This window comes from Bufo bufo, chromosome 5, assembly GCF_905171765.1.
Source record: "Bufo bufo chromosome 5, aBufBuf1.1, whole genome shotgun sequence".
NCBI lineage: Eukaryota > Metazoa > Chordata > Amphibia > Anura > Bufonidae > Bufo > Bufo bufo.
Genome location: NC_053393.1, coordinates 146,181,295 through 146,325,473, shown reverse-complemented (window position 1 = coordinate 146,325,473; position 144,179 = coordinate 146,181,295). Strand labels below are relative to the sequence as shown.

The 144,179-nt window shown below is 44.6% G+C and overlaps 1 protein-coding gene across 1 annotated transcript; it reads right to left on the bottom strand.

Moving 5' to 3' along the window:
• Window positions 1-41,152: 41,152 nt before the first annotated feature.
• On the bottom strand, window positions 41,153-130,127 carry B4GALT6 (beta-1,4-galactosyltransferase 6). Its single transcript, XM_040432847.1, has 9 exons — window positions 129,838-130,127; window positions 84,178-84,294; window positions 72,467-72,580; window positions 70,559-70,680; window positions 64,814-64,930; window positions 49,631-49,818; window positions 46,012-46,134; window positions 44,857-44,958; window positions 41,153-41,962 (listed from the first exon to the last, which is right to left on the bottom strand). The coding sequence occupies exons 1-9, from the start codon at window positions 129,953-129,955 to the stop codon at window positions 41,815-41,817; spliced, it is 1,149 nt and encodes a 382-aa protein (XP_040288781.1). The 5' UTR covers window positions 129,956-130,127; the 3' UTR covers window positions 41,153-41,814.
• Between the last annotated feature and the right edge of the window lie 14,052 nt (window positions 130,128-144,179).

Sequence of the window (144,179 nt, the reverse complement as noted above, 5' to 3'; positions counted from 1 at the left end):
TCAGACTCTCACCTACATTGGAATCCTTCAAAAGAAACCTGAAAACCCACCTCTTCAGACAAGCCTACAACCAGTGACCCTGCTGCCTCTATACCGCCATGACCAACTTAACTCGCACCTACTGTGTCCTTCTCCCATACCATGTAGATTGTAAGCCCTCACGGACAGGGCCCTCTCTCCTTCTGTACCAGTTTGTAACTTGTCTTGTTTATGATTAGTGCAATTGTCTGTATTATGTATGTGCATCGCTTATCATATGTACAGCGCTATGGAATGAATGGCGCTTTAATAATAAATAATAATAATAATCTGCCCTTAGTGGCCCACAGGGGCTCATGGTGGCCCCTGTGGGAAATATGTGGTCCCTGGAAGCTGTGCCCCCTTATAATCCCCCTTATATTAGTATACAGGGAGTGCAGAATTATTAGGCAAGTTGTATTTTTGAGGATTAATTTTATTATTGAACAACAACCATGTTCTCAATGAACCCAAAAAACTCATTAATATCAAAGCTGAATATTTTTGGAAGTAGTTTTTAGTTTGTTTTTAGTTTTAGCTATTTTAGGGGGATATCTGTGTGTGCAGGTGACTATTACTGTGCATAATTATTAGGCAACTTAACAAAAAACAAATATATACCCATTTCAATTATTTATTTTTACCAGTGAAACCAATATAACATCTCAACATTCACAAATATACATTTCTGACATTCAAAAACAAAACAAAAACAAATCAGTGACCAATATAGCCACCTTTCTTTGCAAGGACACTCAAAAGCCTGCCATCCATGGATTCTGTCAGTGTTTTGATCTGTTCACCATCAACATTGCGTTCAGCAGCAACCACAGCCTCCCAGACACTGTTCAGAGAGGTGTACTGTTTTCCCTCCTTGTAAATCTCACATTTGATGATGGACCACAGGTTCTCAATGGAGTTTAGATCAGGTGAACAAGGAGGCCATGTCATTAGATTTTCTTCTTTTATACCCTTTCTTGCCAGCCACGCTGTGGAGTACTTGGACGCGTGTGATGGAGCATTGTCCTGCATGAAAATCATGTTTTTCTTGAAGGATGCAGACTTCTTCCTGTACCACTGCTTGAAGAAGGTGTCTTCCAGAAACTGGCAGTAGGACTGGGAGTTGAGCTTGACTCCATCCTCAACCCGAAAAGGCCCCACAAGCTCATCTTTGATGATACCAGCCCAAACCAGTACTCCACCTCCACCTTGCTGGCGTCTGAGTCGGACTGGAGCTCTCTGCCCTTTACCAATCCAGCCACGGGCCCATCCATCGGGCCCATCAAGACTCACTCTCATTTCATCAGTCCATAAAACCTTAGAAAAAGCAGTCTTGAGATATTTCTTGGCCCAGTCTTGACGTTTCAGCTTGTGTGTCTTGTTCAGTGGTGGTCATCTTTCAGCCTTTCTTACCTTGGCCATGTCTCTGAGTATTGCACACCTTGTGCTTTTGGGCACTCCAGTGATGTTGCAGCTCTGAAATATGGCCAAACTGGTGGCAAGTGGCATCTTGGAAGCTGCACGCTTGACTTTTCTCAGTTCATGGGCAGTTATTTTGCGCCTTGGTTTTTCCACACGCTTCTTGCGACCCTGTTGACTATTTTGAATGAAACGCTTGATTGTTCGATGATCACGCTTCAGAAGCTTTGCAATTTTAAGAGTGCTGCATCCCTCTGCAAGATATCTCACTATTTGTGACTTTTCTGAGCCTGTCAAGTCCTTCTTTTGACCCATTTTGCCAAAGGAAAGGAAGTTGCCTAATAATTATGCACACCTAATATAGGATGTTGATGTCATTAGACCACACCCCTTCTCATTACAGAGATGCACATCACCTAATATGCTTAATTGGTAGTAGGCTTTCGAGCCTATACAGCTTGGAGTAAGACAACATGCATAAAGAGGATGATGTGGTCAAAATACTCATTTGCCTAATAATTCTGCACGCAGTGTATATATGTGCCCCCTTATATGTGTCCCCTTATAGTTAGTATATATTTCCTGTATGACCGTGTATATATTGGCCCTGTATGGCAAGTGGGGACATATGCATGTCCCCTGTATGTGATGCCCCAGATATATGCGAGGGTGTGTGTATATATAGATATGTGTGTATGTATTTGCACACGTGTCTATGTATATACACTTATGTCAGCATGACAGTATGTATGTGGGCTTATTGCTGCCCATTCATACTCCCGGTTTTGTATGTGTATGTGTTTATAGATGTGCCCCAAGCATCTGTGGATATATATATGTATATATGCAATTCCAACTCTTATCAACAGAGTTGTTTAGAGAAAAACTTGTGCTGATAGCCTGTAGGATAACAGCTGATTAGCATCTAGTCCCCTTTTGTTCAGGCCCCATACAATCAGACTCTTTGGCACCGTTTGTGAGGGGGCCTTCTAACCAGAGACATCATAACCTGTTTTCCACACCTCTGCACCATGGCTAAACTACTCGTGGGATTGTAGGAAGGCACACTATGATGTCACATGCCTGAGGAAGGAGGAGGGGGTTGCTTTTGGGCTATAAAACCCCAAACCAGACAGAGGTGCGGCCTCTTGCAACCAGACTAGAATCAGAGACACATGGGAGAGAGCAGCTCCATGATGACCACCGGGAACGCTGGAAGGATTAAGTATCTACCTGTGTAGCCCCTACCTACCCCTCACATCCCCTTATTAACCCTATATCCCCTGACCCCTACCGCTATATCTCTCCCCTGGTTAACCCTATCACCCCTGGTCCTGTAACCCCTATATTTGTGTCCCTGATGTGCACCTTGGGCCCTAATTAACCCTTGCCCCTGATGTGTACCCTGGGCCCTGATTCCGTGTTACTGGACACCCTGATCCCCCAAACCCTTGCCTTATTGAATCCTATATTTGTACCCTTTGTGTAGCGTGTACTTGTTAGCGGTAGCGAGTTAGTAAGGCGCATGCAGCTAGCGTAGTGATTAGTGTAAAGCATAGCGAAAGTATTGTTATTATTATTATAATATAAAGGTATAAATGGGCGGAGTCATCAATAGATGGCTCCTCCCATTTATGAATATTAATTATTGACATTTGCATAAATGTTAGTGATTAATATTCCCCCTTAACAGGCCTGTACTCCAGTGGCCTACAGTAAAATTTTTATCCAGTGACCGCCTAATGTACCTCCAGCCACATCATCATAAGTTCATTTCTGTAAGGTGAATGCCTAATTTTTGGGGCCTGTACTGGCCTACAGTAAAAATTTTATCCAGTGACCGCCTAATGTACCTTCAGCCACATTATCACAAGTTCTTTTCTGTCAGGTGAATGCCGAATTTGTGGGGCCTGTACTGGCCGACAGTAAAAATTTTCGCCAGTGAGCGCCTAATGTACCTCCAGCCACATCATCAAAAGTTCTTTTCTGTCAGGTGAATGCCAAATTTTTGGGGCCTGTACTCCAGTGGCCTACAGTAAAAATTTTATCCAGCGACCGCCTAATGTACCTCCAGCCACATAATCACAAGTTATTTTCTGTCAGGTGAATGCTGAATTTTTGGGGCCTGTACTGGCCTACAGTAAAAATTTTAGCCAGTGCCGCCTAATGTACCACCAGCCACATCATCACAAGTTCTTTTCTGTCAGGTGAATGCCTAATTTTTGGTGCCTGTATTGGCCTACAGTAAAAAAAATTCCAATAACCACCTAATGTACCTCCAGCCACATAATCACAAGTTCTTTTCTGTCAGGTGAATGCCGAATTTTTGGGGCCTGTACTGGCCTACAGTAACATTTTTACCCAGTGACCGCCTAATGTACCTCCAGCCACATTATCACAAGTTCTTTTCTGTCAGTTGAATGCCTAATTTTTGGGGCCTGTACTCCAGTGACTGCCTAATGTACCTCCAGCCACATAATCACAAGTTCTCTTCTGTCAGGTAAATGCCTAATTTTTGGGGCCTGTACTCCCGTGGCCTAAAATAAAAAATGTCTCCAGCAGGGCACATTTTTGAGAGTTTCCCTTTAAGATGCATAAAAATGGCCCCTGATTAAAAAAATATATTTTTTGTGGGAATTTTTGACAATGATCCCTGTCCATGTTGTGGGACTATTTGTGCACTTCTAGTAAGTATTTGGTGGCTGCAAATATGACCTTAAGGTTTTTCTAGTTCGCCTGCCATTAAAGTCAGTGGGGCCCGCCGCAAACGCGTGGTTCACGAACATTTGATCACGAACGCGCGTTCACGTTCACAAACCATCCCGGCCGATGTTCGTCCATCACTATAGGGCATTTCTGTATTGACTAGGCACATATGCCCACACTGTAACACCATCACCACCAAAGGCTAATTTGTGACAACAGTGGCTGATGCATAGCGCTCTCCTTGACTTCTCCAACATCATTGGCGGCCATCATTTCTGCTCAGCGTTAATCAACTTTCATCAGTGAACAGAACTGATGCCCACTGGTACCTCGTCCAGCATAGATGCTCCCCGGCCCATGCAAGACGATGACGTCTGTGGTCAGGTGCCCTTGCAGGTTGTCTAGCACACAGACCATGCTAATGTAAACTGTTTCGAATGGTCTTACGTGACAATTGGGTGCCTCTCACCTCCCTTAAATGTGCCTGGAGCTGTGTGCCATTCATCATCCAGATCCGCAGGGCATTATTTACAATGAAGAGGTCATCAGTGTGGGATGTGGCCAAAGGACGTCCACTTCTATGCCTTCCTGTAAATCTTCCAGTCTCTCTATATCTTTTTTGCAACCTGCTGATGACACTCTGTGACACTCTAAGCTCAGTGGCCTCTTCTGTCTGAGAACATCCTGCTTGAAGCCTCGCAATGACGAGGTACTTTTGATCAATTGTTAGGTGTCGTCCTGGTCTCATGATGTCAAAATGTGAACAGCATGATGAGGAGGACTGTTTAAATACCAATTCTAATTGAGCCATGAAATTTATTGTATGATTCATGGATCAAACACCTGTTGTGAATTTTGTTGTTAAGCTCCTTGTTAGAGAACAGCAAGTGCAAAAATACTGAAACACTGAACAGTTGGACATTGAAAAGTTTAGAGAAATCACATTACGTTCACCTGTAAAGGTTTGAGTGCATGTTAGGCTCATCCTCCAGCCAAATATCAAAAAAGTATGCTTGCTTCCCTGTAATTATATTACAACTTTTAATATTATATTTAAAAAGAAAAACCCCTAATATAATCTTCACATATGATATACACTTAGATAATCAAAGGATGAACATGATGTCACGAGGTGGGACAAAAATTGTCCTTCTTACTCACGGTTAGATTACAGGTGGGTCTTGATAATCTGGATCATATGACCAGGAGAATAGGACATACAGTACTGTCCCTGCAATGTCCCTGGACACTGCATTTCCCCAGTAAATCAACTGGTCCCTCAGGGGACAAATGATATCAGGCAACAAAAAGTGAAATCAGCCCTAAAGTATTGACTGCCATACAAAAAGACACCACACATCAAAAACCCTAAAATAAGGGATGTATACAGATGAGACAATGGACATAGATATGTTCTACATGGATACAAGGTGTCTTCACTACCATGTGCATGTACCGTAATGGGTAGGAAGAGAGCTCAGGGAGCAGACCTTAGTGTAAGAAGCAAGGAAATAACTGCAAAGTAGCTATTATTGTAATATATAAAATGTCCTCTAGATGTCAGGCTCTCACTGTTAACTAGTAATTGTGTTCCGGAAGCTGCAGAAAGCGGGGCTCCCTAATGCTAGTCCGGGGATCAGCAACCTCCGGCACTCCAGCCGTTCTGAAACTACAACTCCCAGAATCCACCTTCCAAGTCTATGGGAGTTACAACAACAGCCTGGGAGTGTGCATGCTGGGAGTTGTAGTTTCACAGCAGCTGGAGTGCCGAAGGTTGCTGATCCCTAATGCTAGTCTGAAGAAGTCATCAATATGCTGAACACTTTTCACTATGATAAAACACAACAACATATACTGTACGTCATGTCTATCAAGTGAGTGCAAGCTTGCAGTTATTTATTTGGTTGTAGATGCATTCTTTAATGTCATTTGTGTGTCTATGAATTACAGGAAGCCTTTTTGTATGCAAATTAGATAATCTGTTATGCAAACTGAATGTAAATGACCCAAAACTCCTAGAAACCTGTCAACTGCCGGGTTCTTCTCCTCGCCATACTGTTAAAGCTGAGCAGCTGTTCAAACACAATCTGACATCTGACAGCTTGTCCACAGATCAAAGCGGAGATTCCATAGCAGTGCATTACCTTGTCTGCTAGCATACACATGCAGAAAATCCTTAATATAGTTCTTTTGCTGGAATCTGGAATCATTCCCATTATAAGCAGGATCATTCCGCAACCATCTACAACAGCAAATATTCTGCGGTGGAGCAGAAGACACAGCCTGGTATAAAACAGCATATGGTTGATGGGGTTAATATAAAGAGAATATGAACAACCTGTGGCCTCCTGATCAATAATCATACCAGCCTAGCTTGTGAATGGTTCTTCTGATCATAGCGAAGTACAGTACAATGAGATTCATTTCACCCTGGTGGCCCTCATCAGCAAAGAACAGTACGGTATAGTCAAACGTGAAGTGCCATGTGTACAGTCACCATGAAACTGGAAGCATCCAGTGGTATAATATGAGCCCTAGATTTATATGGGCAGTGTATTAATGGCATATGGAAATGAGCCTTCAAACCTGAGAAAACATGATTGGTAACAGGGGTGGACTGGGAACTTAAAGTGGCAGTGGAAAAGACCTAAGAGAGGCCCCATTCTATAGGCTGGTCCAAATTGACAGAAGGCGTGGACAACACAAGTAGATGGAACCAGCAATACCGTGGTGCGGCACAAAATACCGTCCAAGCCAAACCAAATACCACAGCGCAGCACAAACTCCAAATCAGAAGAGGATAATAAGGCGGCACTCAACCAGCAGTATTCGGTAAAATCCTTTATTTCATCCGGGATGCGAGTCAATAATAACTAGCAGAATATGCGGGGGCGGACAGCGAATCTTCAATACACAGCGGCTTTTTAGTGCCTTAGTGCTTAGATTCTGCAATGTGTCTTTGACTCGCATCCCAGATGAAATAAAGGATTTTACCGAATACTGCTGGGTGAGTGCCGCCTTATTATCCTCTTCTGACTTGGTATTTGTGACTGTCTGCTTGTAGGGGTGCACCACAGCGCTGCAGTTTCTGACAGGTGGTGCGCTGGATGTTCGTAGTTTGTTGATCGATGGGGGTTTATCCCGGAGTGTGAGCAGGGCCGGTGCTACCATAAGGCAGACCAAGCGGCTGCCTTAGGGAGCACCCTGGGGGAGGGCGGAAAAATGTGACATGGAGGGGGAGAAATGTGACATGGAGGGCTGATGTGACATAGGGGGGTGATTTGACATGGAGGGGGAGAAATGTGACATTGGGGCTGATGGCTAACATGGGGGCATGATGGCTGACATGGGGGGCTGATGGATGGGGGCTGATGTCTGACATGGGGGTCTGATCTGAGGTCTGATTAACATTGGGGGTCTGATTGCTGGTCTGACCTGAGGTATAATGGAAAATATTTTTTTCTTATTATCCTCCTCTAAAAGTGTCTTAGAGGGTGAAAAATACGGTCCTCAAACCAGCGATTGTCTGAAGCAGAGAGAAGATACCAGGACCACACAGAGGAGAAGCCAGCTGCTGCAGACGGGACCAGGGTCAGGTGAGCTGCGAGGGGGGGGGGGGGGGGGGGGCGCCAAAATGTAGCTGCGCTTGTGTTTGCAAAAATCCTTGCACCGGCCCTGAGTGTGAGCAGTGCCGCCCGATCCCTTCTCAATTTGTTCATTATAGACTTATACTTTTGGGTTGAGCACGCTTGTGTCTACTCCTGACCCCGATAGAGATCGTGAACACTACACAATAGTGACAATGTCGGAAGAAAACGCACCTAGTCTGGACGAGGGCAGAAGAGGGGCGGACGCGTTCTTCATACAATGCAACAGTAAAGACACATTGCAGAATCTAAGCACTAAGGCACTAGAAAGCCACCGTGTATTGAAGATTCGCTGTCTGCCCTTGCATATTCTGCTAGTTATTATTGACTCGCATCCCGGATGAAATAAAGGATTTTACCGAATACTGCTGGTTGAGTGCTTGTAGGCGTGCACCACAGCGCTGCAGTTTCTGACAGGCGGTGCGCTGGATGTCCTTAGTTTGTTGGTCGATGGGGGTTTATCCCGGAGTGTGAGCAGTGACGCCCGATCCCTTCTCGATTTGCGCAGGACAAACTACTGCCTCCACAGCTGCAGTATACAACTGCATCACCGCCCTGAGGATGGCGGTACAGCTGAATTCAGGAGGGCACCTGTGGCTGCCAGCCAGGCATTAAAGGGGTTATCAGTTAAAGGATAATGATAACCTATAGGTAATAATTATCAGATCGGTAGGTGTTCGGTCCCAGCATCCCTGCCGATCAGCTGTTTCAGGGAGCGGTGCACTCCCCTGAGCTCTGAGGAGAGCAGCCAGCTCACAGCATTTTTCCAAGCACAGCGCTGTACATTGTATAGCACCGATGCTTGGTATTGCAGCTCAGTCCCATTCGCTTCCATGAGGCTGAGCTGCAACTAGGCCATGTGACCGATGTACGATGAAGCCCCACCAATCAGATATTGAGGACCTATCCTGAAGATCCAGTTTTAGCCAACATTTATAGCTCTTTCCAGGTGTAAATGTTAGTAAATTTGCCAGGGCTGGAGTTCTGGCCCCGACACGGCCCCTGTTCCACCCAACTGTCCAACAAAGCCTAAGGCTACATTCACACAACAGTGAAAAAAGCGTGTTAAAAACGAATAAACTGCCAGTTTTTAACAGATGTTTTTTTCACTGAGGCCTTTTTTTAAAAAACTGACATAAAAAAAAGTCAAATTCAATTGTATAAAGACTGTCTAAAATTGGCAAAATAGACCATATTCTATTATTAGATTTTTGTTATTCACTGGCCGTCAAAAACACTGCTGTGTGAATAACCCCGTAGGCTACCATTGTTCTTAAAACGGATGTGTGACGGCTGTTAAGAAAACTTCCTTCACGTGTGAATATAGCCTTTATCAAAGCGAGCAAATAAATAGTGTCAAACAAGGAACTTGCAACTTTTTTTTACGACTAAAATAGTCACAAGTCCTTTGATAAATGACCCCCATTAACTTGAAGAACTGTCTGTTCACTTGCTGCCTAATATAGCCCACCCCTGAACAGCTGCCATTGCAGTACAATACCACTTCACTCCCAGTGCTTTTAATCTTAAGGCTGATCGGTGGATGTACAAGAATATTTGTGCGGTCCACTGAGGAGGTAGAACTGGTGGTCACCTTTCTGAACCTTCCATCAAGTTGAGATCATGTTTGCCTCTAAGGCCCCTTTCACATGAGCGAGTTTTCCGCACGGGGGCAATGCGTGATGTGAACGCATAGCACCCGCACTGAATCCTGACCCATTCATTTCAATGGGTCTGTGTACATGAGCAGTTTTTTCACGCATCAGTTCTGCGTTGCGTGAAAAACGCAGCATGTTCTATATTCACCCTGGCCCCATAAAAGTGACTGGGGCTGCGTGATGGATTAGGTCTGGATGCGTTTTGCTTGCGTGTGCTGTCCGTTTTGTATGTGATTTCATTGCGTTATTGTTTTTTTTCCGTGCAGGTGACATGCGGGTTGCATAAGTTTTTAACGCACGTGAAAAAAAAACGTAACCATCCTATAGAGCAGGGGTAGGCAACCACCTGCACACCTCTCATAGAAATCAATGAAGCATGCTGGGAGTTGTAGTTTCACAACAGCTGGAGTGCCGAAGGTTGCTGACCTCTGCTCTAGAGTCACCTGTTACTGCAAACACATATAAATACCCCCAGCATGCATATTTTTTTTTAAAAGCTCCATTTTTTGGGGAGATTTCATTGTTTGGCTTGTTTGTGTGTTTGGTTTTTGGATTTTCCTTTGCAGGATGTTGACTTTCCCCTTATCATCGACTGACCATGTGTTCTTGCACTGGCAGGTCTTCTGTTGTTTTGGAGAGCGGCCAGAAATGATAGAAGAGGAACCGCGGAGGAAGCGGATGTGGGTGCATCCTATCATTTCACAGCGGGCCTGCAAAGGTCAATTTGTTACTTTGTATTCTGACCTCCGTGCGCACCCTGTTAAGTTCTTTAATTATTGCCGCATGTCGTGGCTGTTGGAGACTGAACATTGTTTCATGCTATGTTATACATTGCTTGGTTTATTTCCCTGTATGCCTATGTATTTGAAGTATTGAGTCTGACCACTAGATGTCACTATACACAAATACTCTATCATAATGTTCTATGTGGTGACTATCTGTTATTGCATTTTCCTGTTATCTATGGTTGTTGTTCTTCTATATCTCCTGTGCTAACATGAGCACCATGCTCTCTGCTGTATGTCTCTTCAATACAAATGAATCCTAGTAAACTACAGCCATCCATATATGTCTGATTATTCTCTGCATCATCTGCACCAGACAACAAAGGTTATGGGCCCAGACAACGTGAATCATCAGGCAGTCGGAACAGAGGCCTAGTCTTCATCTGCACACCATCTTTGATCAAGCTGCGGAGGAAATCTGCTCTGAGGTATCCAGGTGCTTGGAATACGAGCAAGGTACATTAATCATGGCTAGCAGCGGGGATCTTAAACTGGGGATCACTAAGCTAAATAGTGACAACTACCAGATGTGGAAGTTCAAGATGGAGATGTTGCTGAGCAAAGATGACACATGGGATGTCCTCACCACAGACAGGCTGGATGTAGACAACCAGGAGTGGGATAAGAAAAACAGACAGGCAAGAGCCACAATAGCCCTACTGGTAGAAGATGAACAGCTTATCCACATAAAAGGGGAAGATACTGCCAAAGGTATGTGGAATGCACTCCGTAGATTACATGAGAGCTCTAGCTTAAACAACAAGTTATATTTACTAAGGAAGCTGTATCAGTCAAAACTGACTCCAGAAGGGGATATGCAAGAACATTTAAGAAGCGTGCTGGAGATTGTTGCACAACTCAGGGACCTCGGAGAGGAGATCAAAGATAACCATGTGACAGCAATACTTTTATGCATCCTGCCAGAGTCATACAACCCTCTGATTAATGCATTAGAGACAAGATCTGAAGCAGAACTCACATTACAGTTGGTGAAATCTCGACTTTCAGATGAATACAAGCGCAGAAAGGAGCAAACTTCTCACAGGCAAGAGAGAGATACAGGAGCAGCTCTTAAAGCAACAGACACTAAGATGCCAAACTGGAAGGCCAAACTATGTTTCCGGTGTAACAGGGCTGGGCATTTCAAGCGCGACTGTCCATTGTGGAGGAATGAGCAGAGGGAAAAAGATCCCAATCAGGCACTTATAACCATGATGAAAAACAGCGACCAAGCAGCGTGGCACGGAACTTTTAAAGTGACAGATGCTGTCACCAACCATAAATGGTATATAGATTCTGGAGCAACAAGTCACATGACTAACGATAGAGAATTCTTCGTAGAGCTCAATCCAGACAAGAAAGAAACCATATATCTTGCAGACGGGAGTTGCACAACTGCCGAAGGAACAGGATATGGAATAGTCACTTGTAAAAATGAGGATGGACAAGTGTTAAAAATACCAATGACGGATGTATTGTATGTTCCCGGACTCAATGGCGGCCTTATATCAGTCAGGCGACTGGCAAGCAAAGGACTAACCACAACGTTTAAAGGTGACCAATGCACTATCCAAGATGGGGAAAGAGTGATAGCAACAGCTAAAGCGGGTAAGCACCTTTATGAACTTGATGTTGTTGAGCAAGAAACAAAGCTCTGCACACATAAGCACAAGAACTGTATTCATTTATGGCACAGACGTCTGGGCCACAGGCACCCTGACACCATACAGGAGCTGGCCAGACGGGATTTAACGAAAGGCTTCAAGTTAACAGGCTGCCCAAACACGCTAAGGTGTGAATGCTGCATCAAGGCCAAAGCCACCAGAGTAACCCCACCAAAGGCAAGTGAAAGCAGAGCAACAAGACAGATCGACCTAATACACACAGATGTATGCGGGCCTATGAGAACAACCACCCCAGGAGGAAATAAATACATATTAACTTTTATAGACGACTACTCAAGGTTTACAGTGACATACCTAATGAAGAACAAGTCAGAAGTATTCGACAAGCTGAAGGACTATGTTACCAAAGTAAGCAATACATTTCACAGAAAACCATTAGTACTCAGAAGTGATAATGGTGGCGAGTACACCGGGTTTCAAGTAGAGAATACACTCAGGGAACTAGGAATAGAACATCAAAAGACTGTCCCATATACTCCAGAGCAGAACGGGGTAGCAGAAAGGAAAAACAGATCTCTGACTGAAATGATCAGATGCATGTTGACTGATTCTGGACTCCCTGAAAAATATTGGGGAGAAGCAGCACAAACGGCCACCTACTTACAAAACAGATTACACTCCAAGGCAACGACCAAAACTCCATACGAGCTATGGCACAGTCGAAAACCAAGCATAGGACACCTCAAGATATTTGGAAGCAAAGCTTTTGCTTACATTCCGGGAGAAAAGCGCAGCAAGCTCCAAAATAGAGCAATTGAAGGTGTCTTTGTTGGTTATGCCGAAAACACCAAAGGATACAGAATCCTAGACCCAAAGACCGATAAAGTGACAATCAGCAGCAGCGTAACATTTATCGAGGACCTGAGAAATGAAGTAACGGAGCCAGCCATGCCAAGATCAGAAGAACCAAATAACGCTGAGCAGGTTTTTTTTCCTATGGAACAAACCCCCGAGAGTGATACTGTGTCACAGAAGAGACTGGAACAAACTGAACCAGCTAATGACGCTGAACCAAGACGCTCAATGAGGGAAAACAAAGGTAAACCCCCCAACAGACTCTCGTACAAAGTAGAAACATCCTGCGTAAGAGAACCCACTTGTTGGAAAGACATAACACAACTCCCGGAGAGGGAAGCCAAGAGATGGATAAAGGCAGCTGAGGAAGAAATCATCTCACTACAGGACACGCAGGCTTGGGTGCTAACGCAACTGCCGGCCAAAAAGAGGGCAATTGGCTGTAAATGGACTTTCAAGGTCAAGTACAACACTGATGGTACAGTTAAGAGATATAAAGCGAGACTCGTAGCCAAAGGATACTCCCAAAAATATGGATAAGACTACGATGAGACATTTGCCCCAGTCGTCAAACATACCACAATCAGAGCTCTACTCAAAGTTGCAACTACAAAACAAATGCTAGTAAAGCACTTTGATGTAAAAACCGCTTTTCTACACAGTGACTTAACAGAAGACATCTACATGGAGCAACCAGAGGGCTTTGTAGACCCACAAAAGCCAGAACAGGTATGCAAACTTAAGAAGGGGATCTACGGGCTCAAGCAAGCAGCCAGAGCATGGAACATGAAGATTAATGAGGCGCTTTTGAGAGAATCCTTTCAGAGGAGCAAGGCCGATCCCTGCCTATACACCAAGAAACTAAATGGTAGGTGGATCTTTGTACTCATTTATGTAGATGATCTGTTAGTATGTTATGAGCAAGAAGGGGATTGTTCCAGACTGCTGGAGGTCTTAAACATGGACTTTGAAACAAAAGATCTAGGTGATGTCAAACACTTCCTAGGCATGCAGATAGAAAGAGAAGAAGATGGTAGTTTTCTTATTAACCAGAGTCACAAAATACAGGAAGTAATTGAAACTTTTGGGCTCAATGATGCCAAACCAGTCAACTCGCCTATGGAGACAAATTATCTTAAAGAATTAAACAACTCAATTAACCCTTTGCAAGATGACACAATTCATAAGAGCAATGGGGAAGTTACTATACATTGCTACAGTGGCAAGGCCTGACATAGCCACAGCAGTTGGATTCTTATGCAGAAAAGTATCCCAGCCAACCCAGATGGACTGGAACGCAGCAAAAAGGATCATACGCTATTTGAAGGGAACAATAGACTTTAAACTAAAACTTTCATCAACAGGGAAAAGTGGTCTGACTGGATATGTGGATGCAGACTGGGCAGGTGACCCCAGTGATCGGAAATCCACCAGTGGACACCTGTTTCTATTCAAAGACGGGCTGATCTGCTGGACCACCAGAAAACAGTCCACAGTGACACTGTCCTCCACCGAAGCAGAATATGTGGCCGCATCACAAGCAGGGCAAGAGGTAATCTGGTTGAGACAATTGCTGGAAGATCTAGATCACAACCAGACAGAGTCCACGCCAATCTATGAGGACAATCAAGGATGTATAGCACTCGCACAGACAGAGCGGATAAACCCGAGAACCAAACACATAGATGTGAGATATGCAAAGAGACATATGGATCTAACAAGAAGAATTGGTTTGTCTAATTAAGCACTTCACAATGAGAAGGGGTGTTGGAGACTGAACATTGTTTCATGCTATGTTATACATTGCTTGGTTTATTTCCCTGTATGCCTATGTATTTGAAGTATTGAGTCTGACCACTAGATGTCACTATACACAAATACTCTATCATAATGTTCTATGTGGTGACTATCTGTTATTGCATTTTCCTGTTATCTATGGTTGTTGTTCTTCTATATCTCCTGTGCTAACATGAGCACCATGCTCTCTGCTGTATGTCTCTTCAATACAAATGAATCCTAGTAAACTACAGCCATCCATATATGTCTGATTATTCTCTGCATCATCTGCACCAGCCAACAGTGGCTACCTTTGATCGGCTGTTGGGGGAGTTGCGGCCTGCCTTGACTTTCCAGGACACCAACATGCGGCGGAGTGTGTCACCTGAAGAACGTCTAATTATTACTTTAAGGTAAGACTATATTATCTGACTCATACATGAATGACCCACTGTTTGCCAATACATAGCTGTTTGGTCTATGGCCTGTGTAATCAGAACTTTACCTCTTCTATGTATAAGTACATAATAGTATTACACATGTATTATATAGTGTAAATTTACAGTAAGAAACTGTGTGCTTTTCCCCCGGCCACTTTTTATAGTGTACTTTGGTGTACTACTAAGTCATTTTTTTGACAGACCAGATTACAGTTCTGCGTTTTTTATTTTTTTATTTTAAATCCTGGCTGTAATGATGAGGATATGTCACCTGTGTGTATATGGTAATGGTCTGGAAGTTGATGTAGCTAAACTGTTTTCCTTACTTTAAAGTGTATTTTAACCCCTTAGTGACCACCCATACGCCTTTTTACGGCGGTCACTACGGGGCCTCAGGCTGGGCCGCCGCGTTTTTACAGCGGCCCAGTCTAAGCGGGGAGCGCGGACCCGGCTCTCACATGAGAGCCGGGGCCCTGCTCTAACAGCCCGGACCGGCAGGAGTGCCGATCCGGGCTGTTTAACCCTTTACATGCCGGGCGCAATGGCGCCCGCTGCATGTAAAGTGGTGACAGAGGAAGCGGACTCCCTCTGTCTCCCATCAGCACCCTGAAAATGCGATCGCGGGGTGCTGATGTGTTGGTGAAGCTTACCTTGCTTCCGATCAGGGCCCCGAGCCTGTCTTCCGTCACCTCCAGCAGGCTGTGCCTCTCTGGTGCAGCCTGCTGGTCTATGTTTGAATAGCATTGCTATTGAAATGTAATGTATTATAGAGATAATGCATTACATTTTAAAAGCAATCAAAATACTGTATATTATAGTCCCCTTGTGGGACTATTAAGTAGTAAAAAAAATAGAAAAAAAATACACATTTATTAAATAAAAAAAATTCCATAAAATAAAAAAATATGCTTTTTTTTCCATTGAAAATACGCTTTTCAATGAAAAAAATTGCAAAAAGGAAATATCCCCCATATGTTTGGTATTGCCGCGTCCGTAACGACCCGGACTACATAAATATTACATAAATTATCCCCTATGGTGAACGCCGTAAAAAATTAAATAAAAAAAAAGACAGGATTTCTAATTTATTCTTAGTTTCCACCGAAAAAAAATTAATAACAAGCGATCAAAAAGCGGCATTTACTCCAAAATGATACCAATGAAAAATACAAGTCGTCCCTCAAAAATCAAGCCCTCACACAACTCCATAGAAAAAAAAAGTTATGGGTCTTGTGAAGTGGCAATGCAAAATTATTTTTTGGGTTAATAAAAGGGGTTTTATTGCAAAAAAAAAGTAGTAAAACGTAAAAAAACAATTATAAGTATTTATCACTGTAATCGTACTGACCCAGAGAATAAAGATATTATGTTATTTGTACCGAAAAATGGACGCCGTAAAAATTTATAATGTAAAAACGCAGTGGCAGTATTGCTATTTTTCCCCATTTCCCTCCCAGAAAGAGTTAATAAAAGTTAATCAGAAGGTTATGTGTACCCCAAAATGGCGCCATTAAAAACTACAACTTGTCTCGTAAAAAACAAGCCCTCATAAAGCTATATAGACGAAAAAATAAAAAAGTTATAGCTCTTGGAACGAAACCATGAAAAAAGGAAGAAAAACGCTTGGTCATAAAGGCCCAAACAGTCTTGGTCACTAAGGGGTTAATATAAAGTATTGAGTCCCAATCTTGTTGTATGGTATAATTTTATTTCAACTTGCCAGACACATTGCCATGAAATACTTATAAGTAATGCTGAAGTTTTTTAAACATGCGATCTTTTGGGTATTAATGGTGCAAATTATTTTTTGTTTTTCTTTTCAGATATCTGGCGACTGGTAATTCTTTTTCGTCCTTACATTTTGAGTTTAGAATGGGGACCTTCACAATTGCTGGCGTGGTACGGGCTACATGTGCAAAAAAAAATAATAAAAAATATTACAGAGGAAGATTAAACTTTTCAATAAAACTTAACTTTTACTATTTTATATGAAAATATTACCCCATAAAACATATTGTGCCAAGAAAATTATGTATATAGCAGAGCCTTAATTTGGATGTCTTATGAAAGATGCAGTCCAAATAGTTAAAGATGTACGAACTTAAAGTTTGGAGACAGCAGACTTCAGTATTAGGCCCATGAGAAGTGAGGTCAGGACGTGGGGAGAGATAACCCTGTTAAGTCCCTAGTGGCTACCCCTCCCTACAAGCGGAGCCCCCGCCCCAAAAGGGGCGACCCCACTTCTTGGTGGCTAAGCCCTCGCTGTAACCTGTTATGGCCCTGCCAGGTGGTTTAAGAAAATAATCGTTCCAACGCGTTTCCCCAGTTTTAACATGGCTGGTTCATCAGGGGATCAATGATAAGTAAATCCAATTGTCATAGGCATCAAGATAGTTGGTAACACGATGAAAAGGCATCCTGGTATGGTAAGGTGCACATACATGGTGGTAACTCAGCTTCAAAATTGCACTCTAATGTTGTCCCTCCTCCTCAAACGCCCAGATATGTGATCAGTGCTATCAACAGCGCAACTTCCGGTCCGTGGAACGCACGCCACAATCGTGGAACGCACATGTGACTTCCGGACCGGACACAGTTAGAAAAGAAAGAGAAAGGAAGAGAAAAATATACCAGTCAGATAAAACAACTGAACAATATTTGTTCATTTAAGCCCAGAGGATGCACCATTTTTAGACAATACATCCACTGGGCTTCTTTTCAAAGACTCATGTTATCCCAATCACTACCCTTTGGTGACTGACGTATGACTTCAATGACCTGGAATCTGCTGTGTATGTCTATCACGTGACGTGCAATAGGTTTATCACGGTGACGGTTCCTTATATTTCCTAAATGTTCACCAACCCGTCTCCTCAGTTCGCTACATGCGCCTCCATTTGTTTAAAGGGCTTCGGTCACCCCCCATTGTGCAATTTTCATTAGCCGACATTAGCTATTTGCTAATGTCAGCTGAGTGCAATCATACATGTCCTACCTTTGTCTGTGGCTTATTTCTTGTAAAAATCATACTTTTATCATATGCAAATTTCTTCACTACCAGCAAGTTGGGCGTGTACTTGCTGGTAGCCGCCGCATCTGCCGCTTCTAGACACGCCCCATCTCCTCTTGATAGACAGGGCCAGCGAGCGATCTCCTCCTCCCGCTGGCCCCGTCTGCTTCTGAATTCCCGCGCCTGCGCAGTAACATTCCTCGATCGGCGCAGGCATACTGAGTGAAGGACGCGCGCTTGCCAGCTCCTTCCTCAGTGTGCCTGCACTGATTGCGTTACACTACACCCGGAAGAGAAGACTGCCGGCATCAGCGATAATCGGCAGTCTTCTCTTCCGGGTGTAGTGTGACGTAATCGGCGCAGGCGCAGTGAGGAAGGAGCTGGCAAGCGCGCGTCCTTCACTCAGTTCGCCTGCGCCGATCGAGGAACGTTACGGCGCAGGCGCGGGAATTCAACGGGGCCAGCGGGAGGAGGAGAGCGTTTGCTGGCCCTGTCTATCAAGAGGAGATGGGGCGTGTCTAGAAGCGGCAGATGCGGCGGCTACCAGCAAGTACACACCCAACTTGCTGGTAGTGAAGAAATTTGCATATGATAAAAGTATGATTTTTTACAAGAAATAAGCAACAGACAAAAGGTAGGACATGTATGATTGCACTCAGCTGACATTAGCAAATAGCTAATGTCGGCTAATGAAAATTGCACAATGGGGGGGGGGGGGGGGGGTGACAGAAGCCCTTTAAGACTGAAAGCTTCGGTGCTGCCACATCCAACCAGGCAGCAGTGGCTTGATATAGCCCAGGGCTTCGTGGAGAGGGCACAATTCCCAAATTGTATTGGTGCCCTTGACGGGAAGCACATATGGTTTAAGAAGCCACCGAACTCAGGGTCCCGATTCTATAATTATAAACAGTATTTCTCTGTAGCTTTGTTGGCCTTGGCTGACACAAACTACAGGTTTATAATTGTAGATATTGGGTCCTTTTTGCGTTTGTATATGTATTTCGCCATAGCGATGTGCACCTGCATACAGGGTTGTGCTGACTCAATCACCCACATTTTTTCTTTGTAGTATATATTGGAGGCGTGGCGATCTCCATGCAGTCATGCACACCTTACCAGTCAATCTGTCCTGGAGGCTGGTTTTAAAGTCAGTATAAAACTGAGTCTGCTTATATAGCACCTACCAGTAGCCATTTGACTCCAGGAGAAGTGTATGGTGGGCTCAGCATGCATGTTGGTACTTGCATCCCTGGATCCGATGAAAGCTGTAATGGCACCGGACGGGGTTAAAAGCAGAGTGTGCTTGGCGTGCATGCTGCACCTGCATTCCCTGGATTTTGTGTGGCTGTCATGGCCCATAACAGGTAGGAACTAGTGTTAGGGACCACTCCATAGAGGCGACCTTGACGTGGTGAGTGGCTTATTACGCTTTGGCCAAAATGTACACCAATGCCTCATCCAGCATAGAGGCAGGGCAGAATGCTGGTTGCAGAGTGCTATTGCATTTTGCGTTTGTATATGTATTTCGCCATAGCGATGTGCACCTGCATACAGGGTTGTGCTGACTCAATCACCCACATAAGTTCTGCAGATACTTGCATCTTCAGGGCTTCCAGAATGGGTCGCTGGCTTCAGTCCAACCAACTGGACGTACCACAGCCACCAAACCATCCTGGATCAACTGGTCCACCTGCGCCTTATGTGGCTGTAGGGGACAAGGGGATTGCCCTTTCTACCAACCTCATGCGTCCCTTTCCTAGGTGAGGTATGGATGAAAAAAGGCGCACTTTTAATTATCGTTTAAGTAGGACCAGAAGGTTTGTGGAGTACGCCATTGGAATTTTTTCTAGCAAATGGCGTGTTTTTCTTTCTGCCATACAGCTGGCTCCCGAAAATGTGAATGTAGTTAGCAAAGCGTGTGTAGTGCTGCACAACTACATAGGCACCTATGAGCCGACACCTGATAAAGATGCCCAAGTATATAGTCTGCCATCTGGAAGAGACCCTTTCCAACTTGGAAGATCAGGATCTGCTGGACTGAGAGTAAGAGAGTTATTTTCTGATTATTTTATGTCCCCTATCAATTCTGTCCCTTTCCAGCACCAGTACTCGACACGTGAAAGGTTGTAGTTGACAAATATATTTTTTTCCCCCAACCCGAATGGTTATTTTTTAGTTAGTTTTTGTATTTTTTTCCCAACCTGGATGGTTATTTTTTGTATTTTTTTTGTTAGGGACTAGCAAGATAATGAGGACCCTTGACGTGGGTTGCGAGCTTACATATTTTGCTTACATACAGTCAGGTCCATAAATATTGGAACATTGACACAATTTAAACATTTTTGGCTTTATACACCACCACAATGGATTTGAAAAGAAACGAGAAAGATGTGTTTTAACTGCAGACTGTCAACTTCAAATTTGAGGGTATTTACATACAAATCAGGAGAACGGTGTAGGAATTACAACAGTTTGCATATGTGCCTCCCACTTGTTAAGGGACCAAAAGTAATGGGACAATTGGCTTCTCAGCTGTTTCATGGCCAGGTGTGTGTTATTCCCTCATTATCCCAATTATAAAAATGAGCAGATAAAAGGCCCAGAGTTCATTTCAAGTGTGCTATTTGCACTTGGAATCTGTTGCTGTCAACTCTCAAGATGAGATCCAATAAGCTGTCACAATCAGTGAAGCAAGCCATAATTAGGCTGAAAAAACAAAACAAACCCATCAAAGAGATAGCAAAAACATTAGGTGTGGCCAAAACAACTGTTTAGAACATTCTTAAAAAGAAGGAACGCACCAATGAGCTCAGCAACACCAAAAGACCCGGAAGACCACGGAAAACAACTGTGGTGGATGACCGAAGAATTCTTTCCCTGGTGAAGAAAACACCCTTCACAAGAGTTGGCCAGATCAAGAACACTCTCCAGGAGGTAGGTGTATGGCCCCTTTCACACGGGCGAGTATTCCGCGCGGATGCGATGTGGGAGTTGAACGCATTGCACCCGCACTGAATAACGACCCATTCATTTCTATGGGGCTGTGCACATGAGCGGTGATTTTCACGCATCACTTGTGCGTTGCGTGAAAATCGCAGCATGCTCTATATTCTGCGTTTTTCACGCAACGCAGGCCCCATAGAAGTGAATGGGGTTGCGTGAAAATCGCAAGCATCTGCAAGCAAGTGCGGATGCGGTGCGATTTTCACGCACGGTTGCTAGGAGACGATCGGGATGGAGACCCGATCATTATTATTTCCCCTTATAACATGGTTATAAGGGAAAATAATAGCATTCTGAATACAGAATGCATAGTAAAATAGCGTTGGAGGGGTTAAAAAATAATAAAAAATTATTTAACTCACCTTAGTCCACTTGATCGCGGAGCCCGGCATCTCTTCTGTCTTCTTTCTTCAGGACCTGGGTAAAGGACCTGTGGTGATGTCACTCCGGTCGTCACATGGTCCATCACATGATTCATCACCATGGTAAAAGATCATGTGATGGATCATGTGATGACCGGAGTGACGTCACCACAGGTCCTTTACCCAGGTCCTGAAGAAAGAATACAGAAGGAGATGCCGGGTTGCGCTATCAAGTGGACTAAGGTGAGTTAAATTATTATTTTTTAACCCCTCCAGCGCTATTTTACTTTGCATTCTGTATTTAGAATGCTATTATTTTCCCTTATAGCCATGTTATAAGGGGAAATAATACAATCTACAGAACACCGATCCCAAGCCCGAACTTCTGTGAAGAAGTTCGGGTTTGGGTACCAAACATGCGTGATTTTTCTCACGCGAGTGCAAAACGCACTACAATGTTTTGCACTCGCGCGGAAAAATCGTGGGTGTTCCCGCAACGCACCCGCACATTTTCCCGCAACGCCCGTCTGAAAGAGGCCTATGTGTGTCAAAGTCAACAATCAAGAGAAGACTTCACCAGAGTGAATACCGAGGGTTCACCACAAGATGTAAACCATTGGTGAGCCTCAAAAACAGGAAGGCCAGATAAGAGTTTGCCAAACGACATCTAAAAAAGCCTTCACAGTTCTGGAACAACATCCTATGGATAGATGAGACCAAGATCAACTTGTACCAGAGTGATGGGAAGAGAAGAGTATGGAGAAGTAAAGAAATGCTCATGATCCTAAGCATACCACCTCATCAGTGAAGCATGGTGGTGGTAGTGTCATGACGTGGGCATGTATGGCTGTCAATGGAACTGGTTCTCTTGTATTTATTGATGATGTGTCTGCTTACAAAAGCAGCAGGATGAATTCTGAAGTGTTTCGGACAATATTATCTGCTCATATTCAGCCAAATGCTTCAGAACTCATTGGACATCGCGCTTCACAGTGCAGATGGACAATGACCCAAAGCATACTGCAAAAGCAACCAAAGAGTTTTTTTGAGGGAAAGAAGTGGAATGTTATGCAATGGCCAAGTCAGTCACCTGACCTGAATCCGATTGAGCATGCATTTCACTTGCTGAAGACAACACTGAAGGGAAAATGACCCAAGAACAAGCAGGAACTGAAGAAAGTTGCAGTAGAGGCCTGGCAGAGCATCACCAGGGATGAAACCCAGCGTCTGGTGATGTCTATGAATTCCAGACTTCAGGCTGTAATTGACTGCAAAGGATTTGCAACCAAGTATTAAAAAGTGAGAGTTTGATTTATGATTATTATTCTGTCCCATTACTTTTGGCCCCTTAACAAGTGGGAGGCACATATGCAAACTGTTGTAATTCCTACACCGTTCAGCAGATTTGGATGTAAATACCCTGAAATTAAAGCTGACAGTCTGCAGTTAAGGCCTCATGCACACGACCGTATTTTTTCACGGTCCGCAAAACGGGGTTCTGTTGGTCCGTGATCCGTGACAGTTTTTTCGACCGTGGGTCTTCCTTGATTTTTGGAGGATCCATGGACATGAATAAAAAGTCGTTTTGGTGTCCGCCTGGCCGTGCGGAGCCAAACGGATCCGTCCTGAATTACAATGCAAGTCAATAGGGACGGATCCGTTTGACGTTGACACAATATGGTGCAATTTCAAATGGATCCGTCCCCATTGACTTTCAATGTAAAGTCAGGAGTTAATATACCATAGGATCGGAGTTTTCTCCAATCCAATGGTATATTTTAACTTGAAGCGTCCCCATCACCATGGGAACGCCTCTATGTTAGAATATACTGTCGGATATGAGTTAGATCGTGAAACTCATATCAGACAGTATATTCTAACACAGAGGCGTTCCCATAGTGATGGGGACGCTTCTAGTTAAAATATACTATGAACTAGGTACATGACTGCCCCCTGCTGCCTGGCAGCACCCGATCTCTTACAGGGGGCTGTGATCCGCACAATTAACCCCTCAGGTGCTGCACCTGAGGGGTTAATTGTGCATATCATAGCCCCCTGTAAGAGATCAGGGGCTGCCAGGCAGCAGGGGGCAGACCCCCCTCCCTCCCCAGTTTGAATATCATTAGTAGCCAGTGTGCGGCCCCCACCCCCGGCCCCCCCTCACTCCCTCTATTGTATTATCATTGGTGGCCATTGTGCGGCCTCCCCCTCCCTCCCTCTATTGTATTATCATTGGTGGCCAGTGTGCGGCCCCCCCTCCCTCCCTCTATTGTATTATCATTGGTGGCCAGTGTGCGCCCCCCCCCTCCCTCCCTCTATTGTAATATCATTGGTGGCCAGTGTGCGGCCTCCCCTTCCCCCCCCCCCCCCCCCCCCCGATCATTGGTGGCAGCGGAGAGTTCCGATCAGAGTCCCAGTTTAATCGCTGGGGCTCCGATCGGTAACCATGGCAACCAGGACGCTACTGCAGGCCTGGTTGCCATGGTTACTTAGCAATATTACAATATTAGAAGCATCATACTTACCTGCTGCGCTGTCTGTGACCGGCCGGGAGCTCCTCCTACTGGTAAGTGACAGGTCTGTGCGGCGCATTGCTTAATGATCTGTCACTTACCAGGCCGCACACTGGCCACCAATGATATTAATACAATAGAGGGGGGGCCGCACACTGGCCACCAATGATATCACAATAGAGGGAGGGGGGGCGCACTGGCCACCAATGAAATTAAAACTGGGGAGGGAGGGGGGTCTGCCCCCTGCTGCCTGGCAGCCCCTGATCTCTTATAGGGGGCTATGATATGCACAATTAACCCCTCAGGTGCAGCACCTGAGGGGTTAATTGTGCGGATCACAGCCCCCTGTAAGAGATCGGGTGCTGCCAGGCAGCAGTCATGTACACAGTTCGTAGTATATTCTAACTAGAAGCGTCCCCATCACTATGGGAACGCCTCTGTGTTAGAATATACTGTCGGATATGAGTTTTCACGAAGTGAAAACTCATCTCTGAAAAAGCTTTTATGCAGACAGATCTTCGGATCCGTCTGTATGAAAGTAACCTACGGACACGGATCACGGACGCGGATTCCAATCTTGTGTGCATCCGTGTTCTTTCACGGACCCATTGACTTGAAGGGGTTCGTGAACCGTTGTCCGTCAAAAAAATAGGACAGGTCTTATTTTTTTGACAGACAGGAAACATGGATCACGGATGCGGCTGCAAAACGGTGCATTTTCCGATTTTTCCACGGACCCATTGAAAGTCAATGGGTCCGCGAAAAAAAAAGGAAAACGGCACAACGGCCACGGATGCACACAACGGTCGTGTGCATGAGGCCTAAAGCACATCTTGTTTTATTTCAAATTCATTGTGGTGGTGTATAGAGCCAAAAATGTTAGAATTGTGTTGATGTCCCAATATTTATGGACCTGACTGTATATTGATTAGAATACAGTATGTGAAATATGTACTAATACCTCATTAATATAAAGTGACAATTTAATAACTAAATGTATGCATCACAATCATTATTAATTAAGTTGTAGTTGGCCTCATTATGAATAATAAAAACTATCATTACATGTGTCACGTCACTAAACGCCATCTGTAGTGTGTTTACGATCGTGTGCATAATGGACATTATACTTTTTTTTGGGAGATATGCATTATAAATAAAAATATGTTGAATAAAGGTTTATATTGTTTATAATCAAATTAATATGTGTGTGTGTAAATGATTGACAAATCATAAGAGAGCCGCCTCACTTTTACATTTTTCATTTACTGTATCTTACCCATTTGGCAGAGCTCCTATTCTCATTAAGATGGACATTTGGGACTGTATGGAGAAAAAATCAAAAACGATTGAAAGTTACACATTTGATCTAACGGACGATCTTATCCTCACTAACCCTACAAATAGATCCAGTTCTGATACATTTAGAGAACTGGAAAAACTCCTACACAAACAACTCAGACAGGAATGGGAGATTAAATCTCTTAACCAATATTTACTAAAAGGATTAATACCAAAAGGATTAATGCTAACAAAGGACCCAGCAGATGATCTATATAGCGATGAATTCAAACAAGAATGGGACAAGTTCCTACAAACTCAGTCAGGTATACTAATACAATTGATAATTAAAAGACGCTCTCAGATCCTAGAAGACACCATAGCACAAATTACAAAACTCAAAGGAATAATAGACAAAATACCGAAAGACGACTCCTTTAACATATGGCAGGAAAGAATCTGCACAAGTCTAGATAATCTAGAAAGAACAATTATAACCAGAAAAAAAAAAAAATTAAAACATAACACACAGCAAAGTCATATCAATAATAGATCAAACAACCAGACCAACCATAGAGTATATACACCATATGTCCCCACTAATGAAATAGAAACCCCTTTTGAAAGACAAGGAGAGAAACAAATCAGGAAAAATATCCAAGACCGATACAACATCCCAACCAATAATTATTTTGAATCACTCACTTCACCTCATTTTTTAGACCAGACCCCACCACACCACAGAACAAGGACACGACACCACCCACGCTCCCCACAAAGACACAAGAGAGCACAAACCCCGACACACAAATACAACCTAAGACACAGGAACGAAACACACAAAGAAAACCCACCCAGATCACACCGAGAAAGGACACCAAAGAACACCCCCCAACACCTCAGGGAACACCGAGAAGAGACCCCAATACACACCCCCCATCACCAACACCACCACACGAATCACTAGACAATGCTAGACCCACAAAGAGAACACCTACCCAGAACATTAGATTACAGAACACAAAGACAAGAAGGAGTAGACACAAGAAGAAAACAGAACAGATACCACAGAACCTAGATAACTCAATGAACATCATTGTCAATTTGAGCGATACCAACTTAAATGAGACACAACAGAAACTACTCAATAAGGGATTAAAATTTTCACCTACAGCTACAATGGATAAATTCAGCGCCTATATAGGAATAGAAAAATACGTGAGAAAATTGTGTTTGAAAAAATACTTTATCAAGAACCCAATATCCACAGACAATCCCAGATCTTCTATATACAATCATACTGATCTGAAAATCAAATCAACCAAATACCCAAAACAAGAAATGGGAGACAACATAGCCACATTCCGAAAATGCATAGAGTCCGACATCAGGAGAATGAACCTTAATAAAACACACTATAACATAACCAAAAGAGAGATCCATGCAATCAAACAGATACAATCAACCTTAAACCTAACCATAAGACCAGCAGACAAAGGTGGAGCAATTGTCCTACTAAACACAGAAGACTACATGTCAGAATGTAGGAGACAATTATCAGACCCACACACATATACCACCCTCAAAAAAGATCCCACTGAAGACTTCTATAGAGAACTAGTGACTTTGACACAAACAGGCAAAGAAAAAGGTATCCTTAACGAACAGGAATTTACATTTATCACAAGCCCCCACAATAGAATTCCGGTATTCTATTGTTTACCAAAGATCCACAAACATCAAACTCATCCACCAGGCAGACCAATCATCTCAGGAATCGGATCTCTCACTTCCAACCTCTCCCAGTACATAGACAGACTATTACAGCCAACTGTCAAACTAATACCATCATATGTTAAAGATACCACAGACATTGTGAGGACAATTGAACAGACAGAATACGAAAATCATTGGCTACTTTGCACAATGGATGTCAACTCCCTTTACACCATTATCAATCACAATCACGGCACTGCTGCTCTAAGAGAACAACTGAACCACTACCAGACCCTACACAAAGACCAAATTGACTTTTTAATTGAAGGAGTCTCTTTTATTCTAACCCACAATTATTTTATATTTGACTCAATATTTTATCTACAGCAACGAGGGACCGCCATGGGTACCAAGTTCGCCCCCAGTTATGCCAACATCTTTATGGCCCAGTGGGAACATGATTTTATCACCCCACTACTGGGGACGAGCCTGGTACTATGGCGGAGATACATAGATGACATCTTTTTTATTTGGAGTGGCACGAGGGATAGTTTGGACATATTTTTAGAGAACATCAACACAAACGACAAAAATATAACATTGACAGCCAATATAAGCCAAACACAAGTAGAATTTTTAGACCTATTAATTAAAACAACTGAAAATAAACTACAATGCAGCACATATCAGAAACCAGTGATGAAAAACAATTTCATCCTACACTCGAGTTGTCATTTACCCAGCTGGCTACTAAACATCCCGACCAGCCAGTTCAGACGCTTGAAAAGAAATTGTACACTGGACAGCCAATTTGAAATAGAAGCGGAGAATCTAAAGAAACAATTTCTAGCAAAAGACTACCCGATGACAGTAATGGACAGATCCCTAGACAAAGTAAGATTAATGGACAGAACAAAATTTTTTAACACCAGTAATGAAACCACTACAACTACAACCAAAAAAGAAGAAGCCCCCCGATTAATTCTACCATACAATGCCCACTACAAAAAACTAGAGACAAGTATTCATAAACACTGGCACCACATCCTAAGCGATAAAATTATAGGCCAGTTACTACCAGATAAACCACAGATTACATACACCAGAGCCCCCAATTTAGGCCTACGTCTAGCACCAACAATCAGAAGAAATATGACTAAACCAAATCAAAGTTGGCTATCACTACAGGGTTTCTTTAGGTGCGGGAAATGCAACAACTGCAAAATTACAAACTTTCCTAAAAAAACAACAACAATCCATTCAACTACTAACACATATAAACATGAGATTCGAGAACATCTCTCCTGCCACTCCAATAGCGTCATCTATGTTCTACAATGCCCCTGTCTCAAACAATACGTAGGACGCACAAAGAGATTACTCAAAACGAGAATATCTGAACACATCTCAAATATTAAAAAGGGCTACGAGTTGCATTCTGTTTCCAGACACTATAAGGAACACCACAACTGCGATCCATCATCACTTGTCTATGTAGCCATAGAAAAAAAATCACACGCCAATGGAGAGGCGGTAACCACATAGCCGCCATGTCTAGGTCCGAATCTAGAAAAATATTCGAATTCAATACACTGATCCCGAAAGGCCTCAATGCAGAGATGGAGATCTTTGGTTTTCTATAAATGAGCGGAGACCTCCATCTGGCGGGGTGCCCCCCCTTGGGATTTGGAGTCGTAGTCCGGCTGCTTACCAGCACTCCGACCCCTCCTCCCGGGGTGGGCCCCTCCCCATATACACTATCAACTACCTATCTCCTATCTCGAAAACAATATCCTCTTCTGAAGACTATAAGAAAGAACAACAGCCTAACACAATTCCTAGATTGTATACTTTAGACTACTACTGCTGCCACACCACTTTATTTGCCCTATGACCAGGTATACACCCATCCATGGGACCTATCCATATAGTATATTTTATCCATATTATTTATCCTCATATTATTTATCTATGTATTTCCACATACTGCTGCATACATATATACCTTGTTTATTTATATATTTTTATTCCTTTACTTTAGAACCCTCCATTTTATATTCTCATTTTATATATTATGTATCTGATAAACTATTTCTTCATTACATTGAAGTATCCATTGCACGGTTCCTCCTGAAGATCCATTACACAATTTATCCAAAGAAAAGAAGAGAAGAAGAAGAAAAAGTAAAGAAAAGTAAAAAAACTTTGACCACTCCCACATTTTGATTTAAAAAAACTTTGGTCACTCCCACATTTGGGAAAAAAACTTTAACCACTCCCAGATCCACTAATTGGACCCAATTAGATGCATATATATTCCCAAAAAGAAATAGGCTACTCATTCCCACTGATGAAGGAGCAGTACGCTCTGAAACGCGTATGGTTCACTGAGTAAGCCTATCCCATCTAGCTAGCAACAAACAGAAGGATCCTACAACTATAGATCAGCTCCGGAGCTATCTATCTGCTTCCCCCCTAAAGAAGCTGCAGCGTTTTTCTATTTCCCGCCATTTGCCTCCACGTGGCAAGCTGCAAACAGCACTGAGCGGGAGATCCTAGGAACGCAGGTGACGCCACCGGAAGTGACGACACCCAGCAGCAACCAACGGCCTGAGCAGACAGCGAGCGGGAACGGCACACGTGGACACCGCCGCCCAGACAGGAACCGCTGACCAGCTCATCAACAGCCGCAAGGAGGGTAATGTACCTGCTTACAAACAGTCTTTATTCCACAGCTTGCCGATACCGGATCTGTGAATAACAACTTGAAACAAAATCGGACCCGTTTTGCTTCCTCCCCATAATCTTGGGATTTCTAACTAAACCCTTATAGAAAGGTATCCACCTTTCAACTAACATCAGGATACCCCATCCCCCTACTGGAATATATGCCATGATACTGGACCTTCTTTCATCCTAACAGGTTCACAAGACTGCCCTTTCTTCTCCCATACCAGGAGTATTCTTTTCCAGCAGGATTTTCCATAAATTGACATTACATGATACCAGGACTATATTGGTCATTTCAATACTATATATGACCAGATTCTTTTCCAACAGGCCTATAAGACTGCTTTTTTTCCCTCTTTCTTCCCAGCAGGATTGTATTGAATTGATATCTATTATCTATTTATTATAGATCACTCAACCATCTTCATATTTTTCTTTTTATCAATATTACCACTATGTACTTTTTATATTGATTATCGATTACATGTGTTTTATATTTTTACTATCAGCTATTCTATATTAAATAGTATTACTTTTCCATACACCCCAATTGTTTTGAGTGCCATCCCTTTACCTTTATTTATATTCCCTCACCACAAGCGTTGGGTACGCTCTGTTCGGATTGAGCACCATACTCCATCCTCTTGTCAATAGAGAGCCGCCTCACTTTTACATTTTTCAAATCATAAGACACACCAAGGTTTTAGAGGGTGAAAATAGGATAAAAAATATTTTGAACAAAAGGTGTGTTAATAGGGCAACATGGGATTAAAGCATGAGGTACATGAACAGTCACTTGCTATTAATGTTATCGGCACAAGTCTTATGAATTTTGACTTCCATCATTCCATGTGCCTCACATTAATAATAAGTGGCCTGTATTCTGTAACTCACATTAACCCCACATTGCCCATTATTTAAGAAAGTACGGTCACTTACTGTTAATGTGAGCCACTCCAAAAGCATGTGCCCAGCCTGACATTAAAAATAAGTGACCCCCATTCATGTTTAAAACATGGCAGTAGCAAGATTGGGGTTAATGAGTCACATTAACCCCAATCTTGCTGGCTGCCTGCTTTTATTTTTAGGCAGGCTAATCACTTTTGTACTGGGGGGGATACCTGCTATGCTGCTGAGTGCACACACAGAAAGAGAATCGTGTTTGTGCTATCGCAAAACCTCAAATCCCACACTACATTCTAGCAAAACCTCATATCGGACACTACATTCTAGCAATAGGGCTTTTCCATAGAGATGGCTGCAGTCTGGTGTGCATGTACACATAGAAACATAGAAACATAGAATGTGTCGGCAGATAAGAACCATTTGGCCCATCTAGTCTGCCCAATATACTGAGTACTATGGATAGCCCCTGGCCCTATCTTATATGAAGGATGACCTTATGCCTATCCCATGCATGCTTTCCAAGCCAATAGACCTTACTTTACTTATTAAGCGTCTATGAGGGACAGTATCAAAAGCCTTTGCAAAACCCAGAAACACTACATCCCCAGCCGCCCCTCTGTCCAGGCTACTACTCACCTCCTCATAAAAACAAATCAGATGATTCTGACAACTTCTGTCCTTGGTAAACCCGTGTTGGTTATCACTTATAATATTATTTATAGTCACATACTCCTCTATATAGTCCCTTAAGATTTCTTCAAACATTTTTCCCACAACAGAAGTTAAACTAACTGGTCTATAATTACCTGTGGAGGACCTTGATCCTTTTTAGAATATGGGCACCACGTTTGCCTTGCGCCAATCACTTGGCACTGTAGAGAATCCTTAAAATTTATAAACGGGGGCACAGCAATGACTGAACTGAGCTCTTTAAGCACTCTTGGGTGTAATCCATCTGGACCCGGAGTTTTGTTCACATTTACCCTATTTAACTTCTCTCGGACCATATCTACAGTTAGCCAATTGAGTATATCACTGGATGTACTAACAACCCCTGTGCCACAGATATCAGCTCCTTTCTCTTCTTTTGTATATACGGAGCTAAAACACCTATTTAGGAACTCTGCCTTTTCCTTATCTTCGGTGACTACCCCCCCCCCCCCCCCTTTATTATTATTTAGGGACCTACCTGCTCAGACCTAGTTTTTTTTTAGCATTTATATAATTTAAAAACTTTTTGGGATTTGTTTTGCTTTCTTTTGCTACCTGCTGTTTGTTTTGTATCTTTGCTAATTTTATCTCCTTTTTGCAGATTTTATTAAGCCCTTTGTAATCCTCAAACGCTACAGCTGACCCCTCAGATTTTTGTCTTTTATTGCTCTTTTTACAGTAGCTGTAAACCATGGGGGGGTTTAATTTTAGCCGTTTATACTTGTAACCTAAAGGGATACATTTTTTAGTGCCATTACTCAATGTGGATTTGAAGCTCTGCCATTTATCCTCAGTATTATTATGTGACAGTAGCTGCTCCCAGTCTATGCCCTGAAATGCTGCCCTCAACCCAGAGAAATTAGCCTTTTTGAAATTCAGTGTCTTTGCTCTGCCTGACAGAGTTTGCTTTTTATAGGTTAGGGGGAATATAATTATATTGTGGTCACTATTACCTAGTTTTTCCCCGAACAGTAACATTACCAACAAGCTCTGCATCATTAGAAATTACCAGATCCAACGGAGCATCACCCCTAGTGGGAGCTTCTACAAACTGGAGATAAAGTGAGTTAATTGGAAAGCTGTTACATTTGCCTAGTTAGGAACATAGAAAGAACAAAAAAATAACTCGGACAACCCCTTTAACTAACCAACATATTACATATGTGGTCATGTAGCAACATTGGGGAAATTAGAAGTGGCATAGCAAATAATCAGATTCCACTTGTAATGTTGGTCATCTACTTTTGCAAATGAAAGGAGGAATCAGCTTGGTTGATATTGACAACTATGACATTTTTAATTTACAAATTACATTACCAACATAGTCAACATACAGTGTGTATTTATAAACATGTAATGGTCATTGTTTATAATTAACTTACGGACGCAGCTCCATTACATCACACAGGAACATGAGTTGGTTCTTAAACCTGTAGGCCTTTTCTTTGGTTGCCCGGACCAACTGCGGCCTTGATTATACATTTTCTTGCGGAACTGGTGCCTGCAGCTCCGCCACCGATTCTTAACTTCATCCACTTTTAATACAAAAACAAAGGAAAATATACAAAACAATAAAATCCTACATAGGACAACGTTTGACATGTGCTAGGCTAGGGAGGACAATGTATGACGTGCTATGCTAAGGAGGACAGCAAGGATCACACATGTATAGATTGACCACTTACCCAAACTCTGCCGACTCTGGTCTTTAGTTTTGTCCCATATAGTAGCAAACAGTTCCTGGGTAATTTCCACCTATGCTGCATCTTTTTTGTATCGGCCGTGATACTCCCCCGACCTTGTTTCCCAAATGCAGGGCCTCTCCACGTCCATTGATTTTGGTGGCTTCGGCATGGTAGAAAATAGCTCCGCGAGGGCAGGAAACTCTCCAAACACTTCACTCTCATGCACTACCTGGAGCCACATGCCGAGAAACTCCTGTAGAAAGTTTCTCCGGCTGCAATGCATTTTTCAAGTCACGCATTGCACCCATGCGGAAAACTCGCTCGTCTGAAAGGGGCCTCAGAAGTGAATAGGGCTTCAGTGAAAAATGCATTGCATCCAGAAGCAAGTGCGTTTTTCACTGATGGCTGCTAAGAGATGTTGTTTGTAAACCTTCAGTTTTTTATCACGCGTGGGAAAAACGCATCAAAACGCATTGCACTCACGTGGAAAAAACTGAAGGCAACTGCAGACAAAACTGACTGAACTTGCTTGCAAAATGGTGCGAGTTTCACTGAACGCACCCAGAACTAGTCCGTCACGCTCGTGTTAAAGAGGCCTAATGGTGGGTTTAGACAGGCCAAGGAGAAGTGATTATCAGAAGGAAGCGTTCCTTCCCGACAGCTGGCTGCTCGTTCAGTGAAGGAGACACCTGATCTCAGGGGCGGACTGGGAACTTAAAGTGGCCCGGGAAAAAAATACTAAAAGTGGCGCCGTTTTGTAGTTGGGTCCAAATTGATGGAAGGCAGGGCCAGCAATACCATATTGTGGAACATTATACCACCCCAACAGAGCCAAATACCACAGTCCCTCATAAAATACTGCCTGCAGCACAAAATACATCCCCAAAAACTTCCACTGGCCGGCCGTTAGGAGGGCCCAGGTGGCCCCCTGGTCATCGCCCCACCTGGAAATTTATCTGTAAGGTATATGGCCAATCCGCTCCTGGCTGATCTCCTTCACAGTATGAAAATGAGGGATCCCATGTCCTCATACAGGTGTATTGTTTCCTGGGCAGCGGATACCTGTTTAGACGGCGCAATATGCTGCCCAGAAATTATTTACGTCCCAGGACAAACTGTTTTAACCGATGAACGAGCCCATTTCTATAAAAGCAATTGTGACCGAGTTGCAATACCACATATAACCATAATGACAGGTGTGGCGCTGTTTATGGAAGCAGCCAGGTTTTTTAGGAGCGGACAACCCCTTTAAAAAAAAAAAAACAAGATGAATTAATTTGCCAACTGGGTAAAATGTAAAGTAAATAAAATACACTGACAAGAAATCCGTAATGGAATGTGAATAAGCACTAACCACCACCACATGTGCACGACTGTCCTATTTTATGGATACCCACTGAACAATATGAAATAATATACCAAAATTTAATGAAACCATACACAATTAATTGTGTCTTTAATCTTGTGTTTTGTCAATCGTGAGTATTTATGTGATTAAAATAAAATTGCGTATGGTGGTATATTATTTCATATTGTTTAGTGGGTATCCATATATCCTTTTTGGTTGACTATGTTATTATATAAGGATCTGTGATATTTACATGGGAATTCATTTTGGTGTCCTATTTTATGGCCTCATTCACACGTCTATGATGAGATCCCTGACAAGATGACTAGTGGTTCATACGTGAAGAATCCGGTTTGGTCCATGTGCCTGTTTTTTGCCCTCTGTGTGTCATCTGTATTCCACGGACACTGCTCAGCTGAAAATTAGTTTCCAGAGCATCTCCAGCAATAATCCGTGAAAAAAACGGATCAAACACCGGGGTCTATGGTGTTCATGGACAAATAGACTTTAATATGCATGAGGGATCCGTAATCACGGACAAAAAAAAAAAAGGACAAGCTTCTGCGTCATCACCCATGGTCCGTGGAAAAACCAATGATGTGTAAATAAACACATTAAAGTCAAGGAGTACGTGTGCTGTCCGTGAAGACTACTGACAGCGCACATCCATGATCCACAGACGTGTGAGAGGCCTAACGCTTTTGCGGACTGCAAAAAGAGGATCGGCAAAATACAGATGCGCTCTGTGTGCTGTCCACATTTTATTTGCAGACCCACTGAATTCAATAGGTCCGCGGTCCACATTTCGTATACATATTCTATGTTTTTGCAGAACAGACATACAGATCCGGAAAGCACACGGATGATCCGCGTACTTCCTGCATTCTTATGTCCGTTCTGCAAAAAGATAAGACTCTGCATTTTGTGGCCAAGTATAGGATAGACCACGGACCCATTGAAGTCAATGGGTCTGCAAAAAATGTGAATGCAGCACGGATAGTATGCGTGTTTTGTGGATCCGCAATCTGCAGACCACAAGATACGTACGGTCGTGGCGTAAGGCTGCTTTCACATCAGCGCTAATGATTTCCATTGTTCTGTTCGAAAAGCAGAATAATGAAAATAAGGCTACTTTCATACTAGCGTTTTCAATTCCGCTATTGAGATGCGTCATAGGATCTCAATAACTGAAGAAAACACTTCAGTTTTGTCCCCATTCATTTAACTGAACGAAACGGAATCCACCAAAATGCGGACAGAATAAGGCCTCATGCACACGACCGTTGTTTTGGTCCGCATCAGAGTCGCAGTTTTTGCGGCTCGGCTGCGGAGCCATTCACTTCAATGGGGCCACAAAAGATGCGGACAGCACTCCGTGTGCTGTCCGCATCCGTTGCTCCGTTACGCAGCCCCGAAAAAAAATATATAACCCATCCTATTCTTGTCCGTTTTGCGGACAAGAATAGGCATTTCTACAATAGGCCGCCTGTTCCGTTCCACAAATTGTGGGCGGCTTCCGTGTTTTGCGGACCGCAAAAAAACGGAATGGTCGTGTGCATGAGGCCTAATTCTGCAAGCAGCGTTTTTCTGTCCCTGATGTGGTGCGGAGCAAGACGGATCCGTCCTGACACACAATGTAAGGCAATAGGGACGAATCAGTTTGCTCTGACACAATAAAAAAACGGATCCGTCCCCCATTGACTTTCAATGTTGTTTCTGACGCATCCGTCATGGCTATAGAAGACATAATACAACCGGATCCGTTCATGACGGATGCATGCGGCTGTATCATCAGAACGGAAGAGTTTTTGCAGATCCATGACGGATCCGCAAAAAAACGCTAGTGTGAAAGTAGCCTAACAGAAACGCCCGATCTGGGACATAAACTAAAGGAGCCAGACGGACCCCAGTGACTATAATGGGGCCTGGCGAGTTTCCGTTAGGGAGTCTGACATTTTACTGGACATCCTTTTAGTCCGATATTTTTCAAGGAATCTGCAGCCAAGGCGCCCTCCCCAAACCGTCAACCTGAGCTTTATGTGGGATTTACATAAACAAGACGACACATTTGATTTTACGTAAAGTTTATTATGTAAGAACGTGGAAGAACAGCAACATAAGACGACCTTCGTTGACACATGCAATGCAAAAAAATCTAAATTCAAATGAACTTTGATCATGAGTTTCGAGTCTCTTACAAATTAAATAGTGATAGCGTCCCAGTTCACAGACATTATTGCTATTGTATTGAAGAGCAACGTTCTCTTCCAAGACCGCATAACCTTTAGCCTATTTAATAAGTAATGAACTGCGCCAAAATGAAGAGGAAAACAGATTCTTCATGCCTTTCTGCTAAAACTTTAAATTTAGTGTCCCAATATCGAACCACTAGCGAAATAAACAAGGCACAAAACACACCGCCTGCAAGTTATGTAGACTTTGCCCGAAGAATGCATTCAAATGGCGTCCTGTGTGTAGCGGACTGGCTGCACTCTCTAGAGCGCTACATGCGCAGGGACATTGGTAATTCACAGTGCTGCTGAAGTTGCAGTTCTGAACACTAGATGGCGCCATATTGTGGCCTGAATCTGAATTCATGAGAATGCAGCATTTTATGCCTAGGATCCAGTGCCTTATAGTAGTGTACGTCGATTAAGGCCACAAGATGACGAACCTAAGGGCTCGTTCACGCGAAGGAGTGAAGCCCGTGCTGTGGACCGCAAATTGCGGTCCGCAATGCACAGGCACCGTCCGTGGGGCAGGTGCTTGGGGATCGAAGACCCATTCACTTGAATGGGTCCGCGATCCTTCCGTTCCGCAAAAAGATAGAGAAAGCTCTATCTTTTTGCGGTGCAGAAGCACGAAACGGAACCCCAGAAAGCACTCTGTAGTGCTTCCGTAGTGTTCCGTATCTCCGGATTTGTGGATCTATTGAAATGAATGGGTCTGCATCCATGATGCGGAATGGCCACGGAACGGTGCCCGTGTATTGCGGATCCGTGTGAAGGAGCCCTAAATGACACGTTCCTGCTAACGATGAGGGCAACGTAGTTTCTCATAAATGAGTTTCTGTTTGAATGAGTTCACACTTCAGTTATTTCCATCAGTTATTGAGCGCCAAATCCCGTAGTGACCCTACACAGAGATAAACTATAATGGCAAGATAGTCACCTGGTCTGTTTGGGACTCGTACCTAGCTTTGACTCGCAATAACTGATGGAAATAACTGAAGTGTGAACTCAGCCTTAGGCCTCTTTCACACGATCGTGACGGATTAGGTCCTGATGCGTTCAGTGAAACTCTCACCATTTTGCAAGCAAGTTCAGTCAATTTTGTCTGCGATTGCGTTCAGTTTTTTCCGCGCGTGTGCAATGCGTTTTGATGCGTTTTTCACGAGCGTGATAAAAAAAACTGAAGGTTTACAAACCACATCTCTTAGCAACCATCAGTGAAAAACGTATTGCACCCGCACTTGCTTCCGGATGCAATGCGTTTTTCACTGAAGCCCCATTCACTTCTATGAGGCCAGGGCTGCGTGAAAAACGCAGAATATAGAACATACTGCGTTTTTCACGCAACGCAGAACTAATGCGTGAAAGAAAAACGCTCATGTACACAGACCCATTGAAATGAATAGGTCAGGATTCAGTGCGGGTGCTATGTGTTCACGTCACGCATCGCACCCGCGCGGAAAACTCGCTCGTGTGAAAGGGGCCTTAAAGGGGTTTTCCGATATACCAAAAATGGCTACTATTTTCCCCACACACAGCGCCACATCTGTCCAGTGGTCGTGTGTGGTACTGCAGTTCGGGTTCATTCAAATAAGTAGAGCGGAGCTACCATACACAACCTATGGGCTGGTGTGGTGCTCTTTTTGGAACAAAACAGCCATTCTTTCAAATTCTAGACAGCCACTTTTTTTGCTGAAAGAACTAGTTTCAATAATGCAAATCTTTCAGCTTTGTAATACCAAACATATAAAATGATCTACAGTACAGTATCACTGTAGAGCACGGATGCTCAACCTGCGGCCCCCCAGCTGTTGCAAAACTACAACTCCCAGGATGCCCTAATAGTTGTAGGCTGTCCAGGCATGCTGGGAGTTGTAGTTTTGAAGCAGCTGGAGGGCCACAGGTTGGGCATCCCTGCTGTAGAGTCTAGATAGTGACACAAAGGCCTTTAACACTGCATCATGTCAAATATAACAACTCCCATCAATACAAACAAAACACAAGGTTCACAGTGTAGGAAATAAGGGTTTGCAGTAAAAACGCTGAATCTAAAGGGGTCCCCCGAAATGAACAAATAATGCCTCCCAGTGGAAAAAAAAAAGTGCTTGTACTGAAATAGGTATGAATTCAGTCTATTAGAGAGCTAATCCTAAGGAGTGCTGCGTTTACAGGGAATGTGCCTATGGACAAGGAGAGCACGCAGAGGTTTTCATCTAAGCATTCCCAACCTATTACAATGCGATTGTGCATCGAGGGACTGAACCCCTACAAAAAAAATACGGAGCATTGTGGAAATCTTATAGGCTCCAGATCATTTCTTGAAAACAAGAATCTCCCGGAAACACTGAGTGCCGCTGACAAACCAAAGCCCATGGTGACGTCAATCAAAACTGGTGCCAAAACAGAAAAGAGGTTGCGATCCACCACCTTGATACAACATGGTTCACTTCCAGGGACCCGCCACCTCTCCCGACATGCCTGTCTTCATAACAATCCTCTTACAACCCTACATTGTGCTGGAATCTGTGAATAAACGGACCACTGGGTGCTACCAGTTGGGGTGGAGTCCCAACAAGGTCTGAGAATGCCCAATCAATAGTGTCCCAGGCTATCGAAAAAAGAGAAGGGTAAGACCAAGTTGTCTATTTATTCACAAATATGCAGAAGGAATAATAGAGGAACAGCACAAAGCGGAAGGAGCTCCAGAATTGTCATTTCATAGGAAATACAAGAATTTATTACACAGATGGAGTTAGACAGAAACCAGTACACAAATTATAGGCGTTTCCAATAGCAAATCAGTTCACCATTTCATTGGGATATAGATTACGACAGGAGAACCAATTTGCCCATTGCATCCAAAAGGCCAATGAATAAAGCAAAATGGCGAAACTTGAATGGAAGGCTAAAAATTTGCTCTCCCTGTCGGCGATGAATAAAGTTGAATTAAGAGGGGGTCGGGTGAAGTAAAAGATTAGGCAAAATTAAAAGAAAAAAAAAAAGAAGCTGCTTTTGAATCCAGAAACTTGTTCACAGGCTAAGGCTACTTTCACACTAGCGTTATTCTTTTCCGGCATTAAGTTCCGTCCGAGGGGCTCAATACCGGAAAAGAACTGATCAGGCATATCCCCATGCATTCTGAATGGAGAGTAATCCGTTCAGGATGCATCAGGATGTCTTCAGTTCAGTCTTTTTGACTTTTCAGGGCGGAGAAAATACCGCAGCATGCCCTTAACTTGCCGGAATGCCGGATCCGGCATTAATTACATTGAAGTGTATTAGTGCCGGATCCGGCATTAAGTGTTCCGGCAAAACGGATCCGGCTTTCCGTAAGTTAAGGGCTTTTGAAAAAAAATATAATAATAATTTAGACCGGATCCGTTTTTCTCCGGATGACACCGGAGAGACGGATCCGGCATTTCAATGCATTTGTCAGACGGATCCGCATTTGGATCCGTCTGACAAATGCCATCAGTTTGCATACGTTTTGCCAGATCCGGCAGGCAGTTCCGGCGACGGAACTGCCTGCCGGAATCCTCTGCCGCAAGTGTGAAAGCACCCTATATCTGGTACTGCAACTTACCCATTCGGGTGGCTGAACTGCAGTACCAGACACAGCTTATGGAAAGTGGTGCTCTTTTGCCGTAAAAATTAGCCTTTTTTTCCCCCTAATTTTAGAAAACTCCTTCAGGGCTCTTTTACTTGAGCTTGTTCCTTGGGGGAATCGCGCTCCGTGTGAGAGAGGGATTGTGCGGTCTGGACTACAGAAGCGCAGGGCAGTATGACTGATAATGCTATGTGAACTTTCTGTAACGGAATCAAACTGACATAAAGAATTCAGTCCGATTCCGTTACAGAAAGGCCAGGCAGAGGCACGCGGCTTTATAGTCCAGACCGCACGATCCCTCTATCACACGGATTGCGATTCCCGAGGCCTCAGCTCTCCGGCGGCTCTGGATGACATCTCCACTGGTCCACGTATTCCTCCTTAGTTTAGTACAGAATACTATGAAGGCAATTTGTTTTGCATTCTTCAGTACAAAGTCACAAAAGGACATGAATTCTCCTATTTAGTAAAATAAAGACACAGCGACTACAAACAAAACTCATTTACCTCCGAGAAATGGAGAATAAAATCCTAAAAAAAAAAACACAACAGTATTCTCTGGAGCAATGTGAGCAAGATCGTACTTCTAGAAAAACGTCACCAATACAATATGTCATTCCTTAAAGAACAGCATATTTTGGCTCATTCGGAGTTTCACACAAAGTCATGTGCTGCAAATAAAAATATACAGTATAAAAACCCTTAAAATAAATTAGCAACCTAAAAACACATCAATCACAAAAAAAATAAAAAAAATAATTATTCTTGGCATCGGCTCCCTGACATTGAACACAGTTGGTACAGATAGTTTGACAACCTGTATGTATGTTATGATATGTAGCTTTTTATGATCTATTATACAAGATGCCATAGAATAAATCATACAACTACAAAAAGATAGCGGGATTAACTGTACATTCCGCCCCACGGTGGCCAAGGCTGCATTCGATAAACCCGTCACAGGTCCTATTTTCTCTTAGCGGCAGAGACAACAATCCGGGAAACGTTGAACCCGCCATAGCAGACTTGTCTAGAAGGCCTTAAGCTCACAAACCATTATAACAGTTTACAGTCATAGCTGGCCATTATTAGAAACATGTCCCTCAATATTACATAATGCTTTTTTTAAATTCTAATATTTACATGTTCTTTTTCATGCAAATGAAGACAAGTCTGTATTAAAAAAAAAATTAATAATAATAATAATAATAGTACAGTTATACAATAAAGACATGCAAAGGTGTAAAAGAGGAGTCATTAAAAACGTTGGAATAACTTTCCATCAATCCATGTGTGTATACATAAATGTATCTACACATATATACACACACAAATATAACCAATGTATGTACACAACTCAAAATTATAAATATACAGAAACATGTACACCTGTGGAATACAAAAAAAAATAAAAAAAATTTAAAACCGTCCAAAAAAAAAAAAAAAAAAAAAAAAGGAACTACAAGAAGCAGTCGATTGGTGCAAATCTGATAAAGAATTGTGTTCTTGAACGAAAAATCAAAATCACTGCACAGTGGATTGAGCGGTGAAAATGTCGAGAGTTTGGTGAGACAAGGCTTTTATTATGAGCAGTCTTCTGCTGTAAACATTGATCTAGCAGCTGCTGGCTTCGGATGTATGTATGGTCACACATTCAGAGAATTGGAATTAGTTATCAGTCACTAGCAGTCCGCTGGAGCTGGTCCACCCCGACAGCTTTCCTGCTGCTCTGGTAGGCATCACTTTGATTTCGGACAGCGAGCCTCCTCCTCTGCCCCTCCATTAATAGTCTTTCACTGGAGCCAGCTCTGGCACTAGATTAACGGTGATGTTTTTATACAGCTTGTCTATTACGATGTTTGGAGCATATATTAAATTATTTAATCCATCAAGGAACTGACGTTCTTTAGAATATCGCAGCAATTTGTACCTGTTCGGGGCAGGAAAGAGAGGTTGTTATCTGATACCTGTAATAGAATTATTTCTCTTGCTTATACAGCGCTGACCTATTTCAGATGCAGATGTTGTTACTTGGATATGAACCCAGGACCCCAGTACGGCAGGGCACCAGTTCTAACCACTAAGCCACCATTATCATGGAAAAGCTATTTGGAAACTGCTTATACCAGGCTTTATTACCATACTGACCTCATGCATAAATGGCCATTTATATGGATACACTTTAATAAAATGGGAATGGTTGGTGATATTAACTTCCTGTTTGTGGCACATTAGTATATGTGAGGGGGGAAACTTTTCAAGATGGGTGGTGACCATGGCGGCCATTTTGAAGTCAGCCATTTTGAATCCAACTTTTGTTTTTTCAATAGGAAGAGGGTCATTTGACACAAACTTATTGGGAATTTCACAAGAAAAACCAATGATGTGCTTGGTTTTAACGTAACTTTATTCTTTCATGAGTTATTTACAAGTTTCTGACAACTTACAAAATGTGTTCAATGTGCTGCCCATTGTGTTGGATTGTCAATGCAACCCTCTTCTCCCACTCTTCACACACTGATAGCAACACCGCAGGAGAAATGCTAGCACAGGCTTCCAGTATCCGTAGTTTCAGGTGCTGGTGCACATCTCGTATCTTCACAGCATAGACGATTGCCTTCAGATGATACGAGATGTGCAGCACCTGAAACTACGGATACTGGAAGCCTGTGCTAGCATTTCTCCTGCGGTGTTGCTATCAGTGTGTGAAGAGTGGGAGAAGAGGGTTGCATTGACAATCCAACACAATGGGCAGCACATTGAACACATTTTGTAAGTGGTCAGAAACTTGTAAATAACTCATGAAAGAATAAAGTTACGTTAAAACCAAGCACATCATTGTTTTTCTTGTGAAATTCCCAATAAGTTTGATGTGTCAAATGACCCTCTTCCTATTGAAAAAACAAAAGTTAGATTCAAAATGGCCAACTTCAAAATGGCCACCATGGTCACCACCCATCTTGAAAAGTTTCCCCCCTCACATATACTAATGTGCCACAAACAGGAAGTTAATATCACCAACCATTCCCATTTTATTAAGGTGTATCCATATAAATGGCCCACCCTGTACTGTAGATGCTAGCAGGTGCCATAATACTGACTAATCAGCCTCCAAACTCAAGATTGCGGTATTAAAAGGAAGCACCAGCTAGATGTACAATAGCGCAACCCTCTATCTGATGGTATATCTGTACCAATTAATTTCATTACACCGCTTTACAGTGCTCGGAGCTTCATTTCTATAAAACGTACTAGCCAAAATAAAACTATAATTCTAGCCGGCCTGCAGCCTCTACAAATAGTTGGTTTTAGGGGTGAAGGTCGTTATTTGTAATATTGTGAAGGGACAGGCATGTTAGGGGGGGTTCAAATCACGTTTTATACCTCCGTTTGACGTATACGTTAGAAGAAAGAAAAAAAAGGATACAAAAAACACAGCATGTTCTTGTATCCTGCACAGTCCAGTAAAAACAAAAAAAGTGGTAAAAAAACAAACCGGCTCTTACTGGGAGCAGCCAAAGTGCAGGGTGGGTGGCTGTTCCCCACGTTCAAGGCCGGGTTTTGGTTAGGGATATAAAACCCAGCCAGCAGTCTCAGCTGGTCTGGGTTATCCTCCATCTGACAGTGGAGCTTTGCCAGTCTCTGTGTTAGGGCCCTCCGGGATTAAAGGGACACTGACAGGCCCAAAAAGCATATTTAGGTAGGTATATATATATATATATATATATATATATGAGACAGTACAGGTCTTATAAAGTGTATTAGAATCATCTAAGTATCCCCCCTGTCCACCTTATAAATACAGTAAAATGAAGTTTTATAACCTGCTTGAATCGTGTTCAATCTGCCCAAGGGGCGGCGTTTCATCTCAACTTGCGCCCAGCCAGCCTCGCCCCAACTGCCGTTTGAAGCGCCGCCCAGCTCATCAATATTCACTTCGCTGGGCGGCGCACTAATACGCACTAATCATATCGCGCCTGCGCACTAATTAACCCCTTTTCAGCTGTAACAGAGCAGCGCTCTGAAGCGCTGCTATGAACTGTGCCCGGCGCATGCGCATAAAGCAGAGGCTGCAAGCTCCTCCATGTCGCATGCAGCCATGGACGAACTGGCTGCACGCAGAGCGGGGCTGAGAGGGGGCGGGGCTCATTATAAAAACATTACCATTCAGATTTTTTTTTTATAACGTATATAAGGAAACTCTTTTTTACCCTACCTCCCACTATTTAGTGGAAAGTACTTATATAGTGGCCAACCCCTTTAAGCATTTTTCTAACATACTTTATAAGGGAAAGGTGTTTCTTTGTACTAGAAAACAGGGTGTAAAGAGTCTTCTTAGCAAAGCTCTAACCGATTGTGCTAAGTCTTCAGTTCTACTGAGCGCTGAAGATGTCTGTGTGTAACATGTAGAGACTTCCTGCCACCTCTTATCACCATCCTAGTCCCTGTCTATGTACATGTGCCTTAACTATCACCCTGCCTATCTGACTGGTTACACACAGGCATCTTCAGCGCTCAGTAGAATGCTGAAGGTGGAAGACAGACACTCCTTAGCACAATCGGTTAGAGCTTTGCTAAGAAGACTCTTTACACCCCGTTTTCTAGTACAAAGAAACATCTTTCCCTAATAAACTATATTACAAAAATGTTTAACATCCCCGTCCCTACACTATTACTGTATTAAAAATAAACTGTAACGGCATTTACACTTTCTATCTGTCACATAAAAACTGGTTCTATTCAAAATAAATGAATAAAAAAAAAAAAACTGTGTTGAAAGGTGGACAGTCACTTTAGGTGAGCAATAACTCTAATGATACTTACCGGCCTAAGAACTGCACCTCCCCTCTATGATGGTGAGGAATTGACTTGTATTTTCCTAGGTCTCCTTCTGGTCTAGAGACATTGAAGCCAGCATAATGCACCCTGAAATAAGAAAGAAAATCAAATAAACAAATCCGCTAACAGATTCATATTCATAACCTGGTGTAGGGGAAAGTTGGCTGTGACACCACCCTGCACCAAAATTGATGGCAGATAAAAGAGGGTCAAGTGCAATGACTATTATATTGGATATTCCTGTTACAGAACAGGGAGCGGTGATGAAAACCAACTCCCTGTGGCTTTCTGGTCACCAGACATAGGGCACCATAAGCAGCACTTGTGACCAATTCTTAGTTCAACCTCAGAGGAAAGTAAAATTCTTCATGATCCACGTGGAGAGTTAGCAGCTCAAATAACTGATTCTTTGACTAAATCACTCATTTTGTAAGTACAGTACTAGACCTTCATGTACGAGGGGCTGGAACGGATAAGACTGGGGTTCAAACTGGAGCTCAGCCACAGAGCCATGATTCATTAAAGCTGAAGTTACTGCATCCTCAAAACGTGAAAAATATTCCAACAAATCCTCTCCTTACCTCCTCCTCCATGTTGAATTACTCCCCAACCTGGCTCTCCCGCAGTGGCATAACTACAAGTCCTATTGCGCCCAGACAGCTCCAGTCTGTCAGGTCACCATGCGAGTTGTAGTTCTGCAACAGCCGGAGAGCCACTGGTTGAGGAACACTGCTATTTTGTCTCATATCCCATTTAAAACTGAGTAATCTATAAGAAAGTCCTCTCTAGGTGTCCCAGGAGCTGCACCAGGAGCCTCCCCCCTTGTCCTGTCTGAAAACGGTTTCTAAACCACGCTGACCTCAGCCAAAAAAGAGAACAGATCAGCAGGAGATTAACCGCAATGTATTCTCTGCACATTTCTACAAAAATGCAGCAATTTCCTATTACGTTGATATGAAAACTACTTCCGGATACAATTATGGATATAGTAATAACCCCATTTTAATGAGTACACTGACAGAATGCAGGATGCCATAACCGGCAATTTTGTGGAAAGCAAGAACTTGCCTGTGGCAAGACAAAGCTATGTTCTTGTAGAAATGCCCTTGTCCGTTGTCGCCCTTGTAACAGTGCACTCACCTGTTCCATAAATCGTCATCTTCGCCTCCCCAGCCCCAGAACGCATTTGGAAATCCATTGATCTTCCTATATTGCTCCACAGTCAAACCACTTACACCGCCAAAGAACTCGTTGTATGGTAGACTAGAAGAGGAGAGAAGCCTTGTTACTGAGCGGTATCATGGCCTAGACTCTGCAAGGATGGAACTTTCTACCCAGCTAACAGAACAGGTGCTGGCATCTTACCACCACATGAAAGGGAAGGGGACAAATGGCAACCACATGCATGGTATGACCGATGTGGAAATCCATATGAAGTGTGCAGGTTCTCCTTCACATTTCACTGGTCTGTGGTAATCTGGGAGTTAATGGTGGCATTAAAGGGGTTGTCCAGTAATGAAGAGAGGTTCTGCTGTTTTGCAGAAACAGTGCCACCCTTGTCCATGGGCTATGTCCGGAACTGCAGCTCATCCCCATTCACTTAATCCTAGACAACCCCTTTAAGAGGTAACGGGACATCTTAACCAAGAAGGGAAAACATCATTTTGACTTAATTTAATACGTCAGGTGAAATTTTATTATATTATTGTTATAAATGTATTATCATTTATTATTATCTAATATACTGTAATAAAACTGTTGTCCGAGACTTACATATGCTCAGGATGGGTCATCAATATCAAATTGGTGGAGGTCCAACTCGTGGCACCCCTGCCGATCAGCTGCTTGAAGGGGCCATGGCATTTGGATGCAGCCTCTTCAATGTACGACGAGCATAGCGCCATACCAGGTATAGTGGCTGTGCTTGGTATTGCAGCAATCCTATTCACTTGAATGGGCCATGTGACTGACGGACAGGACATCACAGACAGAGGAAGAGGCTGAATTACGTGTGAGAGCTGCAACCCTTTCCATCAGCTGATCAGCAGGGGTTCCAGGAGTCTGACCCCCAGCAATCAGATCCTGTGGATCTATCAAGAGGACAGGTCACAACCCTGTAATGCCATTAAGTTTCTAGTTTTTCTTCATTCTGGTATGAATAGTATTAGAGGGAATGTCAGAAGATATCAGCGGTGCACATGCAGTTCTTGAACCCCTTATCTGATGGCACTGCACTGAGCGCTGGGGCACTTCGGCTCATGTTTATTAGGGTCCATTCACACGTCCGTAATTTGGGTCCGCATTCCTTCCGCAATTTGCGGACCCATTCACTTTCAATGGGGCTGGAACAGATGTGAATCCGCATTTTCGGGATGCGTTTTTTCGGGATCCGCAATGAAAAAAATAGAACATGTCCTATTGTTTGCAATTGCAGACCAGAAAAGACATTTTCTATTATAGTGTCTGTGATGTGCGGTCCGCACAATGCAGGTGTCCTTGTTTTGCGGATCCGCAAAACACTTAGACGTGTAAATGGACCCTTACAGTTATGATGTGTGATCCTCCGTTGACTTCAGTGCTGCACCTACAATTAAAGGAGCAACAGAGCTGCTAACATACTGCCGATCAGCTGTTTGAAGGGGCTGCGAGCGCTGCACCCTCTATACATATTATAGCAGCAGTGCAGGGCGATTACAGCTGTTCTTTCCATTCACTTGAATGGCAGAGGAAGCTGTACTTACCCTGCACCATCGCTATAATCCAGACATAGTGCAAGAGAAAGCAGTGCTTACATGAGCACCGCAGCCCCTGGGGGCGCTGGGAGACGGACCTCCACCGATCAGATATTGAGGATCTATCCTGAGAGTAAGTCACCAATATCATGATGAATATGACTGTGTGCCTATAGCGGAGGCAATGGATGAGTTAAGATACACTTCAATGTATGGATATGGCGGTCCACCAGCTATTTCACCTGACTCCATTTTTTTTCCCATAGGGCAAGAAGAATAGCACCCGCATGTTCTATCTTTTGTGGTGCGGCGGACTGGAAGATCGGGGCCGCGCTCCGCAAATGAGGATGCTGACAGCACACTGTGTGCTGTCCGCATCCATTCCGTCCCCATAGAGAATGAATGGGTCCACAGCCGGATGCGGACCCATTTTCGGACGTGTGAATGGAGCCTTAGGCCAGCTGATCCAGAAGGTAGTGACGGCTCACATGACATCTCATGCAAAACATATTTGGTTAGAAGCTTCTTAGCATGTTTCATACGAGTACATGCACTGTAGATGAAGGGCGGAGTAGTAATCCCATCGGATTTGCAGATCAGTAAATAAATAATCTCTTTTTTTTGACGTTTGGGTGCAACGTCAAACATGAAAGCTCAGTTCACCCAAGTACAAGGAGTCACAATTGCTGCTATTTTTTCCCATTTTGTCAGGTTCAAGCCTTCTTCTCTGTGGGCCTGAGCTGAGGTACTTCAGCCTTGTCCAGGCGAATATCAAATATTGCATACATTTTGACATCTAGAAGCTTACGGTCTAATTGAAGACGTCTTAATAGCAGTCTATGTGCTTCAAAACAGTGCTGTCTAGTGACTTTATCTCATGGCATTGGTCATAACGACCAAAAAGGGGGAAAAAAAACAAAAAAAACAAACAGGACTCGCCTGCTCCCCACCAGCTCCCTGTTCTGTAAACCTCCGGACTGATGAGGTCGTGTGCGCCCCTGCAGTCAATGACTGGCCTCAGCGGTGACATGTCCCCCATAGCAAGTCATTGAATGAAGCAGAACACATGACCTCGTCCGTCCAGAGGTTTACAGGACGGGGACTGGGAGACCGCAGGAAAAAGCGAGGGACCCAACGGACCACAACTGAATGGCGGGGATCACAAGAGTATGGTTTTTCCAACAGGTACAGCAGTCTGAGCTTCAAATTTATTTATTTTTTTCCCAGAAGTGCAGAAAACCCCTTTAAAGGGGTTGCACAGTATTAGAAAAACATGGCTTCTTTCTCCCAGAAACGGCATCCTCTCTGTCCATGGGTTTGATCTAAAAACACATAAGGAAGAATGGCTCTCCTGTACGTGATGTGAATGGAGCCTAAGTTGCATATAAATTGCCATTTATTAATAAATGAATAGATTTTTTTTTCACAGCTAGGTGGTAAACCATGGTCCAGGGATTCTACATGTTCTTCATCAGCTGTCGTCTTGGTACCGGACGTCCAGCCCAGGACATTTACCGTCCTTCATTCTTCTCTCACTGGTAGTGTAGAAGAAAGCTGCTCGAGGAGCAGCCATAAGTGAAGCTACAAATGATGTGAAACCTTTGTTCTCACAATATAGTCACAGCGAATATCCACAAACAGGGAGCTGAGCAATTACTATTAGCTCAGGGGGTCTTCCATCCAAAATGACATTATTTGACTAGTGAGCTTGTATACACTATGCAAAACATGCGCCGTCCCCTGTATGCCGGTGTGTACACAGCTGCCCGGGCGTCTCTTTACATCAAAAGGAGCAAAGGATTTGGGGGAGGTTTCTTCATTCTTACACCACACAGTGGTCTTTTTTGTAGCATAGCTGGGTAACATTAGCCTAGACGTGCCTATATACCAGCACATATCCTCCCAATGTATAGTGTGGATGGGAAGCTCAAATGTGATGTGAGCCGAGCCTGAACGGGATGTTCCAGTTTCATGAAATTGCCGCTGGTCGGTGCTGAGAGTTGGATCTGAGCAATATCGCTACTTACATGTACATGTATTTGTCAAGTTTTGCAGCAAAGTGACGTGGCATTTCCCCACATCCGTAGTAATTTCTGTCGCTTTCAGGAATGTGATCCACATCATGGAAGATGAGACAATCCCAGTTTCGATCCTTCATGGCTTCTTTAAACCCAACATTAAACAACATGGCTCGATTGAAAGTCTGCGTACCAGCCTACAAAAAATAAAAAATGTAAAAACAAATATAAAAAGCTGCAGGGGAAACATAGGAAAAGATGTAACAGACAATGATGGCAGCCATACAACTAGTAGTTTTATCAATGCCCTAACATGAGAAATCCTGCCATAAAAGCACTGCGGTTTCCAAAAAGAACCAGCTGCCGCACCCTGTAGTCCACCCAGAACCTTCTGTGTGATATGGAACTTATTATTTTACGATGATATAAATAATTTATGTTTGACGTTCTTTGACTTTTTCTTTCATGTTAGATCTTTGTACTGTGATATAACACTGCGTATTAGGCTACTTTCACATCCGAGATTTTGGATTCCAGGCATGAAGATCTGGCAGAGGAACTCCAAACCGGAGCAAAACGCTTCAGTTTTGTCACCATGCATTCTGAATAGAGAAAAATCCATTCAGGATGCATTAGTTCTAGCAAAAGGTCGGCTTGTGAAACTGGATCTGGCACCAAAAACAATGTAAGTCAAAAGTGCTAGATACGGGTTTTTCGGATCTGGAAAACCAAAAAGAAAAACTGATCCGTCACCCACTGACTTAGTTATTTTAATGCCAGATCTGGTTTATTCAATTTTGATTTAATACAACCGCATCCTAATGGAACAGATGCATCCTAGAGCATTAACTGAACCGGTTTTACTCCAGTTTTGGAACGCTCCGCCGGATCTGAAAAACGGAATACAAAATCGCAGAGGTGAAAGTAACCTTAGAATTGCAGTATGGTGTCATATGTATTATCTCTGTACTGTGACATCACATTATTCTTCTATTAAGAGGTCATACATTTCATCTCTACTGTGACATCACATTCTTCTATTATGATATCATATCTATTATCTCTCTACTGTGACATCACATTATTCTTCTATTATGATATCATATCTATTATCTCTCTACTGTGACATCACATTCTTCTATTATGATATCATATCTATTATCTCTCTACTGTGACATCACATTATTCTTCTATTAAGATGTCATATTTCATCTCTACTGTGCATTGCACTATGGTGTCATTTCTATGTACTGTGACATCACATTGTGTATTATCCTGGTGTAATCATTGTGGCCCCTATCCTTTAGCTACGGCATCATCCGTTTTCTACGTTCCCTGACTTAATCCCTCTCCTGTGACATCACTTGGTACAATATTCCTATACTACGATGTTCTGTTTATCATTAGAGATGAGCGAATCGACTTCGGATGAAACAGCCGAAATCGATTTGCATAAAACTTTGTTTCAAATACTGAACGGAGCGAGTGTTCCATACAGTATTAGAATGTATTGGCTCAGATGAGCCTAAGTTATTACTTCGCGAAGTCTCCCGGGTCTTCGCATAATAACTTCAGAAATTGATTTACACTGTAAAAAAAACATTTCCCGAAATCGGGTTCGGTTCCAAGTGGTACCTTGGAACCGAACCTGAGCTCCTGCTCCGTACAGTATTAGAATGAAGTTTAATACAAATCGACTTCGGATGATTTGTTCATCCTTAATCATCAATGCACTGTGATGTCACTGTGGTTCAGATCCATTAGCTGCGACATCCCTACACACGTTATACCCACGCTGCGACATCCCTACACACGTTATACCCACGCTGCGACATCCCTACACACATTATACCCACACTGCGACATCCCTACACACTTTATACCCACACTGCGACATCCCTACACACATTATACCCACACTGCGACATCCCTACACACATTATACCCACACTGCGACATCCCTACACACATTATACCCACACTGCGACATCCCTACACACATTATACCCACACTGCGACATCCCTACACACATTATACCCACACTGCGACATCACTACACGCATTATACCCACACTGCGACATCACTACACGCATTATACCCACACTGCGACATCACTACACGCATTATACCCACACTGCGACATCCCTACACGCATTATACCCACACTGCGACATCCCTACACACATTATACCCACACTGCGACATCCCTACACACATTATACCCACACTGCGACATCACTACACGCATTATACCCACGCTGCGACATCACTACACACATTATACCCACGCTGCGACATCCCTACACACGTTATGCCCACGCTGCGACATCCCTACACACATTATACCCACACTGCGACATCACTACACACATTATACCCACACTGCGACATCACTACACGCATTATACCCACACTGCGACATCACTACACACATTATACCCACACTGCGACATCCCTACACACATTATACCCACACTGCGACATCCCTACACACATTATACCCACACTGTGACATCACTACACGCATTATACCCACACTGCGACATCACTACACGCATTATACCCACACTGCGACATCACTACACGCATTATACCCACACTGCGACATCCCTACACACATTATACACACACTGCGACATCCCTACACACATTATACCCACACTGCGACATCACTACACACATTATACCCACACTGTGACATCACTACACACATTATACCCACACTGTGACATCACTACACACATTATACCCACACTGCGACATCACTACACACATTATACCCACACTGCGACATCCCTACACACATTATACCCACACTGCGACATCCCTACACACATTATACCCACACTGCGACATCACTACACACATTATACCCACACTGCGACATCCCTACACACATTATACCCACACTGCGACATCCCTACACACATTATACCCACACTGCGACATCACTACACACATTATACCCACACTGCGACATCACTACACACATTATACCCACACTGTGACATCACTACACACATTATACCCCCACTGTGACATCACTACACATATTATACCCCCACTGTGACATCACTACACACATTATACCCACACTGTGACATCCCTACACACATTATACCCACACTGCGACATCACTACACACATTATACCCACACTGTGACATCACTACACACATTATACCCACACTGCGACATCACTACACACATTATACCCACACTGCGACATCACTACACACATTATACCCACACTGTGACATCACTACACACATTATACCCACACTGTGACATCACTACACACATTATACCCACACTGTGACATCACTACACACATTATACCCACACTGTGACATCACTACACACATTATACCCACACTGTGACATCACTACACACATTATACCCACACTGTGACATCACTACACACATTATACCCACACTGCGACATCACAGTGTGCACTAAAAATGTACACAACTCAAAGATAAATGTACCAGGGGGTAACTAAACACCTCAAGGCAATTCTCTTTCCAGTATTATGTTGATAGTTTCCCCATTAAACTATTAATATTTGAATTCTTAAAATATTACTGATCACTATCAGATACTTTCAAATAGCGTTTCACTGCAAACAACGAATGCTAAAATCCCCTTCAGTGTCATATACGTGCAATATATAGCACGGTGACCAGTAAGCAGAAGTAACAACGAAAATAGCATGAAATCCTTCCTTCCTTTTATGTGTCAAACTGGTGTTAGCTAATTGCTGCCACCGAACACCCCCTATATGCACATATGGCAGCCCTCCGGCAGGCTTCCTTCCTTTGGGCAGCAAGGAGACGGCTCATATGTCACACTTCCCAGCAAGTGACAGGAAACTCTATCTAATCTAGACTGGTCATTTTGTCATGTGAGAAGTCTTGGTGGGCACGAAAGTTCCTGGAAAAGTAATGAGCGGTGTCACGACTCTTCGTAAGTAGAAATCAATGGAAGGGAACATGTAGAAGTCAATGGACCCCTGGAAAGTTCTTAATAGTTACTATGCAAAAAGGCCCAATAGATTACATTGATACCTGTAGATTGTATTCTGCCTGGAAAGGAAGTGTAAGTGATATATAAAAGAAGCCATATCCAGGGGCTTGGCATTTTTACATTTCTACCACTAGATGGTACCAGAAACAAAAACTTTGCATATTTGAAAAGAATCCAACAGCTAGAATGGGAATTTTAAGGGTTTGGACAGTTTCCTATATAGATGACCTATCCTGATAATGAGCCCAATGAAGGTGGCGGCACTCATTTTTTACTTGTTTTATGTGTTTTTATTAATAAACACTTGCCTGAAGTTGTCTGGTGCAGCGAGCTGTTTTTACCGCTTCTGTTGGAACGTTCTTATCTTCTATCCTGAGTAAAGGGCATCAAAATAGGAAGCCGGACAACCTCCTTAGGGCTCATGCACACAAACTTATTTTCTTTCCGTTCCTTTTTTTTTTCTTTTTGCGGACCGTATACGGAACCATTTATTTCAATGGGTCCGCAAAAAAAAACAGAAGTTACTCCGTGTGCATTCCGTTTCTGTATGTCCGTATTTCCATTCCGCAACAAAATAGAACATGTCCTATTACTGTCCGCATTACGGACAAGGATAGTGCTGCTCTATCAGGGGCCACACAATGCAAGTCAATGGGGACGGATCCGTTTTCCCCGACACAATCTGGCACAATAGAAAACGGATCCGCCCCCCAATGACTTTCAATGGTGTTCATGACGAATCCGTCATGGCTATAGAAGACCTGATACAACCGGATCCGTTCATGACGGATGCATGCGGTTGTATTATTGCAACGGAAGCGTTTTTGCAGATCCATGACGGGTCCACAAAAAAAACGCTAGTGTGAAAGTAGCCTAATATGTTATACTTTTAACAGAAAGGGGAGAAAACAGTATTCCCTTAAATTTATTTAAAAAATGTAATAAAAAAAAGTCTGCAAAAAAAATAAAAATAACAAAAGGAAACTATTTCATACAAAATAATATTTCTCACGCAGATGTCACATACAAGGAGAAAAAAATATTTATCCCCACATTTGCAATGAATCATTGAACAAGTTTTTTAGTTATAGAAAATAAATAAAAAATTAGAAAAATAATCCAAATGACACCCTAGTACAGTGATGTCGAACCTTTTAGAGGCCGAGTGCCCAAACTGCAACCCAAAACCCACTTATTTATTGTAAAGTGCCAACACGGCAATTTAACCTGAATACTATAGTTCAATATAGTATATATTCCACTTACTTTATCATTTATCTACAATAGCCTGCCTACATTCAGTGTGCTGCCTGTGCTGTTCATAGTGCGCCCTGCGCTGATGAATGGCAGGAAAAGTCTAAGGCATATTGGTACACCCTAGACTTTTTTCACAGTGCGGGTGCCCACAGAGAGGGCTCTGAGTGCCGCCTCTGGCACCCATGCCATAGGTTCGCCATCACTGCCCTAGTATATCTTCTCCAAAAGGCCATATTACTGGAAAAAATAAATAAAGTTATGGCTGCAGAAAAAATAAATAAATACTGCAACTTTAAGGCTTTGCCATCAGGAGGCGCTATCACAGCTATTACTGGTAATGGCGTAATGGATTCTTCACACCTAAGGAGGTGTTCCTTTATCAGTGTTTTTTGTCTTCACTTTCACATTGGATAGTCCACTCGCCCCAAAAAAAGTCTTTAAAGCGGTTTGCCCCAAAAATAATTTGACATTTTTCAAACCAGCACTGAACACTTTTGTATCGATTTACTTCTTTATATAGCGCTGACATATTTCTCACTCGCTGTCCCCAATGGGGCTCACAAGCTAAGTTCCCCATCAGTATGTCTTTGGAGTGTGGGAGGAAACTGGAGAACCCGGAGAAAACCCAAGCAAACATCAGGAGAACACACAAACTCCATGCAGATGTTGTCCTTGGACAGATTTCAACCAAGGACCCCAGCGTTGCAAGGCGCCAGTGCTAACCACTGAGCCACCGTGCTGCTCAGTGTAATCAACCATTTAGTATAGCCACTGAGCTATTCAATAAAAACTCTCTGTATAGCACCCCCTATGGTTTGTTCTGTTCCTTTTTTTCTCCGTCCACCTTATGGAGGTGGTTGCACACGCTCAGTTTAAATCTTCAACTGCCATCAGCCAGCTGGAGCCATGTGAGGCACAGCGCTGGTTCTAGCTTTGTTAGAACGGGATTGTCATGTACTATATTATGTCCGATTTAAATTTTTTGCATCAATCGTGGTATAACCCCTTTAAGACTACCATTTCTATTTATTTATTTTGCTCTCGTTAGAAGCAGAGGAGCCGTAACCTCACAAAGTCACCATGTCTGGAGGGCCGAAGCTTCATACTAGAAGCAAAACACAAAGAACCAGTCTTTCAGCATAAACCAGTCTACGCACAGTATTAGGAGTGGTCTTCTGGGAAGTATTTCACCTCGTCTCCAGTGTCATTTCCAGCAATCTCTTTCAACAACAAAAATGTGATTTAACCATGTATAATATAGCCTACAGGACAAAGCCACGCAATTTTCACTTCCTTGAATACCCCAGTAATGAGATCTGCAGCCCCCCCCCCCCCGCCGCCACTCTTAACAACAGTAAGGAAATGGGACTGAGGTTTTGAGTCTTAAAGGGAATGTGGCATCTATATTGCTTTTCTAATCGCATGTTTTTTTTACTAATCTGTTTTTATTTTCTTATCGTAGATTTTTTATTCTATTTCCTGAACAGGATTACAGGGGCAGCCATCTTGCCTGGGCTGCTATGCTTTACTGCAGCCACATGGGCCATTAATACAATGGTCAGGAGGGGACCTCAGTGACTTCTATGGGAGAGTTTTCTGGGCATGCTCTGTGACCTGTGCAGAGATCATTGTACAAGGAAAATAATAGATAAACTCAGACAATCACCTGCTGTGAACGGTGGATCCTGCGAGACTGGATAGATGGCATAGATCAGATAGCGAGCCAAGCCTGTATTAGACAGGCAGATCAGCAAGCGATTGTCGGGAAGGAAGCGTTCCCTCCCGGCCAGAGGTCGCGCTACATTTTTTCTGGAAGAGTAAAAATACTCCTCTTACCATTTTTGAGGAGTATTTTTAGCCGATTAGGAGTACGAAAGTTACAGTAATTCAAATAGTTAATACGAAGGCCTACGTAACATTAAGGGTTTGCTATTTATGCAGGGAAACTATTACTAGTATTCTAGAACTGTCGTCCATGCATAAATAGCATATTTAGACAATTTTAAATTTAGCTGACATCATATACTAAACATAAGACCACTGCCACCTAAACTGTGCCACCAGTTTTTGCTGGTATAGACGCGAACAGTAGACTCCTTATTACAGTCATTCCTCCAACGCCTAAAGCTGCGGACACTGTTACACGAGAGCTTCCCCCTCTGCAGTGGTCTCAGATTGTAGTGAACTGCTTTTTGATAGAAAATGGACGTACTGCTATTGAAAACTATTAACTGCCTGAATAAGGTACGTTAAAAACAACTTTATTGTGTTCTTTTATATAAAAAAAAAAAAAAAAAAAAATAAATCGGTTCTCCACCAAATCTGGCGATCAGGCTAGTAGTGTGAACTGGGGTATAAAGGAGATTTATAAATACTTCCTCCTCAACTCACCCCAGAGTGAAGTATTTATAAATCTCCTTTATACTCCAGTTCACACTACTAGCCTGATCGCCAGATTTGGTGGAGAACCGATTTTTAATTTTTTTTAATTTTTATAAAAGAACACAATAAAGTTGTTTTTAACGTACCTTATTCAGGCAGTTAATAGTGGTCTCAGATTGGATGCTAATGCTACGTAGTCTTAGGGTGGCACAGAGAGCTCTGCAGAGTCAGGTTGGCACAGTATGAGGCTATGTAGGCTTAGGGTGGCACAGAGAGCTCTTCAGGGTCAGGTTGGCACAGTATGAGGCTATGTAGGCTTAGTGTGGCACAGAGCTCTGCAGAGTCAGGTTGGCACAGTATGAGGCTACGCAGACTTAGGGTAGCACAGGGCTCTGCAGAGTCAGGTTGGCACAGTATGAGGCTATGTAGGCTTAGTGTGGCACAGAGCTCTGCAGGGTCAGGTTGGCACAGTATGAGGCTACGTAGGCTTAGGGTAGCACAGGGCTCTGCAGGGTCAGGGTGGTAGGCTTAGGGTAGCACAGTGTGATAATGTACTGTATGTAGTGTGATAATGTACTGTATATACTGTTATAGTGTACATAGTGCTACAGTATACGGTATATAGTGTGAAGTGTCCTGGACAATAGTGCCCATTGTTTAATAGTGTACGGTATATAGTGGGGCAGTGATGCTTTTCCTTGGCCACTACTGTCTGTGTGTGAACCCGACCCTAACGTTCATGCAGCCTCCTCTCTTCTCCCCTGTTATCTCCAGGACTTGCATTGGCAATGAGAGGAGGGGGTATCTGTAAGTCAGTCATGCTGTGACCTCTGTGTATCAGCCAGGAGGCCCCGCACCGGGTACACAGGCACACCAGTCTGCTGCACCTATAAGCTGCTCCTCCTTTATTCTTATGGCTATGGGACAATAGAATGACCTGCCCTGAGGGTCTCCCTCCCGTGTCCTCGCTGTCTTGCAGCTGGCGGTCAGACACAAGTCTGAGGTTGGTGTTGCTTGCTGCTGGTCTCCTGTTGGCGTGTCCAGCGCTGAGACCCCCGCTGACTTCTATAAGCAGGAGTCTGAAGCGCTCAGCCACTTTCCTTACTGCTAAGCGCGGTAGTGAAGACGGTCCCCTAGACCTTCTATTGAGGCAGTCTTCAGTACCGCACTCAGCAGGGAGGAGAGAGACGGCGTTTGGCGGAGGCTTCAGACTCATCATTAAAGGGAAAAAACAAGGCGCTCAGATCCGGGACCCCCACTAAATTTCACTACACAGCAAGGCCACTTACCCCGCCAGTGAGGATCGTGCGCCTGCTTCCTTACTTCAGAGCGGTGGGCCATAAGCTCCGGCAGCCGCTCAAACTGACCAATCACTAAGCTCCTTACTGTAAGGAGCTTTGTTATTGGTTGTTTCAAGCAGCAGCAGCATTGGTGCGCTGCCCTTGCCGTTCACAGCGCTCACTGCGCTGATGAATGGCAGGGAAAAGTCTAAGGTGTATTGGTACGCCTTAGACTTTTTCCAGGGAGTAAAATGGCCTGAACAGGCGTCTATGACGCTTGTACAGGCGTTACTGCGACCATTGCTCCCGGCAATCGCTTTCTAGCTCGGTAGGAGACCGCTATTAAATGCAGAAATGGGGAGGAGCAGTGTCTATGCCATCGCTCGTCCCCACACTGTCTAGTGGTTTGCCGGCGGCAGATCGTTATCAAACAGCACAATCTGCTGCCACAAAGTGCTGATTTTTAAACATGCTTAAGAATCTGAATTGCACAATCGGTGGCAGTATTACACTGCAAGATGGTTGCCAACGAGCGTTCATACAAACGCTCGTTAGCAATTATTGGCAGAAATATCGGCCAGTGTAATAAAGCCGATAGAGAGATAAGATGATACAGAGATGAGATGACAGATAGAGAGATGAGATGATACAGATAGAGAGATGATACAGATAGAGAGATGACAGATAGAGAGATGACAGATAGAGAGATGACAGATAGAGAGATGACAGATAGAGAGATGACAGATAGAGAGATGACAGATAGAGAGATGACAGATAGAGAGATGACAGATAGAGAGATGACAGATAGAGAGATGACAGATAGAGAGATGACAGATAGAGAGATGACAGATAGAGAGATGACAGATAGAGAGATGACAGATAGAGAGATGACAGATAGAGAGATGACAGATAGAGAGATGAGATGACAGATAAATAGTCTGATTGCTGACAAGTGATTTGCACAGCTTTCGTGACCAGAGTTAAAACTGCAGGATTTTTTTTTTATTTATCAATTTTTTTTAAATATAGATACTGACATGGAAAATTAAAAGTAAAATCTCCTAAAATTCTTTAGAAAATGCTACCATAAAAAACTTGATTTAAACAATAGGCCTTTTTCACATGACACATTCCCTTTAAGGCTAGGGCAACTCTGGCCGCATGATATAGAGTCTTGTGACCAAAAAATGTTTGCAAGCTGTCGTCACTAGATTAGCTTGAGATTTGGCTGTGAGTCGCATACAATTTAAAGATTTCCACCCCCAAAAAATGCAGACATGTCACAAGCGATGCACATGCCCGAGCCTAATCCTGCACTGGGATGGCTGCTGGAACCAGTAACACTAGTGGACGGGTAACTTCTAAACTGCCCTTTGTATGGAAAGCGATAGAAGAAAGTTGCAGAGCAGCACACATGGACCTCACGACCAATCCGGAATGCACCAGCCGTGATAGGACCACCGATCCACAGCAGTCCCATAAGCAATGGTAGAAAGTAAAGAGGTTCACAGCAGCATGTCCGGTGTGACGGTTTATTGGGAACCAAGAGTGCACACACAAAAGGATACGACGTTTCGGCTATGCAGTAGCCTTTATCAAGTATACAGATACAAAAGAGTGAACAGTCATATATACAACAGAGGGGCCACCCATGTGGCATAGTGTAGCCAATAGGCTAAAAGGTCAATCTCATCAGCACATGTGTAGTAATTAAAATGGTCTGAGCTCCAATCAGACTAATGATAAATGAAAGTTACGTATACCTGCACATCATTGAGGCTCATCCACATCCCTCAGTCATATCGATTCCCAAAGTCGGCGTCTCAACAGACCTACTGCGCATGTCCGTGACGTCATCACGTTTCCATATGGGCGGGCCGCCGTCACAAGCATCCACGATGCGGCCACACCTCACTCTGTGACTACAGCACCCACAACCAATGAGCGCCCGTACAGCAAATCACATGTAGAGCGCATCATCGGCCCACGTGATCGTCACCTGACCGGCAAAAATTGTACCACAAGGGGACAGCTAGTAAAAGTGCAAAAATACTCTAAGACATATGATTCACATTGTATTTTTGCACTTTTACTAGCTGTCCCCTTGTGGTACAATTTTTTAGGTTCACTAGCTCCATAGTATATGCCGACACCCATTGCCCTCTTTTTTCCCCTAAGCCGAGGTTCAGTGACAATTAGATTGTCATTGATTTACCCATTTACTATTAGGTGGATCTAGGACCTTTTGCCGGTCAGGTGACGATCACGTGGGCCGATGATGCGCTCTACAAGTGATTTGCTGTATGGGCGCTCATTGGTTGCGGGTGCTGTAGTCACAGAGTGAGGTGTGGATGCTTGTGACGGCGGCCCGCCCATATTGAAACGTGATGACGTCACGGACATGCGCAGTAGGTCTGTTGAGACGCCGACTTTGGGAATCGATATGACTGAGGTATGTGGATGAGTCTCAATGATGTGCAGGTACACGTAACTTTCATTTATCATTAGTCTGATTGGAGCTCAGACCATTTTAATTACTACACATGTGCTGATGAGATTGACCTTTTAGCCTATTGGCTACACTATGCCACATGGGTGGCCCCTCTGTTGTATATATGACTGTTCACTCTTTTGTATCGGTATACTTGATGAAGGCTATTGCATAGCCGAAACGTTGTATCCTTGTGTGTTCACCGGACATGCTGCTGTGAACCTTTTTACTTTCTACCTTTGTATGGAAAGGTCACCGACTAAAGGCACCTGTGTGAGATGTCACCATGTATGACCGCCCTTACTGCCACACAAACGGTGCACAGCTTTGCCCCCAGGCACCCTGGATCCATTAGAATAATGACCCCATATCCTGTTTGTCATGCTCATTGATCCTAGGCTTGTCCGGTCTGTCCTCACAGCTGTCGTCACCCTGCTCCCAAGAAGCTTAAAGAGGTTGTCTCACCTCAACAAGTGGCATTTATCATGTAGACAAAGTCAATACAAGGCACTTACTAATGTACTGTGATTGTCCATATTGCTTCCTTTGCTGGCTGGCTTCATTTTCTCAGCACATTATACACTGCTCGTTTCCATGGGCTATGACCACCCTGTAATCCAACAGTGGTGGTCGTGCTTGCACACTATGCACTCCTGGCCACCAGAGAGGCCGGCAACTTTTCCTATAGCGTGCATGGAATACATCAGGGATCAGCAACCTCCGGCACTCCAACTGTGGTGAAACTACGACTCCCAGCATGCACACTTGCTTGGCTGTTCTCGGGACTCCCACAGAAGTTGTTTCACCACAGCTGGAGTGCTGGAGGTTGCTGACCCCTGGAATACAAGCAGCACAAGCTGTGAAAATATTCCTGTCTTTGCCCACCATAGCAGGAAGACTAGATTTTTCACCACAGGGACAATCAGGTCATCGTCCCTGAGAGACTCATCACAGGAGCTTTATTTCTGGTGTCCACACTTTCAAATGATCTCATAATGACAAACTGTCTGAGAATTAACCCTTTGTCCCTGCCGCAGACAGAAGCAGGACGGTCTTTTCGATGAACTGCCCTCCATATGGGCTGTTCTGACCTAGCTATCAGGAGATGTTGGGAGCAGTGGTTCCATGAGGGCACGCACACATGGAGAACATGTTTCAGACCGCCCAGAGAGACCACCAATAGAGAGGATTGTTTGATCAGCTGACAAGCACGGGCAGCTCCCACAGTTTAGTGGACCACCGTCCAGAAACAGGTGGCACCTTCCTTACACACCCCTGTGTCTGCCTGGACCATCTCCAGATGCTTAGTAGTAGGACATTTTGTATCACGGCGCCCATTACTTGTCCTGCCATTGACAACCAGGCACAGTCATCTTCGTTTTCAGCGGTGAATGAGAAACATGGACTGCTACGGACTGGAACTGGATTGTCTTTAGCTACGAATAAAGGTTCTGTTTGGGATCTGATGATGGCTCGATTCGAGTGTGGAGGCCTTGTAGTGAGGACTTCACTTCTGCCTTTGCTGTGGAGTAACACACTGCCCCAACTGATGGTGTGACGATCTGTGGAGCCATCACATAGGACCGTCGGGCACCCCTAGTAGTGATATGAGGGACACTAACAGCTCAGAAATGTGTTCCCTCTCATGGCAGGATAACGCTCACCCGACAACAAGGGTTTCCCAGGAATATCTCAACTAGCCTGCAACACTTCTTTGGCCATGCCCAGTGCCACATTCATCACAGATCGCGCTTTTATGGGACCAGCTGAGATGCCAGCTTCAGCAACCTATGAGTGTGCAGGATCTACAGGCCCAGCTGCAACGATACCATACAGACCCGGTATACCTCCATGCCCAACCATATCTCATCTTGTATCCAGGCTACAGGCGGCCCAACAGGGTCCTACAGCCTCTTTCAGTTGTACAGTTTTCCTCAATAAAAGTATCCTTCCACTCCAATACTGTAATCACATAGATCATCATTACATGCACACATAGAAAGCTTCATTCCACTCCAACATCTCCTTCTTGATGCATTTTTTGTCAATGAGTGTATTTGATGGGAAAAACAGTACAGCGTCTTCTGCTATTCTTCCCACTGAAATGAGAGACACCATGGTGGAAATGCGGAGGATCAATTATAAATCAATGGGGACCGCCGTTGGAGGATCCAGCACATGACAGAGCAGAAAAACAAATGTTAACAGGAGTGTGAAAACAGCCTTATTGCTACTTTTGCTTCTTTGTCATAAATTGCTACTTTTGTATAAAAACTTGAAATGAAAAACCATGAAAATTGGTGTTATTTTTTTACCAGTAAAAAAAAAACTAGAAAAAAAAAACAAAAAAACACCAAAACATGTTAAAGTGTTTAAGGGCAAGCCATTTTTTGCTGTGGTTTGTTGTATTTCTTAGTGGCGGTTTTTATAAGTGGCTGTGTGAACTGTGTCATTGTTTTATGGACACAGGGAAAAATGCCAGAGCTGCCACATGCTGTGCTTTTGAATAGAAGGCAGAAAGACCAAAAAAAACTAGTGTGTCCTGTTTCATAGACCTTCAGCTAATATCTGGAGAAGGCAAAAAAAAAAAAAAAAATGCACACAAACAGGTACAAAAAATGCAGCTAAAAAGGAAAAAGAAACTACTTGTGAAAGCAACCATGAAATGCATTTTTTGCAAGTGGTTTTTGGGGGTGCTGATTTTTTTTGTTGTTGTTTTTTTGTTGCATGATGTTTTTTAAAGTGTTTTTTTTTTTTTCCCAGTCTTCATGGGAATATGCCTGAAACTCCACACCCAGAGCATGCTGAGATTTGGGAGGGAAAAAACCCCACACACACTCAAAAAAAACATTTGTTGGGTGTCCTGTAGTTCACATTTGGCCAACATATAACATCTGGACCCAGGATTTGTCACTGCAAACAATGCACACATGCTTTTGCAGGAAAAAAAAAAAAAAAAAAACACATAAGGGGAGATTTATCAAAACTGGCTTAGTTGCCCATAGCAACCAATCAGATTCCACCTTTCGTTTTTAACAGCTCCTTTGGAAAATGAAAGGTGCTAAGAGTTTCTTTTTTCTAGTTCTCCTTTACACGTTTTGATAAGTCCACCCTAAGGCTACTTTCACACTGGCGTTTTGGCTTTCCGCTTGCGAGATCCGTTCAGGGCTCTCACAAGCGGTCCAAAACGGATCAGTTTTGCCCTAATGCATTCTGAATGGAAAAGGATCCGCTCAGAACGCATCAGTTTGCCTCCGATCAGTCTCCATTCCGCTCTGGAGGCGGACACCAAAACACTGCTTGCACAATCTGGCACAAAAACGGATCCGTCCCCCATTGACTTTCAATGGTGTTCAAGACTGATTAGTCTTGGCTATAGAAGACATAATACAACCGGATCCGTTCATGCTAGTGTGAAAGTAGCCTAACCGGTATTTTCAGGTGGATTTCCTTGCACGTTGCAGAGTACAGTACAGTAGCTGTAAAGAGGATGGAATAAATAAAATAAAAAACTCATCCACGAGCTGCAGAAAACCTCCTGCAGTGTGGATTTTCCATCCATGCATTTCAGTTCATGGTGCCACAGATTTCTTAAAAAATTCGGCAGACTCGCCCTATTGCAGTGTATGTCCTGGGTGGATGTGTGCTATGCTGGTACATTTTTGCAGTGGAGTAGTAGACGTATAACTGGTTTTCCACTGAAGACAAGTCAAAAGAAGTTCCTCAGAGCCCACCAGCAGTCATGGCGCTTACCTGCTCGATGACGTAGAAGGAGAACTCTAGGCGCTGCCGCTGGAGCATAGGGATGAGATGCCTGAAGAAGATCGGCAGGTGCTCATGGCGATTTCGGAATGGAATAAGGATTGCCACCTGTAACCATTAGAAAGTGTAAGAAGATTACCTGCTGATTTCCATCAAGTCTATCACAAAAGCAAATGGATAACTACATGGACGAAAGATAAAAAGACTATGGTAAAATGTCACCCAGGAGAGGAGTACTTGCCCCATGTCTTATTTTCTGCCACAGTTGCCTGCAATATGTCATTCTATATGGGCCTACGCCAAACATAGCCTGGCTGTGTGGTTGCAGGTGGTGGAGGAAAACGGTCAGCCAATTTCTTCTGTCAATCATTTTATGTCACCAGGCACTGATGACATCATCTAACACAGGGGTAGGTAACCTCCGGCACTCCAGCTGTGGTGAAACTACAACTCCCAGCATGCATACTTGCTCTGCTCTTCTAAGAACTCTCATGGAAATGAATGGAGCATGCTGGGAACTGTAGTTTCACAACAACTGGAGTGCCGAAGGTTGCTGATCCCTGATCTAACATGTCTCAAGGCACCTTCCCCGTAGGCCTCATACAGATACTGTCTGCGGGGCATCTGCATTCTTTGCGGATCCACTGACTTCAAGTCCATGGTCTGCATTTTGAGGCCAGCTATTAGACATATTCTATCTTTTTGTGGAAGGGCCATAAGGATGCAGAAGGCACATGAATCATCTGTGTGCTTTCTGCATCCATAAGTTCATTCAGTAAAATATGTCTGCAAAAGTCAAATTGGTCAATGGGTGCACAAAAAAAAAATTGCGGATGGCACACAGACCGCATCCGTATTTTGCGGATCTAAAACTTGTGGAATGCAAAATGGACACAGTAGTGTTCATGGGGCCTTAACGCCTAAAACCCCTACCTTCATGGTTTTCTTGTTGTAGACATGACTAGTAAGTCGGCACAAGTAAGTGCCAGTCTCTAGGACTGGGTGGACTGGTTCTGACAAAAGAAGTAGGGGGTCCACTTTAATAGTAAGGAAGATCTAAAAAAAAAAGCCATCTATATTGTTGTGGTGGGAAATGCAGTCCACAAATGTCAACTAGGGCCTTGTTCTGCTCCCACCGCAGGAGTAGGCTTCTCAAAGATGAGATGTTCCTGAGACTGCCCCAGCGTGATAGGGCAGATGACGTCTGTTCTAGAAGTAAGTACTGGCACATAGCCACGTGAGCAGCATTTCGCCAACTCAGCTGATCCCTTCAGCGTGGCTATGTCAAAGTATATCCAGCATGTGAAAACGAAGGCTCATCACTCTTCCATGTACATACCTGTTCTGTACATGTTGAAATAGGAAAATGGTTGTAAACCCTGAAGCCAAGTACAGGCAACAAATACATCTGCTGAAGAGAACTGGCCACAAAAGGTAATTAGGTCACTGAGGTGCAGGTTCCTTCAGAACGTATGACCCAATTTATAAAGCCTTAGGCCTCATGCACACAACCTTATTCTTGGTCCGCATCCGATCCGCACTTCTGTGGTTCGGACGCGAACAGGTGCATTTTTATGGGACTGCAAGAAAATGTGGACAGCATACGGATGTCATCCATGCGCTGTCCGCAACACGGCGCGCGTCCGTTTTGCAGACAAGAATAGTCATTTCTACTATTGGGTCAGCGCGAAAAGAGGCAGCATGCGCACGGCCGGTATCAGTACATGACTACATGTTGTAATATAACATCATGAGGACAACAGTCCCTGATAACCAGGGCATGGGTCTAGGATTCTCAAACCCCAACCGCAGAGCAAATATCCTGTTCCAGGTTCCAAAGACTGTAGCCAAGTACTGGATGGTGGCCAGTTCTCTGTGGGCTCAGTTAACTTATCAGGACTGATAACACCCTACCCACAATCCCACTCCATGTCCTGTCCTCATTGCTAGGACTGCTACAACTTTGCCCTTTTGATCAATCACATGAAAGGGAACTTGTCACATTGAACCCGGTGATAGAGTGGAAGGAGCTGAGAAGACATACATATACTTTTATAGGAAAAAGAGTCATAACTTCTATAGTAATTCTAAATCTCTGGGAGTCCAGTGGGCGGTTCTATGGCCTTCCCTGTATCCAGAGAGTTTGACCGCCCACTGGACTCCTAAACATGGAAAGAGTAGAAGTTATGAATCTATTCCCACAGAAGGACATATCGATCTGCTCAGCTCCTTCTGCCCTATGACATGCTGCCTGCAGATTCCACTCCACGTACAATTTTAAAATCAGGTTTTCAATTAAACATAATAAATTAGTGAATTTTTCTTTGATTTTCCATGGCAAAACTTGAAATTCGTCATATTCATAAAGACCATTAAGCCTAAAAAAAGGTTCACAACTCAGCAGTCATCCCATTATCATCACAGGCAGGATTACAATGAAATAGAACACCTTTATACAGATATAATGGGAGCCACTATTCACAATAGATGATGGTCACAGCTCACCTCTTCCCCCTCTCTGCACAACCACCTCCGCACAGTTCACATACCATGCCCACCACACCTAGACATCAGTTAACATCTTCAGACTCAGTAGATATGGCTCCTGTAAGGTTGATCTCTGAATGCTCTTTAGCAGCTTAGTCTGCGAAACAACTTTAAAGGGAACCTGTCACATTGTACATGGTGTCTGAGCTGCAGGTAGCAGCTGAGCAGATTGATATATAGTTATATGGGAAAAGATTCAGTATAACTTGTATTTTATACATTTAAGTTCCTGCTCATTCTGGGGGGAGAAGTCAGGGCATGACCACACACAATTTGGCTGCAGTCCCACTGCGGATCTGTTGCAGATTGTGGTGTGGATTTGCTGTAGACTTATGGGGTCATTTATCAAACTGGTGTAAAGTACAACTGACTTAGTTGCCAATAGCAACCAATCAGATTCCACCTTTCATTTTTGAAAAGGTGGAATCTGACTGGTTGCTATGGGCAGCTAAGCCAGTTCTACTTTACACCAGTTTGATAGATGACCCCATTAGTGTTCTACAGCGCAAAGGGCGAAATCCATCCTAAAGGGAACCTGTCATCAACTTTATGCTGATCTCACTGACGGCAGCATAAAATAGTGACAGAAATTCTGATTTCAGCGGTGTATCACTCATCAGCTAAAAGTAAGTGGTTGCTGAGAACCAGCCTCATAATAATTGCAGCCCAGGCCTTGAGAAGAGTCACATCTACCTGAGAAGAGTCCTGGTTATACATAATCTCCTGCTCTCTCACCCATCTGATGATTTGCAGTTCTCTCCTAGAGAGAAAGGGGGTAAACTAGGTAGAAGCCTGTCAGTCATCAGCAGGTGGGCGGGAGAGCAGGAATTCATGAATAACCAGGACTCTTCTCAGGTGGCCGGGACTCTTTTCCAGGCCCAGTCTGCAATGATTGTGATGTTGGTTCTCAGCAACCACTTACTTATAAATGACAGAGCGCTGAACTCAACTCACCTCTCTGTACTTTATTCTGCTGTTAGTATGGGCAGCATAAAGTTGATGACGGGTTCCCTTTAAAATCTCATCCACTTCGCTGGGACTGTAAAAAAGTGGATTTGCCGCATGCAATTCTGCAGCTTATCTGTCACATGGGAACATACCCTTAAAAGCTTGTGTGAGGCCTTTACCAAAAAATATAGTTGTCTATCAAATTATTTTGGATAGTAAGGACTGACCCCTCTCAGAGCCTTCCTCTCCTCTGCTGTGGGCACTGCAGCCATTCAACCTGGAATAGATTATGGGAGAGATTTATTAAAACTGGTGTAAAGGCAAACTGGCTTAGTTGCCGGTAGCAACCAATCAGATTCCACCTTTCATTTTTCAGAGCTCCTTTGGCAAATGAAACGTGGAATCTGACTGGTTGCTATGGGCAACTAAGCTAGTTTGCCTTTACACCAGTTTGGATAAATCTCCCCCATGTCTGTCAAACTTGTTGCTAGGGATCCCCTGACTGACAACCACTGACTTTCACCAGAGTTGTCAGGCAGCACATCTGTTTCAGGTTAGCTAGGTCAAGATAAAAATTGCCACTGGATGTAGAGAGAATGGGCAAGGCGGTTTGGTCTGGGCACAGACCCAGCATTTTACATGCACCAAACAGTATTTTTGGAAAATAAATTGAGGTAGAAAATCTTTTTAAACCATTAAAAACATCATGATTAGTGTTGAGCGAACTTCTGTTTTAAGTTCGGCGTCTAAAGTTCGGCTTCCGGTTAGCGGAGAATCCCGATATGGATTCCAAATTCCGTTGTGGTCCGTGGTAGCGGAATCAATAATGGCCGATTACTGATTCCACTACCACGGACCACAACGGAATTTGGAATCCATATCGGGATTCTCCGCTAACCGGAAGCCGAACTTTAGACGCCGAACTTAAAACAGAAGTTCGCTCAACACTAATCATGATTCAATCTGGAATACAGTCTCAACGGACCCGGGTTTAGAATCGCACTCGGCGCAGGAGAAAAGGAAAACGACCAGTTTTTAGTACGGCCAAAACCACAAAGTATTCATTCATATTAGCAGCAAAAGGCACATCTGCATTTTAAATAATCCATTTTATGGCCATGACATCAAAAATCAGATTAAAGCAAAGACGGATCAAATGCTTATACTAAAACCTTCCCCGGATTATTAGAGAGGAATAGGACAGATAAACGGTAAATTGTGTAAAGGCAATTTGTTCCATAAAAAGCCGACCGCAAGGACGGGCATCGCCAAGACCGATCTGTAGGAGTCAGAAAGGTGGTCACCGGACGTGACACCTACACAGGAGCAGTCACTGCATACACGACGTGCCGCTATTTCTAGGCTACCTACGCACTTTGGGTATCACGTACACTTGCAGAGCAGCACAACACCGTAACAAGTCAGACATTTCAATACGTCATGTACACATCGCAGAGTATTTCTAGGTGTAAGATTTTAAAATTCTTGTTCTCCGCAGGTGAAATCCACAAGCAAATTTCCACCAAAATTCACAAAAATTGGAGCGGATTGGCCGATGCAGATTTCCCTGCACAGAACGGCAATGGTTGTGCAAAGCCACAAGATAGGACATAACTAATTGACTGGTGAGGGTCTGACTACTGGGACCCCTACCAATCCCGAGAATGGGGGTCCCAATCACCTGTCCTGATGGAGCTGAAGGCCGAGCATGCGCCCTGTAGCTCCATTTATTTGGCTATCTGCAGCAGTCCCATAGAGAATGGATGGCCTGGCAGGGTACATGTTCAACCCGCTGCTCTATCAGGAGGGGGAAAGGAAACCCCTGTTCCCAGGATTGGTGGGGGTTCCCACAGTCAGACCCCCAACAATCAACTAGTTATCTCTTATCCACATGCAAGAGTCAGATTCGTATTATTTTATTCATTTAGGATTCCGCAGCGCTGTGCAGTGACTGGTATCTGTCCCTGGTATCTGTCCCCACTGAAGAGAACATTCTAAAATCCAAAATTTACCCCAGGGGTAATCTGAAAACATTGAGAAGCAGCCTGCTATACGCACATTCAGAGGCCCGACTTATAACCCTTGTGTAGGTGGAAACTTTGACAGCATAATCTTTCACATCGCACTGTAATTTGCTTATTTGCCGTCGGTGTAGCTGCCAGCTGGACGGACTCCACATGCCTGTGACACTCATGACGGGAAAACGATAAGCAAAGTCACCTCCTTTCTATGCATTCTCACCTTCCAGCGAGGAGTGCAGTCTGTAGGTTTCCAATGCCCTCCAGGCCCAATATCCATGGCGGAAAATTGCTGGTGAATTTCTTCTAATGTGATCTCACTCATATTGATATCAGTAGATCCACCTGCCGGCAAGAAAAATTCCAATTAATAGTCCATATACTGCATACAATTAGGCCTCATTCACTTAGCAGGTCCGTGCTCGTATTGCAGCCCGCCATCAGTGGGTCCGCAATATACGGGCACTGTTTTCAAGTGAATGGGTCACAATCCGGAATACACGGTGCGGAACGGAGGGAATACAGAGAATAGGTCATCAGTTACAAATGGTCAGTTAACCCCTTTAATGGTAAATAGTCAAGAATATACAAATGCTACTCAGATTTTTTTTATTATCCTCTTTATATTGGACATAATGCATAGGATATAGCAGTTATGGCTTCCGATGCAGTAAATGAGCGGTGAATGATGTCTCACTGGTCGGATCCGTTAATTGATATGAAACACATCTACCCATTTCATAAAGAAGGTCGGTGTAAGCACAGTAAAAAAAATACACACTCAAATCCGCATGCCCGTATGTTTAGGTTTCTTTATTTTTAGGACTTTGGTGCAGTTTTCATTGCAGACTGTTATTTCGCATTGAAACGTATGGAGAAATTGTGTTTTCCGCAGCGAAACGCAGACGCCCAGGTTTTTAGAGCAGACAAATATAACCTCCATAGGAACACAATGGAAGGTATTTAGGATGCAGATTTTTCCACAAATGCATTCCGTCACGTGTGAAGACGCCCTACTGCTCCTTTAAAAAGAGGACCTGTCACTGCCCCTCACATTCCTGTTTTAATAGCTACATGCATTCCCCGTGTAATAACAATTCTGGAACATCTATTCTTATGGCTCTGTGTTGTGCCATTCCTTTATTATTTCTACTAGAAGTTCTGAATAAATTTCTAGCAGTCTGCAGTAAGGGTACAGAGGGGAGGTAACCAGTTGGGGTGTGTACCTGCACCGTCTGACAATAGCAGCACTGATTGGATAGAGTCAGACTGTGCAGGGACACACCCTCAAGTGATTACCACCCCTTTGTACCCTTACTGCAGACTGCTAGCAATTCAGTCATAACTTCTAGTAGAAATAATAAAGGAATTGCACAACATACAGACATAAGAATAGATGCTCCAGAATTGTTAGTACGTGGGTAATGCATGAAGGTATTAAAATAGACATGTCAGGAGTGGTGGCAGGTCCTCTTTAAGAACAGAAGGACAAACAAGGAGTTAACAAAATAACTCAAAATTCACAGTCATTTCTAGAGGCCGGAAAATTCATAAAAGTCCGGCTCATGACAGAGAACAGTTTTACAAAGGATTAGAGCAGGGATGAGCTAAATACTGCAGGATTTAGGAGCCAGTGTGACGACTTGATTCCTTCTTTTTTGTCAAGAAAAGGACTGATGGACCCTCGGCAGTGCCTCAGACCGACAGCAGTGCCTTAGTGTGGTTTGATGCCTTCCTTAAGTGGTTGTCTAGACCCAAAACCAATTTTAGTTATGGCCCAGAAAGTATGTTTTTTTTTTTTTTCATGCATATATTTGGATGCAATTTTTCAACACTTTTTTTTAACCAGTGGGTTACCTGCATTTTCAGCTTATGGCTTTTGCAGTAGATCCAAAAAAAACACACGGACACAGACCCTTCCCATTCGTTTCAATGGTAGACTTGGAATGGATTTGGCCACGAGACAGGACATGCTGCTTCTTTTTTTTCCCCAAGTGGAGAATAAAGCATGTGCTGCTTCCCACAGAAATGAATGGGAGGCTGTATTGAAGGGTTTTTCGGGAGGCGGAAACCTACCATAAAACTCTGTGTGAACTGGACCTTACAATGCACGGAGAGATTAGATACATACGCATAAAAGGCAGCTTCTCTGGGCACGGAAGGTGTGGAGAGATTGTGAAGTTTTCCGGTAGGTACATGGTAGACTGTGAAGTAAAGTCTGTAGAGTTTGTGCCATCTGGATAATCTGTGGGGGGGGAAAAGACATTCAAATTAATGACCAGAACAATGATGAAACATTGTGATCAACACGTTCAATGACGTCTGGACAAAGGACGTTCTACCTGGTGTAACTGATAGTTAGCCTACTGAATACACCGACCATCCAAGTTGATAGAGCAGTCAATAACGAATTCATACTTTAAGCTGGAAGTATAGGTATATCATCAAAAACAGCCACACCATGGGTCAAAGATAACGGCCCACTGTTTGGTATATGCCAAGAGGAATATCAGCCCAGGCTTACCGGGCCACCCATCCACTCATGCCATCACACCTCTCGGCCAGGCCACTGTGATTGTGATGTTCTGCTACGACAGGATGGGCAAGCAAAACCACAGCATGTATGGCATCTACAAAGTGGACTCCCTTTCAGTTTTCCAAAGAAAGCATCATATAGCTGCTTGTGGAACCATGTATGGAAAATTGTAAAAAGAGCTTATTAGAACTTTCCAGAGATCACCTGGAGCCCAGAACGCCAACATAGGGAGTCTGAAGTAAATTCTGTCAATATACCGCTTTCTAGGAGACCAGCTTTTTATGGATTAATAATTTCACACAAATGTCCAAAAGCAGCAGAAGCTTATCCCCGTGGTCGGCCTGTGGTGCTCCCCGGTTGTCGCTTCCGGATCGGGAGCAGCCAAAAGGGAAAGAATTACTAAATGACTACAGCAGTCTCATCAACAGATGATAACGACTGCAACTTCTGCTGCCAGAAAATGTTACATGGAGAAAGATGGAGGGAAATGTGGAGGAAACGATGACCCTTTAGGTCTTTAATATTCAAATTCTTAAAAGGGGTTATCCCATGATTAATGTAAAAATATAAAACCCAGACATCATACAGTACATGACAATCTCTTTCTAACAAAGCTAGAACCAGCCCTGTACCTCACATGGATCCAGAGATCTCCTCATTCATTGCTCCTCTAGATCTATATCAAACTGGCAGCTCAGGGGGCGTGTCCTTTGTCGGGGGGAGGGGGGGGGGGGTCTTTCTGTTGTAGCTCTCTTCCTCTAACTGTCACAGTTCTAACAGTAGATAGGGCTGGTGGCAGTGAGCATGTGCGACCACATCATAGATGTTACTGAGGTGGGCAAAAATAAGGGGGGGGGGGGGGGGGGGGAACTGCAGGTGGCACTATACAAATACATTTTATTTATTAACTTAGTGGCTATGCTACATTTTTAATTACAAGCAATTACAAAAGAATTCAGATCCAGTTGCTGGTTTAAAAAAAATGTACAATACTTTTTGTGGGAAAACCACTAAAAGGAAAAAAATATATTGTCCGACACACCGCTTCTTTGTAATGCAATAAAATACCTATATTACCCGACCTATAAGGGCCACATACATCAAACACCATTCCCACAACAAAAGTATCTATACCCAACAATCATTCATAATCCAAAATTACCATAAAGTAATACATTCTTTATTTCATCATTGTATTAAAAGCATAAAATAAAAAAAAAAGACCACAAAACAGTTTAAGTGAGGGACCACCAGATAGTATTATAATAACACCTGTCTACTACCAAAAGATAGGCCCAAGTACAAAAAGGTCTTAATTGTCCAGCAATGAGACTAAAACTAAAGACCATGGGTAAGCCCAAAGGTAAATCTACCATACCAGTGCCCCTCACTCATCCAACGTGTTTCGCCAACAGGCTTCATCAGGGGATTCTCCTGTCGAAGCCTGTTGGCGAGACGTGTTGGCTGAGTGAGGGGCACTGGTATGGTAGACCTATTTTCAAGGGGAACACCCACTGATCTCAAACCCTGAGTGGGCAAGCATGTCAGAGAAAAAGGCATGGCGGCAGAACTCGGCCAGCAGAGAGGCGCAACGTGAACTGTTCAGGTTTTTTTCCATGTCAAGAGGTGCAGCTATCCTAAACCAATAAGTCAATCTTATTACACTATAAAACAGAACAAAGTCCAAGGGGGTGCAGACCTTTTATAAGTCCTGTATATGTTATTGATACTAATAACATTTTTATCAAAAAGTCATTAAACATGAAGTAACAACTGACAAGATGTCAAGTGTCATGAGGCCAAGACAGAGGTGAGCAGTCTCAAAGTTCATTCAGCACCGACAGGGAAAACTCCAGTAGAAAGCTGAATATTGAGGCGTTTTTTGTTGGTGTGTAGAGTGACCCCAGCCCAAATCACTTCATTAGTTTAATGCGCTGGGATAGAACAGGGTCCCTCCTTGGCCCCCCTGGGTCTGGTCTGGCTTCCCAAGCCTCCAGGATATTAGGGTAGAGCTGCACCTCGACATTTTGTAGCACTTTCGATTTGAAAAAGGCTGTTCACCTTTAAAAGGGTTGTCTAACTTTAATAAGTGGCATATATCATGTAGAGACAGTTAACACAAGGCACTTACTAATGTATTGTGATTGTCCATATTGTCTCCTTTGCTGGCTGGATTCATTTTTCTATCACAATATACACTGCTCGTTTCCATGGTTACAGACCACCCTGTAATCCAGCAGTGTGGCCCGTGCTTGCACACTATAGGAAAAAGAACTAGCCTATGTGCTCTGCCATGGTCCCGGCCACCAGAGAGGCTGGCACTTCTTCCTATAGTGTGCAAGCACGACCACCACTGATGGACTACAGGGTGGTCTGTAACCATGGAAACGAGCAGAGTATAATGTGATTGAAGAATGAATCCAACCAGCAAAGGAGACAATATGGATAATAACAATACATTAGTAAGTGCCTTCTATTAACTTTCTCTACATGATAAATGCAACTTACTGAAGTGAGACAACCCCTTGAATTAGGTGATGGCCTATCCTCAGCATAGGCCATCCCAAGTGGATCTGCAGTGGATCACCGAGCGATCAGCTACATTGCAGGAATCAGACAGGCCCATCTACTTTGTGGTGGCCTGACCTTGTCAATGCAGTGCTGCTCCTATTGAAGTGAATGGGGAAAATGCTGCTGTACGGAGCGCAGTACACAGAGCTGTCCACATCAGGCGCTGTAGACTATGGCGATCAGCTAGTGTGGCCTATTCTCAGGATAGTCCTCCACTTAAAGGGCTATTGCAGTTATGTAAAGTTATCCCCTGTCCACAGATCACGAAAACAGGGACCCATACACCATGGAGCCCCCCAAAATAAATGGAGCAGCATTTCAGCCATGCACTGGGGGTTCCGGGGATAGCCGAGTGCTGCATTCTGCTATCTCTGGAACTCCCATAGAAATGAATGGAGCAGCTGTGTGCATGCGAATGGACACTCTATTCATTTCAGGGGCTCCACAGGGTACGAGGTTGCCGCTCTCGCAATTGGTGGGGGTCCCAGAGGTAGGACCCCCATCGATCTAATAGTTATTGCCTATCCTGTGGATAGAGGATAACGTTACATAACCGTAATACCTGTTTGATAAAAGGTCACGTGACGAAAGGGGAGGATGTCACTGCTGCGGCATGTGATTGGCTGCAGCAGTCATGCCCCCCCGCCCCGTTGAAGAGTCGGCACAGGGACTGTTAGACCCCAAACCCAGAGGGGACTAGGTAAGTATGATCTCTAGCGCGGGGAGGTCTGAGCCCTGCTGATGAGACGAATCGATTCAGCCATCTCTAATACAAAGGCCATTGTACAAGCCCCCTGTTACCATTATACACTGCTAGGCTTTCTGGTTGGATGACTTATTTAAAGGTTTTGTTAAATATTAAATGAGCTAGTTATTATTTGTGCTAAAGGGAACCTAGGTAGAATTACATTACTAAAGAAACGCCATAAAGGGCATCTGTCAGCAGATTTGCATGTGCACTTGGCAGCTGAAGGCGCCTGTGTTGGTCCCATGGTCATATGTGCCCGCATTACTGATAAATATGCAAATGAGCCCCAAGGAGCAACGGGGGGCATTGCAGTTACATAGAGAGCAGAGCCTCTAGGGGTAACTGCAGCGCCCTCTGCAGGCAGTGTCAATGTCCTCACACCTGGCCCTGATGTCTCCTAAAGGCAATCGAAAAGCAGAGGGTGTGGCAGAGAGAGCAGAGCCTCTAGGTGTAATGGCAACACCCCCGTTGCTCCTAGAGGCTAATTTGCATATATTAAAACCTCATTTTTCTCAGCAATGCAGACTGAACATGGGACCAACACGGATGCCTTCAGCGGCCAAGCGCACATGGAACAGGTCAGCCAGTGTCATAGGTACAAATCTACTGACGGATGCCCTTTAATCAGCAAATAGAAAATATTGTCGAGACCAAGGAGGCACCATCTTACGAGTAAATTTAACTCACTAGCGCCTCCAATGGACTTCGCAGAGAGGGGATAGACCAGAGATGCCTTCAGGAGACAACAACTTTGAGGCTTTCTTCTCACGGCTTGTTAAAGAACATCGTGCATTTCTTGAGTTTCGTTTTGACAAGCTTTTTTTGTATTCAAATATTTTTTCCCACGTGAAATTACCACTGAATGAGGAAATAAGCGAGGTCGGGGGGGGGGGGGGGGGGGGGGGGGGGGGGGGGGGGGGGGGGGGGGGGGGGGGGGGGGGGGGGGGGGGGGGGGGGGGGGGGGGGGGGGGGGGGGGGGGGGGGGGGGGGGGGGGGGGGGGGGGGGGGGGGGGGGGGGGGGGGGGGGGGGGGGGGGGGGGGGGGGGGGGGGGGGGGGGGGGGGGGGGGGGGGGGGGGGGGGGGGGGGGGGGGGGGGGGGGGGGGGGGGGGGGGGGGGGGGGGGGGGGGGGGGGGGGGGGTGGGGGGGGGGGGGGGGGGGGGGGGGGGGGGGGGGGGGGGGGGGGGGGGGGGGGGGCCTTAATATAAAATACTATTATCATTATATTAATTATATAGCACACTCTCCTACTCCCCAGGTCGTGCAGGACAACGAGTCCTGACAGGTCCATGTTCAGTTCTAGCCGGATGCATCTATATGACAAGGCACAGAGCCAGCAATTTCAACCTTAAAGCATGACCACAACTCTCTCCGTAACATACGTCATTCATTCATTCAGGAAATAAAATATAATAGAAGACGACACTACAGAAGGAACTCCCAAGTGCTGCTCCTTCCCTCCCCCGTAGATACCGATACTTCCCACACTGATCCCTCAAGGCTGTTCTTCCAATGCTCCCCGCTGGTCTCTACTTCCTGGTCCCTCTTGACACACAGGAAATGACCACCACAGCGGCCAGTGATTGGCTGAGCCTTCATGTGCGTCTAGAAGGACCAGGAAGTGGAGACTAGCGGGGACCCGGTAAGTGTTAGGATGGGAAGCAGTGAGGTATGGGTGGGGTAGAATTTCCTTAAAGAAATGACCAGCAGGACAACCACACTGAAAAGGTGTCTCATCGTGAACACTGCTCCTTACACAGAAACAAAATAGTTCCTGCCAAACAGCCTCCAGATGGTAAATGTACTTTTATATGCCGGACATTCAAATGAATAGCTGCCCATGTTATACCTGGATGGGCGAGACTGCTGGAAACCACCCCCTATAGGGCATACAAGCAAACAAGGGTTTTCTGAGACTTTTATGCCTCATTCACATATCAGTGATGGTGCGGCTGAAACCACAGAACAGGTGCAGATCTTTCCCTTGTACCTTATGTCTGTGGAGGCTCGCTGATGTAAATCACTGACCACCGACGTGTACTGACGACCTATCCTCCGGATAGGTCATAAGTATCTGATCAGTAGGGGTCCAACACCCAGGACCCCTGCCGATAAGCTGTTTGAGAAGGAACCAGCTGTGGCCATCTCTTAGCTCACCAAGCACAGGGCGGTACATTGTATAGTGGCAGTGCGTGAATGGGGCTGAGCTGTGCCTAGGCCACGTGACCGATCCATCAAGACCATATAGGTATAAAATACCTAGCACCTAGGATGTTCCCATGCAATCTATGTCCATTAAACAGGGATACCTCAAATTTGTGGGACATCTACAGGGCAGGCCATAAATGTAGGTGAAATGCATTATATTGTATAGGCGCAAACAATACACGAACATCAGCTTAAAGGAAATGGGTCACCAAAAATTGTATGTGCCAGTTAAAACCAGATATTAGAAAGAAGAATATGTGTTACTCAGTTTTTATTTTCTCATTACAGATTTTTTTTATTCTATTTCCTGAACATGATTATGGGGCGGCCATCTTGCCTGAGCTGTTCGTAACAGCATTTAGGAAGCATTAAGAAAATTGCTTTACGGCAGTCCCTTGGTCCACAGACACAATGGTCAGGAGGAGACCTCATTGACTTCTATGGGAGAGTTTTCTGGGCATGCTCTGCGACTTGTGCAGAGGTCATTGTACAAGGAAAGAATAGATAAGCTCTTACAAACACCCATTGTGAATGGTGGATCCTGTCTTATCTATACACAGAGGTGATATCATTACAGGCAGGATTAGAATCACAGATAAGCAGATAACTACAGTAAAGTGATCTGTACAGACCAAGAAGTGGCGCCTATTAATAGGCTTAATGGCTAGTGCGAAAACTGCTGAATTTTATGGTTTTTGTTTAAACAAATCTTGTCAAGGAAAATTAAAAATAAAATCAAAAATTCTTTAAAAATATGTTAAACATAAAAATGTGATTTAAACAATAGGTCATTTTCTGATGACACATTCCCTTTAACCACCTCAGCCCCTATAGCTTAAACACCCTTAAAGACCAGGCCATTTTTTACACTTCTGACCTACACTACTTTCACCGTTTATTGCTCGGTCATGCAACTTACGACGCAAATGAATTTCACCTCCTTTTCTTCTCACCAAGGCTACTTTCACACTAGCGTTCGGAGCAGATCCATCTGATGTTTCATCAGACGGATCCGCTCCGATAATGCAGACGTTTGCATCCGTTCAGAACGGATCCGTCTGCATTATTACTTAGAAAATTTTCTAAGTCTGAAAGTAGCCTGAGCGGATCCGTTCAGACTTTACATTGTAAGTCAATGGGGAACAGATCCGCTTGAAGATTGAGCCATATAGTGTCATCTTCAAGCGGATCCATCCCCATTGACTTACATTGTAAGTGTGGACGGATCCGCTCGCCTCCGCACGGCCAGGCGGACACCCGAACGCTGCAAGCAGCGCTCAGGTGTCCGCTCACTGAGCGGAGCGGAGGCTGAACACTGGCAGGCGGATGCATTCTCAGTGGATCCGCCTCCACTGAGAATGCATTGGGGCCAGACGGATGAGTTCGGGGCCGCTCGTGAGCCTCTTCAAACAGTGCGCACGAGCGGACACCCGAACGCTAGTGTGAAAGCAGCCTAATAGAGCTTTCATTTGGTGGTATTTCATTGCTGCTGACATTTTTACTTTTTTTGTTATTAAATCAAAATTTAACGATTTTTTTGCAAAAAAATGAAAATTTTTCACTTTCAGTTGTAAAATTTAGCAAAAAAAAACGACATCCATATATAAATTTTTCTCTAAATTTATTGTTCTACAAAGTTTGGGTAAAAGTTATAGCGTTTACAAACTATGGTACAAATATGTGAATTTCCGCTTTTTGAAGCAGCTCTGACTTTCTGAGCACCTGTCATGTTTCCTGAGGTTCTACAATGCCCAGACAGTAGAAAAACCCCACAAATGACCCCATTTTGGAAAGTAGACACCCTAAAGTATTCGCTGATTGGCATAGTGAGTTCATAGAACTTTTTATTTTTTGTCACAAGTTAGCGGAAAATTATGATTTTTTTTTATTTATTTTTTTTCTTACAAAGTCTCATATTCCACTAACTTGTGACAAAAAATAAAAACTTCCATGAACACACTATGCCCATCACGAAATACCTTGGGGTGTCTTCTTTCCAAAATAGGGTCACTTGTGGGGTAGTTATACTGCCCTGGCATTTTAGGGGCCCAAATGCGTGCGAAGTAGTTTGAAATCAAAGTCTGTAAAAAATGGCCAGTGAAATTCGAAAGGTGCTCTTTGGAATGTAGGCCCCTTTGCCCACCTAGGCTGCAAAAAAGTGTCACACATCTGGTATTGCTGTACTCAGGAGAAGTTGGGCAATGTGTTTTGGGGTGTCATTTTACATATACCCATGCTGGGTGAGAGAAATATCTTGGCAAAAGACAACTTTTCCCATTTTTTATACAAAGTTGGCATTTGACCAAGATATTTATCTCACCCAGCATGGGTATATGTAAAATGACACCCCAAAACACATTGCCCAACTTCTCATGAGTACGGTGATACCAGATGTGTGACACTTTTTTGCAGCCTAGGTGGGCAAAGGGGCCCACATTCCAAAGAGCACCTTTCGGATTTCACCGGCCATTTTTTTACAGATTTTGATTTCAAACCACTTCTCACGCATTCGGGCCCCTAAAATGCCAGGGCAGTATAACTACCCCACAAGTGACACCATTTTGGAAAGAAGACACCCCAAGGTATTTCGTGATGGGCATAGTGAGTTCATGGAAGTTTTTATTTTTTGTCACAAGTTAGTGGAATATGAGACTTTGTAAGAAAAAAAAAAAATATATATCATTTTCCGCTAACTTGTGACAAAAAATAAAAATTTCGAGGAACTCGCCATGCCCCTCACGGAATACCTTGAGGTGTCTTCTTTCCAAAATGGGGTCACTTGTGGGGTAGTTATACTGCCCTGGCATTCTAGGGGCCCTAATGTGTGGTAAGTAGGTAAATGACCTGTGAAATCCGAAGGTGCTCTTTGGAATGTGGGCCCCTTTGCCCACCTAGGGCTGCAAAAAAGTGTCACACATGTGGTATCACCGTATTCAGGAGAAGTTGGGCAATGTGTTTGGGGGTGTCTTTTTACATATACTCATGCTGGGTGAGAGAAATATCTCGGCAAAAGACAAACTTTTCCCATTTTTTATACAAAGTTGGCATTTGACCAAGATATTTATCTCACCCAGCATGGGTATATGTAAAATGACACCCCAAAACACATTGCCCAACTTCTCCTGAGTACGGCGATACCAGATGTGTGACACTTTTTTGCAGCCTAGATGCGCAAAGGGGCCCACATTCCTTTTATGAGGGCATTTTTAGACATTTGGATCCCAGACTTCTTCTCACGCTTTAGGGCCCCTAAAACGCCAGGGCAGTATAAATACCCCACATGTGACCCCCATTTTGAAAAGAAGACACCCTAAGGTATTCAATGAGGGGCATGGCGAGTTCATAGAAAAAAAAATTTTTGGGCACAAGTTAGCAGAAATTGATTTTTATTTTATTTTTTCTCACAAAGTCTCCCTTTCCGCTAACTTGGGACAAAAATTTCAATCTTTCATGGACTCAATATGCCCCTCACGGAATACCTTGGGGTGTCTTCTTTCCGAAATGGGGTCACATGTGGGGTATTTATACTGCCCTGGCATTCTAGGGGCCCTAAAGCGTGAGAAGAAGTCTGCAATATAAATGTCTAAAAATCTTTACGCATTTGGATTCCGTGAGGGGTATGGTGAGTTCATGTGAGATTTTATTTTTTGACACAAGTTAGTGGAATATGAGACTTTGTAAGAAAAAAATATATAATTTCCGCTAACTTGGGCCAAAAAAAAATGTCTGAATGGAGCCTTACAGGGGGGTGAGCAATGACAGGGGGGTGATCAGGGAGTCTATATGGGGTGATCACCCCCCTGTCATTGATCACCCCCCCGTAAGGCTCCATTCAGACGTCCGTATGTGTTTTGCGGATCCGATCCATGTATCCCTAAAAAACATACGGACATCTGAATGCAGCCTTACAGGGGGGTGAGCAATGACAGGGGGGTGATCAATGACAGGGGGGTGATCAGGGAGTCTATATGGGGTGATCACCCCCCTGTCATTGATCACCCCCCTATAAGGCTCCATTCAGATGTCCGTATGTGTTTTGCGGATCCGATCCATGTATCCGTAATCGCATCTCCAGCCTGCCAGCGAATGATCGCCGCTGGCAGGCTGGAGAACCACTGGAGATCCACTCGCTTACCTTCCGATCCTGTGAACGCGCGCGCCCGTGTGCGCGCGTTCACAGGAGATCTCGCGTCTCGCGAGAGGACGCATATATGCGTGACTGTGCGCAGGGCTGCCGCCTCCGGAACGCGATCCTGCGTTAGGCGGTCCTGAGGCGGTTAAGACCCTCATGTACAAATAAACAGGGAAAGTGATATAAGGAAGCGCCAGCCATGATAAGCTGTCAGGGTCCAGACCAACCCACTTAAAGGGGTATTCCCATCACAATGATCACTGTGTAATCTGTTAATGATGTGCCAGTGATCATTTTTGTAAATATATTGTATTGGCAAATTCCCACCCTTCTTGATAAAATTCTTTCCCTCCTACCTTATTGTTGTCATATGGTATCCCATAGATACGGCCACCGCTCGCCTCCCGAATTCATAGGCCGCGCTTATGTAAAAGACACTTTATTTTCAACCAGCCGGTCGCTAATTGCAGTCCTGAACGCGCGCGCTGCAAGGCTCATTTCATACAGAGCCGCGCATGCCCTGTATGCAGCGCAGCTCTGTATGAGATACGGCACTGAAGAAATAAGCTTTGCACATGTGCGGCAGCAGGAGCTCTCAGGACTGCAATGGCCGGCTGGGAGAAAAAAAATAAAAGTCTTTTGCGCAAGCGCGGCCCAGGGATTCGGGAGAGGAGCGGTGGCCATAGCACGCAAGGAGTGTGATGTCAGAAAGAGGCGTGGCAGGGCTTAACTCAAACTGCCTAAGCCCTCCCCAGCCTTAGAAGCATTAATCCAGGAAGTGAACAGCAGAGCTGGCTGCAGGTGAGGATGAAGTAGCAAGCCCCTTTAAATGAAGACATAGTGTATAACATGATATTGGTACAAAAGAAAAAAAGAACAGTAAAAATCTATCAAGCCAGTACATGTCGTTCAAGTGTAACGTGCAAAAACAGTACATCTACCAAAACATCACTTCAGAAGGGCGTAAAAAAAAGTAAGCCCAACATCCCAGCAGAGGCATCCCTAAGGCTTTTCACATTAGCATTTTCAATTCCGCTATTGAGATCCGTCATAGGATCTCAATAGCGGAAGAAAACTCTGCAGTTTTGTCCCCATTCATTGTCAACGGGGACAAAACTGAACTGAACGGAGTGCACCAAAATGCTTTCCGTTCCGTTTGGTTGCGTCACCATCGCTGCAAGCAGAGTCTTTCTGTCCGCGATGTGGTGCTGAGCAAGACGGATCCGTCCTGACACACAATGTAAATCAATGGGGACGGATCAGTTTTCTCTGACACAATAGAAAACGGATCCGTCCCCCAATGACTTTCAATGGTGTTTAAGATGGATCCTTCATGGCTATAGAAGACATAATACAACCGGATCTTTTCATGACCGATGCAGGCGGTTGTATTATTGTAACGGAAGCGTTTTTTGCTGATCCATGACGGATCCACAAAAGACGCTAGTGTGAAAGTAGCCTTAGTCAGGAGGAAAGGTCTGCGACTTCTTCAGGAGCCATAATCTGAGGCCATACACATGGAGGGATTACAGGATCTTGGGACCATATTTGCAGCACGTCTTTGAGCAAGATGTTGCTTTTACTGAAAGGTTCCCAATAATCTCGGTCACCCCTGAATTTTCAGGATTCAAAGAATATGAAAGTCTTACCTGTTCCATTCAGTGTACTGTTCTTATTGGTATACTGTCTAAGCATGTGTCCAATGGTCCGTACGTTGTCTCTTAGCATTATACCTTGGGCTTGCACCATGAAGAGGTAGGTGTTTGCTAAAGGAAGACAAAAAGAGAATTATTGACCTGTATTAAAAAAGAGGAACTGCTGAAACTCAAAGAAGATGGATTAAGTAAGAGCAGCCCGATTTCCATAGGACCGCATGAATTAAGAAACGCTCTTCAGGCCGGATGCATTTCTGAAAAACGTTTCCAATTATTCAACCATTTAGTATTTTTTTTTTTTTTTTAGGCCTTGAGGTCACAAGAAACGTGCACTTCCGTTTTTGCCATGTTCCCACCGATTCCACAGTACAAGCCACAGCCATAAATCATCCCGTCTATTAAAAGGGAAGAACGGTAAACACGCTCGTAATAATGTAACCCAGTCTGGAACAGATTACCTGGTAACCGTAATATCACCGTCAGCAGCGACAACGCGCAAGCTAAAGAGAAGCTCAAGTATAGTACACAGGGATTCTTTATAGTAGTCCCTTCTATAGCACCGACATAGTCTGCAGCGCTTTATACGCCTTGTCATCTCTCACCGTTTACAGTCCAGCTCACAATCTATCAGTATGTCTTTGGAGCGAGAAAACTGAAGAACACGGAGGAAACCCACACAAACACGGGGAGAACATATGAACTCATGTTTAGACCCCTATCATCTGGGCAGTGCCATGGAGACCTTCTCATATTGTTTCTTCACTTAAACGGGTTGTCCGAGTTATGGAAAAAAAAGATATAGCACTGTAAATCTGATGGACAGCGATATATAACTGAGCTAAGCAAGTTTTAGGCAAAAAAAATATATTTCCTCATTTCTCTGGTTCTCTACTGGCCCTTTGTTTACCTGCCATAACAACAATCTCTGCCCCTCCCCCCCCCCCAACCCCCCCTCCCCCGCAGTGCTAAGGGAGTGGATACAAGAGCTGCCCTGAGTGACATGCCTGCCTGCTGGGAGACTCAGCAGCTTGTTGTATGTGTAGGACTACAAGTTCCAGCTGTATAATGACACTGCTAAGGGAGTGGATACAAGAGCTACCCTGAGTGACATGTCTGCCTGCTGGCAAATGAACAGAGGTAGCAGCAGCATCTCCAGTGAATCCTTTATTGGACGGACTTTACAGAAAGTGTGCCATAAAATCAGGCAGCAACGTTTCAGCTGTATCCCAGCCTTTGTCAAGTGCTGCCCTGAGTGACATGTCTGACTGCTGGGAGACTCAGCAGCATGTTATATGTAAAGAACTACAAGTCCTAGCTGTACAATGACACTGCTAATACACACAGGATCTTCCCTCTACCTGCAATGTTCTGAAGAACTTCTCTTTCAGCTCCTGTGCCCAGCATTTGTCTCCTCACTGCCTGCAACTACACAGTAAACACTTCAGCCCTGAGTCTGTGCAGCTGAAGGGGTTAAGAATCCTGGGAGAGAGCAATAAGCAGCAGCCTGCAGTGCAGGGGGGCGTGGCCAGCACAGTGACATCTGGTGAACAGATCTCTCAGGCTTGTGCAGGAACATTATCAGAGCAGGGAGAGAAGCTGACATCACAGGTCATGTGACCCTCAGTGAAATCTGAAAAACCAGCCACTGGAGATAAAGTGAGTTAATTGGAAAGCGGTTACATTTGCCTAGTTAGAAACATAGGAAGAATAAAAAAAAAACTTGGACAACCCCTTTAACTTCAGCTATTCTTCATGTTTCCCCATACGCATGCACGCTCGGTGCGGCTAAGGGTACTTTCACACTAGTGTTATTCTTATCCGGTAAAGGGTCTCAATACCGGAAAAAAACACATCAGTTTTGTCCTAAGGCATTCTGAATAGAAAGCAATCCGTTCAGTATGCATCAGGTGGTCTTCCGTTCAGTCCCTTGTATGGTATTTGACCGGACAAAATACAGCAGCTTGCTGCAGTATTTTTTCCGGCCAAAATCCCGGAAAAATACCGCACTTGCTGGATCCGGCATTAATTTCCATAGAGCTGTATTAATGCCGGATCAAGTACCAAGTGTTACGAAAATTGCCGCAAAATTGACCGGTTTTCCGGTCTGCGCATACGTCGGGATATAGGAGGAGCAGGTTTCTCTTTTGATCTTTGAAAAAAATTTAAATAGAGGATACGTTATTCTGGATGATACCGGATGAGACGGATTCGGTATATCAACGGTTTTCGTTTGTATATGGCTTGCCGGATTCTAATAACGCTAGTGTGAAAGTATCCTAAGTGTACATGTGGTTTCAATGTGGAGAGTGGAATGAGATCAAAGGACTGGGCGTGTTGGATCCAACATGTCCGACACTTCTTCACCCAGACACAAGTGTCCTTGTATCCTACTTCTGTCTTCTGCCCACCATGATCCTAGAGGGTTCCAAGAAAATCCTAGCAGTAAGGAGCAGCAGTACAACCTGGGATCAACCACGCCAGACCATGCACAAATCTATCCACATTGCCTCATTGCTCCACTATGGAGCAACATGTCTTAATATATTTAAGGTTATTTGCCATTGAAGGAGTCGCAACACTCCTAAGCCTATTAGGTGGTCGGCTGGTCCCAACAAAATCGATGGGTTCGGTCAAGCGTATTGGCACCATAAAGGGGTAATCTTATCTTAGACATATACAGCATACCCAAATGTCTGATAGATGCAAGACTCACCTCTGGGACCTGCACATATTTCAAGAACGATGGTTCCCTCATCAAGTCCCACAGGCTGCCAGGATTACAGAAACAGATGGGCTCACTGTGCATAGAATGGGAGCGTGACGCCGAGCCTCCTCTGCATTCAACCATGGTCTGGAGGAGATGGACAGAGGCCGCTTGGACAAGGTCGGATGATCTCCATTCTTCAGACCAATGTGGGTCCCAGAGGTGGATATACCATGAATGTCCAGGATCAGAAGACCCCTTTAAGTGTTTAATTAGGATATTGTCTCCCACAATGCACTGCTCTCCGGTGACCGGTAACCAGCAGAACTCTGATTTTACCTTCATCTCTAATCATGTAATTACAAATCCATGCAAGATAAGTAAAGCAAATGATTTACAAAGTTTATCAACTCCTGCAATATTGTAAAATGTCATCCAAGAGTGGAGTTTTCCTTTAGGTTAGGCCTCATGCACACGGCTGTTGTGCGGCCGTTCCGTGCATTGGGGACCGCAATTGCAGTCCCCAATGCACGGGCAACATCCAATCGTCGAACCGGACCCATTCAACTTGAATGGGTCCGTGGTCTGTCCGCGCCACATAAAAAATATGACATGTCTTTTTTTTTTTGCGGTGTGGAACAACGGAAAGAAACACCACGGAAGCACTCTGTAATAATCTGAAAAATGCTGATGCATCTGAACGGAGGAAATCCTATTCAGTTACATTTGAGGCGGAACATCATCGGATTTGACGCAGAGCTCGTGCCGAAATTCAGATCAAATACCACCATGTGAACACAGGCTTCAACTACACCACGTTTGTTTGTTTTCTGTTACCATAGGAACAGATAGGTTTGTATTGGAGCTGTACACACAAAATGTTTTATTAATTAAAGGGGTTCTCCGGGATTTTGATGGCCTATCCTCAGGATAGGTCATCCATACCTGACTGGTATGAAGAGCTGGCGGCACGCTGTCAGCGCTTAGGCCTCTTTCTAGGCCAGTGAGGTCACGTTCAGCAGTTCCAGTCAAGTGAATGGGGCTGAGCTACAATACCAATATACAGAGCTGTACTTGGCTTCCTCAAACATCTGATCGCCAGGGGTCCTGAGAGTTGGACCCCCGCAATCTCATATTGATGAACTATCCTTAGGATAGACCATCAGAATTAAAGATGATTTTCATGGATCGTTTTTTTTATGTTATATCCATTAGAACGATAAAAAAAAAAATGGCTGTGAATGTGAACATAGCCGGAAACAATTTTTTTTAAGGTTTTACATACATACGAGTTAAGTTTAAAAGGCACTGGGGACACATCGCCACTGCAGCCAGTCACTGACTGTAGCAGTACATGTCACCCTGTCCATGCTGGAAGTTAACATCCGGGGACAGAAGCGTAGAGAAGACCGCCGAGGACCCAACAGAGCCGGAACAGAGTATTGGAGAGCAGGTAAGAGCGCTTCCTTCATAGTTATATATATTTTTTTTAAATCCCCATCCCAACTAAGAGGGGATAGGGAGGAGTATTCAAAAGACAATATGAAGTTAGACAACCCCATGCAGGACTGCGAAACGGACAAACAGATGTGGACAGCACACTGTCTGCTGTCCGCATTGTTTGCTGCCCCGTTGAAATGAATGGGTTCACGTCCAATCTGCAAAAAAATGTGGATCGGATGTGGACCAAAACTACGGTCTTGTGAATGACAGCAGTGACAAGATGGTCAGTGGCTCATGTGATCCATGAAGGATCCGGGTTTGGTCCATGTGTCCGTTTTTTGCCCTGCTCAGGTGAAAATTAATTTCCAAAGCATATCCCCGCAATGACCAGTAAACACAGATGAAATCAGGGTTAAGCCTGTGGTATTTCACTGACCCATAGACTATAATGGATGTGACAGATCCGTGAACACGTACAGAAATAAGGCATGCTTCCGCGGTGTAATCCTGGAGAATGGTAAATCACAGATGTGTGAATACACATTGAAATCAATGGGTACTTGTGCAGCCCGTGGAGAACACTGAATAGGGGGCCTATGTAATGTATAAGGCTACTTTCACACCTGCGTTCAGGTGTCCGCTCGTGAGCTCCGTTTGAAGGGGCTCACGAGCGGTCCCGAACGCAGCCGTCCAGCCCTGATGCATTCTCAATGGAGGCGGATCCGCTGAGAATGCATCCGCCTGCCAGCGCTCAGCCTCCGCTCCGCTCAGTGAGCGGACACCTGAACGCGTTCGGGTGCCCGCCTGGCCGTGCGGAGGCGAACGGATCCGTCCAGACTTATAATGGAAGTCAATGGGGACGGATCCGTTTGAATTTGACACTATATGGCTCAATTTTCAAACTGATCCGCCCCCATTGACTTTCAATGTAAAGTCAAAACGGATCCGTTTGCATTATCATGAACAAAAAATAAAAATAAAAAAATGTCTTTTTTTTTTTTTTTTTTTTTTATGGTTATGCAAACGGATCCGTTCTGAACGGATGCAAGCGTTTGCATTATAGGAGCGGATCCGTCTGTGCAGATACCAGACGGATCCGCTCCTAACGCAAGTGTGAAAGTAGCCTTAGTTGTACAGGATTACAATGTTGTTTCATCCTCTGGATGTAAGCAACAAGGCTTCTATTTACTGACTGCAGGCAGAGATCTTAAAAACGGTGCGGAATTGAAACCCAAAATGTACTTAAAAAGGTTTATGATATTGGTATTAAAGAGCAAATCCGTTCAGCGTGCACCAGCAAACACCCCTGGCAGGAGAAGCTACACTCAGCCAGGTGTCTCTCTTTCAGAAAGGCTGCCCATGTACTAGGACGATAGGAGTCCACCAGACCAGCAGCTGCTACTATCGAGCTACTCTCCATTTTGTTTCATGGAGAGGGTAGCATGTGGGAGACTGTCCCTCTATGATGTTCATATGTCCCAACAGGAAATATGGACAGGTCTTATCTCCATGGAACACCCCTCAAAAGAGCACCCGTCAGTAGGATCAACCATATGAAACCAGGCACAGTGTCTGGTAGAGTTGATCCTGCTGATTAAAATGACACCTGTCTCGTAAAAATGACTGGTGGCATTGCCAAAAAAAAAAAGAGACTTTAATTCTCTATGTAAGTGAGAGCTTCAGTGCAGCCAGGGGTGGGGCCCGACACCTCTGTGTACCTCAACTTCTCATTGCTGGCCACACCCCTCAGTGCACTGAAGCCCTCAATGGTATAAAGAGTAAAAGCTTTGTTCTCAGGAATGTCACAACAGATTTTCACAAGACAGCTCTCATTTTAACCAGGAGGATTAACTGTGCCAGGGTGGATGCTGCTGACGCAGTTTACCAGTTTTGCTGGATTAAATCCATAGATTGTGTAAGGGTTCCCAGATTAACGATATAACTATGATGATCAGCTCCCGTTGCCTGGATTTATTTGCAGCAATTATCTTTAGTATTAGGAAATGTGCTGCCACTAAACGAGCATTTCTAATGGCACATAAAAAGTTGTCACTCAACATGTGAGAATTTGTTCATTTGTCATCTGATCAGCGATGATCGGCAGAGTAAACGTTCATTACCCATCACCAACCTGTGTAAAAGGGCCCTTACAGTATGTTGCCTTAAAAAGTGTCTAATCTAAGACATGGATGACATATCGCCAAAGGTGGGACCTACACCTATCTCCAGAACAGGCCCCCCAAAGTGAAGGAGAGTGCACCACACATGCCCGGCAACCTCTCCTTTCACCACTATGAAAGTCCCAAAAGTAGCTGGCTAGGCTATTTCTGGTGGTCCCATAGAGGTAAATGTAGGAGGTGGCCGTGCAAGTGTGGTGCACCCTATATGTACAGCTATGGGACTTCCGAAAATAGGAGGTCAAAAATGCTGGCTCGGCTATTTCCGGTGGTCTCATAGGAGTGATTGGAGGGCATGCATGGTGTGCTCTCCTTCACTTCTGAGTCCCCTATTCTGGAGATAGGTGTGGTTCCCACCTCTGAGACCCAATCCTATCTAACTCATTGGCATATGCTAGTCATATGCTATCAAAGTCTGAGATGGGCTAACCCCTTTGCGAAACAAAGTAGTGGACAGCCAAGTCTGCAGATTGTGTATACATACTTGGACAAACCGGCAATTCCACGTAGGGTTTACTTCCTGGAATTTCTCTTAAAGTTACTGCTCAGCTCAAGCCATACCTCCCTTGGCTGCTATTAGACTGTACTCAGAGACCATTGTTATTCGTAACAGGAAACCTTGGCATTGTCCCGGAAAAAACAGAACTAAGTCAATTACATGTCTCCCAAGGTGACCAATTCCATCCTAGCATACAGAGAAACATACAAGCCTCAAGTGTGCCACTTCATACTGCCTACCTTGCCCAAGATACTACAAATAAAGTGGTCTGCAGCTCTGGTCAAATATACCACCCAAATGAATGCCAAAGGTATATTCCATGGGTGAATCATCAGGTATAAGTCTGGTGAGGTGCATGTAAGGGTACAGGAACACATTTGGGTTTCTTTGATGCAGTTTTGAAGCCAAAACCAGGAGTGGATCAAAAAAAAAAAAAAAAAGACGTTGTACCCGTCCTTAAATTTTCTTATCTTTTTATGATCCACTCCTGATTTTAGCTTCAAAATCTTGAGCCTGACCACAGTACCACTGTATAGTAACATGGTTTTTAACCCAAAAGTCTAGTAAATCCATGATTTCCCCTTACTCGTCGGTTCTGAACGGGCCACATGTAGGGGACCAGAAGAGCTGAGCCAATGCTTGGAGGTCACGGCTGTAGATAAATTTAATGTATTGTAGTCATATAGCATGGTTCGAAGCTTTTTTTACCAGTTATGTATCTATGTGACATTAAATAAAAAAAACTGTTTCAACCAATTGAACCTTTTCATTATGGGAATCTGGTCATGTGACCTCAAGTCTGACCAACAGTCCAGAGCTTGCTCTAATGTGTAAACAGGAACTTGGTCTCTCCTATGTGACTGACTTCCTGTGATCTACAGGATGACATCACCAATCAAATCCCTCCCGACAGCTCTTAGGCCCCTCCCCAAACGTCTCTTTATATCTCTGTATTCTGTTGAAGATATAATCTAAATACAATCTAAAGGGCCAGGAGTGCAGATATATGGTAGGCGAGCGTATACATTGATTTGCTGCAGTCATATAAACCTCCTGACTCACACTGCCTGTCTGTACTATCTGTGTGTGCTGACTCTCCAATGTAGTTCTATGAGCTGTAGCTTTACATTCATCTCCCTATCTCCTGCAAGTAACAGCTGACAGGGGAGAGAGAGACATGACAGGAGGGAGAGCAGACAGGTTCAAGCTGCATCACATAGGAAAAGATCTGTAATGGCTGCCCTTACACAGGAATCAGAGCACTGCAGTGTGGGGAGGCTCCGGCCCATTTCTGTCTCTGCAAAGCCAGGCATGATGGGAAATATAGGATTCATTAGGAAAAGGTTGTGTCTAAACTCAATGTGCCGTAAGGACCTTGTGATGCCACAAGGTCTCATGAAATGCTAAAGTGACATGGGATTGAAGCAGTCATGGGATGTACCAGCAGGAAAATATCTACATCCCCGAGGCCTGTCACAATAAACATTAGTATTATAAAATAATAACTAACCCTATTGATGGGGAGGCGCATGGTCACTTTGGGATTGAGGCTTACAATGTCACATGACCCTGTGACCTCAGAAGGCCCATAGGGCGCATGGAGTTTAGACACTACCATTAGGAAAACCATAAGGGGAAGAAGGAATCAAGATGGCAGACGGGCCACAAATTACACATCAAATAAATCAGGTATGCACAAAAGCCTCTGTCTTATTCTTTAATAATGGCCTATCCTGTGCTATATAGGCAAAAAAATCCAAAACCCCAGAGTGCTTCTTTAAATATCATCTGTCATTTCTATAGCGGTAAACCAACCAGCAAAAAATTGACAGGAGGCCAGTTCTTGGAATCTGCTAATGTAAACCAGTGGACATTAGGCTACTTTCACACTAGCGGTTTTTGCGTATCCGTCATGGATCTGCAAAAATGCTTCCGTTACAATAATGCAACCGCATGAACGGATCCATTGGCATTATGTCTTCTATAGCCATCACGGATCCGTCTTGAACACCATTGAAAGTCAATGGGGGACGGATCCGTTTTCTATTGAGCCAGATTGTGTCAGTGAAAACGGATCCGTCCCCATTGACTTACATTGTGTGCCAGGACGGATCCGTTTGGCTCCGCTTCGTCAGGCGGACAGAAAAACGCTGCAAGCAGAGTTTGGTGTTTGCCTCCAGAGCGGAATGGTGACTGATCGGAGGCAAACTGATGCGTTCTGAGCAGATCCACATCCATTCAGAATGCATTAGGGCAAAACTGATCCGTTTTGGACCGCTTGTGAGATCCCTGAACGGATCTCACAAACGGAAAGACAAAACGCCAGTGAGAAGTAGCCTTACCTATGTGGCCTCTACTAGCAGACAATGAAGGCTCCTGTATGACCCAGAACGTCAGGTCTCCAACATGGAAACACTAGTCAAATATGATGATACAAATATAAAATATATAGAATATAAAATCCTGCTCAACGCTAGCCATGAAGAAACCACAACAGTCAAGCACAGAACCGTGGCGTAAATATAATACATATTCTGGAGGAGGTCATGTGTACGTAGTCAGTACATTTCTAAGGGGTACTCCCATCTAGATATTTACGGCATATCAATAAGACGTGCTGTAAGTGGCACCACCTCTGGGACCCGCTCCTACCTCAAGAACGGGGCCCTGCCATGAACGGACAGCACACCATACAAGTGTGGTGTCCTCTCCAGCTACTGCTATAGGACATCTGAAAATAGCCGACCTAGCACTCTGATGTCCCACCGCAGTGAATGGAGAAAACATCTATCGGACACTTGAGGGCATATCCTATCGATATACCATGAAATGTTTAGATGGGACTACCACTTTAAGGGGACTTTCCAAGATGTGGAAAAAATATATATAATTAAGCTAAAGGGGAGGAAACACCATAAAATAAAATAAAACACCTTTACTCCCCTGTGAAACCCCCATCACTCCAGCACCACTGCTCAGGTAGTCCTGGAGGGTCTACCCAGGTGACCACTTTAGCCAGTGATGGGAGGACTCAGAGGTAATGCTTGTAGGTACGGCATGAGACTGCTGTGCCCAGTGATCGGCTGCAGCAGTCATATAGAAAATCAGAAGAAGGATGAAAACCACCAAAGTGTGGGATACTGGGGGACAGAACATGGTAAGTAATGTTAGCTTGTTTTTTTTAAACTTATTTTAGGATATTTGCTTCCTTTTTCAAACTCTGGAAAATCCCTTTAACCTTCAAGAAAAAAAAAAGGTGAATTTAAACAGGCAGACTCCTATACATTAAAGGGTTTTCTACCACCACATTTTGACCTAATTAGCTGTCAGACACTAGCGATCTGCTAGTGTCTGCTCTACCTAACCATGCTATTGTAATTCCTTTCTCTGCAGCGGTTACCCTAAAAAACGTAGTTTTATTGGTACGCAAATGAGCCTCTAGGTGCTATGGGGGCGTCTTTTCAGCACCTAGAGGCTCCGTCCACTCACCATTTCTGCCGCCCAGCGCGCTCCCAGCCCGCCCCTCTCCTCTAGATTGACAGCCTACTTCTCTCCATCTCGGCCGAATTCTCGCACCTGCCCCGTGTGCTTCTGTATTCGGCACAGTGACTGTCTCCCTGCGCCGGCATCTTCACTGTGCCCTGCGCCAATTATGGTGCAGGGAGCAGTCCAACAGTCACTGCGCCTGCGCCGAATACAGAAGCACACGGCGCCGGCGTCAGTAGGCTGTCAATCTAGAGCAGAGGGGGCGGGCTGGAGCGCGCTGGGCGGCAGAAATGGTGAGTGGACGGAGCCTCTAGGTGCTGAAAAGACGCCCCCATAGCACCTAGAGGCTCATTTGCATACCAATAAAACTACGTTTTTTAGGGTAACCGCTGCAGAGAAAGGAATTACAATAGCATGGTTAGGTAGAGCAGACACTAGCAGATCGCTAGTGTCTGACAGCTAATTAGGTCAAAATGTGGTGGTAGAAACACTTTAAGACATCTTCAAGATGTCTAGGCGTTGCATTTACCTGCAACAGGGAGGCCAAAACCTAGTGCAAAAGATGGAAACAGTAGCAAGAACTTTCATATTACCAGATATCTCAAAGACTGAAGCCGATGCGGTTCTTCAGTTTTTTCACCATAAGTGATGGGTAGAGCTTGCCTGGTCCCCATCACCATGTTTGATCATCTGCCACCCCTGGAGCTGACGCATGGCTACAACCATACAGTCCTAGCTTTCCCATCTCGAACTCTGCCCAATGGTCTCCTGTCTGGTCTCAATATGGGGGCTACAAGCCTATATCTACAATATTCAAGTTAACAGGTTAAATTAAAAAGTATTACGATGGGGGTTAGGCAAGGCTGACATTTAGGTGCCCTAAGGACCTGCCGAAGTGCCATGCCACCTTTCATGCCATTTACTTTTATGAACAATCTATCCAAATAAAGATCAGTGAGAGAAATAAACATTGCACAGGATTATTACCATCGCTGATAACACAACTACAATAAAGTAGGAAAAGCAGTAAAGCTGTAGGTAAACAATAAAATGCAAGTGTCAGCCCCAAGACAGCACTGCCGCGCCTAGGAGCGCCCGGCGGAAGAGATAATTACACAGAACTGCTCAGCAACCCGAGAGCCCAGGCCGAGGATTTCCATGGTTAATGCCATTCCACTCGATTTCTTTACAACCTCCATTATTGACACTTCAGATAAACCGGACGTTCAGTGGCCTGGACACGGCTACCAGGTCCACCGTACACCAACACTGCACGACTGGTATACTCCTTATTGAAGGTGAACTGTCCTAATACTTGATTTCATTCTTCTCATGCTACCTGGTATGGGGCAAACCTGTAACAGAGCCTCAGATTCCACCGGACATATCATCTTAGGTTCTGCTCATTACAGTTAGGGCCCATTTCGCACGAGCGAATTTTCCGCACGGGGGCAATGCGTGACGTGAACGCATAGCACCCGCACTGAATCCTGACCCATTCATTTCAATGGGTCTGTGTACATGAGCGTTGTTTTTCATGCGTCACTTCTGCGTTGCGTGAAAAACGTAGCATGTTCTATATTCTGCGTTTTTCACGCAGCCCTGGCCCCATAGAAGTGAATGGGGCTTCAGTGAAAAACGCATTGCATCCGGAAGCAAGTGCGGGTGCGATGCGTTTTTCACTGATGGTCGCTAAGAGATGTTTGTTTGTAAACAGTCAATTTTTTATCACGCGCTGAAAAAGGCATCAAAACGCATTGCACTCGCGCAGAAAAAAAAACTGAACCACTGAACGCAATTGCAGACAAAACTGAACTTGCTTGTAAAATGGTGCGAGTTTCACTGAACGCACCCTGACCTAATCAGTCACGCTCGTGTGAAAGGGGCTTTAGGCCTCTTTCACACGGGCGTGTCCGGATTAGGTCCGGATGCGTCCCGGTGCATTGCGTCAATCCCGCGAGTAGGAACACAATTGCACTCAGTTTTGACTGCGATTGCGTTCCGATGTTCAGTTTTTATCGCGCGGGTGCAATGTGTTTTGCACGCGCGTGATAAAAAAAAAAACTGACTGTGGTACCCAGACCCGAACTTCTTTACAGAGGTTCAGGTTTGGGTTAGTTGTAGTGTAGATTGTATTATTTCCCCTTAAAACATGGTTAGCGTAGTGACGTCATCAAAGGTCCTATTGCTCACAGTTAAAGACAGAAGAGATGCCGGCTGCGCGAACAAGTGGATTAAGGTGAGTTAAAAAATGTATAATTTTATTTTTTTTTAACCCCTCCAGCCCTATTGTACTTTGCATTCTGTATTCAGAATGCTATTATTTTCCCTTATAACCATGTTATAAGGGAAAATAATAATGATCGGGTCCCCATCCGATCGTTACCTAGCAACCGTGCGTGAAAATCGCACCACATCCGCACTTGCTTGCGGATGCTTGCGATTTTCACGCAGCCCCAATCACTTCCTATGGGGCCTGCGTTGCGTGAAAAACGCAGAATATAGAACATGCTGCGATTTTCACGCAATGCACAAGTGATGCGTGAAAATCACCGCTCATGTGCACAGCCCCATAGAAATGAATGGGTCAGGATTCAGTGCGGGTGCAATGCGTTCAACTCACGCATCGCATCCGCGCGGAATACTCGCCCGTGTGAAAGGGGCCTTAGGGTTAATCCTAGGAGGCAGCTTCCCTATGTGACTCTCAAAAGCATTGTCTGATTTGGACAATCCCTAAACTTGCAAATAAACTCTGAACCTTTGAGCGATCACCTGCAGGGAAGCCTAGAAGTAAGGGTTCAGTTCTTCTGCAGCGCCCCCACAGGGAGGAATTAGCATTACAAAGTTCTCATTCAAATTAAAGGGTTTCTGTCACCAGATTTAACCCTATTAAGCTAGCTGACATTAGCGATGCGCTAATGTCAGCTAAACCTAACTAGTCTATTCCTACTTTTGTCTATGCCCCCGTTACGCCGTTCAGCATTCGCCGCAGGCGCGGTGAGGGAAAGACGCTCGCAGGCTGCCCGCTTCCTCACCGAATGCTGAACGGCACGAGATTCCAGACGGATGAGAACGCTGCCTGTCCCTGTCAATCAGGACTTTGAGGGAGGCGACAAAGGTGGGAGAACGAAGCCTCTAGGAGCAGGAACAATGCCCCCCCCCCCGGAGGCTAATGAGCATATTATAAAAGTTACATTTCTGGTGTAACGGGGCATAGATAAAAGTAGGAATAGACTAATTAGGGTTAGCTGACATTAGCGCATCGCTAATGTCAGCTAGCTTAATAGGGTTAAATCTGGTGACAGAAACCCTTTAATGTACTGTCTGTGTAACCCTTTATAACGCTCTCTACTTCAGATAAGAAATGGGTGGGGTTCACACGTAGGTTTTTTCTGGTGTTTTTCTGCATATTTGCATTTTAAGTGGTGTTTTTTATTTTGCACCTTTGTTTTTTGGCAGCTTCAGATGGCGGATGTTAGCTGACGGTCTATGGGAAATATGAAAGCAGGACACGCAAGTAGCATCATAGCATGCGGAAACTCTAGGTGTTTTTTTCAGGTGTTTTCACATTACATTCTTTATAGGTGAAAAACGCCATAAAGAAAACCCTAGCAGGAAAAAAACACTGGGGGTCATTTACCAAAAATAGCTTTTTACAACAGTCTTAGATTCCAACCACATATTGTCACACCAGAGTTTACAAAGTCACAAAACAAGGGTTTGCAACTTTTTTTACGCCAAAAATATTAATAGCGCGCGGTTTGCAAAAAATGCCACAAATAAAACAGTTACACACCCAAATCGCAGAGCGAAGGAACGCCCGGTATAGTGCTGTCCTAACTAACTATAAGTAAATACCCAAAACTAGACTCAGGACAGCATGTAATATAGAATCACAAAAGTTTTTTATTGGACATACACTTGTAAAAAACATTTAATCACACAGGATAGATGTCCACAGGTCTGTCACATTATAATACATATAACTTGCAATAAAACTCCCGGGCTGTGAGAAAAGAATAATAAATCACAGCCCGCAGTTAGTATATAAAGTGCATAGTGCCACAAAAATTACAGAGAGCCTATAGGAGATCAATACAGTCAAGATAAATACCGACCAAGACGGTCCTGGATCCCAACAGGTGTTTCGCGGTCGCTTTCTCAAGGGATAATGGTGGTGTGTATACACTGATCATATATAGTCTGAAAATTAGGTAAATTGGGAGCACATGGGAAGCAAACAGACGCCCAGGAACAGGAAACGGAAGTGCGGTGCGTTTCACACTGGAACGCACCAGATCACTTCCGGTCCAGTCAGTGTCCGGACACTCAAATATTCACACTATTCATATATATCGCAATCTGGGGTAGAGAAAACATAAAATAGACACAGACAGAATTAATCATGGCCGCAGACCTCGCGAGAACAGCGGGGCATAATCACGTGATGAGTTCCACACCGGAACGCAAGCGGCACGATCCCAGACCGGAATCTCAACTCATCATGCATATCGCTATTTAAGGGACCGTACATATATATATGAACTAAATAGTGCAAATAATACATGTATCATGATAATCAATTATATATATTGATACCCATAATAAATAACAAAATTCATATATCACAGTTCATATATCACAGTTCATATATCACAAGACCCAATACAGAGATACATATATAATAAAACCACATGTGGCAATACAATGTAGATTTCAATATGAAAAAAATAATAATTATATATATATATATATATATCCTAATCACCTGAACATAATAGGTGAAAAAGGAAATACTCATGCAAGTGGAAAAAATATATAATGATGAAAAATAAAGTGAAGGGATAAAATACACTGCTCAAAAAAATAAAGGGAACACAAAAATAACACATCCTAGGTCTGAATTAATTAAATATTCTTCTGAAATACTTGTTCTTAACATAGTTGATGTGCTGACAACAAAATCACACAAAAAAAAAAAAATATATGGAAATCTAATTTTTCAACCCATGGAGGTCTGGATTTGGAGTCACACTCAAAATTAAAGTGGAAAAACACACTACAGGCTGATCCAACTTTGATGTAATGTCCTTAAAACAAGTCAAAATGAGGCTCAGTAGTGTGTGTGGCCTCCACGTGCCTGAGTGAACCTCCCTACAATGCCTGTGCATGCTCCTGATGAGGTGGCGGACGGTCTCCTGAGGGATCTCCTCCCAGACCTGGACTAAAGCATCTGCCAACTCCTGGACAGTCTGTGGTGGATAGAGCGAGACATGATGTCCCAGATGTGCTCAATTAGATTCAGGTCTGGGGAACGGGCGGCCCAGTCCATAGCATCAATGCCTTTGTCTTGCAGGAACTGCTGACACACTCCCAGCCACATGAGGTCTAGCATTGTCTTGCATTAGGAGGAACCCAGGGCCAACCGCACCAGCATATGGTCTCACAAGGGGTCTGAGGATCTCATCTCGGTACCTGATGGCAGTCAGGCTACCTCTGGCGAGCACAACCCCCACCTGTGGATGTCGGGCCCTCATATCACCCTAATGGAGTCTGTTTCTGACCGTTTGAGCAGACACATGCACATTTGTGGCCTGCTGGAGGTCATTTTGCAGGGCTCTGGCAGTGCTCCTCCTGTTCTTCCTTGCACAAAGGCGGAGGTAGCGGTCCTGCTGCTGGGTTGTAGCCCTCCTACGGCCTCCTCCACGTCTCCTGATGTACTGGCCTGTCTCCTGGTAGCGCCTCCATGCTCTGGACACTACGCTGACAGACACAGCAAACCTTCTTGCCACAGCTCGCATTGATGTGCCATCCTGAATAAGCTGCACTACCTGAGCCACTTGTGTGGGTTGTAGACTCCTGTCTCATGCTACCACTAGAGTGAAAGCACCGCCAGCATTCAAAAGTGACCAAAACATCAGCCAGGAAGCATAGGAACTGAGAAGTGGTCTGTGCTCACCACCTGCAGAACCACTCCTTTATTGGGGTGTCTTGCTAATTGCCTATAATTTCCACCTGTTGTCTATCCCATTTGCACAACAGCATGTGAAATTGATTGTCACTCAGTGTTGCTTCCTAAGTGGACAGTTTGATTTCACAGAAGTGTGATTGACTTGGAGTTACATTGTGTTGTTTAAGTGTTCCCTTTATTTTTTGAGCAGTGTAAATAAAAGGTGAGGTGAATAGTGATACAAATCAAGTGCCATCATCTATATGATTGTATTCAGTGAATATTGTATCACCCTATTGAATATATATATATATATATATATATATATATATTTGTGGTCATGGCTAAAATACGAACTTGGGCAGTGTGCCTGCCTTGAACCTAACCGGCTGGGGTGTGCCTGGAGCCGGGTACGAGAGCAGCCTAAAAGGGGGCTGCTCTAAAAGGAGGACCCTTGGAATAAAGGGAATGTGTGGGTGGGTCCATGAACCGGAACGCCTACTAAGGTGAGTGAAGAGGGGGCTTATAAAGGCTCAAGCCCCTCCCACAAAATGCAGGCTGAACTTCAGCCTTACCAATATATATATATATATATATATATATATATATATATATATATAAAAGTAAAAATGTATATAGTGATTCATAAATATATATGTCCATTCAATGCAGACAAAGCTGCTCCTTTTTCATTTTTATTATTTTGTTATTTCCAAAATGCTATATGTATCTCCGTTTAAACCCCCTCCTTGCTGGTGCTCTCCACCACATACAATTCATCTCTTTCATCACCAGGCTTTATCGATCCGAATGTTGTGATATGATATCGACTGTAACCATCCATACATGGCAACCCAGATAACCTTGAGGAGAGAGGCATTTCACCATTTTTGGGTAGTCTTATAAGTACATTCTCCTCCGTTTCTCGTGCTAATTAATTCCTCTGTAGGTCTAAGTGGTGTTGATCTTCTTGACCTTTTAAGGGTACTTTCACACTAGCGTTTTTCTTTTCCGGCACTGAGTTCCGTCCTAGGGGCTCAATCCGGAAAAGAACTGATCAGTTTTATCCTAATGCATTCTGAATGGAGAGTAATCCGTTCAGGATGCATCAGGATGTCTTCAGTTCAGTCTTTTTGACTGATCAGGCTTTTCAGAAAACCTAGCATGTTTTAGGGCTCTTTCACACTTGCGTTGTCCGGATCCGGCGTGTACTCCATTTGCCGGAATTACACGCCGGATCCGGAAAAACGCAAGTTAACTGAATGCATTTGAAGACGGATCCGTCTTCAAAATGCGTTCAGTGTTACTATGGCAGCCAGGACGCTATTAAAGTCCTGATTGCCATAGTAGGAGCGGGGAGCGGGGGAGCAGTATACTTACAGTCCGTGGGGCTCCTGGGGCGCTCCAGAATGACGTCAGAGCGTCCCATGCGCCATGGATGACGTGTCCATGTGACGTCACTCTGGAGCGCCCGGGGAGCCGCACGGACGGTAAGTATACTGCTCCCCCGCTCCCCACTACACTTTACCATGGCTGCCAGGACTTTAGCGGTCCCGGCAGCCATGGTAACCACTCTGAAAAAGCTGAACGTCGGATCCGGCGATGCGCCGAAACGACGTTTAGCTTAAGGCCGGATCCGGATCAATGCCTTTCAATGGGCATTAATTCCGGATCCGGCCTTGCGGCAAGTGTTCAGGATTTTTGGCAGGAGCAAAAAGCGCAGCATGCTGCGGTAATTTCTCCGGCCAAAAAAACGTTCCGTTCCGGAACTGAAGACATCCTGATGCATCCTGAACGGATTTCTCTCCATTCAGAATGCATGGGGATTCCGGCATAGAGCCCCGACGACGGAACTCTATGCCGGAAGAAAAGAACGCAGGTGTGAAAGAGCCCTTATTTTTACCTCCGGCCAAAAATCCTGAACACTTTGACTGAACGCCGGATCCGGTCTTTTTCCCATTGACTTGCATTAACGCAGAATCCGGCGCTGTGTGTTCAGTCAAACCGGATCCGCCTTTTGCATGTTAAACCCGAGAAATGTGGAAAAAAGTTAAAGTCCCATAAATGGCGGATCGGTTTTTTACAATGCATTTTTCAATTGTGATCAAAATCCTGATCAGGATTCAAATGTAATCCGTCTTCACACGTTTTTCCGGATCCGGAGGGCAGTTCCGGTGTCGGAATTGAACGCCGGATTAAAACAACGCTAGTGTGAAAGTAGCCTAAATGTTTAATTTTATATTGTTATTTTAAATAAACACTTCTTCTGTGTCATTAGGTTATCTTGGGTTGCCATGTATGGATGGTTACAGTCGATATCATATCACAACATTCGGATCGATAAAGCCTGGTGATGAAAGAGATGAATTGTATGTGGTGGAGAGCACCAGCAAGGAGGGGGTTTAAACGGAGAATACATATAGCGATTTGGAAATAACAAAATAATAAAAATGAAAAAGGCAGCAGCTTTGTCTGCATTGAATGGACATATATATTTATGAATCACTATATACATTTTTATTATATATATATATATATATATATATATTCCAATAGGGTGATACTGTATCAGTGAATACAATCATATAGATTTGTATCACTATTCACCTCACCTTTTATTTATTTTATCCCTCACTTTATTATTTTTCATCATTATATATTTTTTCCACTTGCATGAGTATTTCCTTTTTCACCTATTATGTTCACGAGATTAGGATATATATATATATATATAATTATTATTTTTTTTCATATTGAAATCTACATTGTATTGCCACATGTGGTTTTATTATATATGTATCTCTGTATTGGGTCTTGTGATATATGAACTGTGATATATGAAGTTTATTTATTTATTTATTTATTTATTATGGGTATGAATATATATAATTGATTATCATGATACATGTATTATTTGCACTATTTAGTTCATATATATATGTACGGTCCCTTAAATAGCGATATGCATTATGAGTTGATTCGGGTCTGGGATCGTGCCGCAGAGTGCCGCTTGCGTTCCGGTGCGGAACGCATCACGTGATTATGCCCGCTGTTCTCGCGAGGTCTGCGGCCTGGTCTCTGATACAGGAGGAGACTGTGCGGGCTGGCCTGGGGCTGGTGGCGTTCCACGGTGGACCGCATGCCGGATATCTGGTATGGCCAGTGCGGTCTCCGATGGAACAGCTTGCCTCTGCAGCCGCCGCAGGATCATCGTGTAATTTGCGGCCATGATTAATTCTGTCTGTGTCTATTTAATGTTTTCTCTACCCCAGATTGCGATATATATGAATAGTGTGAATGTTTGAGTGTCCGGACACTGACTGGACCGGAAGTGATCTGGTGCTTCCCGTGTTGAACGCACCGCACTTCCGTTTCCTGTTCCTGGGCGTCTGTTTGCTTCCCATGTGCTCCCAATTTACCTAATTTTCAGACTATATATGATCAGTGTATACACACCACCATTATCCCTTGAGAAAGCGACCGCGAAACACGTGTTGGGATCCAGGACCGTCTTGGTCGGTATTTATCTTGACTGTATTGATCTCCTATTGCTCTCTAATTTTGTGGCACTATGCACTTTATATCACTAACTGCGGGCTGTGATTTATTATTCTTTTCTCACAGCCCGGGAGTTTTAATTGCAAGTTATATGTATAAGGCCTCTTTCACACGACAGTATGGCTTTTTCAGTGTTTTGCGGTCCGTTTTAAACGGATCCGTTGTTCCGTTTTTTGTTTCCGTTGTGTTTCCGTTTCGTTTTTCCGTTCGGCATATACAGTATACAGTAATTTCATAGAAAAAATTGGGCTGGGCATAACATTTTCAATAGATGGTTCCGCAAAAAACGGAACGGATACGGAAGACATACGGATGCATTTCCGTATGCATTCCGTTTTTTTGCGGACCCATAGACTTTAATGGAGCAACGGAACGTGATTTGCGGCCAAAATATAGGACATGTTCTATCTTTAAAAGGAACGGAAAAACGGAAATACGGAAAGCATACGGAACACATTCCTTTTTTTTGCAGAACCATTGAAATGAATGGTTCCGTATACGGACCGCAAAAAACGGCCCGCAAAACGGAAAAAAAAAAAACGGCCGTGTGAAAGAGGGCCTTATAATGTGACAGACCTGTGGACATCTATCCTGTGTGATTAAATGCTGCTAATGTATATGGATTTCTAGGTTTTTTACAAGTGTATGTCCAATAAAAAAACTTTTGTGATTCTATATTACATGCTGTTCTGAGTCTAGTTTTGGTATTTAAATAAAACCGTTAGCCCAACAAAAAAAAAAGAAAAAAAAAAGAAAAAAAAAAGAAACGCATGCGGGGGGAAAAAAAAAAAAGGCCGGAAAAAATGTGTGTGTATTTGTGTAGGGACACTAAGGCCCCCTGCACACAGGGCGGATTATGTGCGGAAAAAACCGCAGCGTAATACAGAACCAGCAAAGTGTATGAGATTTGCGGATTTGTTCTGCATGGAAACTGACCTGCCGTGTGGATTTCCAAATCTGCAGCATGTCAATTATGTTTGCAGTTTTTAGCTGCGGATTTCACGCTTTTCAAATGAAAGGTGAGATCTGCGGAAAAAAAACGCCTCTAATCTGCACAATAAACCACAATTACAAATGGCAGGTTTTAGAGCGGTTTGGGTGCAGAAACGTACAGAAATTCATGCGGATCGTCTACGTTTTCTCCTGCAGGTACCCTAATCGTGTGTATAAAAATGGGTTGTCTAAACCGGACTCATGAACTTGACTGTAGCCTGTTTTGGCGGTCCGTTGAAAGATAGAACATGTCCTATATTTGGCCGCAAATCACGTTCCGTGGCTCCATTAAAGTCAATGGGTCCGCCAAAAAAAACGGAACACATACGGAAATGCATCCGTATGTGTTCCGTTTCCGTTCCGTTTTTTTCTGAACCATCTATTGAAAATGTTATGCCCAGCCCAATTTTCTCTATGTAATTACTGTATACTGTATATGCCATACGGAAAAACGGAACGGAAACATAAACACAACGGAAACGGAAAACCGGATCCGTGAAAAACGGAACGCAAAACACTGAAATGGACATACTGTAGTGTGAAAGAGGCCTTACAGTACATAGAAGAGGTCTTGAGCAGGACCTCCAGCTGGGATGTCCACATGTCCAAGATGCGGCACAGCAGCTAAAACTCAGCTACCAGAAAGAGGACAGAACAGTCTGTGAGCCCTAAATCATGGCTTCCTGGCACCAACTATGGGGATGGCATAATAGATGGCACCCATCCAGACCGAGACACGCAAATAAGGCCTTATGCAAAGTGCCACGAAAAACACTAGGGGTAAACCCACAACCTCAGCAAACACCGCCCGCCAATGTAATGACAGAGGGAAGCGTTTGGAATTATCTTCCCCAAAACCCAATGTCCCCCAAATAGTTGCAAGGATCCTTCAACTCCTCCCTAGGATCCGATAAGAAAGGGCATCCAATATTTTCAGTATACATGAGAAGATGTTTGCCCCAGTAGGGATGCAAATGGGGGGAAAATAAGGTACCTTTGTTTTCCCTCATCTATATTCTCCTCCCTTTGAATATGGATGCCGATCATGACACCTATATCACTGCCCCCTAAACAAGTGCAGCCCCTGAAGGGGTTATCTCATGATGAATGTAAAAATGTGAAAATCAGACATCACATAGTACATGACAATCTCCATCCAGGCCTGTATCTCACGTGGGTCTAGAGATCTCCCCCATTCATTGCTCTGTCAGGGGGGCTTGTCTTTTAACCGACATGGCATATAACGGAAGATATAACTGGTGCCAATTGAAGAATGGAACTCAGAGAGGTGGACAGACAGATGAGGAAAAAAAACAACAAATAGGTGGCGCTATACAGATCCAGAGAAAGATGGAGGATAAATGTGGAGGCAACGATGAGCCCTTATGTTTCTCTAATCTTCAAATTCTTAAAGGGGTCTTCCCTTGATTAATGTAAAAAAATGAAACTCCGACATCATATAGTGTATGACAATCTCTTTCTAAGGCCTCTTGCACATGGCCATTGTTCGGCCGTGCCGTGCCTTGGGGACCGCATTTTGCGGTCCCGAATGGACAGGCGCCATCCGTGCGGCTGCCGGGACGGATCCAGACCCATTCAACTTGAAGTCGCAATAGGGACCACGGCCGGCCGTGTGCCTCAGGCCTAACAAAGCTATAACCAGCCCTGGACCTCACATGGATCCAGAGATCTCCCCATTCATTGCTCTGCTACACTTATTTCAAGCTGGCAGCTCAGGGGGCGTGTCCATGCTCATCCAATAACAGCTCAGGGGGCGTGCATTTCTGCTGCAGCTCTCTTCCTGTAACTGTCACAGCTTCTATCAGTATATACGGCTGGTGGAAGTTGAAGGATGGAACTGATCATTAAACGGAGGACATTGTACTTGCTGCAGGTCTCATCATGGAAGTGATGCAATGCACTGGGTGGAGCCAGATTATAAGTGCCAATGTTCATCTGTGCCTCTAAGGCAAGGTTTGCTCAATAGTACTGTCCTCCTAGCTCGTTCCACGCCTAAAGCTTCTCTCCGGCTTATTAATTATTGTTAATGATGGATGCAGAACTGGTTCAGTGTGCCAGCTTTAGCAGATTAGAAACGGCAGGTCTTCTGTAAAGGAAAACAGCGTGACACTGCATCCATGAGAGCACAGCATTCTGGAGTGCGAGACATGACTTATAGCATGAGCGGTCACTCAACGACTAGAGGGGAAGATGCTCAAGAAAGAACTTGGAAAAGGTGGAATGGTATAGCTGGGTCCACATATGCGCATTGAACTCTGGTGGAGGAACAGACAGCAGGATACCACCGTACACCGCCGTATCTCCATTACTGTAATGGGATCTGGGCTCTTTCTGCCATATATGCTGACTTTTCGACTGGACAAAAAATGCTGTGTGCAATATTTTTTTTGTCCATCCGAAAGCCGCCACGTACGCCGGATACAGTGAATTTCGGCAGTCTGTTCCTGCCGCAAATGCGACCCCGGCCTAAGAGATTGTCTAGGCTACATGACGACTAGTGTTGAGAGAAGCTAGCTTCAGATGTCGCTTCGTTCAAAACTTCGTCTCCGTACAGTATTAGAATGTATGGGCTCCGATGAGCCGAAGTTAGTTATTCATGAAGTCAAGCGTGACTTCTTTGAATAACTTCGGTAGTTGATTTTTAAAGTGGAAAACCACCAACACCCAGAGGCGACAAATTTGCAAACTTAAATAAGACTGAAAAAAAGGAAGATGATGGCACACTTTAAAAGCTGTGCAGCACTTAAAGGGGTGGGCTCACCTCAGACATTGATGGCATATCGCTAGAATAGGCCATCAATGTCAGATAAAAGCAGGTTCCAGAGGTGGGACCAGCATCTATCTCAAGAATCTCAATTCATCACTATGGGAGTTCAGAAAATGGCTGAGCAAGCGCACTTGGCCATTTTCAGAACTCTCCCACTGTAAACAGAGGGTGGCCGTGCATTCATTTTGGGGGCCCCGTTCTGGAGATGGGTGCAGGTCCCAGTGGTGGCACCTACACCGATCTGACATTGATGGCAAATCCTAGCAATATGCCGTCAATGTCTGAGAAAACATTTATGGTTATGGTTGCCATACATTAGTCTAAAGTTGATCAAAATGGAAAATATCAACCAAAACGTTCACTGGAGATTTAACAACGAACACCTGTTTCAGGGCAGGTTCACACTTCCTGATTCCTGCCGGAGTTTACCAGATGCGGCCTAGTTGGATACTGTCATTCACCACCAGACCCTATTGACCATAATGGGATCCAGTGAGGATCCAGCCACCTTCCAGTGAAATTCTGGTTTTCAGCCAAAAACTGGCACTCATGCCGGAAAGCTGCCGGATCCCAATATAGTCAATGGGGTGGACGGTGGATGGCAGTATCCATCTAGGCCGGATCCTATGAGCTCCAGCAGGCTGTTCTCTGCCGGATCAGATAAACCAGGGATGCGCAACCTTCAGCCCTCCAGCTGTTGTGAAACTACAACTCCCATCATGCCCTGCTGTAGGCTGATAGCTGTAGGTTGTCCAGGCATGCTGGGAGTTGTAGCTTTGCAACAACTGGAGGGCTGCAATTGGGCATTCCTGAGATAAACAGAAGTGTGAAGCCACCCTCATGACTGATGACACACTGTCGTCATCTAGAAAGGCGGCGGCCATGCTTAGAATCCTCTGCAATTACGAGTCCATGAACGTCCTTTCTGAGAAAGCTCATTCCACCTTTCCGTGGTGTCACTGAACATGTTTGATGTAACGAGATGGGACATGTCACAACGGAGTATGACTACTCAGTCAACGCAAACCAGTTTGGATTGACCAGTGTGTCTAGAGGCCAGTCGTCTGCTGGGTTGTCAGGTGTTGTCTATCTTTGACATTTCACAACTGCGGATTTTTCACAATATGGTTCCGTAATCTAATCCGCTCAGACCTGTCACCAAGTGAATAGAGTCAAAACTGACCCTGATTCTGTCACCACACACACACCCAGATCTCGCAGGTCACCAGGTTTGTGCAAAGGAAGGTCCACAATTGTTCTCAACTTGTAAGCTGATTATAATCGTGCTGTCAAGGAATTCCTCAGGACGTGCAAATACACAGTACAATTCAAGGGCAGATACTATATTAAAAGTAAGGGCCCTTTAAAAGGGGGTTTTCTCTTCTCACCTTTATTGGAGCGCTCTGCCGGCAGGTGGTCGGGACTGTGTCTCATCTCACCTTAATAACGGCGAGATGAGACGACCTCTTTAACTGTCAGAGAGAGCAATCATGAGGAAGTTTTATTCCCAACCAATGCCCGCTCATGAGCAGCAATGACTGGGTTTCAACAATCACTGCTACGATCATTCAGCTTCATACAGTGTCCTTGTGTGTCAGCAGCACATCTCTGATGTACACAGGGCGAAGTGCTGCCAAAAAAAACAAAGATTTTTGGTGCAGCATTAAAGTGGTTTTCCGGAGATTTTAATACTGATAACCTACCCTCTGGATAGGTAATCAGTATCTGATCAGTGGTGGTCCGACACCCAGGACCCCTGCTGATCAGCTGTTCAAGAAGGCAGTGGCGCCCCCGTGAGTGTTGCAGCCTTCTCTCAGCTCACCAAGCACAGCGCCGTACATTGTATAGTGGTTGCGCTTGGTATCACAGCTCGGCCCCATTCACTTCATCACAACACTTTCATCGGTTACGTGGCCTAGGAGCAGCTCAGCCCCATAGAAGTAAAAGGGGCTGAGCGCGATACCAAGCAATGTACAGCGCTGTGCTTTGTGACCATGGAGCGCCGGTGCCTTCTCAGCAGGGGTCCTCGGTGGATAGGTCATCAGTATTAAAGTTGTAAAAAAAAGCCTTTTAAGAGCATTCATTCCTGACAATGGTCCTCATTCTCCCCCCATGTAAAGGTCCTCTGACACTTAGAGATGACCTGACACCCCTCCTGATATGTGTTGATAGTGTGTAGGGATGCACAAGGAGAAAGGTAACACTCCGTTGCCAATTTATTCATACACTTTCAGGAGGAATAGCAGAGGAACAGCAAAGTCAGAGTTCCATGGGGAAAACCAGTATCCAAAGCTGGCACGTCCGGGAGAGGTTCGCATTTTTTCTTATTCCAGGTTATAGTCCTGTGCCAGCTCAAGTGGAGGAAAATATGTGCAACTACAGTAACCCTATAGGACAGTGGTGGCGAACCTATGGCACGGGTGCCAGATGCGGCACTCAGAGCCCTCTCTGTGGGCACCCGCACCCTGGAAAAAGTCTATGGTGTACCAATATGCCTTAGACTTTTCCTGACATTCATCAGCCCAGGGCGCACTATGAACAGCACAGGCAGCGCACTGAATGTAGGCAGGCTACTATAGATAAATAATAAAGGACATGGAAGATATACTAATAGTGGTATTCAGGTTAAATTGCCGTGTTGGCACTTTGCGATAAATATATGGGTTTTGGGTTACAGTTTGGGCACTTGGTTTCTAAAAGGTTCTCCATCACTGCTATAGGAGATCCTCAAGACAAGTTTTTCCAAGTACAAAGCCGAGTATGCACTGCGGGCAGATAACGATCACAGATACGGAGATAAGTAACCTCCCATGACATATTCCTACCTTGTAACTGGAATCAATTAAAAAGTCCTACAAATGTAGTATAAAACATCAGGTAGCATTAGGGTGTGTTCAGACAACGAAGATGGACGCTGTCAAAATTCAACTTTGAACGTTGCGGACCTGCTTGAAGATTAGCTCCATTCAATGGAGCTAAACCATAAGTGGACACCCGCCGCAGTTTCAGGCAGCATCCATCTCGAAACCGCGTCAAAAAGGGACATGACCCCTCTTTGCCTGATGGTAGCTTTAAACCGCCGGCTGGTGAACTGCAGCACTTTTTTTCCCAATGAAATTAATGGGAGGCAGACCCAGAATGCTGGTGCTGTGTCCGCTCCAGAATTCCACCTGCAACTTTCGCCATGTGAAATCTACTTTTGGTGGATTTTGGAGACCAATACTCTATGGATTTACTAACGTGTCTGCACATAGAACCTGTCTAAACAGTGGTACAAAGTGACGCAACCTGAGCTTCTCAGACAAAAAAAAAACCTTGTTCAAAGGTACATTTAGTGGGGACTTGGGCGGGGCTTTATGAAAGGGGCAGGGCCTAAGATGCGGCACCACAATTCAGGTGTAAAAATCTGTCTCAAAGTACGCCGACCAATAGCTGTCAATGAGACGGTCTATCCCTGCACAGCCTGACCACTGTGATAAATCTAGCGCAGGTCTAGACACCCTGGGGGTTGTTCACCAAGGGACTTGTAACTATTTTAGATGTAAAAATAGTCATAGGTCCCTTTTTTGACCAGTCATGTGACAATATTAAGTCACACGGCCACTGTATCGAAAATTTTTAGAACGGGGGCGGCAAATTTACTAACATGTATGCCTGGAAACAGTCATACATGTCGGCGCACGGCTGCCAGAGGATTAGAGAAAGTTATGATGAGACTCATGCCTCATCATAAATTAGACTAATCCTTCAGCAGCAAAAGTGGAAACACATACTCAGGATACCACGGGAGAGACACGGGACCCCATTCTCATGATCATCGGAAGTCCCAGATGTTGGACCCCCATCAGACACTGTGCAGGGGGGGAAAGCTTAAAGGGAACCGGTCATCAACTTTATGCTACCCATACTAACGGCAGAATAAAGTAGAGACAGATATGTTGATTTTAGTGGTCTGTCACTTACAAGTTAAAAGTAAGTGGTTGCCGAGAACCAACATCACAATCATTGCAGCCTGGGAAAGAGTCCCGGCCACCTGAGAAGAGTCCTGGTCATTCATGAATTCCTGCTCTCCCTGCCCACCTGCTGATGGCTGACAGTCTTCTACCTAGTTTTCTCCCTTTCTCTCTAGGAGAGAACTGCCAATCATCAGCAGATGGGCGAGAGAGCAGGAGATTATGAATAACCAGGACTCTTCTCAGGTAGATGTGACTCTTCTCAAGGTCTGGGCTGCAATGATTATGATGTTGGTTCTCAGCAACCACTGACTTTTAGCTCATGTGTGACACACCTCTTAATAATTTTAGCGCCAGAATTTGAAATCTATGTCAGCTAGGAGCCTGTGAGCCCTAAAATGCCCCCCCCCCCCCCCCCCCACCATACGCCTGGGCCCCTCACAGGAGGTTGTAGTTGCTTACCGGGCTCCCCAGCACCTGCATCGCTTCTGAAGCCCGCACAGCCGCCGCTGCATGTCCCCGTCGTGCGAATGATAACATTCAGCTTCAGGCCGCGAGGGGAACGAGCCTCCCTAGCGTCACCCGTGATGCTAGGGAGGCTCATTCCCGTTGTGGCCTGCTATTGGATGCCCCCCCGATGTCGGATGTAAGTACAACCTCTGAAAGGGGCCAAGGCGTATGGAGGGGCATTTTAGGGATTGGATAATGTGTCGGGGCCGCATCCCCTCAGAATTTTTCCAAAAGTGGCAAGCACTGCATAAAAAGGGCAAAAACTTGCACCTTGTGCACAAAAATAAAAAAAGACTCTTAGGTGCCACTTGTCCAGCTGAGGGGGCTTGATAAATCTCCCTCTAGGTTCACAGGTCGAGTTAAAATCCACCCTGTATTTTAGCCCCAGTAAGTGAAGACTGTGGGAGAATTAGCCCTATTGGCATTCAAAGGACGTGTATCTCGGATTCCAACCGAAATAAGTAACATACTTCTAAATTTCCCCAGTGAATGATTTCCCACAACGGAAATTCATGCAGAAAATTTCCAATGTTTGTGAACAGGATTGCGGAAACCCTGCATGGGATGCAGATTGTTAGTGGATTTCACGCGGATCTTTGTAAATGACCTCCTATGGCTTCAGTGTTTTTTGTTAAGAAAAATACGTTAGGGGAAAGAACGGGTACAACGCTTGCGAGCGATGATTTTGATTTATTGTGAGAAATGTGCATGCCCGATTCCCGACAATAGTCCTGATCACGAGGCCACATTTTAGCTTTAAAGCCTTTCCCTACACAAGCTTAACCTCAGCAATACACAGAGAAGTAGAGAACCCTCGTCGGTCCTGCGTGGGAGAAAAGAGCGTAGGATTTCTATAGCAACTGAAGCTCAGCTGTAATAAAAAGTAAAAAAGAGCAGCGCAGCCCTTACTGCGCACTCTTGTCTCGAGAGGCCGTGCATTGCCGAGCTTTCACGACACCGTGTAAATACGGCCCCGGCCACACAATGCTATTGAAGAACAAACAGTGCAGTGTTACAGCAACCCGCGCCGCCGAGAACTCGCCTGACAACTTTACATCTGGAGACGGAAACAAAAAAAAATGATAAACCAAGCCTGACGCACAACTAATGTACACACAGCTACGAGTCAGGTTTACCTACAAAGTTGAATTGGTCTGAATCAGTCTGTGGCAGCAGCACGGATGGTGCCTGTGCATTGGGGGGGGCGTAAATTGCGGGCCCCAATGCACGGAACGGCCTTGTGCATGAAACCTTAGACTTGTTAAAAGGGGAAGAGCTGGGGTTTAGGGTTCTAAGCTTGTCCACAGCAAAAGAAAGTCAACGAACCTGTCACCTGGTTGGGACCCACTAAACCAGGTCTTTATGCAACTAGGGTTTATGGTCCCAAACCTGCCCTTAGCAAACCCATCCTTCCTTTCTTTCAAAAGAAGGCACATGAAATTCAAACTTCCTGGGAGAAGAGTCCGGGACTCTTCAGTTGCATTAGGGCAGTGAGCACTGTGGCGACAAAGCTGAGGATGTTACAACTCGCTTCACTGCACATCGAGCACATGCGCAGTAAAGAGGGGTGTACCGTCCTCAGGCTTCATCGTCGAAGTGCTCATCTGATGCCTCCGGAGAGGAGTCTTGGACTCTTCTCTCAGTAGCTTTCAATTTCAATTACTTTCTTTTAAAAGGAAGGATGGGTTTGCTCTGGGCAGGGTTGGGACCATAAAGCCAGCTGCATAGCGGCATGGTGGGGGATTGGTGGCCCCGGATTCATTTTAATATCACATCTACTTTGCTGCAAATGTGTCTGCTGTGGATATTTTTCTACTGTAAATCTGGATGGAAAATCCATGGCATGTGAATGTTGTGGGGCAATCCGCTGCTACTAGTTGTGCATTTGGGGCCAGAGAACAAGGGTCTTGATAGGAAATGCCTTCATTTCTTGTGTCAAGAAGGACAAGGAAGTAGAAATAAGCAAGAAGACAAGAACGCATGAGAACAGGAATGGCCAGGGGTCAGTAAGCCGTGTAGGAGTTCCTCATTCATAGCATTCATCTACTGGAGTGTCTTACAAAGAGCGCCTCTCTCTGGATAACCTGGCATGTCCTATCACATGGATTTCAATGGGTTCCTTTGTTTTCCCCTGTGATAGAGCTACAGGGACATTGAACCCTTGCTGCCAGGTTCCCACTGATGAAAGCTCACGGTCAGGGTCCCAGCTGCAGAAGTATCTCTTAAAGGGCCTCTCTGCAACAGTAATTACATAATGCTACATGACAATGAAATCCGTCGCTGATGGTCTATAAGCCGTGCACAGGCTTCTACAGAAAAAGTACTACAGGTTAAACCATAGCACAAGATCCACTCCCTGGACGGCAATACATTTTAATAGAGCGCTGAAGTGCCTAGCGAACCAGCATTGAAACAGCACAGGAAAACGCCTCTGCACACAGATCTGAAGCACATCAAGCATTATGATCGCTCCTGGCCATTGCTGCCCTACGTAAGAGAGAAGCAGACTGAAGGCAGGAACCACGTGATCCCAGCCCCTGCATTACGCTACGGCTAAATGGGGTTTTCTGCGCACTTTTAACAGAGGGAGCATAGTAACAGACATCATATGCTTCATGCTGGCACATCCTCCTCATCTATAATACCCTTAACCCTATCAAGGCTATCACTGCGGTTTTAATTAGGACTTCTACCCACACGGCCTGTCTCTTTCTTACAACGCTTCCTTTTTTGGCTGAATTACTAGATCTTTGCTGGTGAGGGTGGACGGGCTCGCCAGCAGAGATAAAGCCATCTACTTATTTTTAGCCATTTAACGTTCAGAGGAAATCACTTAGGCTCGGGCTATGCAGCAAACTAAATGGAGTTTCCCAGGAATGAACCGTCCACGTGTAGTGGAAGTGCAGCGCATTTTCCATCCGGATTTACGGCTGGAAAACTATAGTTTTCTACAGTAGCAGGGAGATGGATGAGGTCGGCACAAGTCAATCATAAATCTGCAGAATATCAATTCTTTGTGCTGATAATCAATGTGGATTTTACCCTTTGCAAAGCAACAAAATCCACATGGAAACCAGACGAGATCCACAAATTTCTGAGTGGACCTTCCACCCAAAATTTGTAACATATCCTCTTGATGCCGCACTTCCTCCAGCTTTTGAAGACTATGCACACCACATACCCTAATTCACATCAGCCAATGGCTGGTCATCTTGGGGCAGTTAGGCACCTCCTCCTATGGGAGGGTGCCTAAGCAAAATATTGTCTAGCTTGCTAGTGCCCTGCAAAGGTGTCACAGTCTCGTTTGTCTGCCCATGTACTGACTTCTGCCTGTTTTCCACATTTTACCCTTTAGTGCCTGACCTGACCTCTGTCTGATTGATTGCATGTACTCTGCCTTGCCTGACCTCAGCCTGTACCTGACTAGATTTAGCCTGATCTCTCGAAACACTGCACCGATGTATCTTAACCCCCGTGAGTCAGCAGTCAACCAAACTGAGAATATTTCAGGAGGTGGCGGCCTGGTGGTTCCCACGCAGTGAAGTTCAGATCTGTCACAGGTTAAGGGGAAGGGAAAAACACCAAATACACACCACAACGAATAGACAACAATCTAGGCCTCAAAAGCTAAGGAAGAGGGATGGTAACCTCCTAGTAATCCCTAGGCCTTTCACTAACTCCTGCCAGTATGAGCAGATCCTGATGGTCGAAATACTCATACACCGGATACCTAAAGCCCTGCTAAAACTGACGAGCCCTGATAGGTAGCAGGGGATGAGACAGCTGGTTCCTTCCAGAATGAAGGAACCTGCATCTCCCTGAGGCCTAGAAACACAAACCAGATAATAAGAAACAGTGAAGGCAACAAGTACTTAGCTTAGAGATGTATGGAGAAGCAGGAGATCCAAGACAAACCAGCACTAGCAACTCCAAGCAGAAACTATCAACCGCATGGTCAGAAGTGTGAGGCGGACCTAAATAGAGCCTCATCACTGATAACAAGCAGAACCTGAGGAGAGGTGAGATCCTGCCAAACAACATGCTAAGAGGAAAACAGAGAAACCTGTCAGATAGACTTGCTGCACGTGAGGCTATCTGATCTTCTCACCTCTCTCACAGGAGGGACTGTGACAAGATCCTTGCACAGGAGTTAAAGGAAGAAAACCAGGGAACTGCCAGGATAACACCCTTAGAAATAGCCCAAGTCAAATCTATTAAGTTGACAAAGTGATTCCACATCCATTGCGTAACAGAGCACAAACGTAGCACAAAGGAGAGTGGAAATGTTACAACCACTCTGTTGGGCCAAGATTCTGATAAAAAAAATTTAAAAAAAAAATCATATAGGAGAACAAAACTCCAAAATATGATGGCCTTAAAGGGGTTGTGCAGAAGGTATGTATTGTTGAGCTATCCTCAGAGGACAGGTCATCAATATCTGATCAGCAGGGTCGAACACCCACCACCCTCTCCGATCAACTGTTTGAAGAAGATGCAGTGCTCCATGCGAGAGCTGCTTCCTTGTCATTACACTGCCCATAATCTTGGAAGTGCAGTGTAATTATGAGTACTCGCTCCATTTTCTTGAACCGAGCGAGTACTTGTAATTACACTATGCCGCTGCTGCAAGGGAGACAATGCGTAGTGTAATAAAGAGGAAGCAGCGCTAACATGGAGCAACGTCTCCTCTTCAAACAGCTGATTAGCAGGGGTGGTGGGTGGCAGACCCCCGCTGATCAGTTATTGATGACCTGTCCTGCCTTGCAGCACTGATCAAATACATCCTCTGCATGGAGTGGATATTTTCTTGCCATGTTTGCTGGGTTACCTCTGGATAGCCCACAAAAATTATACTGATGGGTTAATTGGGCCTAGACTGTGCCTGTATTCTAACTGGAGACAGGGACTGATGCAAATGGCGACAATGGGGGTCATTTATTTACAAAACACGACACAAACGCCTTTTTGCGCTTTTTTTTTTTTTATGACCATGCAACAATATTTTGTCGCATGGGTGTTTTTGCTTCCAAATGGTGAGGGCCGGGGTTGGATCATGGATCCCAGCAAATTTACAAACATATACGCCAGGCATCAATGTTAGCGGAAAAACTACTCCACTCAGAGAGTGGAGTGTTTCTTCTCTCCAGGTGCACGGCTGCTGTAGATGGGCCGAATTTATGATGAGGTGCACACCTATAGCAGCGCAGAAGAAAATCTAAGACCCACGGAAAAAGGCGGCTTTAGTAAATGGCCCCCAATATCTGAAGAGCCCTAAAAGCGATAACTAAGCATACATAATACTGCCCTGCTTCTCCAAGCACCACAGTAGTTCTGGGAACTCATAGACCTCGGTCAACTAGGACATTGCTGCTGTGCAGGGACTTCAGGGGGGGCAGAGAAAATAAAAACTATAGAATGCGAGTAAAGAGGAAATGAAACCTGTGCGAAACGATTTGTCAAGTAAAAGTGAGCATTAGCGCTCATTACATATATAGAAATTGGCTGAAACATTTGTACGTAATAAAGGACATGACTCAAAGACAGCAAAAGTTGCTCCCATGAGTCACACAACCTGCTTGTAAAGGGCGGCACACCGCAGACTACTAGGGCTACTTTCACACTCGCGTTTTGTGCATGACGGATCCGTTCAGATAATACAACCGTCTGCATCCATTCAGAACGGATCCGTTGGTATTATCTGTAACATAGCCAAGACGGCTCCGTCTTGGAAACCAATGAAAGTCAATGGAGGACGGATCCGTTTTCTATTGTGCCAGATTGTGTCAGTGAAAACGGATCCGTCCTGGCACACAATGTAAGTCAATGGGGACGGATCCGTTTTCACTCCGTTTGATTCCGCTTCGTCAGGCGGACAGAAAAACGCTGCAAGCAGCGTTTTGGTGTCAGGTCTCCAAAGCGGAATGGAGGCAGAACGGAGGCAAACTGATGCATTCTGAGCGGATCCTTTTCCATTCAGCATGCAAACTGTGAGAGCCCTGAACGGATCTCACAAACGGAAAGCCAAAATGCCAGTATTGAAAGTAGCCTAAACTATATGGCACATCATTTACAATTATTTTCTTTGGCCTGTTTACATGGACAAATATACATTGCATTAGGAGGCAGCCGGCGGGTATGTAGAGAATGCAAATCGGGCAAACACCGTTTTTTAGATTGGACTAAAGTGGTATCTGACACACCATGGCCTAGAATAGACGGCTTCTGCGTGCTACACTTCATGCAGTGTGGGGCTTTCCCGAAATATATATATATTTTTTTTATTTTTTTTTTATTCAAAAAGTGGAGGCAGCACTCCAGAATTTAGTCCAACAGGGCGGCGGACCTGCTTTATTCGCCCATACAACGCTTCAGCCCTACACAACGAGGCTTTTGTCAAGCCACATTATATACAAAGACTCTGCTCTAGTCGCACATAAAGTGCATGAGAAAATACACACCACCACCCAAGGAAAATCAGTAACCCACCAAAGCATGCCATTCACCTCCAGATCCAGCCTTTACATGCCATCCCGAAGCTCCAGAGGCATGGGGGAGGCCAAGGAGCACGAGATGTATGCCTTCAGGGTCAGGAGCCCTCAAAACCACATGGTTATTTTCTAATATTATCAGTAGGAAGATCACAACCAAATCAATATAGACACAGCCCTGTTCGAATATCACAACCGCTTTGTGGATTCCCAAAAGTAACCATAGTAGATAGATGGAATACATGATTTGGTCGTATTCCAGTAGGTGCTATACTACCATCAGGAAATAAAAGAAGAACACTACAAAACAAACAAAAGAAAGACAGAAGGAGCCGCGTCACACACTCCAATGACAGATGGCGCGTGTCATGAAGGAGATAGTCTTTCACGTGAAGGAGGCCGATTCTAGGTGGCTCCTGTCAGAAGCAGGTAAACCAAGTATCCGCCAGTCCATCTGTTGAAGGGAACCGGTCATCAACTTAATGCTGCCCATACTAACAGCAGAATAAAGTAGAGACAGGGGAGTTGATTTCGGCGCTCTGTCATTTATAAGTAAGTGGTTGCCGAGAACCAACATCACAATCATTGCAGACTGGGCCTGGAAAAGAGTCCCGGCCACCTGAGAAGAGTCCTGGTTATTCATGAATTCCTGCTCTCCTGCCCACCTGCTGATGACTGACAGTCTAAAGCCTCATGCAGACGTTCGTGGAACACGGACTGGCATTGCAGGAGCGCACGGTGTCATTGGTTGCTATGACGCCGTGCGCTCCTGCAATGCCAGTCCGGTATCTCACGGACCGTGTTCCACGGACGTCTGCATGAGGCTTAGTACAGAGTTTTCTCCCTTTCTCTCTAGCAGAGAACTACCCTTCATCAGCAGATGGACGGGGAGAGCAGGAGATTATGTATAACCAGGACTCTTCTCAGGTAGATTTGACTCTTCTCAAGGCCTGAGCTTACTTACTTTTAGCTCATGGGTGACACACCACTAAAATCAGCATTTCTGTCACAAATTTATGCTGTGAGGTGGTAATACAGGCAATGTAGGATTTGTACCAATTTGTGGATTTGAAAGGATTTGTATGGAGCACACGGACAAGTCAGGTTAGGTTCTGCTCACATCTTGCTTTTAGGAACCTTGGAAGCATAGGCTGAGAGACCCTGAGTACGTCAACATGTCCCTAGGCCCCAGGCCCCCAAAGTGCAAACACGGGGCCTATAGGCGTCACAGGAGATGATGACGTCAGGAAAGCAAAGGATTGAACACATTGGGGGAGATCAAACTGATCTAAAGTAGAACTGGCTTAGTTACCCAAAGCAACCAATCAGCCTCCCATTTCATTTTTCAAATTAAAGGCGGCATCTAGGGCTGAAACGATTACTCGATTGAATCGAGTAATTCGACATAAAAATTTCCTTGCTGCAAATTTTTTGCACCGAGGATTAGTTTGTGTCATGTGCCCACAGAGCGGGAGTGAAGCGCTTGCCATTACTCACCGCTCCGTGGTCACCCGCCGGCTGTCGGACAGCAGCTTCATCGCCAACCTTCCCAATGGCTACATGACCGATCTGTAGCGCCCCGAGACCCCCCCCCACCCACCGGGCTGGACAGGAGCAGGCAGCGGGGGGCTTCTTCTCTTCCATCACCAACGTGGTCAAACAGACGGCGGTCTCGGCGGGTCTGGGGGAGCAGAGTGCAGGGGGCCCCGGGAGGAAGTCCCGTATCCTGCTGGTGGTAGATGACCCCCACACCGACTGGCGAGTCCTTGGCCGTTATATGTGCGCACTGGATCATGGGGGCCCTCATGTACACAAGGTGTCTCCTGAGACACTGCATTAGGTTCCGCATAGACTGGGGGGAAGCCCCTGGATCGTGTCAGCTGTGGGGTCCCCAGCTTCCCCCAATGTACTGGTGTGCAAACTGGTTTACATTCCACAGGGACTGGGGGGACTCTGTTTAATGTTAGGGGTCCCCAAATAAATGCATGCAAATTATTTCTTTATATTCGACATCCTGCATTCTAGGACCCCCAGCAAAATATATGGAAATTATATTATTGCTTTATATGTCATGTAGACAGAGGGCGATCGCCATAGGGTCCCCAGTATGGAAATTATTGCTCTATATGTCATGTAGACAGGGGCGCCCCCGGTGTCAGGATCCCCCATACTGACTGGAGAGTTCCCCTATAATGAGACCTCCTACACCATGTCCTTGTAATGTCTCCCAGTCACTGCTGGTATGGTATGTGCTGTAATATATGACGGCGATTCACGTGTGTAGGTTTATGTTGTATACATGCACATAGATATACATAATGCTGCGCCTCTTCAGGAATGTGACCTCTCGGAGAGAACTGTTGCATTATGGAAAGTACTAAGAGTATAATGTGTTGTATGTGATACGCTGACAGATGTTACATGTATATAAGAGATTGCATTTTTTATTTTGACCGATATATAATGTTGGTGACTAGGAATCTGTGGGCAAGCTGGTGGCACTGGGGGGCTGATGAGTTTTTATAAAGAAAAACGTTCTTTTAATTAGTTTTTTGTTATTAGATTACACGATTAATCGTAAAAAAAAAAATAACTGCAGCCCTAGCGAAATCCCCCTTAAATTTCAATGCCCAATCCTTTAGTTCTCCAAAAAGATAAGCCTCTGCCAGAGGTTTCTAGCAGTGGTTTTCTCCTCTCACCCCATCGAAAACAGGTGGGGAGTGGGGAGAAATAGCTATCTGCTGATGAACTGTGGCCAACAGTTACTGAAGGTGTATGGACAGCAACAACCTGCTTCTTATACTCAGATATCCTGCTTCAAACATATCCCACGCCCTTTCAAGTAATTGGGACTGAGCTGCAATTCCAAGAACCGCCACTATCCAGTGTATGGTGCTGATATACTATGAAGAGGTCATCTTCAAACAGGTGACCGGCAGGTGTGCCAGGAGTTTGACATGCACCAATTAGATAGTGATGGCCTATCCTGAGGAGGTTCCAGAGAACCCCTTTAATCACTATAAACACATCCCCTGTAAATATGCCCTAATTAGGCTAAAGGGGCTCCACTGCTCAGAACCCCCTATATGAGCCAGATTGGAGAACTGCTGTGCCAAACCCACGCATTACGCGGTTAGCCATCCATTTGACGCTAGAAAACCTGACTTCTATTGTCTGTTCTTCTCTATGTACTCGTTTTTGTAGCACGCCCATTCCTAGAGACAGTAGTTACTATACCTATTATTTGCTAACTGGAAAGGTTGAAGAGATAACCCGCCTGACGAAGGAACTTAGGTGTTTGAAAAGATTTCCGGTCAGGCAATAAAAGCTATACTTTACCTAGCAATGAGAAGAGCAGTTCTTGCAGTCGTACACCGTCTGCCTGAGGGGTGAAGAGCAGGAAATCCAAGGTTCAGAGCTCTCTCTGCGTACTCCTCACGTCAGAACACGGGTTACACAAGTTCAAAACCCTGGGTGAGCAAATCTCCCTGACATTGTGATTCTGAAGTGCGGTAAATGGATCCCCTCGTTACCAATTGGAAATAATCCATGGGTTTTTATAAGCGTTTAAAAGCCAGCTTGGATCAAAATGCTCAGGTCCGCAAAACCCTGTGTACTGCCCCATCAACACAAAGTCAGGTGGTGGTGCACTCTGGAAATAGTGTAATCTCAACCACAATGAACCAAAACACTAACATCCAAATGGAAATGCACCCTGTGGGTCACCAGCAAAGTGCCCTAATAATACAGCCATATGATGCTATGTAGAATCATCATGTATGGCCAAGTTTCAGCTCTGTCCAGCACCTCACCTTACACAAGATTGTTTTACTGTTATATCAGTGCTAAAAAATTAGGCCCTTTTCAGGTCCTGCCTGACACCACCACACTTCTAACCACCTGTGACAGGAGGTCCATTTGCCACTTTTTGTAACTCGAGTACATTTTCCACTTTCTTATTTGCCAACGTTGAAGTACGTTCTTGTGCAGGCTCTGGGGACAGGACTACCGTAATTAGGAATGGGCCACCTGTCTCCAGGGAACCCATAAGAGCTGCCTCTATGGTCTTGACATTACTACAGTAGTAGTAGACGTTCATTTTATGATAATATTGTAACACTAGACCAAAAAAATCAAAGAGCGATTCATTTTAGTGCCATAAGAGCCATGACAGATATTCATAAAAAAAAAAAAAAAAAGTTAGGCTCCAATTAAAAATTTGAAGGAACATTGGCTACCTGGCTCCTCAGATTGGTCCTAGCTATACCACAAGGTACAATGCCAAGAAGAATAAGAATATCTCCAGCTTTTGCCATGAAAAACGAGAAGATGGAACCGAGGACAAGAGATTTTATAGCCATATGTACAATGGCTATACCAACCAACACTGCTGACCTCCTCCCATATTGTCCACCAGCTCTATAAGCCATGTAAAATTAATTGTATCCGCCAATGTTTTACAGCCACAAAAGCTACAGGCCAAGTGTATAATTCAATGCCAGTCACCACTAATAGCTGCAGGCTAAGTGTATAATCTTCATGGACTACCATGAAGAGAAGGAGGCCGGGCATCACTTGTCTCCTCAGAATCCATACCATACCAACAACGCTGGTATAGTGTTTAGAGAAGATACAATAAACCGACATTTCTCAGTGTCCATCAAATATATTGGTGTTCATCTAAGAGGGTTTTCTCCATAAACAAATTTTTTCAATATGGTCTCTCTAATTCTGACCCCCACCAATCACGATAATGGGGAAGCCAAGTGCTCTCTGTGAATAGAGCAGTGGGGCGCATGTGTGACCGTCGGCCGCTTCATTCACTTCTGTAGGACGTCTATAAAGATAGCCAGGCGCTGTATTCTGGAGCCCCACAGGCAGTAAATGGTGCGGACGTCAAGCACATGCCCCACTCATTTCACACAGTTGACTTGAGGACCTTCATTCTCAAAATTGTGGCCTTACCAGAGCTCGGACACCCTGTAATTACACACTTAGGTGATAAATACTGTTTGTGGACCCGTCCCTCTGGCGTACAGACACACAGGGCACAATTACTGCACTGAGAATTTGATGCCTTAATTAAAAGTTCAGACAGTGTCAATTAAAGCTGCAGAATTTTTATTTTAGTTTTTGCAGCATCTCATCCACTTAGAATCTCATCCACTTTGCTGGTATCGTAAACTGGTGCAGACGTCCTGTCTGGCTGTAACCTAATAGAAATTAGAACTACAGAAAGGTCAGCTTGACAATTAGGGTACGACCACATGGTGCGGTTGTGAAGCCATGTGGTTGTACTTACTCCGAAATCAAGTTTTGGTAAGTATGCCCTCTATACTCAGAAAGTAGGTTCTGAAATCTGAGGAGCACAGAAGCAGGCCCCAGACTATCCACCTGAGGAATAAAGTGCAGGCAACGCTGTGCTGCACAATTTTGAGAAATGGACATAACTCCTGTCACCGTAATACCATGATGTCACCCAGAAACTGCTCTTTACTATCTCCTGGAAAATGAAGATGACCTAGAAAAAAATGCTGATTTCTATCTCTCTGCTGTCAGGTTCAGAAGCAAGATTTAATGACTAGCTCTACACACGCACGTGCAACACTGATAGGGATGAGAGCAATGTGATCATATCACTCACACAGACAGGACCCCAGCAATTCCCAGAAAAAAGGGGCTATTTCCCTCTGTAATATGCCCGGACCCCTTAGATCCTGGAAGGTGTTTTCTAGAACGATCTCCTGAAACAGCAATTTCTGAGGACCATAGAGTTCACAGAAGAGGTTCCTTCTGGCTCCCATGGACCCTTTCATTCTCAGGATCAGCAATACTACACTGAATGAAGACATCCCATTTCTCATGTGAAACCCCCCTTTAGTATATTTTTAAAAATCTTCATTATGAGCGCCACAACATGCTGAGACTGCGACGCAACAGTCACAGAAAAATCCAACTCGGATGGATTTTTTGAGACTGTAGTGTCACAGTTCGAAACTATTGGCTATCATTATAAAAATGTTGCGCGACTTTTCTGGGGGAGCAGGAATGGTCCTCATTAGCTGTCTAGACAAAAAAAGGTGTAGGTGCTTTCATATCTTTTCCATAAAAGGAAACGGAAACCATCAAGTCAACCCACAGTCACGCACATTTCTAGCATATCCCACAAAGACATTCGCACAGGAAGTCCAGTCACTTGAGTTCTGTAAGATCTAACTAAACAGCCAAAACCTGACACTCCACCAGTCACATGTGTCACCTTATAATACAATACCGTACAACCTCAACGGAGGCAAAAATATTCTGTACCAACATCCTTTACCACGGCCATCAAAAGTGGAACCAGAAAGGATAATGGAAAACATCACTTATTCTCTCCCTACAAGGAGACTGGATGGTGGTCTAACACTTAGTGGTAGGCCGAACCAATATTAAAATATAAAGGCCCACGTACACATAGACAATCTGATGTGTATGGGAAGCTCACAACTTTTCCCTGACAGAAGATGTAGGGGGGACAAAAGGATTGGGTGCACTGGATTTCAGCGGTCAGAGTCAGGAGAGATGGTTGGTCTGGTCAACAGCTGTGGGCACGTCTTCTCCACACTTCTATTTTATAGATTTGCATTTTTTGTAATACTTTCAAGTAAATTTATAGTCGTTTTGGTGGAAGAGCACCCAGCATTGTCGTGTGCCAGACACTGTACACAAGGTTTTCTCACATACTCGTAGGCACACCAGGTGCCAGCCCATGGGGTCTCTATGAGACCCTACTTCTAGGGGAGAAGACCTATTAGCAGAATAGTGGGATCTGCTCTGAAAAAGGAAACCCGATGGATTCTGTAATAGATCCACAGAGCCTTTAGGATCCATTAGGCCTCGTTCACATAGTTGGAGAGTAGCTTGCCAGGTCCTCTACTTCACTGCCGGATCCCACTGACTGCAACGAGGACCGAGAGTGATCCGTTCAATTTCCGGCATAAATGCAGAGTTTTGTGCATGCAGGACTTTCTTTTTCCATCTAAAACAACAGATCTCAGATCGAAATGTCTCAAACGGATGCCAAATGTGTAACTAACTCACAGGACCCGTTTTTTTTTTCTTGTTTTTTTTTCTGACTGATCAGAACAACGCAAAAACAACAGTCATGTGAGCTCTCCCTTAGGCTACTTTCACACTTGCGTTTTTCTTTTCCGGCATAGAGTTCCGTCACAGGGGCTCTATACCGGAAAAGAACTGATCAGTTTTATCCCCATGCATTCTGAATGGAGAGTAATCCGTTCAGTTTGCATCAGGATGTCTTCAGTTCAGTCGTTTTGACTGATCAGGCAAAAGAGAAAACCGTAGCATGCTACGGTTTTATCTCCGGCTAAAAAAACGGAAGACTTGCCTGAATGCCGGATCAGGCATTTTTTCCCATAGGAATGTATTAGTGCCGGATCCGGCATTCAGAATACCGGAATGCCGGATCCGTCCTTCCGGTATGCGCATGCGCAGACTGAAAAAAAGGTGAAAAAATAAATGCCGGATCCGTTTTTGCCGGATGACACCGGAAAGACGGATCCGGCATTTCAATGCATTTTTTCGACTGATCAGGCATTTTTAAGACTGATCAGGATCCTGATCAGTCTTACTAATGCCATCAGTTAGCATACATTTTGCCTGATCCGGCAGGCAGTTCCGGCGACGGAACTGCTTGCCGGATCTCTCTGCCGCAAGTGTGAAAGTAGCCTTAGTCATCAGGGTCTCATGACAGACCAGGTTGAAACTACTTAACTAAGGCCTATTGCACACGATCGTATGGCTTTTTCAGTGTTTTGCGGTCCGTTTTTCACGGATCCGTTGTTTCGTTTTTTGTTTCCGTTGTGTTTCCGTTTTTCCGTATGGCATATACAGTATACAGTAATTACATAGATAAAATTGGGCTGGGCATAACATTTTCAATAGATGGTTCCGCAAAAAACAGAACGGAAACGGAAGACATACGGATGCATTTCCGTATGTGTTCCGTTTTTTTGCGGACCCATTGACTTGAATAGAGCCACGGAACGTGATTTGCGGGCAATAATAGGACATGTTCTATCTTTAAATGGAAATACAGAAATACGGAAACGGAATGCATACGGAGTACATTCCGTTTTTTTTTTGCAGAACCATTGAAATGAATGGTTCCATATACGGAATGCAAAAAACGGCCAGTAAACGGGGGGAAAAAAACGGCTGTGTGCAGGAGGCCTAAGATTGAGGCAGAGTTTGCTGCAAAAAAAAAAAAAACACATGAATTACCGGTACTTTCGTTTTTTGGCATGGAAATGGCTGTGGATTTCACCCGCTCCATTGCAAAAGCTGAAATCTGTGTTGCCGTAAATCGACATGCTGCTGATTTTAAATCCATAAAGCGGGTCAATTAAGGCTGCGGATCTTTTACGCTTGTTGTGGAGTAGATTTCTTAAAATCTTATCCTCTTTGCTACTACTGTCCAATGCTGCAAATTTGCCGCGCGGCAAATCCGGTCACATAAACCCTCCCTTATGGGTCTTGTATCTTCCACACCGGAAAAAAACATGCATTATTACATGGCTTTAATTATAACTAGAGTTGAGCGAATTTCATATTTTGAAATCCGTTCAAGCTTTGTTTGGTGGTAAAAGCAGAATTGCGTTATGGATTCTGTTACCACGGACCATAACGCAATTCTATGACGGAATGCCTTTAGAGGCATTCAGTTATTCATTCCGTCATAATAGAAGTCTATGGCCTGCATAACGGATCCGTCCGGTTTCCGTTATGCAGGGGAGTCCCCTCCTGCCTCTCTAAATGCATTCAGTCATAGAATTGCATTATGCCCCGTGGTAACAGAATCCATAGCGAAAGTCTGCTTTTACTACCAAACGAAGCGTGAACGCATTTCATAACATGTAATTAGCTCATCTCTAATTATAATGCAGTGCCCAATAAAACCAATGGGCACACGTGACACGCACTTCTACTTGGCAATCCACCACAAAGTCAAAGCTACAACCATCTGGAGAACATCCAAGGGAGAAATTCTTCAAAAAGCTTGTAAAGGAAGCTTGTAAGCTAGGAAGGCCCAGAGGGCACCGTATACGCAAAGCCCTTATAAAACAATGTCTCCGAGTCTGTGACCTCACTGTGGTTACTAATGGTCACATAGTTACCTCCTGACAGAAAGCGATTTGCATTGGCTTTAGTCCCAACGACTCTTCTCAGTCAGCACTCAAACACTGCGAGCACCCTCCGGAAACGGCACATTCACAAGGTTTCTGTCTTTATCAGACATATTTTTAATCACTCTCAACATCAAGAGATAATAAATGTGGAGGTAACGCAAACCACTCCACTGCCTGTGGTGAAGCCATAGAAGCCCACCACAGTGGGGGAAGCAAATGGCTGCCGTTCAGGAGCCACACCACCAGTTTAATATTCTGGTGGCCCGGAAATTACAGCTTCCATGGACATCAATAAAAAGCAACCCAAAATTTCTAGAGCCATTAGTGAGGGAGATCAAGAACATGGGATGGTCTCCTCAAAGATATTTCAGATCAGATTTCATTTTTTAGAGGAGCTTCTAAAAACAGTCAATGCGAGACTAGAAAAAAAATGGGCTGGACATAACATTTTCAATAGATGGTACTACAAAAACGGAACGGATATGGAAGACATACGGATGCATTTCCGTATGTGTTCCGTTTTTTTTTGCGGACCCATTGACTTGAATGGAGGCACGGAACGTGATTTGCGGGCAATAATAGGACATGTTCTATCTTTGAACGGAAATATGGAAACTGAATGCATACGGAGTACATTCCGTTTTTTTTTTGCGGAACCATTGAAATAAATGGTTCCGTATACGGCCGATATACGGAACGCAGAAAAAAGACTTCTGTGAACGAGCCCTAAAGCTGTGACGAAGGTCCCGAACACATCCTTCAACACAGATCTGAATATGACCTAAGTTTACATGTTTCCATTGCTGCCTAGAAATCTGGTGGGTATGGGGCGCCCACCACTACAGGTACTATCCGACATGCCACTGTAGGAAACAGGCAAGAGACCATGGCTGGCTGGTATGGAAGTACTATCAGATGACCAGTAGATTGTCCATATCATGACTAGCGGCAGGAGCTACAGACCCAGGAACATCAAATAACTGCAATGGCAACACAACTTATGAGACAAATTAACGCAGCGGATGTCCTTTTCCCCACAAAAGCTTGGCCTGAGTCACATATTCAAGTTATAACGGGAAAAATAGTCACAACTTTTTGACATTTCTAAATAATCCCAACTAACAGCGATAAAAGTTGAGTTCCCATTGCAGCTATGTGACTCCTCAAATTCCTGGGGCTGGAGCTCCTGCCTCTGGTCATAAGATGGACAACCTACTAGTCATCTGACAGTACTTCCATACCAGCCGTGATCTCGTGTTTGTGCAGAAAGAGAACCTATCACATGTATGAATGTACTTTAATAGGGCACAAAAAACGCCACAGGCACAAGACAATACGTGACGGCGGATAGGACTATCCGAATAGTAGCCACAGCCAAATCTATAGAGTAGCCCTACTGTGTAGGCTTCATGTGACATCTAATTAGATACCTGCCCCACCACGACCCAGTGCAGACATATTACTACAACCACCAAGGTTACATGAATGGTCAGAGAAGATGAGGACAACCATTCATGAGAAGTCTCCTAGAAGGACATCATATATATGTCACAATGAAGTGTCCCACAAACAATACCCTAGACGGGAGAGTGCCCTCCGCAGCATTGGCTGGTACCAGTAGAAAGGAGACCCATCCCAATGCCCAGCACTAAAGGGCACACTTGTTCTTTGCCCATTTTGAGAATGTATGGCAGCTCTGGGGAGGAAGGTGGCAGGGCTCCATGGAGGTCCTCTCACCAGCCTGGCACATGCAGTTACCCGGGTAATTGACGCCCCATTCTGAGGCACACTTCATAAACAGGTGTCTATGGATGAAATGCCAGTCACTAGCAGGAGCAGCCACCCCTCCGTGCTCAGGAAGTAAGTGGCAGGGCCCTGGTCTCCAGCCCCCACACAGCCCACCGTGCCACTCACCTATGCCGGGGGCCACATACACGAAGTACAGGCAGGACGAGGACAGCGAGAAAAGGAAGATGAAGGCGAAGATGGATCGGTTGGAGACCCGCAGGAGCCTCCGGAAAAGCGGCCTCATGGCGCCCGTAGACGGAAGGCGGCTCTCAGAGGAGCTCGCTGGCGGAGCGGCTGCTGCTGGCAGAGGACAAGCCCATCGGGTGACAGGAGTGATGGGACGGGGAAGGACCACACCACCGGAGATCACGGCGGCGGCGGCTGCACGGGAGCTGCTACACCAACCCCCAGGGGGAGGGGAGAGGAATCAGATAGCAGCAGCGGGGGGAGGAGGGAGGTCACTGGGCTGTGGAGGAAGGGGGAGGATGGGGGTTACCGGCTATAGGAGGGGACTGCCCATCAGGATGTGTCCTATACGGTGTAATAGTGTATACATCTATATGGACCCTCCAGTGTATAGTGATCCGGGTGTATACAGCTATAGGAGGGGACTACTCATCAGGGTGTGTCATATACGGTGTAATAGTGTATACATCTATATGGACCCTCCAGTGTATAGTGATCCGGGTGTATACAGCTATAGACTCGTCAGGGTGTGTCCTATATGGTGTAATACTGTATACATCTATATGGACCCTCCAGTGTATAGTGATCCAGGTGTATACAGCTATAGGAGGGGACTACTCATCAGGGTGTGTCCTATACGGTGTAATAGTGTATACATCTATATGGACCCTCCAGTGTATAGTGATCCAGGTGTATACAGCTATAGGAGGGGACTACTCATCAGGGTGTGTCATATACGGTGTAATAGTGTATACATCTATATGGATCCTCCAGTGTATAGTGATCCGGGTGTATACAGCTATAGACTCGTCAGGGTGTGTCCTATATGGTGTAATACTGTATACATCTATATGTACACTCCAGTGTATAGTGATCAGGGTGTGTCCTATACGGTGTAATAGTGTATACATCTATATGGATCCTCCGGTGTATAGTGATCCGGGTGTATACAGCTATAGACTCGTCAGGGTGTGTCCTGTATGGTGTAATATTGTATACATCTATATGGACCCTCCAGTGTATAGTGATCAGGGTGTATACAGGTATAGGCTCATCAGGGTGTGTCCTGTATGGTGTAATATTGTATACATCTATATGTACACTCCAGTGTATAGTGATCAGGGTGTATACAGGTATAGGCTCATCAGGGTGTGTCCGACTCCTGTATGGTGTAATCGTGTATACATCTATATGTACCCTCCAGTGTATAGTGATCCGGGTGTGTCCTATACGGTGCAATAGTGTATACATCTATATGGATCCTCCGGTGTATAGTGATCCGGGTGTATACAGCTATAGACTCGTCAGGGTGTGTCCTATATGGTGTAATACTGTATACATCTATATGTACCCTCCAGTGTATAGTGATCCGGGTGTGTCCTATACGGTGTAATAGTGTATACATCTATATGTACCCTCCAGTGTATAGTGATCCGGGTGTATACAGCTATAGGAGGGGACTGCCCATCAGGATGTGTCCTATACGGTGTAATAGTGTATACATCTATATGGATCCTCCGGTGTATAGTGATCCGGGTGTATACAGCTATAGACTCGTCAGGGTGTGTCCTATATGGTGTAATAGTGTATACAACTATATGGACCCTCCAGTGTATAGTGATCCGGGTGTATACAGCTATAGACTCGTCAGGGTGTGTCCTATACGGTGTAATCGTGTATACATCTATATGTACCCTCCAGTGTATAGTGATCCGGGTGTATACAGCTATAGGAGGGGACTACTCATCAGGGTGTGTCCTATACGGTGTAATAGTGTATACATCTATATGTACACTCCAGTGTATAGTGATCAGGGTGTATACAGCTATAGGCTCATCAGGGTGTGTCCGACTCCTGTATGGTGTAATCGTGTATACATCTATATGTACCCTCCAGTGTATAGTGATCCGGGTGTATACAGCTATAGGAGGGGACTACTCATCAGGGTGTGTCCTATACGGTGTAAGGCCTCTTTCACACGACAGTATGTCTTTTTCAGTGTTTTGCGGTCCGTTTTAAACTGATCCGTTGTTCCGTTTTTTGTTTCCGTTGTGTTTCCGTTTCCGTTCCGTTTTTCCGTATGGCATATACAGTGTACAGTAATTTCATAGAAAAAATTGGGCTGGGCATAACATTTTCAATAGATGGTTCCGCAAAAAACGGAACGGATACGGAAGACATACGGATGCATTTCCGTATGCATTCCGTTTTTTTTGCGGACCCATAGACTTTAATGGAGCAACGGAACGTGATTTGCGGCCAAATATAGGACATGTTCTATCTTTAAACGGAACGGAAAAACGGAAACGGAATGCATACGGAACACATTCCGTTTTTTTTGCGGAACCATTGAAATGAATGGTACCGTATACGGACCGCAAAAAACAGCCCGCAAAACGGAAAAAAAAAACGGCCGTGTGAAAGAGGCCTAATACTGTATACATCTATATGTACCCTCCAGTGTATAGTGATCCGGGTGTATACAGCTATAGGAGGGGACTACTCATCAGGGTGTGTCCTATACGGTGTAATAGTGTATACATCTATATGGACCCTCCAGTGTATAGTGATCAGGGTGTATACAGCTATAGGAGGGGACTACTCATCAGGGTGTGTCCTATACGGTGTAATAGTGTATACATCTATATGGACCCTCCAGTGTATAGTGATCAGGGTGTGTCCTATACGGTGTAATAGTGTATACATCTATATGGACCCTCCAGTGTATAGTGATCAGGGTGTGTCCTATACGGTGTAATAGTGTATACATCTATATGGACCCTCCAGTGTATAGTGATCAGGATGTATACAGCTATAGGAGGGGACTACTCATCAGGATGTGTCATATACGGTGTAAGGCCTATTGCACACGGACGTTTTTTTTCCCCGTTTACTGGACGTTTTTTGCGTTCCGTATACGGTCCGTATACGGAACCATTCATTTCAATGGGTCCGCAAAAAAAACGGAATGTACTCCGTATGCATTCCGTTTCCGTATTTCCGTTTTTTCCGTTCCGTTTTAACATAGAACATGTCCTATTATTGCCCGCAAATCACAGTCCGTGGCTCCATTCAAGTCAATGGGTCTGCAAAAAAACGGAACACATACGGAAATGCATCCGTATGTCTTCCGTTTCCGTTCCGTTTTTTGCTGAACCATCTATTGAAAATGTTATGCCCAGCCCAATTTTATCTATGTAATTACTGTATACTGTATATGCCATACGGAAAAACGGAACGTAAAAACGGAACGTAAAAACGGAACGTAAAAACGGAAACACAACGGAAACAAAAAACGGAACAACGGATCCGTGAAAAACGGATCGCAAAACACTGAAAAAGCCATACGGTCGTGTGCAATAGGCCTAAGGCTCCATTCACACGTCCGCAAAATGTGTCCGCATCCTTTCCGCAATTTTGCGGAAAGGGTGCGGACCCATTCATTCTCTATGGGGACGGAATGTGCTGTCCGCATCCACATTTGCGGATCCGCACTTCCGCATCCGTGCTTCCGTTTCCGCAAAAAAAATAGAACATGTCCTATTCTTGTCCGCAATTGCGGACAAGAACAGGCATATTCTATTATGTCGGCAATGTGCGGTCCGCAAAATGCGGAACACACATTGCCTCTTTCCGTGTTTTGCGGATCCGTGTCTCCGTGTATCCGCAAAACACATTGCGGACGTGTGAATGGAGCCTAATACTGTATACATCTATATGGATCCTCCGGTGTATAGTGATCCGGGTGTATACAGCTATAGGAGGGGACTACTCATCAGGGTGTGTCCTATACGGTGTAATAGTGTATACATCTATATGGATCCTCCAGTGTATAGTGATCCGGGTGTATACAGCTATAGACTCGTCAGGGTGTGTCCTATATGGTGTAATACTGTATACATCTTTATGTACCCTCCAGTGTATAGTGATCAGGATGTATACAGCTATAGGAGGGGACTACTCATCAGGGTGTGTCCTATACGGTGTAATAGTGTATACATCTATATGTACACTCCAGTGTATAGTGATCAGGGTGTATACAGGTATAGGCTCATCAGGGTGTGTCCGACTCCTGTATGGTGTAATCGTGTATACATCTATATGTACCCTCCAGTGTATAGTGATCCGGGTGTATACAGCTATAGGAGGGGACTACTCATCAGGGTGTGTCCTATACGGTGTAATAGTGTATACATCTATATGTACCCTCCAGTGTATAGTGATCAGGATGTGTCCTATACGGTGTAATAGTGTATACATCTATATGGATCCTCCGGTGTATAGTGATCCGGGTGTATACAGCTATAGGCTCATCAGGGTGTGTCCTGTATGGTGTAATACTGTATACATCTATATGGATCCTCCAGTGTATAGTGATCAGGATGTATACAGCTATAGACTCGTCAGGGTGTGTCCTGTATGGTGTAATCGTGTATACATCTATATAGACCCTCCAGTGTATAGTGATCCGGGTGTATACAGCTATAGACTCGTCAGGGTGTGTCCTGTATGGTGTAATCGTGTATACATCTATATGTACCCTCCAGTGTATAGTGATCAGGGTGTATACAGCTATAGACTCGTCAGGGTGTGTCCTATACGGTGTAATACTGTATACATCTATATGTACCCTCCAGTGTATAGTGATCCGGGTGTATACAGCTATAGGAGGGGACTACTCATCAGGGTGTGTCCTGTATGGTGTAATACTGTATACATCTATATGGATCCTCCGGTGTATAGTGATCCGGGTGTATACAGCTATAGACTCGTCAGGGTGTGTCCTGTATGGTGTAATAGTGTATACAACTATATGGACCCTCCAGTGTATAGTGATCCGGGTGTATACAGCTATAGACTCGTCAGGGTGTGTCCTGTATGGTGTAATAGTGTATACATCTATATGGACCCTCCAGTGTATAGTGATCAGGATGTATACAGCTATAGACTCGTCAGGGTGTGTCCTGTATGGTGTAATATTGTATACATCTATATGGACCCTCCAGTGTATAGTGATCAGGATGTATACAGCTATAGGAGGGGACTACTCATCAGGGTGTGTCCTGTATGGTGTAATAGTGTATACATCTATATGGACCCTCCAGTGTATAGTGATCCGGGTGTATACAGCTATAGGAGGGGACTACTCATCAGGGTGTGTCCTATACGGTGTAATAGTGTATACATCTATATGTACCCTCCAGTGTATAGTGATCAGGATGTGTCCTATACGGTGTAATAGTGTATACATCTATATGGACCCTCCAGTGTATAGTGATCAGGATGTATACAGCTATAGGAGGGGACTACTCATCAGGGTGTGTCCTGTATGGTGTAATAGTGTATACATCTATATGTACCCTCCAGTGTATAGTGATCCGGGTGTATACAGCTATAGGAGGGGACTACTCATCAGGGTGTGTGCTATACGGTGTAATACTGTATACATCTATATGGATCCTCCGGTGTATAGTGATCCGGGTGTATACAGCTATAGGAGGGGACTACTCATCAGGGTGTGTCCTATACGGTGTAATAGTGTATACATCTATATGTACCCTCCAGTGTATAGTGATCAGGATGTGTCCTATACGGTGTAATACTGTATACATCTATATGGATCCTCCGGTGTATAGTGATAAATATGGATGGCACAACAGAATGAATAGAACGTATGCACAGGGTTGCCAACCTAGTTAATACAACTAGCCTCAAAAAAAATCATAGACACAACAATTTTTTCACACACCCAGGAAAAAAGTTGCCTATTTTCCTGTGTCTGTGAAAAAAATAAATGTTTCTGTGACTGGTGATACCTGACTTGATTATTTTGGTGGTAATTATCATTACAGCTCACAGTAAATGCTGGTAATGAGTTCCCATCAGTATTTTGAGCTATAGACATGTATTACCCGTATTTTCCACCCCATAAGACGCACCTAGGTTTTTGAGGAGGAAAATAAGAAAAAAAAATTTTTGAACCAAAAGGTGTGCTTTTGGTGGGTTTTGAACTAATGGTGGTCTGTGGATGACACTATTATGAGGGATCTGTGGATAACACTGTTATGGAGGGGATCTGTGGATGACACTGTTATGGGGGCATCTGTGGATGACACTGTTATGGGGGCATCTGTGGATGACACTGTTATGGGGGCATCTGTGGATGACACTGTTATGGAGGGGATCTGTGGATGACACTGTTATGGGGGCATCTGTGGATGACACTGTTATGGAGCGGGATCTGTGGATAACACTGTTATGGAGCGGGATCTGTGGATGACACTGTTATGGGGGCATCTGTGGATGACACTGTTATGGAGGGGGATCTGTGGATGGCACTGTTATGGGGGATCTGTGGATGACACTGTTATGGGGAGGTGGGTAGCACTGTTATAGGGAGGGGGATCTGTGGATGGCACTGTTATAGGAAGAGGGATCTGTGGATGACACTGTTATGGGGGGGATCTGTGGATAACACTGTTAAGAGGGATCTGTGGATGACACTGTTATAGAGGGGGGATCTGTGGATGGCACTGTTATGGGGGGGGATCTGTGGATGGTACTGTTATGGGGAGGTGGGTGGCACTGTAATGGGGAGGGGATCTTTGGATGGCAGTGTTATAGGGAGAGGGATCTGTGGATGACCATGCTATGGGGGGATCTGTGGATGACACTATATAGCATCTTATGCTAGGGGTGCACCGAAATGAAAATTCTGGTCCGAAACCGAAAATTCAGGATGCCCTTGACCGAAAACCGAAACTGCCTTTTTGCCCAAATACTTTTAAAATACTTTTTTTTTAATGATTGGCGCTGTTATGGAGAGGGGGGTCTGTGGGTGGCGCTGTTATGGAGAGAGGGATCTGTGGGTGGCGCTGTTATGGAGAGGGGGATCTGTGGGTGGCGCTGTTATGGAGAGGGGGATCTGTGGGTGGCTCTGTTATGGAGAGGGGGATCTGTGGGTGGCGCTGTTATGGAGAGGGGGATCTGTGGGTGGCGCTGTTATGGAGAGGGGGATCTGTGGGTGGCGCTGTTATGGAGAGGGGGATCTGTGGGTGGCGCTGTTATGGAGAGGGGGATCTGTGGGTGGCTCTGTTATGGAGAGGGGGATCTGTGGGTGGCGCTCTTATGGAGAGGGGGATCTGTGCACTGTTATGGAAAGGGGATATGTGCACTGTTATGGGCATAACAGTGCACAGATCCCTTTCCCCATAACAGTGCACAGATCCCTTTCCCCATAACAGTGCACAGATCCCTTTCCCCATAACAGTGCACAGATCCCTTTCCCCATAACAGTGCACAGATCCCTTTCCCCATAACAGTGCACAGATCCCTTTCCCCATAACAGTGCACAGATCCCCCCTCCCCATAACAGTGCCATAGACCGATCCCCCTACCCATAACAGCCCCGGCCCTGCTGCTCACAGCATCACTCACTGCATCTTTATTTTACCTTACAATCGTGACGCTCCAGTAAGAACTCTGCAGGCAGAGCGGAGGGCGGCGTAACGTCACTTACTCACGTGACGCACCTGCTCCGCCCACTTTATGAATGAAGGAGGCGGAGCAGGCGCGTCACGTGAGTAAGTGACGTTACGCCGCCCTCCGCTCTGCCTGCAGAGTTCTTACTGGAGCGTCACGATTGTAAGGTAAAATAAAGATGCAGTAAACCGCCCGCCCGGCGCCCGCCCGCAGATGGTGGGTGACAAATCCCACACCCCATATTTTCGGCCGATATGTAACAATATCGGCCGAAATGGATTAGGTACATTTTCGGCTGATATTTTCGGCTGCCGGAATTTCGGTGCACCCCTATCTAATGCATTATGTGTTATCCAGAGATCCCCCCCCATTACAGTGTCCCCCAATACACCGGGCCCTGCCGCTCACAGCAGTATACATATCTAAACACTAATCCTTAACCTCCAGTAACTTTAACTTTAAAGCAGCGCTATCCTGTTTGTTTACTACTTACAATCAAGCTCCAGTAACAGGAAGAGCGGGCGGCAGCGTAACGTCACTCACTCACGTCACGCGCCTGCTCCACCTGCTTTATTCACCTGCATGTGAGTGAGTGACGTTACGCCGGAGCTTGATTGTAAGTAGTAAACAAACAGGATAGCGCTGCTTTAAAGTTACTCCCACATACAGTGGTTCCGCAATACACGGGGCACCGGCCGTGTGCATTCCACATCACGGAGGCGGACGCATTCACTTGAATGGGTCCACAAATCCGGAGATACTGTGCGGAACGGAGGCACTACAGAGTGCTTTTGTGGGGTTCCGATCCGTGCTTCCGTTCCGCCAAAAAAATAGAACTTGTTCTATCTTTTTGCGGAGCGGACGGATCACAGACCTATTCAAGCAAGTGCGGATGCGATGAGTTTTTCACGGATGGTTGCTAAGAGATGTTTGTATACCTTCAGTTTTGTATCACGCGCGTGCAAAACGCATTAAATTGCATTGCACCAGCGCGATAAAAATTAACAACTGAACGCGATCGCAGAATAAACTGAATGACTTTGTTTGCGAAATCGCTCATTTTTCATGGAACGCATTCGCAACGCATCCGGACTTAATCCGCACACGCTCGTCTGCAAGGGGCCTAATGGTTCTGGCATGTGTCCCAGTCCCAGCTGTATGTGTCATGACTTGATAAAGGAGTAAGGCCTCGTTCACATCTCCATATCCAGTTGACTTCCTTGGAATATCCATGTGTGTTTCATCTGTGAAGAATGTTTTTGGTCCGTGGGTCCTTTTATTTGCCCTCCGTGTGTCATGTATATTCCACAGACTCTTCTCAGCTGATCATTTCCACAGCATATCCTATCAATGTCTTGAGAAACACTGACAGAACATGGATGCCATGCACCGGGCCATAGACTTCAATGGGTGTGTTTGGTCTGCATCATGGACCAAAGTAGTTACAATGGGTTTTGCAAGACTTTAAAGAGGACTTATCACTGGTCCTGACGTTCCAATCTTAGTACCTGGTACTGTAGGACTAGTGTGTTTTTGGTTTTTTCGGACGCGCTGCTCCGTTGCGTCACTGTGCCCCCTGTTCCCTTTTGGCGCCCTGTATGCTAATTAATAGCATCGGTACAGGGAGGAGGAGACGGCTGTGTCTTTCAAGGGGCGTCTCCTTCTCCGAGGCAGTGAGCTGTCCAATCACAGCGGACCGCGTCACAGCCAGGGAGAAAAAACAGCTTGCCTTCTCCCAGGGAAAGGGGACACCCCTTGAGAAACACAGCCATCTCCTCCTCCCTACTAATACCTAAAAGTGGCCCCATATTGTAGAAGGGTCTAAATTGACAGGAGGTGAGGCAACAAAAGTAGGGGGGCAGCAATACCATAGCGCAAAATACCACATACCACAGTGCTGCACAATATATTGCCCCAAAAGCTGTCCCTGTGAGGTGGCCATCAATAGCGGCCATTTTCTCTCCTCCTCTTCCAGTTGGAGCAGGGGGCTTAGGAGGTGAGATGGAGGGCATGTCACTGGCTGGGTACATGAGTACCTGATTCTCACAGAGTAAATTACCACTGATAGCTAATTATGTACCCAGCTAGTGGCAGAGATGGGGGCTTGGGCGGCCCCCTGGGTACCGGCCCACCTGGAAATTTCCCTGTAAGGTCTATGGCCAATCCACCCCTGCAGGGCAGCAAAAGTGAACGGGGGCACATCGCCAAACGGAGCAGCGCATCTGAAAAAAAAAACAAAAAAAAAAAACCGCCCTGACACCTACTAATAAGGCCTCATGCACACGACCATTGTTCTGGTCCGCATCCAAGCCGCAGTTTTTGTGGCTCGGATGCGGACCCATTCACTTCAATGGGGCAGCAAAAGATGCGGACAGCACTCCGTGTGCTTGTCTGCATTCCTTGATCCGTTCCTGGCCTCGCAAAAAAAATATAACATGTCCTATTCTTGTCCGTTTTGCAGACAAGAATAGGCATTTCTACAATGGGCCCGCCTGTTCCTTTCCGCAAATTGCGGAAGGCACACAGGCGGCTTCCGTGTTTTGCGGATCCGCAATTTGCTGTACAGTGCTAGGTACTATTATTGTAACATCCGGACCAGTGAAAGGTCCTCTTTAAGGGCTCATACACTCGACCGTATGTATTTTGCGGTCCGCAAAAAATATGGATGACGTCCGTGTGCCTTCCTTACAGTACTATCCTTGTCTGTAATGCGGACAATAATAAGACATGTTCTATTTTTATGCGGAACGGAAATACGGAAAACGGAATGCACACGGAGCACCTTCCGATTTTTTTTGCAGACCGTATACAGAACCATTCATTTCAATGGGTCCGCAAAAAAAAAAAAAAGGTACTCCGTGTGCATTGTTTTCGTATTTCGGAACGGAAACGGAATGAAAATGCGCTAGTGTGCAAGAGGCCTAATACTGATGACCTCATTATCAGGACAGGTCACCAGTATCTGAACGGTAAGTGTCCGACACCCAGGACCCCGCCGATCAGCTGTTTGAGAAGTCACCGGCGCTCACAGTAGCAGCACAGCTTTCTCTTGGCCATATGATGACACGTTCATCAGTCACATGACCTAGGCGCAGCTCTGCCCTACTGAAGTGAATGGGGCTGAGCGCGATACCAAGCACAGCCACTATACAATGTACGGTATAGATGATAAGTGATCCATGTCTACAGCTCAATATACTGATAGGAACTCATTACCTGCATTTACTGTGAGCTGTAAAATAATAATTACCACCAAAATAATCTATTCAATACCACCAGCCTCAAAAAGACCACAAACACATCTATTCTTTTTCACGGACACAGGTAAAAAGTGTCCTGTTTTGACAGACTATCCAGAAATTTCTGGATGGTTGGCAACCCTGGTAAAAGCAGAGAAGGTTGCGGCCCTACTACGAGAGCCAGTGCCTTCTCAAACAGCTGATCGGCGGGGTCTTGGACCCCACTGATCAGATACTGATGACCTATCCTGAGGGTCACCAACCGACCAGAAATTTCTGGACAGTCCATAAAATGTAGGCGACTCTTTTCCTGTCTCTGTGAAAAAAAAAAATAATAATGTGCCCAGGCAGCCCCCCTGACTTGAGCATCGGAGCAGTTCATGCTAAATCGCGCAGGGCAAAGGCATTTTTTGGAGATCCGGTGACGTACCAGGGCTCTCCATGGGGCTGACAGGAAGCCCTGTGACGTCACTGGCACTGATGGGCGGGATTTAGCGCTGCTCTAGCCAGTAAAACGGCTAGGGCAGCGCTAAAGCCCGCCCATCAGAGCCAGTGACATCACCGAACACACTGCCAGGTGGAAGCTTCCGCCCGGCAGTGTGTTATGATAAACAAAAGAGCCCATGCCCTGCGCGATCTAGCGAAGAGCAAGGGAGCGCAGCGGAGCATGAGATGATCCGATGCTAGCCTCAGGGGGGCTGCCTGGGTGAAAATAGGGGTATGTCCGGGTTCAGCTCTGAACCCGAACAACCCCTTTAAAGGGTCGGAAAACCGCTTTAGGGTCTCTGTGATCTTTCCACTGACGTGTGAACCGACACATTAAAGTTAATGGGTACCTGTGCTGTCCATGGGAAACGCAGATACCACACAGAAATGTGAACAAGGTCTAAGATGCAGTCATCTATGGCGCACAATGCAGAGAACGCCACCTGGTCCTCTGCATTATACATGACACATAACCTCTACCCTCTTTACATGAGATCGGGTAGCACACACGTGTATATAGTGGGGCGGCCAGCTCTTACACCTGTCACTATGCAACGTGATCGCAAGGCTGGACAGGTGCTGAGCGGCGACCATGTGCGTCTTCCGGGTATCCCAGTCCTACACAGATGGGAAGCTGGCGTGTCCTGGTGACGTCACCACGCAAGGGTTCTCAGAGAGGCGGGATTATTACTCCTAGTTTCGCCCACAAACCAGAATGATATTTTCCCAGTCAGCCAAAATCCTTTTGTAACGACCAGTCACGCCCTCACTTCACGCTGATTGGTCCCGCCTCCGACGAAGCTCCGCCCCACCACGCAGGATCGTGCCTTGTGATTGGGTATCGGTCGGACGCGGTCATTGCTTTTTACCTTTGGGTGACTGACTGCTTTTTCCTTTTTGTCACAGCCTGGACTTTCCCGTATTATGCAAGCGGACCACGTGACGTGGCTGCGAGGAATGCGGCTGTCATTGGCTTGGAATGACGTATTGTGACCTGATCTCTCAGCTGGTTAAGAGATCGCGTTAGTAGGCTGTAGTAAGTTGTAATGTGTGAAGAGCGATTCTTGGCATTGCATCTATTACAGCAGAGATCTCCTTAAAGGGGTTGTCCAGGATTTTACTGTTGATTGGCTATTTTCAAGACAGGCCATCAATATCTGATCAGCTACCTCGCCGATTAGCTATCAGTTGTGCGGTAGCCTTGGAACTAGACAGCTCCACCCAGGGTGTAGTGGACAGAGCTGGTTACTGCAGCGCCGCTCCTGTTCACTTCAATGGAAGAAGCGCTGCAGTAACCGCCCCTGTCCACTACACCCTGGGTGGAGCTGTCTAGTTCCAATGCTACCCCGAAACAGCAGATGGTCAGGTTGTCAGATCCCACCGATCTTAAAGGGGTTGTCCACCCCTTCTTCCCTCATACAGCATGAATGAGGGAGGATGCTCCCCCTTGCCCTGTGCTGAATCGCGCAGGGAAAGGGCTTTTTTTTATACAGTGGCAATCAAATTTTAGAGAACAGCACACCATTTCTGAAATGTCAAGGTCATAGTGTAGTCCTATGTGAATATATCCGAACATGAGTAAAATACCAGTATTTTAAGATTATTATTTCATAAATTGTATTTATTCTAAAGCACAAAATTAAAATGTAAATGAGATAATTTAAAAAGAACACTGAACAAAATTAGAAAACACTTTCAGATACCTGCAAGTTATTGGTGTTAATCTGGCAACTGGTGCTAATTTCCTTATTGATCTGACAAACCCTATTTAACTGGCAGCCTAAGGCTACTTTCACACTTGCGTTGTTCTTTTCCGGCATAGAGTTCCGTCACAGGGTCTCTATACCGGAAAAGAACTGATCAGTTTTATCCCCATGCCTTCTGAATGGAGAGTAATCCGTTCAGTTTGCATCAGGATGTCTTCAGTTCAGTCGTTTTGACTGATCAGGCAAAAGAGAAAACCGTAGCATGCTACGGTTTTATATCCGGCGAAAAAAAACTGAAGACTTGCCTGAACGCCGGATCCGGAATTTTTCCCCATAGGAATAATTTTGCGCCGGGTCCGGCATTCAGAATGCCGGATCCGTCGTTCCGGCATGCGCATGCGCAGATCGGTAAAAATGTACAAGACGGATCCGTCGGTCCGCATGACAAGCGGAGAGACGGATCCGTCCTTGCAATGCATTTGTGAGACGGATCCGCACCCGGATCCGTCTCACAAATGCTTTCAGTCAGCGGCGGATCCGGCGGGCAGTTCCGACGACGGAACTGCCCGCCGGATCACACTGCCGCAAGTGTGAAAGTAGCCTTAGGCCTCTTTCACACGGGCGTCATGTTTTTGGCCCGGATAAGATGCGGGTGCGTTGCGGGAAAATGCGCGATTTTTCCGCGCAAGTGCAAAACATTGTAATGCGTTTTGCATGCGCGTGAGAAAAATTGGCATGTTTGGTACCCGAAACCGGACTTATTCACAGAAGTTCGGGTTTGGGTTAGGTGTTGTGTAGATTTTATTATTTTCCCTTATAACATGGTTATAAGGGAAAATAATAGCATTCTTAATACAGAATGCATAGTACAATAGGGATGGAGGGGTTAAAAAAAAAGAAAAAAGAATTTAACTCACCCTAATCCACTTGTTCGCGCAGCCGGCATCTCTTCTGTCTTCTTCTTTGAGGAATAGGACCTTTGGTGACGTCACTGTGCTCATCACATGGTCCATCACATGATCCATCACCATGGTGATGGATCATGTGATGACCGCAGTGACGTCATCAAAGGTCCTATTCCTGTGCACAGCAAAGATGAAGACAGAAGAGATGCCGGGCCGCCGCGAGCAAGTGGATTAGGGTGAGTTAAATTATTATTTTTATTTTTTTAACCCCTCCAGCGATATTGTACTATGCATTCTGTATTCAGAATGCTATTATTTTCCCTTATAACCATGTTATAAGGGAAAATAATAATGATCGGGTCCCCATCCCGATCGTCTCCTAGCAACCGTGCGTGAAAATCGCACCGCATCCGCTCTTGCTTGTGGATGCTTGCGATTTTCGCGCAACCCCATTCACTTCTATG

Excerpts from the sequence above, each read along its gene's own strand:
- B4GALT6 (XM_040432847.1), bottom strand. The coding sequence starts at position 129,955 with ATGAGGCCGCTTTTCCGGAGGCTCCTGCGGGTCTCCAACCGATCCATC. Across the intron at positions 64,931-70,558 it reads ACTGCACTCCTCGCTGGAAG|GTGGCAATCCTTATTCCATT; the intron begins GTGAGAATGCAT and ends TAATGGTTACAG. Across the intron at positions 49,819-64,813 it reads CCTTCTACGTCATCGAGCAG|GCTGGTACGCAGACTTTCAA; the intron begins GTAAGCGCCATG and ends TATTTTTTGTAG.